Source organism: Notolepis coatsorum, assembly GCF_963971535.1.
Source record: "Notolepis coatsorum genome assembly, chromosome: 4".
Lineage (NCBI taxonomy): Eukaryota > Metazoa > Chordata > Actinopteri > Aulopiformes > Paralepididae > Notolepis > Notolepis coatsorum.
In genome coordinates, this window is record NC_140168.1 from 56,128,415 (window position 1) to 56,272,593 (window position 144,179).

The following is a 144,179-nucleotide window of genomic DNA, read 5'->3' on the forward strand; positions in this document are numbered from 1 at the left end:
GAATGACAGAGAGAGAGAATGACAGAGGGAGGGAGAGAGAGAGAGAATGACAGAGGGAGGGAGAGAGAGAGAGATGAGAGAGACCGAGATGAGAGTATGACAGAGGGAGGGAAGAGAGAGAGATGAAGGGGATTTAGTGTCTCTCCGCCCCCAACACTGATCCATGACGTATGCATTTCTCTTTGGGATGCTGTTGTTGTTGTTTTGTTGCATGTTGCATGGCGGCTGGAGCAATGTGGAGATCTGATTGGCACCCTCTGTTGCCCTTACACCTGTACTTAATACCCCCCACACCACCACCACACACACATATACTTGTAATTAATTTTACCCTCTCATTATTACCTGGTTTGTCTGGTGTTACTCCAATCCATTGCCTTTTCACTGAACAGTATAAACCATTAGTTGTGGTCATTGGCCAAAAGTGATTTACACCTGTTTTAGTCTGGTATCGGCCTGATATCTGATACTGGTATTGCTAGCCTGGTATTAGATCTCTGCTTTCTGTCTTACCTGTTCTGTGTATGGAGGGCACGAAATTGAAGCCCGCCACGGTCCGCCAATGGCGGGCATATTTTAGGTTTGGCGAGTGACACTGGAGAGGTCTGTCCGCCACGTGGCGGGTAACAAAATGAAAATAGTCATTAGCCAAAATAATAAAAACTGCGGTGTGTTTTGGTCTTACGACAGTCGCCTTTTAGCAAATTGCAAAGCCTGCTATTTGGCATACGTTATACAGCGAGTTTGATTCAAGTTGTTTTTTTGCGTGCCAGTCATGCTTACCAATCAGAAGTGCTGTGTGCTCTCATTGCTCACCAATCAGAAGTAGCCCAAGGTAGCTACGTATACGCCCAACAACAACAGCTTGTGAAACGTGACAAACGTCCATGTGTGAAGACATAAAGCATAGCTCCAGAGTACTTTGGTCGCATTTTGCGAACTAAATCAGTCCCAGCTTATTTTTTCACGCTGTTTCTATGTGCAGTGTAAATTCCAATGCTTCTAACAAGCTTGGCATTGTAGTCAATAGCTGTCAACATTGTGATATTAAAATAAGGGAGATTTGCCAGCGAGGGAGGGAGGGGTGGTTAACGGGGGGTTTCCCCCCTTTGGTGGATTTTTTTGGTCAAATCAGTTGTGCGATAGTCACTTTTGGTGAGTTGTTTATATACAATTCGCTTATATAACATTTAGGTATGATACAGGACTACACAAGCATTTAGTATAGAAATGTGTCAACAGACTAAAGCAGGGAAGCACAATATTTTGCATACAAATTATGCTGAGCAGAATGTAATATCATAACTATTGTCTATAATTTTTCTTGCAATTGAGCCAATTTTCATTAGGTACGGTTCTGAGGTGTGTGTTCAACAGAATGCAGTATCAAAAACACGTTCACAAAAAGTATGGGTTACTGAATGCTGAACTGCACTGTTATAATCACTAAGCCATTGTAAGACCTTACCTGTGTCCCTGTATCACTTGTCTCTGCTGCCCTTTGACAAAAAAACTTCCCTATGCCCATTTTCCTTATATATTTTTTTGGTGGCATATTTGAGAAGTGAGATAATTGACTATATCAAAACATGCTAGGGCTGTACCGAATAGTTCTGTTGTGGAATATTTTAAATGAGCCATGACAGTAAGCTGTAGAAATTGAGATCGAGTCAGTTATAAAAATATAGAAACATAGTTTATTAACAGAGCTCAGTTTCAAGTTCAAGTTTCAAGTTTCTTTAATAGTTGTCATACAGAAGTACAGAATACTTTTATACAAAATGCTTCTTACTGTTACGCTCCAGAGACTGTGCTAGACAAGATAAGTATGAAATAAAATAGTATAGCATGTAAAATAGAAGTAAAAATAGAGGTCACAGTGTTTAGTATAGACATATGTACAATGTTCGATGCAGAATAGAAGTAACTGAGTTACCATACAATATACAATATACTATGCAATGTACTAATATACAATACTATATAGTGCAAAGCAGAAATGGGATGAGGTACAATTTAGGTACAATTTACAGTAAGGTGTACGAGTTGTAGTGCAAATCCTTTACCAATAAATATAAATATAAAGTGTGTTTAGGTGATCTAAAGTGTGGAGAGTGGGTGCTGCAGTGTGTTGTTTGTTTAAAGTGAGTGTGTGCGTGTGGATGTGTGTGCTGTGTGCATTTGATGGTTGTTGCATAGTGTTTATTGTTCGTTGAGCAGCCTGATGGCCTGGGGATAGAAGCTTCTTCTGAGTCTTTCTGTGCTCGCCTTGAGACTCCGGTATCGCTTGCCTGACCGCAGCAGTTCAAAGAGGCAGTTGTTCGGGTGGCTGGAGTCCTAGATGATTCTCTTAGCCTTACCCCTGCACCGCTTGTTGTAAATGTTCTGGAGGGTGGGAAGCCCCCCTCCAATTGTGCGTTCGGCTGAACGTGTCACTCTTTGTAGTCTGCTTCGGTCTTGTGCAGTGCTATTCCCAAACCAGGAGGTGATGTTGCCAGTCAGGATGCTCTCTATTGTACATGAGTAGAAGTTCTTAAGGATCTTCTGACTGACTTGGAACTTCCTTAGGCGCCTGAGGAAGTAGAGGCGTTGTCGTGCCTTCTTCACAACACTGTCAATGTGTGTGGTCCATGTCAAGTCCTCGGATATGTGGGCTCCGAGGTACTTAAAACTGTTCACTCTCTCAACCGGTGCCCCGTCGATGCTGAGGGGGCTGTAGTCCTTGACCCCCGACCTCCTAAAGTCCACAATCATCTCCTTTGTTTTGCTGACGTTCAGGGAGAGGCTGTTCTCCTGGCACCATCCCGCCAGGACCTTGACCTCTTCCAGGTAGGCCCTCTCGTAGTTTGCAGAGATCAGGCCCACCACTACTGTGTCGTCAGCAAATTTGATGATTGTGTTGTTACTCCGCTGAGCCACACAGTCGTGTGTGTACAGGGAGTAGAGGAGGGGACTCAGAACACAGCCCTGGGGGGCCCCTATGTTGAGGGTGATGGATGAGGAGGTACAGTTGCCTGCTCTCACCACCTGGGGTCTGCCCGTCAGGAAGTCCAAGACCCACTGGCAGAGGTCATAGTTCAAGCCCAGGTCCCTGAGCTTGGCTATGAGTTTGGAGGGGACTATGGTATTGAATGCCGAGCTGTAGTCGATGAATAGCATTCTCACATAGTTCCCCTTCCTCTTGTCCAGGTGTGATGCTGCTGTGTGCAGCACATGGGCTATGGCGTCCTCCGTGGACCTGTTGGGGCGGTTATAATCAGACATGCTAACATGATAATTTAGTGTCCCTATGGGCGGCTGAGTGGCGCAGTGGGCAAGGCGCTCGCCACTAATGCAGGAGATGCTGGTATCGAGCCCAGCTCTCTGCGTTGCTACCGGCTTGGCCGGTCGTTCACACTAACACAATTGGCAGTGTTAGAGGGTGGGAAAGCCGGTGGGTGGGGATTGGACGCTGTGGACAGCGACTCCTACAGGTCGGTTGGTGCGCCTGTACAGCAGAATCAGGAAGTATCAGGGGGCAGCGTGAGCCTCCCACGCGTTACTCCTCGCCACTGAGAGATCGCGCTGTTCAGGTGAAAAGATGCGACAGCTGCCTCCTCGTGTACCGGAGGGGACACGTGATGCAAGGCTTGGTCCTCACTGCAGCCGACCAGTGGGAGGCATAGTCTAGCAACGTTCGAGACAGGGGAGGGGAGAATTGAAGGGAGAATTGGCGAGGCGAAATTGGGATGGGAGAAAAATAGAAAATAAGGAGAAAAAGTGGATAAAAAAATAAAGATAATTTAGTGTCCCTGTCCTTTACAGTAAGCTAACTAGGATAACTGTCTGAAAACAATGTGAGACCTAGCTAGATAGCTAATGTTATCTGGAGAGTTTTAACTATCTCACCCATTAATTAAGGCTACTAAACAGCTTTTATGCTCTACTTACCACTGTATTTCTTTATTTTATCCTCCTCATCTTTTTTCTGCTCCAGATGGATAAATCCTCTTCATTTAGCTTGTTTATTATTATACGTAGGTATTGCTGGCTCAAAGTTTCATTCTTTTCCCCCCCCAAACACAAGTGCCATGCCATGGGGCCCCTAAGGGGGTTTCCTACTGTTGTTTCATTGCATATCATCCATTTGAATTGTGGTCGCTTTTGTTGAGTACAGCCATTATGTCAGCCCTCGGGGGGGCTCCCTACTGGCGGGGGCTCCAGGCTGCGTGTATGCCTTCTACAACGCTGTTCCGTTTCCGCGTTGCCGTTTTGCGCTCTGATTGGCCGCTGAAGCACGGCCCCCGAGTGACGCGCGGACAGCCAGCAGCACTGCCCTGCAGCCTTCACCGAGCTCTAGTTCTAACCAACTGTGAAAAGCCCCAACTTGAAACATGGAGTGGAGCGTGATGGAGATCAACCCTGAGGTTGGAAAATCACTTAGATTTCGTAAATATTTACCCGTTTCTCATACGGTTAACGATTCAGAAACAATCATTGCTCATCTCCGTGTGTTTATGTCGTTGCTGATGCTCAACAAGGTGGGTTTGATGCTGAGTCATGGCGGCGAAAGTGTCTTTATTATTTTGATTAGTTAACGTTATCATTAGCAGGTAAGTTATGAAGTCATTGTTTATCATAAAACCAACAGCATGACTGGCTCGTCTATTCTGTGCTAGATCAAGACACTATTTCAATAATGGATGACGGCGCGGAATAATCTTTTTAAAGCAGAGTAGGAGTAGAAAACAATTCATAAAAGTAGAAGATATAGGTGTGCAACCTCGCTAGCTGACGTTATATCTACAGAGTACTAACTGTTCTCGGTGGCGTGTATGCTTTCACCGTCATCCATTATTGAAATAGTGTCTTGATCTAGCACAGAATAGACGAGCCAGTCATGCTGTTGGTTTTATGATAAACAATGACTTCATAACTTACCTGCTAATGATAACGTTAACTGCAGGGCAGTGCTGCTGGCTGTTCGCGCGTCACTCGGGGGCCGTGCTTCAGCGGCCAATCAGAGCGCAAAATGGCAATGCGGAAACGGAACAGCGTTGTAGAAGGCATACACGCCTCCAGGCTGCTGCCTCTCGTCTCCACAGTGGGTAATGTAGCCTTTTTAGTAAGAACTGAAGGGCAAAATGAAAATACAGGAAATTTACGGGAAAATATTGAAACGGAAAGAAGTGTCAAATACGGGAGAATCCCGGGAAAAACGGGAGGGTTGACAGGTATGTCCTAGTCATTCATTTCCGTCGGGGGGAAATAACGTTAGCCGCTAGCTAAGCTAAACTAGCCAATCCTGCTCAGACAGAAAACAGCTGAGCCGAGCTGAGGTTAGAAAGGGGGAGCGGGGCTCTCTCTCCAATCCCTCTCTCTACTTGTTCAATTAAGGAGCCCTTTCTGTGTGTGTGTGTGTGTGTGTGTGTGTGTGTGTATATGTGTGTTTGTGTGTGTGTGCGCGCGTGCAGAAAAGACCAGATGACATGAGTGTGATAGTATTTACTGAGGGTTGCCAGATAATGTTTTTAATTTTTCTCCTTATTTTCTATTTTTCTCCCATCCCAATTTTGTATCGCCAATTCTCCCCTTCAATTCTCCCCTCCCCTGTCTTGAACGTTGCTAGACTATGCCTCCCACTGGTCGGCTGTAGTGAGGATAGAAGCCTTGCATCACGTGTCCCCTCCGGTACACGAGGAGGCAGCCTGTCGCATATTTTCACCAGACAGCGCGGACTCTCAGTGGCGAGGAGTAACGCGTGGGAGGCTCACGCTGCCCCCGATACTTCCTGTCTCTGCTGTACAGGCGTCACCCGACCGACCTGTAGGAGTCGCTGTCCACAACGTCCAATCCCCACCCATCGACTTTCCACCCGCTACCTCTGCCAATTGAGATAGTATGACGACTGGCACAAGCCGCAGGCAATGCTGACTCGGGGAGTCGAGACCGGAGTCTCTTGCATTGGTGACGAGCGCAATCTCCGCTACGCCACCCAGCCGCCAATTGCCAGATAATGTTACAAAAATAATACAAAATAAATGTACATGATCATGCAACATAAAAAAATTGTTGTAGGAACGGTTTGGGAGAGGGAGGTAGGGAGGGGTTTTAGATTGTGTGTTGTGAAGTTTAGACTTCAGAGAGAGAGAGAGAGAGAGAGAGAGAGAGTACAAATTTAACTCTGGCCTCTTTAAGTGTGTATTCTTCAACGTAATAGCTTATCTACTTGAAATGTACAGATTTTTTTTATATGTGACACAAAGATGCGTATTTTTTTTGGCCGGTAAGAAATATGCTTGGCGGGTAGAATTTTCCCATCTACCCGCCACTGGTCGGTGAGTCAAAAAGTTAATTTCGTGCCCTTTTTCCTCGTACATTCTGTTCCCCTTCTCTCAATTATCGCTCAGTGTTTTTTCCCTCTGTCTTCCGTTGTGTATCGTTTTCCACTCTGATGTGAGTATAGGCCCTTTTCACAGCAGACATTTTGACTTGTCATAGATGTACTAAAACACAGGTGTAATTCTAAATAGATATAGAATACTAGATTAGCTAGTTCATTATTCTATATCTACAGTCACACCTGCTTTTGCCTATCTGTGCCAAGTAAAAATGTCTGCTGTGAAAAGGGCCTATTGCCAGGTGGTGCTGGTGTTGTGGGTGCGTCAGACTGGAATATTCCAGCTCCCAGCTATATTAATATGGCGCTGCAGCTGAAGCCGCCCACCTCTTCTCTCTGCCTCTGAAGCCTCAGCCTGTGTAATTAATACTGGGCGCGTGTGCAGGCAGGCAAGCGTAAATCTGACCGGACAGCTCCCATATTGGCGTCACCGGGGGCGGCGGGCTCGTGCCAAATCCTGTTGCCGGCGTGATCTTGATGTGACATCTACCCGTGTTGTGTTAGACAGAGGAAATGGGAAACTGTCAGGTTTATATGGAATGATATAAGTGAGGATGAGCCACTGTGTCTGGTGATCAGGCCTCAGGGTGACTACAGCTAGACCTAATGATGCTGATAGTGATAGGAAGGAGGATCAACTGTGGCTGCCTTTTTTATTTATTATTATTATTATTATTATTATTATTATTATTATTATTATTATTATTATTATTATTATTATTATTATTATTATTATTATTATTATCTTTCAACTTCAAAGAAGCTGGACATACACATCGCAAACGTGCACAAGCACAGCCTGTGCATGTGTGTGTAGTTAGTACACATTTTAAACACTTGAATCCAACAATTATAAAAAAAAAAAAGTGGTTTTAAGGGTATTTAACTGATACAGAGTCCTCACCACAAGGCTTGCATGCACACACACACACACACACACACACAAACACACACACACACACACACGCACGCACACGCACACACACACACACACACACACACACACACACACACACACACACACACACACACACACACACACACACACACACACACACACACACACACGACCATCTGATAGCAGTATTTTTTATTAAACTATTTGTGTGCAAACAACGTTTAAACATGTTTAATAATTGTTTCTAACTATGCCATTATTACCAGAATCCCACCACGTCTATTTAACTTTGGAGAAACAGGGGCAGCAGCTCTGTATCCCTTTAATACCAAGTTATGGTTTCTAATAAAAGGACAACTAGGCCACAACTAGGGGTACATTAGGCGCAGAGCGGTCCCCAGAGTGGCCCCCAGAGTGACCTGGAAGGCTGCTGGGGTGCGTTAGGCGTGGCGCGGCCCCCAGAGTGACCTGGAAGACTGCCGGGGTACATTAGGCGCAGAGCGCCCCCCAGAGTGGCCCCCAGAGTGACCTGGAAGGCTAAGAACTCTACTGTGTGTGGACCTCTGGTCGATCTCAGGCCTGTGCGGCACAAAGCCCAGAATGGATTTGTGATGAAGTTCTGTACTCTGAAGTATCTCTGGTGGAGGAACCCAGTGCATTAAGAGTCACTGAAGGGCTCTCCTGCTCCACAGAGGCTCTCTTTGATGTCTTGCGCCGGCCCCGCCCGCCCCCGGTCCCTGCACTTTGTGTGAGAATGTTTCCCTGAGCAAACCGAGCTGTTGAATCGTAGCCTCGTCGACTGCCGTAAGGCCAGATATCCAGATAGGACGGTTCACAGTTCTGCTGCTCTGTCAGATGTGGTGCTGCTCTCTCTCAAGGAGTAAATTAGAGAAAGGGCTTCCTCAGATTAACCTCTCGTTACCACCATGAGACAGACGGGTACGGGACAGGGCTGTGTCGTTACCATCATGAGACAGACGGGTACAGGACAGGGCTGTGTCGTTACCATCATGAGACAGACGGGTACGGGACAGGGCTGTGTCGTTACCATCATGAGACAGACGGGTACAGGACAGGGCTGTGTTGTTACCATCATGAGACAGACGGGTACAGGACAGGGCTGTGTCGTTACCACCATGAGACAGACAGACGGGTACGGGACAGGGCTGTGTCGTTACCACCATGAGACAGACGGGTACGGGACAGGGCTGTGTCGTTACCACCATGAGACAGACGGGTACGGGACAGGGCTGTGTCGTTACCATCATGAGACAGACGGGTACGGGACAGAGCTGTGTCGTTACCATCATGAGACAGACGGGTACGGGACAGGGCTGTGTCGTTACCACCATGAGACAGACGGGTACAGGACAGGGCTGTGTCGTTACCACCATGAGACAGACGGGTACAGGACAGGGCTGTGTCGTTACCACCATGAGACAGACGGGTACGGGACAGGGCTGTGTCGTTACCATCATGAGACAGACGGGTACAGGACAGGGCTGTGTCGTTACCATCATGAGACAGACGGGTACGGGACAGGGCTGTGTCGTTACCACCATGAGACAGACGGGTACGGGACAGGGCTGTGTCGTTACCATCATGAGACAGACGGGTACGGGACAGGGCTGTGTCGTTACCACCATGAGGCAGATGCAGGGAGCGAAATTAACTTTTTGACTCACCGGCCAGTGGCGGGTAGATGGGAAGAATCTACCCGCCAAGCATATTTCTTACCTGCCAACTTTTTTTTGATTAAAAAAAAAAGTATTATTTTATATAAAGTTTTAATTTGTTTAATAAAATATATTTAAGCATTACATCACACGCAGGAGTGGTTTGTGACCAATAAACCATGCCTAGGGGTGGTTGTTAGGCCCGAGGCGCAGCCGAGGGTCGTTAGACCCCCCTAGGCATGGTTTATTGGTCACAAATCACGACTGCACGTGGTGTAAAGCTTTTATACAACTGCCAGATTCATCCAACCTTATTTCTATACAATAAACACACATTAATCGAAGATTTATTGAAAAAACCATCCGCCAGAAAAAGTAGTTCCCACAACTCCATGTGGAAGCAGCTTGAAGTGCATCCAACCAAACTAACACATCCAACTGTGTATTATTGGAATGATTGAGAGAAGTTGCCTCATGTGGAAGCAGCTTGAAGTGCATCCAACCAACTAACACATCCAACTGTGTATTATTGGAATGATTGATTGAAAATTTTATTACCAGATGCAGAATATAAAGTAGGTAAAACAAATTAAAACGTTTTCTTTGCCCTATAGGAAAAAAACGTTTTCTTCGCCCTATTTTTTTATTTATTTCTTTTAGCCTAAACTTAACCAGTTGGAAACCAGGGGTACAGTAATAAAATTAGCAATCAACCAATCAATCAATTCAATAGACCATGCTCACTTAAAACAGCGCTGCTTCTCTCTCAGTCTGACTCCCCCGCTGTTGCAGACAGGAGTGTGTGTGTGTGTGTGCGTGTGTGTGTGTGTGTCACAGTGTGTGTGTGCGTGTGTGTGTATGTGTGTGTGTGTGTGTGTGTGTGTGTGTGTGTGTGTATGTGTGTGTGTGTGTTTGTGGGTACGCCAGCGACAGTGTGAGAGAGAACGCTGCAGTCAGTAGAAAGTAGGAAGGAAGAAATTTAAATCAATCAATTAATCTATCAATCAATCCGCGATTTTTCTTTTGTTCTAGATTGAGTCAAGACCCATCAATTACATCATCCAACATTGTTTAAAGGACTAACACATTCCCCTTGACAGAATCGCTTCATATTTAGTCGTTATGGTGCTTTCAACATAACCATTTGTTGTCCGCGATCCTGTTTTCTCCCGGAGTGAGCCGGGGAGGGTTATGTGATTTGGTTGTGGGCGGGTCCTGAGCCCAGGACCGTGGATTGTTGCCAATAAAGACGTGTGAATGGCCAATCAGAATCGAGAAATTTGCATGCCGTTGTATAAATATTATATAATCATACTTGTAGTTGTATTATCTGCGAGACATCGCCACCTCGCTGTCTGCAAACAGCTCCACTGTCTGTGTGTATACTCGAGTGGCCTCCAGCTCCAGCAAGGATTCTCCGGCGCTGCAGCTGGACCCTAAACTCTACATTCAGCATGCAAAAGGATTCTCCTGCACTACAGCTGGACCCTATTCAGCAGCCCTCATGCGATGTAAGCCAGGGACTCGAATACGCATGTTGTGTAGGACATTGATGTCAGGAGCTATCTGTAGCTACTGCTGGATGGCGTTGGGACAACACCTCAGTGAACTATTTAGTTTACTGCGACATTTCGTAGTGACTAGTGAGCTACCTAGCCAACGGAGGTATTATGCACTGGACTATTGCTGGAGCATTTGTTGATGTCGGGAGCTATCAGTAGCTAGCCGGCTGGATAACGTTACACAATGCCTCATGTATTAAACTAAGTGAATAGTTGACTGGGTCATTTTGTAACGGTAGCTAACGTTATCTCACGAAGGTCCCACACTGACTAGACTAACGTCACGGTGACTGTCGGAGGCAATAGCCTCTGTTTACATGCAGCATACAGAAACAGGTGCGGGAGGGGTAGGAGCAGCAGTGCGCTGCGTGTCTGTGCTGAGACAGCGAGTGAAAACTCCGCTAAAGAATTGGATCATGATTTTCGGTGTTCACATGACTATTTGATTGGCCGCCACACGGCGGGCAGACCTCTCAGTGGGAGGCGCCAAACGTAAAAACTGAGCGCCAATGGCGGGTGGCGGGCTTTAGTTTCGCCCCCTGGACAGATGGGTACAGGACAGGGCTGTGTCGTTACCACCATGAGACAGACGGGTACAGGACAGGGCTGTGTCGTTACCACCATGAGACAGACGGGTACGGGACAGGGCTGTGTCGTTACCACCATGAGACAGACGGGTACAGGACAGGGCTGTGTCGTTACCACCATGAGACAGATGGGTACGGGACAGGGCTGTGTCGTTACCACCATGAGACAGACGGGTACAGGACAGGGCTGTGTCGTTACCACCATGAGACAGACAGACGGGTACAGGACAGGGCTGTGTCGTTACCACCATGAGACAGACGGGTACGGGACAGGGCTGTGTCGTTACCACCATGAGACAGACGGGTACAGGACAGGGCTGTGTCGTTACCACCATGAGACAGACAGACGGGTACAGGACAGGGCTGTGTCGTTACCACCATGAGACAGATGGGTACGGGACAGGGCTGTGTCGTTACCACCATGAGACAGACGGGTACAGGACAGGGCTGTGTCGTTACCACCATGAGACAGACAGACGGGTACAGGACAGGGCTGTGTCGTTACCACCATGAGACAGACGGGTACGGGACAGGGCTGTGTCGTTACCACCATGAGACAGACGGGTACGGGACAGGGCTGTGTCGTTACCATCATGAGACAGACAGACGGGTACGGGACAGGGCTGTGTTGTTACCACCATGAGACAGACGGGTACAGGACAGGGCTGTGTTGTTACCGTCATGAGACAAAAGAAAGTACTATCACTCTACACATTTCACTATTTATTCCCTGAGCTGCCTCTAAGGATTACAAAATGAGCAGAATAATGACTCTCTGCTGTCACGGCCAGGGATGCATCCAGCTCACAATACCAGGGTAAAGATAGTGAGAAAATGTCCCCAATACTAACATCCAACACCAAGAGCCACATGTAACACACTTGATTTCCACTTGATTTCAGTTTTTTCTTTTTTGGTACATAGAAGCACATCATGTATCTCTAATGGAGAATAAATTAGTTTGGTCTTAACTTAATTATGCGCCATCGCTTAATGCGCCAGAGGGCGCTAGTACGCCATCGCTTTAATCAATGGGGAGACTGCGAGATTTGCGAGCGCTTAAAATATATCTTATATTATAGCTATGGGTCTAATACACCCGTCGATTGTCAGTGAGTTGCTTCCAGTCAACATGCACAAAACAGATTGTTTTTTCATCCGTACATTTCCGCTTTATACCGTTTTGAATATGAGTATAGTTTCGGTGATTCTTAGTAATCCCAGGAAAAGACGCGATAATAGCGTTTTAGTGGAATACACTAAACACGTTGTCATTTTTCACCTGATTATCGAATCTTCCTGAAATCAACGCTAGATTATCATTATTATCCTTCCTCATGCATACATGAAATGGCCCTCATAGCATGGCGCTCGCCCCGCCACCTCCTGCACTCAACGGTAAACAGCCACACACACACACACACACACACACACACACACACACACACACACACACACACACACACACACACACACACACACACACACACACACACACACACACACACACACACACACACACACACACACACAGCTTCGATCGCAGTAGAAAGAAATATCAGATCAACGCAAGATTTTATATATAAACTACTTACCTGGTCTCTGATGTAATGCAAAAGAAATAATCCAATTATCTGATCGCCATTCCAAATACTGCTCGTGGAGGTCCGTCCCACATTGCCCGGCATTGCATATGAATGGGGGGGGGGGGGGGGCAGCATAGCAGATGTAACGTTGTAAAGGCTAGTCCTGCCGGAGTATTTAAGCCCCGCCCGCACCGCTCAAATCGGCCCTGAAAAGAAACTACACCATTTCTAATAGAGTGCAATACCGGCTGGAAGACGTAGGCGGCGGTATTTGCCCTTTTGCGAGCTCAGACCCATTCCCAATGATAACATCAGGCTGGATGGATGAAAAATTAATGGATATAGCTAATAAAAGAAATAACGATTAAAACCTGAGTTTTCTCGTGATTGGCGCTGAATGGTTGGCGAGTTAACCCGACTTTTCTCGTGACTGGCGTTGAATGAGTTAATGACCGCAAACTAATGATCTAAAACAACAGCTACTCGACCAATATCTAAAGTGTAGTGCTCTGTGATGAAGTGGCATACTAGCACTCGGAAGGTAGCGTGAGAGTTGTGACGTGTGTTTTGGCATCTAGGCCACCAAAAGGAGAGAGCACATTAGTCCAGTCTTAGCTGCTTTACACTGGCTTCCTGTAACATTTAGAATTGACTTTAAGGTCCTTCTCCTTACATACAAAGCTCTAAATGGACAGGGACCTAGCTACATCACCAACACTCTAATAAATTACACGCCAGCAAGAACACTGCGATCATCAGCTGCTGGACTACTAGAGGCTCCCAGAAACAGTCAAAAGAGGATCAGTAATGCAGCCTTTATCAACTATGTCCCAAAACTGTGGAACAAACTACCCCAAAACATCAGGGAAGCCAACTCGCTAGACATCTTCAAAAGACAGCTTAAAACCTATCTCTTTGCTCAGGCATTTCAATGACTTACCTGCACTATTCTTACCCTGCCTACTTTACTATGCTAATTTTATCTTATTTTACACTGCCTATCAAATTCATGTGTCGGTTATCACACTTTTTACTTCTTACTGATGACTATTTTTAAACTGAATCATTTTAAACTATTTTTCACACTTTTTACTGTAACCTTGCTATTTACATTTTTTACTGTTGTTGTATGTCCGTTCTATTTTATAATTTTTAGACTATTTTTAAACTTAATCATTTTAAACTACTTTATTATTTGTATTACTGAATAGAGAGCCTATTAGGATGCTAGATCCTAATGTGAAACACTGTGATTTACCATACCCTGCCTATCAAATTCATGGGTCGGTTATTGCACTTTTTACTTCTTACTGAAACACTGTGATTATTTGTATTACTGAATAGAGAGCCTATTGGGATGCTAGATCCTAATGTGAAACACTGTGATTTACCATACCTTGCTATGCTCGCTCATGCCTGTATTTTTTATGTCTGTTCTATTTTATAATTTTTAGACTATTTTTAAACTGAATCATTTTAAACTATTTTTATTATTTGTGTTACTGAAAACTGTAAGCGGAGAGCCTATTGGGATGCTAGATCCTAATGTGAAACACTGTGATTTGCCATACCTTGCTACCTGTCTATCTTTTTATGCCCGCTTATGCCTATTTTTTACTGTTGTGAAGCACTTTGAACTGCAACCTCTGTATGAAAAGTGCTATACAAATAAAGTTATTATTATTATTATTATTATTATTATTATTATTATTATTATTTGGATATTGGATAACATGAACAGCCTGCGTGGCCCATCCCATGTTCACACGCTGACTCACCACCAACAAGGCACAATGACACGGGCAGGGGCCACCTAAAGCTGTTGTTGCCATGGTAACCGTTGGGAGTTAGAGAGGAGAGGGTCTGGCGAGGGGAGGGTGGGGACGGTGGGGGGGCTATAAACACACTCCACAGCAGCGAAGCACTCGACTACATCACTACACAATAGCTCTCTCTCTCTCTCTCTCTCTCTCTCTCTCTCTCTCTCTCTCTCTCTCTCTCTCTCTCTCTCTCCCTCTCCTTCTCTCTCTCTCCCCGGGCTCCTATAAATCGCTGGGATGTAATGGCAATTGGCTACCGTCCTGTGAAAACCCAGAAACTCTAGGTGCTTTTTTCACTCTCTATGCTTGAATTGAAAGTTGACGTGGTTCTTTTATGGTAGTCGCCTAAAAGGCAGGACTCCAGGGGAAGGACGTTAAGAGGAACGATTGAGGGCAGACTTTGGCCCCGCAGAGATCCATTTCCGCAGGCTTTTTGTGAATAAATACCATAATGTTCCACCCGTTTAAAACTTACGCTCGCTCGGTGCACCTCTGTTTCACATGCTATAATGTCGTCGGTGGGATGTTGTTGAACGACAGATTAAAGGTAAAAGACAAATATATTTTGGGGCTGGTGGTGAGGGGGGGGGGGGGGGGGGTAGGTACTGAGAATTAAGGGTGTTCAATTGTAGTGTTTTAAATGAGGACTCTGGCAATGCAGCTTGGCCAACTGTGTGTCAGAGGAAGCGATTGAGTGAACGAGTTAGATAAGATAAGATAAGATAATCATTTATTGATCCCCTTGGGGAAATTCGGTAAGTGTCAAAGCAGCATGGGGGGGGGATACCGTGTGGGGGATGCATAGCTTCACAATATAGTCATATAAAAGTACAAACACAAGATAGTCCAGTGGTGAGAGTCCAGTGATATGAGTCTCTAGTGCAAAGAATCAAGATAGTCGGTACGGTGATGTGAGTCTTTAGTTCTCAAGTCCCGAGTTGTGACAGTGATAGCTCTGGCAACAGATCCGGCTGCCAGAGCCCTTTGTTGTAGAGCCTGATGTCTGCCGGTATAAAGGACCGGCCCGCGTGTATCCTTTCCGCAACGGAATTCGGTTTCCGGGTTCCTCTGATTGGCCGCGACCCCCACGTGACCCGCCCCCCCCTATCCACCGCTCTGCCGCTGCCGCGTGCGGCAGAGCGAGCGGCCGCGGTCTCGCTCGCTTCCTCAATTTATACGCATGGAAGTATTGACTGAATGAATGAATGAATGAATGAATTAATGAAAACTTTATTTAACAGATTGCAGAATGGGTACAATACAGTACGGCTCAATACACACAATTGTTAAGGGGATGCAGACCTGAGAAATACGTTTGTCTTGTTTACATCAGGGTCCCCCATTTTCAATTCATATAGAACGACTACGCCGTAACAAATCATTAAAAAAAGATACCGTTAACTGGAATATGTTGTGCCTTTACACATATGTTGGATTATGTAATTGGTTTGTCATGACAAACAAATAAAAAAATCGCGATTTACCCGCTGGCTACAACAACACTCAGTGACTGCATGTAGTCAGAGCCAGAGCTCAGCCTGCGGCGAGAATGTGCTGCCGCTGGAGCAAGCCAGAGACAGCCGGCGATGCGATATTTTATTTGTTTGTCATGACAAACCAATTACATAATCCAACATATGTGTAAAGGCACAACATTCCAGTTAACGGTATCTTTTTTTAATGATTTGTTACGGCGCAATCAATACTTCCATGCATTCAGGACCTCTATGTTTTGGGGGTATTCATCAGACAAATCGGATCCGGGGATTCGGCTCCCATCAGTCGGGCAAGAACTGCGGGTTTTCAGCTTCTCCCCTCTCTCCTGGAGCTTAAGGGGGAGCTTAGTATTCACGCCTCTGAGGAGGTGGCTACAACATCAACACACAGTGACTACATGCAGTCACTGTGTGTTGTTGTAGCCAGCGGGTAAATCGCGATTTTTTTATTTGTTTGTCATGACAAACCAATTACATAATCCAACATATGTGTAAAGGCACAACATATTCCAGTTAACGGTATCTTTTTTTAATGATTTGTTACGGCGTCGTTCTATATGAATTGAAAATGGGGGACCCTGATGTAAACAAGACAAACGTCTTTCTCAGGTCTGCATCCCCTTAACAATTGTGTGTATTGAGCCGTACTGTATTGTACCCATTCTGCAATCTGTTAAATAAAGTTTTCATTCATTCATTCATTCATTCATTCATTCATTCATTCATTCATTCAGTCAATATTTCCATGCGTATAAATTGAGGAAGCGAGCGAGTCCGCGGCCGCTCGCTCTGCCGCGCGCGGCAGCGGCAGAGCAGAGCGGTGGATAGGGGGGCGGGTCACGTGGGGGTCGCGGCCAATCAGAGGAACCTGGAAACCGAATTCCGTTGCGGAAAGGATACACGCGACCGGCCCAGGCGGTTTGTGGTGTGTCGGGGGGGATGAGTCTTAGGCTGAACGTGCTCTTCATTCTGGCTAGCTCCTCGTAGAGGGGGTGAGAGGGGTTCTCCAGGATGGCTTCTAGCTTTTTCCTCATCCTCCTCTCAGCCACCACCTCTAGATTATCCAGCTCACCACCCACTACTGAGCTAGCCTTCTTCACCAGCTTGTTCAGCTTGCTGGAGTCCCTCGAGTTGATGTTGCCCCCCCAGCACACCACAGCAAAAAAGAGGACGCTGGCTACAACCGACTGGTTAGAGAGGTGTACATAACAATACACACTGGTTAGAGAGGTGTACACAACAATACACTGTCAGGTTGAATAATGAAACGCTGGTGAAGATACAAGGTTCTCACTTGACTGACATACGGTGTGTTGAAGGGTGTGGGGTGGGGGTTGGGGGGGCTGTTGCCATCAGGAGGCTGTTTTGATGAACACTGATTTAGTCTCACAAGGGCCTAATACGGCTTTTTCTTCTTCTTCCAGCTGTATCAGTGCCAGCAGTCATCCTGGTGTGCTGAACGCTGGTGCTTTGCTCAGCCCTTATCGTGGTTTAGTACCACCCCCCCTCCCTCCACACACACACAACCACACACACACACACACACACACACACACACACGCACACACACACACACGCACACGCACACACACACACACACACACACACACACACACACACACACACACACACACACACACACACACACACACACACACACACACACACACACACACACACACACACACACACACACACCATCTGCACTTATTGAACCCGGGCAAGATCAGCAGCTTTAATTACCCGCTGACGCCCCGTTTAGGGGGTTGGGGGTGGGGGGGCTTTCTCCCAGTGTGAATTGGATCGTTAGGATGGTCCCCTACCTTCTGTCTTCCTGCTTCCTCCACATGAGTCTGTGTGTGTGTGTGTGTGTGTGTGTGTGTGTGTGTGTGTGTGTGTGTGTGTGTGTGTCTTCTCTTGCCATCACCTGCTCATGGCAAACATCTGTAGCGACAGTAGAGGTTTAGGGAGCTCTGTGTGCAGCGCTGCTAACAACACACAGTACAGCGCAGCGCTCAGGTGAACCACTTGACCACAAACTCTCCCTACGACTGATACGATGTCTCCCCCCTCTCCTCCCCTAGCCGTTACCATGACGACAGACGAGGTGGAGAGCCAGCAGCAGAAGAAGCCGAGCCAGCAGGAGGAGCACGCCCAGGACCCGGGGCCCGCGGAGCCGCAAGACACCTCGCCCGCCGCGCCACCCCAGAGCCCCGGCTCGCCCTCGCCCGAGGAGGAGCAGCAGCCGAAGCTGCGCACGCGCACCTCGGCCGGCCGCGGCCTCTCGCGCCTCTTCTCCTCCTTCCTGAAGAGGCGCTCGCAGTGCGAGGCGGAGGGCGAGAAGGCCGAGAAGGGAGGGGACGACGGGGACGAGCCCAAGGCTCCCATCGCCGACCCCGAGCCGGAGCTGAGGGTGGAGGGAGACGCGGCCCTGGACCAGCATTCAGTGAGCAGCGCTGAAGCCCAGGTGACACGTTGCATCCCTCTGCAGTGATACACGCTAAACACTGTGGGCGGGATCCACAAAGGGTGAAATGAGGTGGTAACTGCGTTCTGTCAGCATTGCGTCAGGTGCAATTGGCGCATATTTAAATGAGGTAATATGGGCGGAACATGTCCCCTTTCTATGCAAATGAGCCTCATCCAAAAATGCTCCCAATCCACAAAGCCCGGCGCCAATTGCACCGAGCAGTTAACGCTACGCACCTACCGTCTTCACAGACAAGGTGATAACTAAGCACAAAGCCCTAAGCGGTATGGGGCATCATGCCAGCGTCACAGGTGATCATGGCAGCAGTAATTGTTGCCAGACGCAGGCATCGTAATGACAGGCGTGTCTGTGAAAGAATATTTCGAAGGAGAGTATCACCTTTTTTATTTAATTGAGACTGAAATCATCTGTAGACACAGGTTGCAAGCTCAAGCAATCCGTTATCTACTGGATGAAATCAAGGATGATATTGAGCTAGTCGCCCAGAGATCCCATTTATATAATTGTTTTTCGATTAGTCGACTAATCGAAAAAATAATCGACAGATTAGTCGACTACCAAAATAGTCATTAGTTGCAGCCCTATTACCCAGTGATTTAGTGTAGAGGGAGAAGAGAAGGGGTCCTAGGACCGAGCCCTGGGGGACACCCGTCCGCAGGGGGCGGGTGGCCGACAGGGTCCCTCTCCATGACACTTGGTAGGAGCGGTCATTGAGGTATGATGTCAGCCATGTCAGCGCAGAGCCAGCCACTCCCATTCCTGCGAGGGCCGCGAGGAGGATCTGATGGTTGACTGTGTCGAAGGCTGCAGATAGATCTAGGAGAATCAGGACAGAGGAGAGGCTTTTCGCTTTTGCTAAGTGAAGTGCCTCTGTGACCGCAATGAGTTTCTGTGGAGTGACCAGTCCGGAAGCCAGACTGATTAGGGTCTAGGAGGTCATTCTGTAAGAGATAAGCAGTAAGTTGGTTGAATACAGCACGTTCAAGTGTTTTAGAAAGGAAGGAGAGAAGAGAGACAGGACGATAGTTGCCTATGACGGTGGGGTTCAGGGTTGGGAGTACATGGTAGCATGCAGTTTGCGAAGATTCTTGGCAGAGGCCTCGATCCTATGGTGAAAGAAGGAAGCTTTGGCATTAGTAATCATCGTTAGTAAACATCGCCAACTGCTCCTCCCCCTCAACCTCCCTCTCCTGTGGGGTCCCGCAAGGGTCCATCCTTGGCCCGATCCTGTTCTCTCTTTACATGCTACCCCTTGGTCCAATCATTTAGAAACACAACATCTCTTTTCACTGTTATGCTGACGACACACAGCTTTACGTTTCCCTGAAACCTAACAACCAGTCTCTACTTAACAGTCTCATGTCCTGCCTGGATGACGTTAAATGTTGGATGGCACAAAACATTCTACAACTAAATCAAAACAAATGCGAAATAATCCTCTTCGGTCCCCCAGACGCTGTCACCACCCTTACCAACAGCCTTGGCAACCTGTCCTCCCTGGTCAAGCCTTATGTCAAGAACCTAGGTGTCATTTTTGATCCACAATTTAAATTCAACAGACAAGTGAACTCAGTGGTAAAGGCATGTTTTTTCCAACTACGCACCATTGCCAAACTCAAAGCCCTTCTCTCCCCTGCAGACCTTCAGAGAGTCATCCACGCCTTCATTTCATCTAGATTAGACTACTGCAACTCCCTCTATATAGGCATTAACCAGTCTTCCCTGTCCCGCTTACAACTGGTACAAAACACTGCTGCCAGACTGTTGACCGGAACCCGCAAGAGAGACCACATCACCCCTGTCCTTGCCTCCCTTCATTGGTTTCCAGTACGCTACAGGATTGATTGATTGATTGATTGAAAAGTTTATTAACAGATTGCAGAATGGGTACAGTACAGTACAGCTCAATACATACAATTGTTAAGAGGATGCAGACCTGAGAAAGACTTTCGTCTTGTTTCCATCAGGGTCCTCCATTTTCAATTCATCATATGACACACACGACATACAGATAGACAGTACTGCTACATCTATACATTTATGACATACCAGATTTTCAAATACAGTACTGTTTGTGATACTAAAAAAATCCAGAAAAAGAGTGTATATACATTTGACATAGAAACTGTGCATTGGGGGAGGTTGGGTAGGTGGGGTGGGGCTGTACATTGGAGGGGACACACACACTGTACATTGGAATACTGACCTACATTTGACATATAAACTGTACATTGGAGGAGGTTGGGTAGGTGGGGTGGGGTTGGGTGGGGCTGTACATTGGAGGTGGGGGGGGGGGGGGGTTTGGGTACACTGGAATACTGACAAAGCCATGCTTGGTCTTTATTGTACAACTGGGTTAGGACATTTGTAGGGGCCAGTTTTGAATTGCAGTCTCCCGTAGGTGTTCTTTGAGAGTGTTTTTGAAGGTGGGTAGTGATTCACATTCCTTTACAGCTTTGGGTAGGGCGTTCCACATTGTTGTGGCATAATAGATAGATTTTAAGGTTCTCCTATTTGTTTTTAAAGTTGTTTTTTGGTTGCCACTTGTTAACATGGTAAAACGTGGTTGAATGCCAGCACTCACTTCAATGATAGCGTTGTGAACGCATAATCTCTGTCTTAAATTATGGCTATGTGTCTAATCTGCCCGTCGTTTATCAATGACTTGTTTGCAGTCAACATTGTCGAAACGGATTGTTTTTTTAATCGGTTCATTTCTGTTTTATAGCATTTTGAAAAGCCCTCGTTTTTCAGGAAAATATATAGATTCCGTGATAAACGGCATTTACTGGAATATTCTGGCATACACAAAAAACGTTGTAATTTTTCGGCCTATTTATGAATTGTTTTCAAATAAACGCTAGATTATCGATAGTATATGTGTACTTATGCACGCTATATAAGCGATCTGAAAAATATATTCTCATTTCCTGATCAGCGCGCACACACACACACACACACATAGGGCACACGCTGATATATAGGTCAAAACAGATCCGATTACCCCAAGACTGGTAAAATAAATTGCTTACCTCAGATCAGATGTTCTCCAAAAAGATTATTCCAATTCCTGATCGCCATTCCAAATATCGTTCGTGTTTATTGATTCAGCGTTGGGTACTGTAAATATGTATTCCACATTGTTTTGCGGCTCGGCGATCACTTGGATCCTTCAGTTGGCTTGACGGAAAAGTTAAATGAGGAAACTGGCCCCCCCCCCTTCATCAGTCTAATCCAATGGGGTGCAGTTACACAGGGAGAGACGATAGGGGGCGGTATTTTCCCAATGGAGCTCAGAGAGAGTCTGCAGCACTAAAGTGAGGCTCGATTGATATGAAATATGAATTCAAACCGCTAATAAAAAAAAATACGACAAACAAACGCTATATAGCGTTGCTGGCATTCAACTGGCAGCATGAACTGACGATAAAACGCGTCCGTGGCACTCAAAGTGTTAATGGTCACCCCCCCTCCTACATCTCAGACATCCTATCCCCCTATTCCAACACCAGGTCCCTCAGGTCAGCCGATCAGAGGCTCCTGACAGTCCGGAGGTCTAACCTCAAGCTCAGGGGGGGCCGTGCCTTTGCTATCGCAGCCCCTGAACTGTGGAACAGCATCCCCACCTCCATTAGGCTCGCCCCCTCGATAGATGCCTTCAAATCGAGGCTCAAAACCCACTTATACCTACTAGCCTTTCCCGTTCACTGACTCATGCCCTGTTTTCCTATGTGTTTGCCTGTGTGCCCTCCCATAAAACGGAGTGTGATTGTTGTCAATATGTATCTATGTGTATCTACCCTCTGTACAGCACTTTGGTTGACACGTGTCATGTTAAATGTGCTATATAAATAAATCTGATTGATTGATTGAGTAATGGTTTTGGAGAATGTTAACAAGAGGTTGTGATATGTGTCGATGTCAGCAGTGAGGCGTGACTTTCTATACTTCCTCTCAGCCGCTCTCAGGACCTGTCTTTGTTCTCTCACTGGATCCGTCAGCCATGGACTGGGTGGGGAAGGGCGGGCAGGTTTCTCAATGAGGGGACAGAGCTTGTCGAAGGAGGTTGCAAGGGCTGAGAGGAGGGTGGAGGTTGCCATCTCTGTGGGGAGAGCAGAGAAGGTGTCACTCAAAGGTAGAGCGGATAGTATGTCAGAGGAGAGGGTGGAGGGGGATAGGGAGGGCAGGTTGCGTCTGAGTGAGACGGTTTGAGTTGGGGTGAAGACCTTTTGGTTAAGCATGAGAGTTAGTGAGAAGGATATGAAGGAATGGTCAGATACATGTAGGGGAGTTACCGTGGTGTTAATGATGCTGGAGTTACGGGGAAAATATGAGATCCAATGAGTTGCCTGCTTTGTGGGTGAGAGGCATGGCAGTGGGAGTCAGGTCAAACGAATGTAGGAGGGAGACCACTGGGACCGACTGAGATGAGTCAGGCAGGTTGAAGTCACCCAATAGAAGGAGAGGGGTACCACCATTAGTCTACACACCCATGGGTGAAAGACTATTCTTCCTGGGGTCCGAACACATAACTTACAACATTACAGTACATTACATTACAGTAATAAAAAAACAATAAAAACATAAGAAACACTTTAGCCTAAGTACATTCTCAATATCTTTAAAATCTCACAAAAAAACACACACAAAGGCTCTAGCCACAAATACAATACTAACTAAACTAACTAACTAACTAAACTAACAATACTAACTAAATAAATCAGTAACTCAAATGTATTTCATTATTCATAACAGCATTTTTCAACTTTTTCTTAAAAGTAAATTTGTTGTTGATCATCATTATCTTCACAGGTATACAATTCCAGTTTGCAGCAGCTCTATACATTACGGTTCTCTTAAGTGCATTTGTAAAATGAAGTAAAAATGAAGTAAAATGAAGACCCACTGTGTGTCTGGTGACATAGCCATGTCTAGTATTGGTGGGTTGTAGTTCTGACCACAAAGACTTAGGTTTACTAATTTTATAAATATTAAACAAAAAATGTTACAAGGCTGCATGCCCAGCTCTGATCCACTCTAAGCCAAGACAGAGCGGCATGCATTCCCCCAACACTGCTCTGTGAGCAGCGCAGCGGAGGGCGAGATGTGCCGCTCTGTTCTGAGCGAGCTGAAGTTTCTCCAGATCCCGCTTTGAAGCGCTTGACCAAATTGTTGGGCAGTAGTCCAAGTGTGATAGGACTAAAGCTTGTAACATTAGTTGTCATTAACTGTCTTCTCACTCAATAGATGAGCACACCTTCTGATCATTGAAATACTCCTACTCATTTTAGCCACTATGTTATTAATGTGCCTTGACCAAGCACCAAGTTACAAATGTAATTGGAATAGGACATTACAAACATATGCAATGACGAAAGATAGTGACAAAAACACAGGATGCAATGTGTCATGAAAATACAAATTAAGCAAGCTCTATACATTACGAAGTAAACGAAATACAATATGAAATGAACGGAATACTAATGGTGAAAAAGACTGTTATGTCTATGCCTCATTTCGGGTTTATTTTTCCCCTTCCTGATATCTGCCAACAGCTGTCAGGTGCAGACTGCTCCGCGAGCCAACTGCGCTGGAGCAGATCAGGAGCAAACTCCACACATAATGGGCGTGTCTGCACTGGTATCTCATCCACGCAATGTCCTTAGTGGATAGCTCGCAAAGACGGAGTAGATACCGCGCGCAAACCCGCGCAGTTAAGGGTGTAATTACCACCGTGCAATCCATTCTTATTGGATCCCGCCCTGTGTCTTTACAACGCTGCATCTTAATGTCAACACAAACATAACCTACATCACTGTAACTGGTGGCCAACAGCAAAATATGAAGAATTGGTCATTTCTGACAGCAAACAGTTCTTGAGCTGTCGCTACTGAGTGCTATACGCCATGTACGCTGTCTTGACATGTTAACCAGACTTACAAGATAACAGAAATAACTATTGCTTAGATAGACTAAGGGTCAGAAAAACACTCTTCATTCGTGTCTTTCTCTTTGTCTCTCTCCATCTCTATCTCCCTTTTTTATCTCTCTCTTTCTCCCTCCCTCTCTATCTATCTCCCTTTTCATCTCTCTCCCCCTCTCTCTCCCCCATCTCTCTCTCTCCCCCCCATCTCTCTATCTCTCTCTCTCTCTCTCTCTCTCTCTCTCTCTCTCTCTCTCTCTCTCTCTCTCTCTCTCTCTACCTCTCCCTCTCCCTCTCCTCTCTGAACTCCTGAGGCCAGGCCTATAGTTGAAAGACTCATTTAGATCAGTTGGACTGAGCCAGCGTTCCCTCCAGAGAGCTCGTAGTAACCCAAGACACACTTGCAAGATTTAGTGTGAGGCTGGCCGGCTCCCCCTCTACTGATCGTTGGTTATTTTAAGAATCCCCATTCCATCTTTTTTTCTCCTTATTTTTCCCTGCGTTGAGCTTTTAATTATTCACAGACTTTGTTTGGCTCACCAATATAATGTAGAGAGCGGTTGACCTGAATACAAATTTTGGGATGAGATCTCAAGTTCAATCTTTTGAATCAGCTTTTTTCCTGGTGTTGTAGTATTAATGATATAATTTTAGCCTATTTCTCTAAAATGTGGGGATATAATTTCTGTACTGGCATTTCTGCTTGTTAGCATTGATAGCATTACTCCTGGACAGCTAGGCTACAGTTAGCTGCCAACTAATGATTTTTCAGTGAACTGAAGCGTTCCCTCTCAATGACATAATGTCAGTTTAGAACTGACTGAAATTCTAAATGCCAATGTTTAAAGATATCGTAGTTAGCAGTAGTGTGTAGAAATCATAATTAAGACTTCATTTCTACGTATGCTCAACAGCATTGGTGTTTGGTTTTCAAACTGCTTTGCTTCATGAAACCAAGGAAACTACAGTATAAAATAAAGAAGGGTCATCAGTTTCTTTGAGGAAACATTGAGTTGAATGAGATCCGCCATCTCCTTGTTTATGATCCGTCATTTAAACAAGTTATTACTTTGGATGTTAAAATCATCAGCAATTTGTTGCATTGTTAATTAGCTAACATTTGATATTGGTTGATGTATATTTCCTCAGATAGCTGGTATATTTAGAATTGTAACACAAGCTTCAATAGAACTGGCATCAAAGTCTGACACCAAGCAGAGCATAGAATGATGGTATTCTTCCTTGAAAAAAACACAAGGAACGTCAATGAACTGAATCAGTTGACAGGAAGGTTTCTAACAGCGACAGCGTCTCCCGCCTCTCTCCACAGCTCGTCCCGCTAGACCAGAGGGAGGAGCCCGACCCCGAGGACCAGGGTGGAAAAGACAGGGAGGAGGAGAAAGGAGAGGACGCAGCCGTGGAGAAGGAGAAAGAGGAGGAGGAGGAGGAGGAGCCCAAGCCTGAGGGAGAAGGAGGCGACGGGGAGAACGGAGAGAGCGAGGAGAAGGCGGCAGAGGAGGAGAGCAAGCCTCCCAAGGCGCCCCGCCGGCCCAAGATCATGCAGATCAAAGTCACACTGCTGGACAACACTCTGTACGAGTGCGAGCTGGACGTAAGAGAGCAAACAAATCATCATTCTCGCCATCCATCCCTTTTTTTGTGCCTTTTTCACCTTTTCTCCCATCCCCCAATTTAGTCGTTATGTTGATTCCCTACCTGGTCGTTGCGCTGCCCTAATGTCGGTCTGGGAAGGGTGTAAATGCCCACATTCCTCCTCCTGATACAAACTGGAGTTGTCAGCTGCTTCTTTTCACCTGACAGTTTCACTGGGAGAGCGTAACGTGCGCGGAAGTTCACGGCTATCTCCCCCAGATTCCCTCCCTGCCGAACAGGCGCCCCGACCGACCAGTAGGAGGCACTATTGCAACGACCAGGACTCATACCAATTGTGTTTGTAATGAAGACCAATCCGGAGGTACCGCTGCCGGGAATTGAACCTGTGTCTCTGCGGTGGTAAGCGAGTGCTTAACCGCTACACTACCCAGACACCCTGCCTATTCCTTTTAAACCCCTTATGATACAGGTAGTATCAGGGTGGGGGTGGGGGTGGGGAGATAGCCTAGTATCATCCACTATCTAGACCAGTGCTTTTGCTGCTGCTTGGCTGCTGAACAGAGACATGCGGTGCGCGATTGACTTTTCTTTTCTCTTGAGTTTTTATTTTGATTCTAGAGTTTGAAAGTGAATCACTTTATTTATTACTTACTTACTCAATACTAATGATATCCATGTGTTTTTGACACAGAAACATGCCAAAGGTCAGGATCTGTTCACCAAGGTGTGTGACCACCTCAACCTGCTGGAGAGAGACTACTATGGCCTGGCCATCTGGGAGACGCCCACCCTAAAGGTGGGTCCCATCCAAACCACTTGTTAAAGCTCAATCTCATCAGCCGTCGTTAGTTTCACTAGTTACATGGATCTCATATCTAACTGCCCTCATATCTTCTCTAAAATGATAGATATAATGGAATCTAATGGAGCCATATTACAGAGACAACGACGACGACTGGTTGTTGCTAGCATGGAACAGGAAGTGCTCTCGAAGCAGTGAACATGCCATTCCATAGAAAACTATACAGTAGGCCTATAAAGCTTCCTCTGAACGTACCATAACAACTCACAGGCATATGGCCGACACTGCAAGGGGTCAGATTGAAAGACTAGGACAGTTCAGGCTCAATATTATACTTAATATTAGAAGCTAACATTATGGGAAATATGTTTACTGTCTTCTCCAGAGTCAGACAAGAAGGTAGATACCAGTTTCCTCTGTATGTTCCGTAGAAAGCTATCCGGCTGCAAGCTAGCCTAGCTTAGCACAAATTAATGGAAGTGGATATGGACCAGCTAGCCTAGCTGGCCAATAACGTCTCTCCTGGAGTTTTAAGCTAGGCTAGTGGTCCATATCCGCTTCAATGTATTTGTGCTAAGCTAGGCTACCTTGCAGCCGGATAGCTTTCTACTGAACATCTATCTTCTTGTATGACATATTTCCCATAATGTTGGCATGTTCCTTTGAAGCTACAATCTTTTTTTTGTACCATTAAAACCTTGGGTATATTCATAAATGAAATATTCCTGAGGAGTTTTACATCTAGATAGAAAATATAATTTTTATTATATTTATTATTATTTTATAATAAGCCTTTCTTAGCCAGCCATAACTCCAAATACAGGTCTGTTCACACAAATTACAAATGTGATGTAATGGTGACACGGAGCAATATATTTTGATCGGCCGTGTTTATATTCACTCTGCCAATATTACCAAATGTTTCCGCTCAGACCTGGTTGGATTTCACCAAGGAGATTCGGAGGCAGATGCCAGGTGAGCTAAATCAAATGCTCCAATTCATGCTGCACTCTGCTATGCTGCTCTGTTATGATAATTTGATTTGATCCGTTTTTTTTACACACTTGTTTTACACTCTCTCTGTCCTCCAGACACCAACTATAATTTCACATTCAATGTGAAGTTCTACCCGCCTGACCCAGCCCAGCTCTCTGAGGACATAACAAGGTACTATCACTCTCATCAAAGAGCCTTAAAGATAAAGATGATTTATTATGCTCATAATGTCACTCACCAAAGCTATAAACTATGTTTATTTGTAATACCTTGACCCTGGCATCTATCGTGTACCTTTTAATGTCTTGGCAAGCCTGAGTGGTTGCCAGTTACAAGAGGTACACAATACATGTCAGGGACACGGAATTACAAATAGCCACCAGGCTTCATCTCCTGCCTGTAAGACTAAATTGAGGGCTAAAGAAAGTTGTTAGAAAAACACACACATATATACACACACACACACACACACACACACACACACACACACACACACACACACACACACACACACACACACACACACACACACACACACACACACACACACACACACACACACACACACACACACACACACACACACACACACACACACACACACACACACACACACACACACACACACGTATTTTTCATTTGAATAATTTCACTGAGATGTACTTCCTGTACTAATATAAATCATAATAAAATCACATATCTTAACTCTTTAACTGAATAACTCTCACTAACATCACTGTGTTATACCTTAGTGTCATGCCACAGTTTTGGAAACAATTTGACATGATCCTATTCCCAATTATGCACACATTTATTGCACTATTTAAAAATTGTGATATATACTGTAGGTTCACAGATTTAAGATAGTTCTGCCCTTGCCAGTCATCTTAATTAGCAACCTCTCACCTCTCTGACCCCTGTATGTCTACCTGTCATCTACTACTAACACTACTACAGTAGTAGCACTATTCATTAATAAATTAAACCCATGCAGCATGCTGCTGCCTCCACAACATACGTAAACACTACCGTAAATAAACCGCAGTGGCAGCAGTAGTGGCTTAATGTATAATTACAGTCATCACTGGCTCTCTGGGGTCATAAGATGAGGATCAGTCAATGTTGTTGATAGGGACATTTACCAACACTCTCTCTCTCTCTCTCTCTCTCTCTCTCTCTCTCTCTCTCTCTCTCTCTCTCTCTCTCTCTCTCTCTCTCTCTCTCTCTCTCTCTCTCTCTCTCATAAACATAGCCTTCACTCCCAGACAAATCTATCTACACACACTACCCCCTTCTCTACACATAGCTTTCAACTTGTACACACACAATGCACATATACAGCTGTCCCATAAGTATGCATCATTATCCAGATACCTCTGTATATCATATCTATAATTCCCGATATCTCTGTACATCATATCTATAATTCATATTACGTACGTCAACGCTCCACTTAGTTTTATCTACTCTCCTGTATAAATACTTTGTTAGCACGCCATTCTTTAGAGGGTTATTTCTGTAACCTACACTGTAAGAAAAAAGCTGCAAGAAAACTGTAAATGTCTGACATCAATGGTTTCCAAATACTTACTGTCAAATTACAGTAAAATCAAATACATTTACAGATTAAAACCTTTATTTAATGGTTAATATTTTGATAAAAGGTAATTTACTGTATTTTTATGGTATTTACACTTAAAGTAGAACAACAAGGGTGATCTGTAAAATAATACAGTGAATTCCCTGTGATTTCTTTTACAGTGTAGATCTATCCATGTTGCAACATGTCATTCTGTCAGTAAACTCTGTCCTTAATCAAAGACTCTGAAGACTCAACATGTGGTGTGTGTGTGTGTGTGTCTGTCTGTCTGTCTGTCTGTCTGTCTGTCTGTCTGTCTGTCTGTCTGTCTGTCTGTCTGTCTGTCTGTCTGTCTGTCTGTCTGTCTGTCTGTCTGTCTGTCTGTCTGTCTGTCTGTCTGTCTGTCTGTCTGTCTGTCTGTCTGTCTGTCTGTCTGTCTGTCTGTCTGTCTGTCTGTCTGTCTGTCTGTCTGTCTGTCTGTCTGTATGTATGTATGTATGTATGTATGTGTGTGTGTGTGTGTGTGTGTGTGTGTGTGTGTGTGTGTGTGTGTGTGTGTGTGGTGCACGGCACTAGGTACTACCTGTGTCTCCAGCTGCGTAAGGACATCCTGTCGGGCTGCCTGCCCTGCTCCTTCGTCACTCTGGCTCTGCTGGGCTCCTACGCCCTCCAGTCGGAGCTGGGCGAGTACGATGCCGAGGTCCATGGCACGGAGTACGCCAAGGCCATGAAGATGGCCCAGGGCCAGACCAAGGAGCTGGAGGAGAAGATGATGGAGCTGCATCGCACGTACAGGTGACGACCCGTGGGGTGGTTTAGACTCAGGGTGGGGCAGGACATCCATATAGTTGTGAAATCCGATATAATAATAATACACTTTATTTGTATAGCACCTTTCATACAGAGACTGCAGCTCAAAGTGCTTCACAACAGAAAAAAGACAGGCATAAAATGAGCACATAAAGTGCAGACATATAAAATCACAGTTTTTCACATTATGATCTAACATCCCAACCTTGTTTATGGTTTGATTCAGTTTTAAATAGACAATAATACACTTATTTTTCTATACAAGTATCGAACTTAAAAAATATTTTCTTTGGCTTGACAATCCCATTTACTTTAATATAATGATTGGAATGAGGTGAACAGACTGAACACTTTTTCTTATTAGATAAAACAGATGATGTATATATATTTTTATTGCAAATAGTGACAACGTTTTCCATTGGGGACATAATTAATAGTTAATGATAATCATGTTGTGGTCAGTGTGTGTTAAAGGGGAACTATCTTATAAACGGCCTTTTTCAGTGTTTAGCATTGTTTCCTAGCTATATGGACTTATATTAATATGATCTATGTCTCTAATTCTCATATTGGCGCATTCTTCCAATTCTCCTCTCACAATATTCACCCTCACTGAACTGAGTCATCTGAAAATGTGCATATCTGTGATGTCAGAGATTTCTCAGCTGCATAATAATGTGGCAGTTGGTGTGGCAGTTGCCACCAGGCCACACAGTGGTTGGAGCCCAGCCTCAAAACGGCTTAAGATCTTGAGGTAGAAAAATGCTGTTTTTGAGTACTTCATTAGAAATACAAAACAATGAATAAAATAAAATAAAAAATTACAGAGGTGTTCCATAGACTCACAGGGATTGTGTAAAAGTGCCCAAATAGTGAAAGAAATAGTAAAATAGTTCCCCTTTAAGGAGGCACTATGCAATTTGTTGTACATTGTTTCATGTACAATTGGCCAGTTTGTGATGCACACTAAAGAATCTGATAGGCTTTCATGTAAATACATAGTTCCTGCTTTTTGCCTTTTTATGGGTATTCTTTCTTCTTCTGTTACACAGATATCGTAATGTATCGTAGATAACATTTCTTGCAATAGATCGATTATCGCAGATATCGTGTTATTACTTATTATCGTTATCGAGTGCCAAATATCAGTATCATATTGTATTGAGTTACTCGTATCGTCCCACCCCTAGTTTATAGTGGAGGTACACGGCTATATACAAGGGGTTCTCACACACACTCTGCATACTGTACTGTACATACTGTACAGCTGTGGGATGTGGAACCAAGGGGGGTACCGACTCCAACAACGACCTCATTTGATTCTGACTCTTTAGGCTAAGTTACAATTACAGTGCATATTGACCACAGTATGTTTCAGTTCAAGAACTGAATCTACTGCAGATTTGTACCATTAAAATTATATGATTTGGATATTTGACTATGATTAAAGCACTGCTTCTAAGCATCCAATGCTTGCTTGTGTCTTTTAGGGAAACTGAGCTTAAATACTGTATATGTTGCCTGTTTAGTTAATCCTCCATTCTCTCCAGCTGCCGTGGGTTTGAAATAGTATTTGAAATAGTATTTCTTTCACACCGCACCACAACAACACTGTTTTCACTCACTTTTCAACATTCCTAAAATTCCAATGATCTGGGCCCTGTTTCATGTACGTGGTTCAACTAAGTCGATCAAGATGTCCATTATCCAGCTTCAGTTAACCCGATGTTCGAAGCCGGGATTTTCCTGTTTCACAAAGGTGGATTCAGTCTCGTTAACTCAAGCCAGACTTGCGAGTCAGGCTAAATGCGCGCGGCCGTTTTAGGTGAAAAGCCAGCACGTATCGATGGCAGAGATCCTGATTCTCAACGGCATTGATTGATTAATTGATTTAAGACTTTATTGACAGATTGCAATACGGCTCAATCGCCTCGCCGACAAGTTAAATGCGTTATCTATAGGCTAATTCTAAGTCCCTCATTACCTCAATCAATCAGATTATATTTCTTTAAACTTGCCTGCTGGATTGAATAATCAAATGAGATCTTGCTAGCGAAAATTATTAGTTAACTGTTATACAGAATTACGATACGGCTCTCTTACCCATTGATTGATGTATAGTCAATCTTTAACTTATCTCCAATGTGGTCTAACGGGTTGTTCTTTTGACTTTCACACGGACGACCGGGGTTCAAGACCCTAGTCTTTTCCTTCTTTTTGCAATATAGGAATAATTCAATTTGGTGCACGTTGAGAGCTATATAAAGAATGACATCCTCAATGCATGTAGATTTATAATATTTTAACTTAAAACCAGGCTACTTTGGCGTATAATCATTAATATTATATTCAAAAAAATCATATTGGAAACACCGGGATTTGAACCCCGGTCGCTGGATTGGCAGGCTTGAGCACTACCGCTGGGCCACTGGGCCAAATGGGATAAATTCATTGTTTATACATTAATGAACGAGAGACCCGTGTTTAGAATATCCTTTGTTTTGAATGAAGTTTATCTCTTTATCCTCATTCATTAATGTGACGTCAACGGCTCATTCAATTTCTCAAATCCGTCAAACAGCACATCTCATCAGACATCTTAATCCCAGTTACAATTAAAATAACCACATCATGTGTACATCGCACGAGCGAGCGCCACCGTCGCCACGGTATATATAACGTGCATTATTTAGGACAAAGTGAATTTAATATCAGCATTTTGGGTCTATTTTACATTTCAAAAGCCCCCTCTGGAAGAATGGAGCACAAAAACGTAATTCAGAATGGTATAATGCAGATCGTAGACTGTGGGAATAGTTTCAGGAAACGGGCTGTCACTTCTTTGCGGGGGCGTGGCGATAGTTCAGGCTAACTTGAACTTGAACTCTGCTTTCGACCAGGCTCAAACTTTTGGATATGTTGTCATGGTGATTTGGAAAATCCACGTACATGAAACCGGAAAGTCCGGCTAACCCAGTTATCCAGCTAAAGTTATCCGGCTAACTCAGTTATCCAGGTACAAGAAACAGGGCCCTGATCTGCGGGTTTTTCCTCATAGGACAATGAACCCGGCCCTGGCGGACACGATGTTCCTGGAGAACGCCAAGAAACTGTCCATGTTTGGAGTGGACCTCCACCAAGCCAAGGTTCGGCACGCACGCACGCACGCACGCACGCACGCACGCACGCACGCACGCACGCACACACACACACACACACACACACACACACACACACACACACACACACACACACACACACACACACACACACACACACACACACACACACACACACACACACCACACACAGACCAAAAGACTAATCTTAACTTAGAAATGCCCTTCTAGCTTCGGATTATAACACGGACATAATTGTGGACAGTGTAGTGTAGACAGTGTATTTTTGTATTATTATTAATAATGAGGTCTTTGAAATCACCCTAAATGATATCTTCAAAAATGCTGTTGATCTAGCCGTGGAGTTGTCTGAATATCAAATGGCCTACAAAATCGGGTTAGTTGACTCTTACACCCACTTCCTGTATGGCTGTACAGTATGTGAGATGTGAAGTGAGTACTGTATGCATGCCTGCCTTCCATCCACCACTACCACCAACAACAACAACAACAACAACAACAAAAAAACGAGAGAAAAACACGTCCCTTGTCAGCTTTCAAAAGCAGAAATGAGGTCAGTCTGTTTGCATCAAATCGGGGATTTAAATAAAATATATGGACGACACCATCTGGAAAGGAAGGCACAATGCTGCCCCACTGTGGACGACAGGCGGCATTGCAAGTCAGTGTCACGCAGATGAGATAGAATAGAATACAGTATAATTCAATATAGTACAATACAATGTACACGTGTTATCCATACGAGGTAGAAAACAACCTTTAGTTTCAATGGGCACAATCAAACATAGGGAACATCAATGGGTACGTTTTGAATTGTTTACCCCTAGCTCTCTACAGTATTTCCTACTGTACCAATGACATTGTCAATCAGTGGAGTCAACAGGAGTCATTGGGGCCAGGCTCCAGTCCGTACAAACCCTGAAATAAACGCTGAAACGGACTGGAGCCTGGCCCCATTGACTTTGCATTAGTTTTGTGGCTAACTAGCCGGGGCTGCGTGTGTCCAGTATGAAGAACAGATTGTGCTGAGAAAGGACTGATCTACAACATTATTGCTAAGTGCGAAATAAGACTAGGGGTCCAAAATTCTGAACTCACCCATTAAGACCACATACTGTAGTAACTTTACACTTTATTTCACATTGTTTTAGAGCTCTGCCTCAAGAGACAAGTCATGTACATGTGATTTCCCCTTTTTTACGATTGTGTCTGTCTGTCTGTCTGTCTGTCTGTCTGTCTGTCTGTCTGTCTGTCTGTCTGTCTGTCTGTCTGTCTGTCTGTCTGTCTGTCCGTCCGTCATCTATCCGTCCGTCCGTCATCTATCCGTCCGTCCGTCCGTCCGTCCGTCCGTCCGTCATCTATCTATCTATCTATCTATCTATCTATCTATCTATCTATCTATCTATCTATCTATCTATCTATCTATCTATCTATCTATCTATCTATCTATCTATCTATCTATCTATCTATCTATCTATCTATCTATCTATCTATCTATCTATCTATCTATCTATCTATCTATCTATCTATCTATCTATCTATCTATCTATCTATCTATCTATCTATCTATCTATCTATCTATCTATCTATCTATCTATCTATCTATCTATCTATCTATCTATCTATCTATCTATCTATCTATCTATCTATCTATCTATCTATCTATCTATCTATCTATCTATCTATCTATCTATCTATCTATCTATCTATCTATCTATCTATCTATCTATCTATCTATCTATCTATCTATCTATCTATCTATCTATCTATCTATCTATCTATCTATCTATCTATCTATCTATCTATCTATCTATCTATCTATCTATCTATCTATCTATCTATCTATCTATCTATCTATCTATCTATCTATCTATCTATCTATCTATCTATCTATCTATCTATCTATCTATCTATCTATCTATCTATCTATCTATCTATCTATCTATCTATCTATCTATCTATCTATCTATCTATCTATCTATCTATCTATCTATCTATCTATCTATCTATCTATCTATCTATCTATCTATCTATCTATCTATCTATCTATCTATCTATCTATCTATCTATCTATCTATCTATCTATCTATCTATCTATCTATCTATCTATCTATCTATCTATCTATCTATCTATCTATCTATCTATCTATCTATCTATCTATCTATCTATCTATCTATCTATCTATCTATCTATCTATCTATCTATCTATCTATCTATCTATCTATCTATCTATCTATCTATCTATCTATCTATCTATCTATCTATCTATCTATCTATCTATCTATCTATCTATCTATCTATCTATCTATCTATCTATCTATCTATCTATCTATCTATCTATCTATCTATCTATCTATCTATCTATCTATCTATCTATCTATCTATCTATCTATCTATCTATCTATCTATCTATCTATCTATCTATCTATCTATCTATCTATCTATCTATCTATCTATCTATCTATCTATCTATCTATCTATCTATCTATCTATCTATCTATCTATCTATCTATCTATCTATCTATCTATCTATCTATCTATCTATCTATCTATCTATCTATCTATCTATCTATCTATCTATCTATCTATCTATCTATCTATCTATCTATCTATCTATCTATCTATCTATCTACTCTCTCTCTCTCTTCAGGATCTGGATGGGGTGGACATCATGCTGGGTGTGTGCTCCAGTGGTCTGATGGTGTACAAAGACAAGCTGAGGATCAACCGTTTCCCATGGCCCAAGGTCCTCAAGGTCTCCTACAAGCGCAGCAGCTTCTTCATCAAGATACGGCCCTCCGAGGTACAGCAGCCGGTCTCCGTAACAAACACAGATCTATGATAATCATATAAGAGTCGTGATCCGAGCATTATTTTTTTCTGGAACCGTATGAAAGTGCAATCGGCTTCAAGCTACCTAATTACAAAGCGGCCAAGAAGATGTGGAAAGTGTGTGTGGAGCATCACACCTTCTTCAGGTAAGAGATCAGTGGTCATGTGTTTTCTTTTCTTGTTTTTCCTTTTGAGCCTTAGTTCACTTACATATTAGCTCCATTACAGGCATTGCACTGGGTGGCCATCATCATCACGGCTATTTTCAGTTATACCTGCTCCACCGAACGCGTTGACTTTGAGAAGAGGAGCAGGAAGGAGTGTGAAACAAACAGTACAGTGCAGCAACAAACTACAGCCCAAACCAACAAAGTTCCGTACGGTGCAAAAACAAGGATTTTACGCTGTGAAACTCAATCCAATCAATCCAAAACGTTTATAACTACTCATTAAATGAACAAAATACTCATTAACTGTTAATTTATGTAAAGGTTTTTTGGATGATGAGCAAACAGCGTTTCACATCTCATCCTCAGCCAGACAGTGGAGCCAACTGGCAGCATATCATCTTAAATCTCCCATTTCAAAGTTTCAAGTTTCAAGTTTCAAGGTTGTCATACAGAAGTACAGAATACTTTTATACAAAATGCTTTTTTTTTTTTTTTTTTATCCACTTTTTCTCCCATTTTCTATATATTTTCTCCCATCCCAATTTCGTATCATCCAATTCAACCCTCCCCTGTCACGGACGCTGTTTCTTGCCTCCCACAAGCCGGCTGCAATGTGGACTAAGTCATACATAGCACAAGTCCCCTCCGGTACTTGAGGTAACAGCAGTCGCATCTTTTCACCTGCGCAGCTCGATCTCTCAGTGGCGAGGAGTAACGCGTGGGAGGCTCACGCTGCCCCCGACACTTCCTGATTCTACTGCGCAGGCGCACCAACCGACCCGTAGGAGTCGCTGTCCACAACGCCCGATCCCCACCCATCAGTTTCCCACCCCCTAATACGGCCAATGTGTATTAGTATGAACGACCAGCTAAACTGAAAGCAAATGTGGAGCGCTGGGCTCGAACTGACGAGCCCAGCGTCTCCAGCATTTCGTGGCGAGCGCCTTGCCCACTACGCCACGTAGCCGCCATACAAAATGCTTCTTACTGTTTCGCTCCAGAGACTGTGTTAGACAAGATAAGTATGAAATAAAATAGTATAGCATGTAAAATAGAAGTAAAAATAGAGGTCACAGCATTATTGAGTTATTTAATGTAATGGTTTCATACAGGCTAAAACACTGTGAGAACCACACATTTAATATAATTGTATGACTTTGCTGCAGACTCACTCTCCACACACCACAGGTACCACTGTCCCTTTTGGAGCACGTGTGGTGCACTGCACCTCACAAACTCACTCAATCAATGAGACAGATGCCTTGTGTGTCTTATCCTTTGGCGGGAATGAAAGAGGAGGAAATGAGGATAACACAGATGTAAATTGTACTTCATTCATTTAACCATCAGCAGGAGAAGGCCAACTGTATGGAACACAGTTAGTCTGCGTTACCTGGCTCAGACGTTGTGGCTAAGAAACATTTGACATAATACCTGAAATAAGTGTGTGTGTGTGTGTGTGTGTGTGTGTGTGTGTGTGTGTGTGTGTGGGGAGGGGGGGTCTCAGTGACCCCCTATTCTGGCGCCCTTGTGTTTAAGGTATCCCCTTAGTATTTCCATTGACTTGGGTGTTGTGTCCAGGGAGGCCAGGAGAGAGAGAGGCAGGTGTCGGGCTTAAAGGCTAAACATCTCCCTGTGGGTGGAGGGATTCCCTTTGGCTGACTGGTAGAAGTCTGAGAGATGTTTAGTTTGTGGCGTCGCATACATGGCTTTAAATCTGGTCCCTTTTACTTGTGCTAGTGATAGTTCCTGCTGTAGAACAAGAGGTGTCAGAGGAGCCCTCAGTCTAGGGATTTAGAGCAACGAAACGCCATCTCCCCCCACAGTAACTTGAAAGATGCTGCACCTACTCTCTACAGCAGAAGTTGACCTGTAACAGTAAACTCTAGAATTCATGAATGTTTCGGAGAACACCAAGTTGACTGTACTTGTACTGTAATAGAATGTCATGTATTCTGGCGTCCCCCACCTCGCATCCATTGCAGGGGTGGGACTGATACAGAATGGTGATGAGTCCACCGACAGGGATGAGGTCCACAAAACTGTCAAAACGGTGCTCCATCAACAACCTTTGCACTAAACACACTCCAAAACACAAGCGATGGTAATCAATTCCACGAGACAGAGGAGGAGACATGGTGGAGAGGGTCGGACACTTCTAACTCCTAGGCACACACATCTCCCAGGGCCTCACATGGACTGTCAATGTAACCTCTCTTGTGAAGAAGAACACTGCAGAGAGCTAACCTGCACCAGCTGCTGGTGTTATTATAAGCGTACTTACATCAGATTGTGGTATGCTAGCTGCACCGTGGCTGACAAAAAAGCACTTCAGAGAGTCATCAAATCGGCACAGGAAATCACCAGCACACAGTTCATTTGAGCACATAATACAGAACCTGATGTCTACTTCGGGCCACAAACATAATCGAGGAAACCACCTCTTCACTCTGCTGCCCTCTGGAAGGCGCTATAGGTCTATTAATTAAGACCCACACTTTCAGATTTCTGAACAGTTTTTACCCATGTGCCATCAAATAACTGAACTTTCTCAAACAATACAATAATAATACAAATACAAATAATAAATGGTTAATGGCTGCAATAATATACCGCCGTACCGCCGTTTATACTTTATGTGTGTTGAGTCGACTATGCTGCACGTGTGTGTGTGTGTGTGTGTGTGTGTGTGTGTGTGTGTGTGTGTGTGTGTTTGTGTAGGTGTGTGTGTGTGTGTGTAGGTGTGTGTGCAATAATATCCTGTGCAATAAACTCCTGGCTAAGTGCAATAATATACAGCTGAATGATATGACTAGTGCAATATACAGACTTTTCTGTATGTATTTCTTTCATATACACACTTGTTTTTATCCTTTGTGTTGTGACGAATCTGGTGGGGACCAGACTCGCCACGGTTCAAATACAAACAAATTCAAAAGGTCCACACAAGAGCAATATCAATCAATAAGAATATGTATTGAATTAAGGCAAAAATCCAGTTTGATAAGCAAGAGAATGGTCATAGACAGTCCGATGGTCAAAAACACAAAACAGGCTCGCCGACAGAAAAAGGGATTGTTCAATACTCAGGGTAGTCGTCCAGTCCAGGGTCAGTACACAAGGGGGAATCTCAGCCAGTCCAGGGTCCAGTACACAAAGAACACCTACTCGCGTCCTCCTCACCTCTCACTACCTCTCACGTCACAACTCTGAATACTCAATCTCAATCTCTCTCTCTCTCTCTCTCTCTCTCTCTCTCTCTCTCTCTCTCTCTCTCTCTCTCTCTCTCTCTCTCTCTCTCTCTCTCTCTCTCTCTCTCTCTCTCTCTCTCTCTCTCTCTCTCTCTCTCTCTCTCTCAATAACACAACTCCTACTCCGCTCACATTACTCCTGACTAACCAAGTGGCTTTGTAGTGTGTGTGTCTGGGGTGTGTGCACGTGAGATGTGTGTGAACTAATTATGCGCAGGTGTATTCTATCAGTACTAATCAGCTACCTAATTGATTCTACTCCTCCTGTGGCAGAAGTATCTCCCATCCTTCACATATCCATGGGAGGGGGGAGGAGATCTGTCACAGTGTATAGAGTTGAATATGTGTGTGTGTTGATTGTTGCTGGTGTTTCTATCTATATTTTATCTATTCACAACATGTTGTTATGATATATCAAATAGATTGTGCTATGACAAATAAAGGCTAATTCTATTCTATTTTAGATCAGTGGTTGTGTCCTGATTTGCAACTTGTGTTTGAGGGAGTGTTGTGTTACAGTGCCATACTGAGTAATGATTAGAAAACAAATATGTTCCTTTGTATGCAGACAACTAAGTGCAATTCAATTCCATTTCCCTCTCATTCCTGGTGTAGCCTACATAGCTTATATGATGTATATATCACGTTCGTTGTATCGTCTAATACAGTCGGTGTGCTGTCATTGCATTATGTCAAATTCAACATTGGCAAATAAAGTCACTCCGATTGTGTTTGTTGTGTTCAGGTTGACCTCGACTGAGGTGGCCACCACTCCCAGGAAGTTCCTGGCGCTGGGCTCTAAGTTCCGCTACAGTGGGCGGACCCAGGCTCAGACACGCCAAGCCAGCTCTATGATTGACAGGCCAGCCCCCCTGTTCCAGCGCTCCTCCAGCAAGAGGAACTCTCACAGCCTGGATGGAGGTAAAGCGCTGTGTACCCTGGCTGGTGGTGTGTGTGTGTGTGCGTGTGCGTGTGCGTGTGCGTGTGCATTTGCATTTGCATTTGCATTTGCATGTGCATTTGCATTTGCATGTGCATGTGGTACGTAGCGGTGTAGCATTACATCGATTTGTATTATTGATACATTGATTCAAAGAGGAGACAATCCAATTCAATCAATGCAATTAACATTGGATTGGGTTGTTTTGTGTTTTCGTGTCCCTCTGTGCGAGTGTGAGAATCTGAAAAAGATCAAAACAAACATTAACAAACATGAGAGAAGCAGAAAGGCATGACTTGCCGCACCTGGCCGCAGTCGACCGTAGAAATGAGAGAAGAAGATGACTGGATGTGTTTACTGGATCGGAGAGAATTACCATCACCCCCAGGTATACAGTATAATACAGTACCCGCTGCCACGGCTGCTGCGGCGCTCCGCTGGCAGCCTCTCTCTCGGACGCTGCCGTTCTGGCTCTGTCCCCAGCCTGGTCCTTGCTGTTCTCTCCCTCTGTTCTCACCGCGTTACGTAACGCTGTGTCCATGATAGCATCTGTTTTTATTATCCGCTGACAACCAGGAAGGGGCAGGAAGGCACAGATTAGGCTAAAACCGCAGATACAAAAACAACTTCAATAACTCCCCTGGCTGTCAACAGTCCATCTGCTCTCTCTCTCTCTCTCTCTCTCTCTCTCTCTCTCTCTCTCTCTCTCTCTCTCTCTCTCTCTCTCTCTCACTCTCTCTCTCTCTCTCTCTCTCTCGCTTATTGACTCCAGATCGACTTCCACCTCTATTTTCTTCCTGATGATTGGAAGAGTTGGCCATCGTCACTCAGGCCCTGTTTAGACGGAAACGCTAGCAGGTGAATCCGCAAAAATATTTTTTCGGATGTGCCTTTCGTTTATACGGAAATTGAGTTTTTACGGGGTGAAACCGCAAAAAAGTGAGACTACCTTCCAGGGTGGAATTCCTAGAAACGATAAACCTTTACGCTATCATCTAAACTGTCAAACCGCATAAAACGATGACGAAAGGGTTGTCAAGGCTCTCGTTGCGCGTACTGCTTACATCACAGGCATGCGCCAGTAGCCTAGAAGCGTAAACAAAGCATGTCTGATTCTATCCATGGCGATCACCTGAAGGCTACATTGGCAGTACTTTTAAATACACAAGAATCTGTCCCGCGGCGTGACTGGACCCACTGTCTGTGAGTGACTCTGCTTTGGTCCAATCACATTCCCCACCCACAGTCTGCGAATCAGAGGCAGAGTAGGGCGGGTCTTCACAGCACGTCATGTGACATATGCGCCAATCGTGTGACAGCGGGGCTCAGTTGTCTCGAGTCTTTACAGCGTCGTCTGCACGCAGAATTCCATCCCAAAACACTAGTCTAAACGCAAAATTTAAAGTGAGACCGCAAGACGACTTTTGCGGTTTCTGTTCAGACTCTCTCCGTCTAAACGTAGCCTCAGTCTCACTCACTCATGTCTGCCACAGTGCCTCCCCACCACTGCCTCACTTGAGCCTCAGCTGGCCTTAACAGTGTTGGTAGCAAAGAAGTCTGTCTGTACTCTGACGCCACGTTCACGTCAATCCCATGCTTGCTGTGCTGATGTCCCCCCTGCTGTGCTCTGATTTAGAGATGATCCTGGGGCTGAAGTCACTGCAGGAAGCCCTGCTATATAGTTTAGCGCAAAGCTGCTGGTTGCTTCACAGTGCACCGCATGCCGTTTCTGTCTTTGTATATACATATATACAGAGGTGTGGACTCCAGTCACATGACTTGTTGGGACTCAAGTCAGACTCGAGTTACGAATTTGATGACTTCAGACTCGACTTGACAAAAAAATTAAAGGATTTGCAACTCATGACACCTATGACTCGTGACTTACTTCACTTGGACTTGAGCCTCATGACTTGATGAGACTTGATGCTCTCCCCAAGCACCACACGATAGAAACATGTCCTCATAAAAAGTGGACAGCGAATCGACTCTTAATTGTCCTGCTTGTTAAATTGTATCATTCCCTCTGTAATTGGTGCCTGTTACAGTTTGTGAGTAGGCAGAGGAGAAACTAGGGTGTGTTCTGTTTGCGTTTTTCACATCCCTGTCCCCTTTTCTTCCTGACTTCCTTTAAGTGAGCCGTCTATAGTATTATGGTAAGGCCTTCTGTTCCTCCATGCAAGGACGAGTCGTCGACGGAAGGGAATAGGAATTCAAAATGGAACACAACTCAGACACCGCAGTCTGTCAGTGCTAGAGTGGAGGACATAGCAGCAGGTAGAACACTGCACTGCACCCACCCACGTTTGCTGGGCAGACTAGGCTACACAATGTTTTGGTGATGTTTATTTGAATACCGTCTTTACACTACTGACCTGTATGTTAAAGTGTCATTGCAGACCCAGTTTAGAATTAATCACGATCAGTTTCCACATTCTCTTTTCACCCGATAAACTTTGCACTGCAGAGAAAAGTCTGCAGGGAATCAATGGATTCAATTTCAATTTCCCCCAAGGGGATCAATAAAGGAATATCTTATCAAACAGATTAACATTAGTCCTTTTGTTAAGAACAATCCAATTAAATTCCACACACAATTCAATTCACTCTTAGCCTATTGATGTTTTCATTATCCTGGGCTTTCAAGAATTCCCAGACTATAGCCTATGGCTTCCCAATTGTTTCTTGCCTTAATTTATTTGGGATATTTATTTATTCTAAAGAGAATGCACCAAAGAGACACTTACATTCAACTTTATTATCAAGCATCTTTGAAGTGAGGATAATGTGCAAAAGACACCATTTCTTCATATTTATTTCTTTGTGTATTTATTGAAACTGTCACAAGGCCTATTTTCCTCTTCCGCTACATTAGAGTGATGTAAAAGGATTAGGCCTCTGACAAGATGTATCATAGCCTCACGAAGGCAAAGGTAATGCAATGAGTTTATAACTTAAAAAAAATAATAAAAATTTACAATAACATACTTTGCCATAGCAGCTAGTAGCCGGGCTTGTCAAAGTGCCAAGTCGGGGGGGAAGACGGCACATCTGGGGCACAGCGGCTGATGATCCCCCAGCTGTCAAAAGAGTGTCTGCATGTCTCTCTGTGCTCTTGCCAAGGAAATTAGCCATATGATCTCTCTCACCCTCTCTTTCATTATATAAGGAGGGTGAGTTATGTCCACTGCCTCCAGGCACATGTTTTGTTTTACTCCAAATTGGAGAGACTTAGTGTGGTTATATACTGTATTTGACCGTTTTTCTGCAGTAGAGCAGTCATTCTGCAGTTGGCTTGTCCCTCCCCCGCTCAGGTATAAGAGTGCACCCTCTAGACCATTTTGTGCAGATGGTGAAGGAGGAGGATGCCTGTTTATGCTGCTGAAATATCACATTGGGATTATGAGGCATTTGTCCCTGCATTGTGATCGGTGTGTTGCCATCTGCTGGCCGCTACGGCTCAGTGCGCCGCCTGATGGCGCTGTCCACATGGCATGATGCAGCAAGGACTTCATATTGTCAATAAGAAACCCTCTCCTTTCAAAATAAACCTTCCATTTAGTATATCTCAGCAACTCCAATCAGTAATACTGCCCCTCAGTAACTTCACTGTGCCTTCGTAGGGCAGTATTGATATATAGGTATACAGGGTTCGCACAAGGTCCTTGAAGTGCTTAAAGTGCTTGATTTTTTACCAAAAAAAGTCGAGGCCCGGAATTCCTTGAAAACAGCAATTTTTTTAACAAGGTGCTTAAAAAGTCCTTGAAATTCAAATCAACCATTCGCATTGAAAGTTTTGTTCATCCATGATAAAATTGTTCTGAATCGAGAAATGTTATTGTATTTAATGTGTAACTAATTGTCAGAAATTGGTTTTAAGCCATAAATATTGGGTCAGAATTTTCTTTCTATAAAAAAACAGCATTTAAAAGTGAATTGTATCCTTTTAAATGCCCTTCTAAAATGAAAAATAGTGCTTGGAAAAGTACTTGAAAGTCCTTGAATCTCATTTTGCAATGTCTGTGGGAACCCTGGGTATAGTACAGTAGTCTCTCTAGTCCCTAACGCACACATTGATGTCATTACTGTAGTGACTGTTCAATTGCTTCTAATGCTTCAAGGACGGAACTCACCCCAGAGGGTAGAGGGGTACAGATATAGTGGTATACATACACGTGTAGAGGTGTACAGATATAGTGGTATACATACACATGTAGAGGTATACAGATATAGTGGTATACATACACATGTAGAGATGTACAGATATAATGGTATACATACATGTTATGTACCATGCTTTTTGGTTAATCCTGTGTCCTGTGTTGCAGCTGATTGCTGCTAATTGGACACATGCACTGACTCTGTTACTGGAAGACACTGTTGGAACAGTGTCTCCCTCCCTTCCACCACATTGATCTTTAGTTTGCGCTGGATATCATAATAAGTATAGTCTTTTGGTTTAAACATAGACCGTTGGTGTCTGTGTCCCCTTATGTTGCTTCCCTCTGAGCCAGGGTCGTAACAAATTGGGCGCTCGTCCGGGAGTGAATTTGGAAAACATTACCCCTAGATTTGTTTGGTTAGGCAAAGAGAAAAGGATATTTTTATTTTATTTTTTTTAATTGTGTCTTGGTGCTGTAGTTTGGGTAGTGATCAGGTGTTGTATAACGTGGGGGCTCGAGCCGGTCTTCAAACAGGTGAGTATGCCCTTACTTTGTGATTTGATTTGACTACTTGTATGCTGTTAAAATATTTAGTTTAGTGGACACCACAGGTAGGTAGTGTCAGTATTTTCTGGCTGTTTGTAGCTTCCTGTGTACCACTTACCCCTCATAGAAGGGATTAGTACCATCTACTTGTCTTGTAATAATAATAACTTTATTTGTATAGCACTTTTCATACAGAGGTTGCAGTTCAAAGTGCTTCACAACAGTAAAAAATACAGGCATAAGCGAGCATAAAAAGATAGACAGGTAGAATCACAGTGTTTCACATTAGGATCTAGCATCCCAATAGGCTCTCCGCTTACAGTTTTCAGTAACACAAATAGTAAAAATAGTTTAAAATGATTCAGTTTAAAAATAGTAAAATAAAAATAAAATAAAATAAAATAAAAATTATAAAATAGAACGGACATAAAAAATACAGGCATGAGCGAGCATAGCAAGATATGGCAAGTGACAACAATGCATAAAGTTTACAGACAATCCATGCTGATTGATCTGCCATAAGCAAGTGAAAGTTTACAGACAATCCATGCTGATTGATCTGCCATAAGCAAGTGAAAAGTTTACAGACAATCCATGCTGATTGATCTGTCATAAGCAAGTGAAGATTACAGTCTGTTCTAACAAACCAAACTGCCATGTATTAAAGTTTACAGACAATCCATGCTGATTGATCTGCCATAAGCATAAGATTACAGTCTGTTCTAACAAACCAAACTGCCATGTATTAAAGTTTACAGACAATCCATGCTGATTGATCTGCCATAAGCATAGTGTTTCACATTAGGATCTAGCATCCTAATAGGCTCTCTATTCAGTAATTAAAAAGTGCAATAACCGACGGACATAAAAAATACAGGCATGAGCGAGCATAGCAAATAATAAGAATAGTTTAAAATGATTCAGTTTAAAAATAGTCATCAGTAAGAAGTAAAAAGTGCAATAACCGACACATGAATTTGATAGGCAGTGTAAAAGAGTAGGCAGGGTAAGAATAAATACAAGTTGTGTCAGGATATCCCTGATGTTTCCTCTTGCCACTAGGTGGTAGCAGATATCTATCAGTGAAATGCCTGAGCAAAGAGATAGGTTTTAAGCTGTCTTTTAAAGATGTCTAGCGAGTTGGCTTCCCTGATGTTTTGGGGTAGTTTGTTCCATAGTTTTGGGGCATAGTTGATAAAGGCTGCATTACCGATCCTCTTTTGACTGCTTCTGGGAGCCTCTAGTAGTCCAGCAGCTGATGATCGCAGTGTTCTTGCTGGTGTGTAATTTATTAGAGTGTTGGCGATGTAGCTAGGTCCCTGTCCATTTAGAGCTTTGTATGTAAGGAGAAGGACCTAAAGTCAATTCTAAATGTTACAGGAAGCCAGTGTAAAGCGGCTAAGACTGGACTAATGTGCTCTCTCCTTTTGGTTCTAGTTAGCAGTCGGGCTGCAGAGTTTTGGATTAGCTGAAGCCTCTCTGTGGTTTTCTTAGGGAGACCTGTGAAAAGTGCATTACAGTAGTCTAACCGGCTAGATATGAATGCATGAATTAGCTTCTCAGCATCGTTCTGATTAATAAATGGTCGTACTTTTGCTATATTTCTGAGATGGAAGAACGATGTTTTCGTCACTTTGCTAATATGAGAATTGAAGTTCAGTTCTGAATCTATGACAACCCCAAGACTAGTGACCTCAGATTTGATCCAAGGGGTTAGTCCCCCCAGGTTCTTTATTAATGTTTCTTTTTTAGTTTTGGAGCCGATAATTAGAATTTCAGTTTTGTTCTCGTTTAGTTTCAGGAAGTTCTTACTCATCCATTTATTTATTGCCAGTAAGCAGTCTGTAATGGAGCTAATCGCTGTATCATTTGGTTCAGCAGATATGTACAGTTGTGTATCATCCGCATAGCTATGGAAATCTACATTATGTTCTCTGATGATATCACCCAGCGGTAACATGTAAAGGGAGAAGAGTAAAGGACCTAAGCAACTCCCTTGTGCAACTCCATAGTTGTTGTCGTATATATCAGACATGTGATCTCCTAGTTTAACATAGAATTTCCTCCCTCTGATGTATGTTTTAAACCAGCCTAGCACATGGTCTGAGAAACCGACATGGTTTTCAAGACGATCGATTAGAATATCGTGATCGATTGTATCAAATGCTGCACTGAGATCTAACAGGATAAGGATGGAGATCTTATTCTCGTCAGAGTTTAGTCTGAGGTCACTGATTATTTTGGTGGGGCAGTTTCAGTGCTATGATATTTTCTGAATCCTGACTGAAATTCTTCTAAGATGTTGTTTTCTTCAAGAAAGGAATTTATTTGAACTGAAACTATCTTTTCAAGTACTTTACTAATGAATGGTAGGTTGGATATTGGACGATAATTTGCCATTTCATTACTATCCAAGTTAGGTTTTTTTAGTAATGGCTTTACAACTGCTGTTTTAAAGGCATCCGGGAAAATACCAGTCCTAAGGGAAGTGTTTATGATATCTAGCACAGGGCTTGACACACTATTAAATACCCGTTTGAAGAAAGCTGTAGGTATAGGGTCAATGTCTGAGGTGGAGGAGTTACATTCTGAGACAGTTTTGCAGAGTACATCTAATGTGATGCATGTGAAACTTCTCATACCATACCATAAACTTACCATACCATATACTTGACGGGTTGGTGGTCAATATGATCTTTGGCTGGTAGCAGGTGTGGTTGAAGGGGGTTAGGTCTACAGTGCTTTAGCTTCAGTATAGGTAGGTTAGGGTGCCAGAAAATACAGGTAGTGTGTTAGGGCCTGATGTAAGTTCTTTTTTTTAGTTAGACATGTGGTGGGCCTGGCAGTGCTTCATTAACTGCAGTGTAGATGTAGAAGCTATGAGTAGTCATATCAGATTATAAGGGGCACCTGTTTGAATTTGTTTGTTATTTTTTTTAGTGTAACACAGGGGGTTTTGCCTCACTTGGTTTGTGTTACTGAAGGGCGTTGGTTCTCTTGTATGGTTTGCCATTTGCCGTGTGCCATTAGCTGTGCTTCAGGGGTGCTTCAGGGGTGCTTCAGCGGTGCTTAGTGGTGCTTCAGCGGTGCTTCAGCTGTGCTTCAGTGGTGCTTCAGTGGTGCTTCAGCGGTGCTTCAGCGGTGCTTCAGTGGTGCTTCAGTGGTTCTTCAGTGGTTCTGTATGGTTCTTTATGGTTCTTCATGGTTCTTTAGTGGTTCTTCGTAACTGTAAAGTAAAGTGAGTAGTTTGTGGTGACTGGTACAGTAAGGATGGCTACCGTAGAGGATTTTTATTGATGACCCTTCTGATGACCTGTTGGAGAGGTTTACCAAAGAGCAGCTTCTGAAGCTTGCTGTGCACTATAATATTGAGCTTACTGCCAGTGAGAAACGTTTAAAAACAACTGCCTTAGATACTTTGAGGGCTGTACTCATTGAGGAGCGTGTGCTTGTGGCGAAGGTGGTGGAGCCTCTTTTTTCTGAGGTGTCTCCGCTACTCTCTGGTGTGGCGGAAGGTGATTGGAGGCTTAGAGAGTTAGCATTTAAGGAAAAACAGGTACAACAAGAGCGTGAGCTTAAATTGCTGGAGCACGAACATGCGCTGAAGGAGCTTGAATTTAAGCATGCTGCCTTGCAGGCGGGTGCTCTGCATTCGGAGTCGCGTTCCGCTTTTGATGTCAGCAAAAATATTAGAATGGTGCCTCCTTTTTTGGAGAAGGATGTGGATAGGTACTTTCCCCATTTTGAACGGGTGGCAACCACGTTGAAGTGGCCTAGTACGGCCTGGACGCTGTTGCTGCAGTGTGTCCTCGTTTGTAAGGCGCAAGAGGCGTATACTTCTCTGTCCCTTGAACAAAGTGCTGACTATGAGCTTGTTAAAACTTCCATATTGAGGGCTTATGAGTTAGTCCCAGAGGCCTATCGTCAGCGTTTTAGAGGCTATCGCAGGTCGGAGGGACAGACGTATGTTGAATTTGGAAAAGAGAAGGAGAACCTGTTTGATAGATGGTGCACCTCTCAGAAAGCAGAGTCGAAAGAGCAGCTTAGACAGTTGATTCTCCTAGAGGAATTTAAAAACTGTGTTCCTGATACCATTTCCACTCATCTAAGCGAGCGTAAGGTATTGCAGATAGGCGACGCTGCTGTCTTAGCTGATGAGTTTGTGTTGACACACAAATCCGTCTTTGTAGAGGAATACCGTGTTGAGTCCAGGGGTAGGCGTCCTTTTCAGGGGGGCCGTTTCCCAAAACCTGTGTCTGCTGGTCAGGTTACTTCACCTCCTAGGCATGGTGGTTCTGCTAGTGCATTCCCAGAGGGGGTTATATGTTTCTACTTTAAGGAGCCTGGTCATATCTTTGCTGGGTGCCCTGTGCTTGAACAGAAAAATGTCAAAACTGTGGCTCTGGTAGAAACCGTATGCAGAACACCTATGCCGACGTTAGAGGGTGATGGGGGGAGTATCAAAGGTGTGGACAAAGAGCTCGAGGGCTCCTCAACATTTATGATGGATGGATTTGTTTCCCTGACTGATGCACTAGAGTCAAAGCAGGCTATAACAATATGGAGAGATACCGGAGCTTTTCAGTCCCTCATTCTGGAGGGGATTTTGCCGTTTTCAGAAAAGTCTTCATTGCATTCCGGTGCCGTTGTTCGTGGCTTTGGAGGTGGATTTGTGGATGCACCTTTGCATGAGGTCACACTCAACTCTCCCTTAGTATCAGGCAATGTTGTTGTGGGGGTATGTTCTCACATCCCCATAAGAGGTGTGTCCTTCATTCTAGGGAATGATTTGGCTGGTGACAAAGTGCTGGCTACTCCAGTTGTAATTCCCATCCCTGTGGTTTCTGAGGTCCCTGATGAGCTGGCACAGAAACATCCAGGAGTGTTCCCTGTGTGTGCTGTGACACGGGCAATGTCAAAGGACAAAAGTGATGTTGTTGATACCTCAAATTGGGACATTACACTTGGTGACACGTTCTTTGTTGAATTGGAAAGTGACCCTGTTGAGGGATACTTGTTCCTGTTGGGAAAGTGATACCGTCTCATGAGGAGCTAGCGCTAGAGCAAAATAGAGATGTCTCCTTGTCGTCCCTCTTTGAAGTGGCCGCATTTAACCGTGAGATGGCGCGGCGTAGTTTAAGTAATGCAGGTGCAGGCGTTGTTGTTGAAGGTTTTGGAATGCACACTATGAATGTACCTCTGCATAGTGCTTTCTTCTTTGTGCCCTAGTGTCGGGCCCGGTGGTGGAACCGAAGGTGACATGCGTGCCGGATATGCATGTGGCAGGAGATGATCTGGCAGCGCAGGGTCTCAAGGTCTTTCCAGCCTGTACGGTGGCTGAGGCCACGGACGAATTGGAGGATGAGTGTGGGAAGGATGCTATGAGAAATGTTTCTGATTCAGGTGGCACCGTTTCTGTTAGTGTTTCTGGTGTTTCATGCACCGTTCTGGTTGAAGAGGCTACAAGGCCTGACTTAAGCTGCCAGCCTTCCCACAGTAGCTCTACTGTTCATGATGTTTCACTTGTAGACAGGGATGATCCCAGTATGTCAGTTGATGATTCTAATGTTGATTCACGTGACCCCACTGACTCTCTGCCAGGCACTGGGTATGCTAGGTATGCTAGTCAACCTAGTTATCTGTGTCCTGTACAGCAGGGGCAGCCTTCACGACCTAGTTTAATGAGAGGCAACCATTTTGATCGTGACGTAGTTGATGTGTGTGCCACCATTTTGAATCATGACGTTGGTTTATGTGCCGCCATTTTGAATCGTGAGAATGTCATGGCTGTTTCTGTGGATAATGTATTACTGTGTTCCAGCGGTGGTGCTGACATGCCTGAAGCGGTGCATCCCACCCTGGAGAGGCATGACTTACTATCTCCTGAACAGGTGATGCCAGGCGTGGGGAGACGGACTCGGTGGCGGTGCCAGGGAGCCGTGGTTTACTTTGTTTTCCTGTTTTCTATCTGGGGAGCAGTGAGCTTAGTTCTCATGCTGTTTCCAGTTTGATGCCTCTTTTTGACAGGTCGGTATCGGTGGAGCGGCCTGGTCAAATAAAGTTTTTGTTTTGGGATGATCTGTTTATGGGTGGATTGGCTTTTAGGCCTGGCGCCTCAGTAGAACAGGTGGTGGTGAAGACAGATCGGATGTTCCCACCAGATCCACTCCATCTGGGTCCAGCAGGATACATTTTGGGGGGGGCTCATTTACCCAAGAGTCGGGGAGATGTTGTTTGTATTAAACAACATTGTCGAATGTTCTCGTGTGGGGAGCATTCAACAACATCGATGGTTGTGTTCGACAGGGGCCGACCCATTGCCGCTTTGTGGTAGTGACTCCCTGTTTGGTGGTTTGATGTGTAGTGGTTGCCTCCTGGGCAACCATTTTGGTGGGGGAACCACTTGAAACCCTAATCAAACGCAGGAAATGGGGCTGGATTGGACACACCCTGAGAAAACCATCCTCCAACACAACCAGGCAGGCCTTAACCTGGAACCCACAGGGGAAGAGAAAGCCAGGAAGACCCAGAAAACAGCTGGAGAAGGTCTGTCGAGGCGGATCTCAAGGAAAAAAGAACATCATGGAAGGAAGCAGAGAAAATCGCCCAACACCGAACCAGCTGGAGAGATTTCATTAATGACCTATGCTCCCCAAAGAGCAAAAGGGTTTAAGTAAGTAAGTAAGTGTTATGTACCATGCTTTTTGTGTCATGGTTTTTGCCTTATTTCACCTTTCTGTGAGGGACAGCTGTCTATTTTTGCTTTATTTCACTTCTCTGTGAGGGATAGCTGTCAATCCCTGTTCCCTGTGGTTAATTGCCTCATGGGTTGGCAGGTGTGTGGGCTTGATTGCACCTGATGCAGTGCAGCTGTGCCTATGGCCATGTGGAGTCTATTTAAGTTTGGAGATTGCAGTGTTGTGCTGGCTATACTTTTGGTCAGGCTTCTTATATTTAAGTGTAGTGCTGCCCTATTCAGCATTTAGCCTTCTTTTGTAGCTATACTCGTTTTCGTCTCTACTGGCTTAGTTTACACTTTATTTTATAAAGGCTGAGTCCTTTATGGTAGTGTTTTCTTTTGTTCTTTTGGAACTGCCCTTTGCACATAAACTCCCTTGGTGGAGGTTTATTGTTTTATGTTTGCAATATAAACTCTGTTTTTAGGAGTTGCCTTTGTGGCTTATTTATTTTCTCTACAATACCTCTTTAATGAGTGTCGTCCTGTTTTTTTTGGACATTACTTATTTTCTTGAATACTCACTTTGAGGCTTCCACCTGTAAAGGTTGTTTTGTGTTGTTTATTTTTCCCCTTCTCCTAAAACGTCTGCGTAAGCAGTTAGTGGTTATCCATTTTACGTATAACTTTAAGAATCCCTATTATCTGCTCATGACCCACACACACACCCACAGCCCTCACAGAATGAAAAAGCCATGAATGGGTCAGCGGATAATACTGGTCTCGAACGTGCACTGGCTGCACAGCATCAATAATTACTTTCACATATGGAAGCTATCAAACAATTACAAGAGCAACAAGCCCTCATGGTGATACAGCATTGGGAGATGTATGAAGGGTTGTGCAAGATGGAAGGTTCCATGCGTAATCTGGCTGACAGCATAGCCAATGCACAAGTATCTTCCCAAATATCTCCTAACGTCCCTCAAGCACAACACACACTACCCCAGCCATTTCCTCGTGAGGCTAAAGTTCAGCTCCCCTCGCGCTTTAGCGGGGAGTCAGGTAAATGCCGTGGTTTTCTGGCACAATGCCAAATAGTGTACAGAGCCCAGCATTCTCATTTTCAGTCTGAGGATTCACGTGTTGCCCTAATTCTATCCCTGTTGGAGGGACCTGCCCTCGATTGGGCTGTTCCACTCATACGGGCTCAGGCTCCAGTTTTAAATGACTCACAGGGACTCATGAATGAGATGGAGATAGTTTTTGATCATAAACTCTACGATAAAGAGGTCGCCATGAAGCTGACGCGCATGCGCCAGGGCGCCAGTAGTGTAGCTGAGTTTTCCATCGCTTTCAGGACACTGGCTGAGGCTACAGGCTGGCCTGAGGGACCACTCATCACTTTGTTCACCAACGCGTTATCTAATCAGGTTAAAGATGCTTTGGCGGTTGTGGGATCTCCAGACAATTTTGACACACTGGTCACTACCGCCATACGCATTGATAACCGGATCAGAGACCGTGAGCGTGAGAGGCGGGGCCAACGTTTTCGTGTCCCGCTGGAGGAGGTTTCGTCCTTTCCTCCACAACCTTCAGTGGCCAGCTCGTCTGAACATATGCAGGTGGACAGCACTTCTGTGCGTGACTCCAGGCAGACTGGTTCTCATGTGGACTGGTGCCGGTACTGCAGGAGAAAAGGTCACACGAGGGTGGAGTGTCCAAAACTGAAGGGAAACGGTCAGTCTCGCTAGTGGGCCGAGAGACACTAGTGAGACATCACATCACCCCCTTTCGAACCTTTTTGCCTGTGGTTTTAGGCTGGAATAGGCAGTCTGTTAAGGTTGACGCCTTTTTAGACTCAGGGGCAGTGGACAGTTTCATCGATTCTAGATGGGCTGAGGACTCTAAAATACCTGTACATTCCCTCCATAAGCCCTGTAGTGTCACAGCGCTTGATGGACGGCCATTGGGTACAGGCAGTGTCACCAAAAGAACCAATTATTTATCTATGCGGGTTGCTTATGGGAACCATTCTGAGCGCATTCGATTCTTTTTGGTGGATTCCCCCACGTATCCCATTGTGCTGGGCCATTCTTGGCTTAGTAAACACAAGCCACAGATAAATTGGGGTGAGGAGAGGGACACTGTCATGCCGTCACCGTTGTTTCCAAATTCCTCCGTCACCCATGAGTTATGATCAGTTTAGTGAGAGCGGTTGTGATCCTGTTGAAGCAGTGGGCAGTCTTGGTTTCCAGAGCCCACTCTCTCAACCATTGCACTCCCAGCCATCTGTCGATCAGGATGGGAGTTTGGAATGGGATCCACAGTTTGATTGGGACTCCCTCGGTGAGGAGGTTCTGGCGGAGGACAGTTTAGACAGTTTAGAGCATAGGTGTCAAACTCACGGCCCGCGGGCCAAATGTGGCCCGCCACGTCATTTGATGTGGCCCCCCAAGAGCTCAGGTAAAAAACAAATATATGTATATTTTTTTAACATTAATATTGGGTTAAAAAATAGCAGTGTTAAAATAATTGTGGGTTAATGCGTTAATAAAGCTTTGACTTTGACAGCCTTAGTTATTACACATTCTTACACATACATGTATGTTGAACATCTGAGGTATTGATGAAGTAACAAAGGAAAAAAGCCAAAAGCACTTACTCCTCAGACATTCTTTGACAATTTTACAGCCCAAAATACAAAAAAGATCCAGGCGGAATAGGTAACAAAGGGTTTGAACTGAACTGTCAGATGCAAACTGGCTGTGTGACATAACCGAGCATCTCGCTCAATTGAATAAGAAGCTGTAGGGACGCAAACAAGTCCCACCCAAAACTTGACCAATATAGTTGTGAACTGAGACAACCCTTATTTTGTTATTTTTGAGTACAGTTACAGTTGTGTGTTCATGCAGACACATAATAGCAATTTCATTACGAATTGAAAATGGGGGACCCTGATGTAAACAAGTCGAAAGTCTTTCTCTGGTCTGCATCCCCTTAACAATTGTGTGTATTGAGCTGTACTGTACTGTACCCATTCATCTGTTAATTAAAGTTAATAATTAATCTTCTATTAGTTGGATGTATGGCCTCTGCAAGGTTGTGTGCAGCCATTTGTTTTTGTAACATCTGCTACATCTGTCCCACGTGTTCTTTGCAGCTCACAGTTGTTAGTTCTGCCCCTCTTGACTGTGACAAAAAGGTTTTGAACAAACTTAATGTCATAGCTTGTATTTGATGAAATTCTTCTTTGTTATTTACTTGAATGGTTTGATCATTGATTGATGGAGTAATATGGGGTTCTGATAAACTAAAATTATTTGTTAAAATAACATAAGCTAACATATATTTTTACATTTATGCAAATGCATATGCAATATGTATAACTTGAATAAGTAATAAATACAGAAACAACATGTTTAACAATATGTAAATGAGTAGCTACATTTATTTTACATTACATTAACATTTATACAGTCTTTGGCCCTTTGAGGGCAACCATAATGCTGATGTGGCCCTCTGTGAAAATGAGTTTGACACCCCTGGTTTAGAGGCTCTGTGTGAGGACTTCTCCTCGCTTACTTGTACAGCTGACCCCCTCATGGAGAGCACCAACATCATGAGCGTGGAGTCACACCCGTTACCAGAGGGAGTTCCCACTGTCTATGCTGACCTCAGTGAGGTGTTTAGCAAACAAAGGGTCACCATCCTGCCACCGCACCGACCTTATGATTGCGCCATCGAATTGCAGCCGGGCTCTATTCCCCCTCGTGGTTCCTTGTACTTGTTGTCGGTCCCCGAAAGTGCAGCTATGAACACCTACATCAAGGAGGCTGTGGCTACCGGTTTTATTAGACCTTCCACTTCACCTGCGGGTGCTGGATTCTTTTTTGTGGGAAAAAAGGATGGAGGACTGAGACCCTGCATCAACTACAGAGGTCTGAACAGCATTACAGTAAAAAAACGGTATCCCCTTCCCCTGATGAACTCGGCGTTCAAACGCCTCCAGGGGGCATCCATTTTTACCAAACTTGATCTCCGCAATGCCTACAATCTGGTGCGCATACGCCAAGGGGATGAGTGGAAGACCGCGTTCAACACTCATAATGGTCACTACGAATACCTGGTGATGCCATTTGGTCTTACTAATGCCCCTTCAGTTTTTCAGGCGTTAATCAATGACGTGCTCAGGGAGATGTTGGAAAAGTTTGTTTTCGTCTACTTAGATGACATTCTGATATTCTCCAAGTCCATTTCTGACCATGTCAAACATGTCAGGCAGGTCTTGAGGTGCCTTTTGGATGCACGGTTGTTTGTGAAGGCTGAGAAGTGTGCCTTCCATGTCCGCTCTGTGTCCTTTCTGGGATTCATTGTATCTGAGGGGAGGATTCAAATGGACCCCAAGAAGGTGTCAGCAGTGACAGACTGGCCTACACCCGTCTCGGTCAAGCAGGTGCAACGATTCCTAGGATTTGGAAACTTCTACCGTCGTTTTATTCGTAATTTCAGTTCAGTGGTAGCACCTATCAGGAAGACAGCACCTTCCCATTTCCAGTGGACTCCCAAGGCTGAGGCAGCGTTCATTGAGCTTAGGAGAAGGTTCAGTTCTGAGCCTATCCTCATTACTCCTAACCCATCCCTGCCATTTATCGTCGAGGTGAATGCTTCTGAGCTTGGAGTCGGAGCTATTCTGTCTCAACGCTCATCGTTCGACGGTAAGGTACACCCATGTGCGTACTATTCACGTGGGCTCTCGCCGGCTGAAAGAAACTATTATTTGGGGACAGAGAGCTGTTGGCGGTCAAGTTGGCATTGGAGGAGTGGCGCCATTGGCTAGAGGGAGCTGAACACCCATTCACAGTCTGGACAGACCATAAAAATTTGGAATATATCCAGGGTGCTCAGAGGAGAAACTCGCGACAGGCTCGCTGGTCACTGTTTTTCTCTCGGTTTAATTTCCTCCTGACGTACCGTCCCGGGTCTAAAAATATCAAGCCGGATGCTCTTTCCCGGTTATATGATGGATCAGAGGAGGACTGTCCTCCTGAGCCCATTGTTCCTGCAGGACAGATCCAAGCTCCTGTGACATGGAGCATTGACTCTGCTGTGCGGAGGGCACAACGTTTGGAACCAGATCCGGGTGGGGTGCCCCCGGGTCGGTTATTTGTACCAAACGGCATTCGTTCTCGGGTGTTGAAGTGGGGCCACTCCTCTCGGCTGACAGGACATCCCGGAGTGCACAGAACTCATGACTTCTTGGCCAGAAGGTTCTGGTGGCCTGGTATGATGAAGGACGTTCGGGAATTTGTGGCAGCCTGCCCCGTTTGTGCACGGAACAAAGTTTCTCAACAGTCACCACCAGGGCTGCTTCATCCTTTGCCCATTCCTAGTCGTCCGTGGAGCCACATCGCCATGGATTTTGTGACTGGTCTGCCTCCTTCTGATGGTCACAGCGTCATCATGGTGGTGGTGGATAGGTTCTCCAAAGCAACTCACTTCATTCCGTTGGTCAAGCTGCCATCTGCTCAGGAGACCGCTCAACTGGTGGTTGACCATGTCTTCCGAATTCATGGCATCTGCCAGGACGTGGTGTCGGACCATGGACCCCAGTTTATTGCTCGGTTTTGGAAGGCATTCTGTGCTATACTGGGTGCGACGGTCATCAGGGTTCCACCCGGAGAGCAATGGGCAAACAGAGCGCACCAACCAGTCTATGGAGAGTACACTTCGCTGCTTGGCCTCCTCCAATCCGACCACTTGGAGTCACCAACTGGCATGGGCAGAATATGCACATAATTCATTGTGCAATGCATCCACTGGTCTCTCTCCATTTGAGGTTCAGTTTGGGTATCAGCCTCCACTGTTTCCTGAACAGGAGAGGGACGTGGGGGTGCCGAGGCGCTTATCCGTCGGTCTCGGGCGACATGGAAGAGGGTGCGTTCGGCTCTTGTGCGTGCTGCGGCCCGGCACAATCGGTCGGCGGATGTGCACCGTCGCCCTGCGCCTTCCTACCATGTGGGCCAACAGGTGTGGCTTTCCACACGCGACCTTCCATTACGGGTGGAGTCGCGCAAACTCGCTCCCCGTTTTGTGGGCCCTTTCACTATTGTTCGCAAGATAAACCCAGTCACGATGCGTCTTCGGTTACGCTCGTCAATGAGGGTACACCCTACATTTCACGTATCCCGCCTTAAGCCGGTTCGGAGGAGCAGGTTGGTTCCTGCAGAGAGACCTCCACCTCCCCCTCGATTCGTTGATGGCCAACCTGTGTATACTGTACGGCATATCCTGTCCAGTAGGCGGGTTGGTAGGGGTATGCAGTACCTGGTGGACTGGCAGGGTTATGGGCCAGAGGAGCGCACGTGGGTTCCGGCCAGGGACATCTTGGACCCTGAGCTTGTTCGGGAGTTTCGGAGACGTGTCTCAGAGGGTCCGTCTGGAGCCGCCCCCTAGAGGGGGGGTCCTGTCATGGTTTTTGCCTTATTTCACCTTTCTGTGAGGGACAGCTGTCTATTTTTGCTTTATTTCACTTCTCTGTGAGGGATAGCTGTCAATCCCTGTTCCCTGTGGTTAATTGCCTCATGGGTTGGCAGGTGTGTGGGCTTGATTGCACCTGATGCAGTGCAGCTGTGCCTATGGCCATGTGGAGTCTATTTAAGTTTGGAGATTGCAGTGTTGTGCTGGCTATACTTTTGGTCAGGCTTCTTATATTTAAGTGTAGTGCTGCCCTATTCAGCATTTAGCCTTCTTTTGTAGCTATACTCGTTTTCGTCTCTACTGGCTTAGTTTACACTTTATTTTATAAAGGCTGAGTCCTTTATGGTAGTGTTTTCTTTTGTTCTTTTGGAACTGCCCTTTGCACATAAACTCCCTTGGTGGAGGTTTATTGTTTTATGTTTGCAATATAAACTCTGTTTTTAGGAGTTGCCTTTGTGGCGTATTTATTTTCTCTACAATACCTCTTTAATGAGTGTCGTCCTGTTTTTTTTGGACATTACTTATTTTCTTGAATACTCACTTTGAGGCTTCCACCTGTAAAGGTTGTTTTGTGTTGTTTATTTTTCCCCTTCTCCTAAAACGTCTGCGTAAGCAGTTAGTGGTTATCCGTTTTACGTATAACTTTAAGAATCCCTATTATCTGCTCATGACCCACACACACACCCACAGCCCTCACATTTTGGTTAATCCTGTGTCCTGTGTTGCAGCTGATTGCTGCTAATTGGACACCTGCCTGGCAGGGCTCAAAGGCCCCTCCCCCACCCACACATGCACTGACTCTGTTACTGGAAGACACTGTTGGAACAGTGTCTCCCTCCCTTCCACCACATTGATCTTTAGTTTGCGCTGGATATCATAATAAGTATAGTCTTTTGGTTTAAACATAGACTGTTGGTGTCTGTGTCCCCTTATGTTGCTTCCCTCTGAGCCAGGGTCGTAACAATACACATGTAGAGGGGTACAGATATAGTGGTATACATACACATGTAGAGGGGTACAGATATAGTGGTATATATACACATGTAGAGGGGTACAGATATAGTGGTATACATACACATGTAGAGGTGTAGATATAGTGATATATATACACGTGTAGAGGGGTACAGATATAGTGGTATATATACACGTGTAGAGGGGTACAGATATAGTGGTATATATACATTTATACAACGGCATGCAAATTTCTCGATTCTGATTGGCCATTTACACGTCTTTATTGGCAACAATCCACGGTCCTGGGCTCAGGACCCGCCCACAACCGAATCACATAATCACTCCGCCGGCTCACTCCGGGAGAATGTTGATAGCGCCAGAATGTTGATAGCGCCATAAGCCCATAACGACTAAATATGAAGCGATTCTGTCAAGGGGAATGTGTTAGTCCTTTAAACAATGTTGGATGATGTAATTGATGGGTCTTGAGTCAATCTAGAACAAAAGAAAAATCGCGGATTGATTGATAGATTAATTGATTGATTTAAATTTCTACTTCCTTCCCACTGACTGCAGCGTTCACTCTCACACTGTCCGACGCTGGCGTACCCACAAACACACACACACACACACACACACACACACACACACACACACACACTCCTGTCTGCAACAGCGGGGGAGTCAGAGAGAGAAGCAGCGCTGTTTTAAGTGAGCATGGTCTATTGAATTGATTGATTGGTTGATTGCTAATTTTATTACTGTACCCCTGGTTTCCAACTGGTTAAGTTTAGGCTAAAAGAAATAAATAAAAAAATAGGGCGAAGAAAACGTTTTTTTTCCTATAGGGCAAAGAAAACCTTTTAATTTGTTTTACCTACTTTATATAGAAGCATCTAAGAATGAAGTTCTATGGAAAGTAGGTCTGCATTCCCTTAACAATTGTGTGTATTGAGCCGTACTGTATTGTACCCATTCTGCATCTGGTAATAAAATTTTCAATCAATCATTCCAATAATACACAGTTGGATGTGTTAGTTGGTTGGATGCACTTCAAGCTGCTTCCACATGAGGCAACTTCTCTCAATCATTCCAATAATACACAGTTGGATGTGTTAGTTTGGTTGGATGCACTTCAAGCTGCTTCCACATGGAGGCAACTTGTCTTTTTTGTAGTTGTGGGAACTACTTTTTCTGGCGGATGGTTTTTTCAATAAATCTTCGATTAATGTGTGTTTATTGTATAGAAATAAGGTTGGATGAATCTGGCAGTTGTATAAAAGCTTTACACCACGTGCAGTCGTGATTTGTGACCAATAAACCATGCCTAGGGGGGTCTAACGACCCTCGGCTGCGCCTCGGGCCTAACGACCACCCCTAGGCATGGTTTATTGGTCACAAACCACTCCTGCGCGTGATGTAATGCTTAAGTGTAGAGGGGTACAGATATAGTGGTATACATACACATGTAGAGGGGTACAGATATAGTGGTATACATACACATGTAGAGGGGTACAGATATAGTGGTATACATACACGTGTAGAGAGTTATTCTGCCCTACACAGGCAAACTGTTTGTCATACACAGAGGTTTTACTTGTGTTTCCAGTTTGTTTGTTTAGCCCTGAATGACAGGTCCATGTATCAAAGGGCTTCACAGGCCCACATTACAACAGAACAATGGGACACTGTAATGGAACTACAACTCCCTGGCCTCAACCCTATACCCCCTTTAAATATTTTTAAATATATTCATATCTAGCGGTTGATGTCCCTGCTGACATTGAGGTAAGCGTGATGGAAGGGAGGAGGTGTCAATTAAAATGATTGACAATGACACAGAATAAATCTTTTACCATCAGAGAGATCAAGCATCACATCACATGTCAGAAAGGCAGGGAATCAAGGTCCTATTTTCTTGATCCTCCAATCGCAATCGTTGCTTCCCTCAGACACAGTTGTGATTGAAGGATCAAGAAGGCGAGGCTTGAGATTGGTAAATTTCTTATTACAGCAGCGATACAATGCTACACTACGCACGTGTCTGAGCACTGTAGAACTCAAACAATTAAATGTAAAGTCTTTCTCTGATATTCCATGATATTATGTGATATGCCATGTATGCTATAAGCTCTAATTGACAACATGAATCTACCTGGTTTTTAGTCATACCTGGGCTGCGCACTCGCCTGACTGCAGCGGTTCACGCTAATGGAGACAAATTCAACTACAGGAGAGTGATCCTGGAGAAGATGATTGGTTTGTGATGTTGAGCCCCTCATCGCCACATGACCTCGAGGGCTCTGGACGTGGTCACGGTGACCCCGATTAAAGGCATCTTCAGGTTATGAAAACGCTGCCCTGTGGGCGGCTAAGTGGCGCAGTGGGCAAGGCGCTCGCCACTAACGCAGGAGATGCTGGGTTCGAGCCCAGCTCTCGGCGTTGCTTCCGGCTTGGCTGGTCGTTCATACTAATACAATTGGCAGTATTAGGGGGTGGGAAAGCCGGTGGGTGGGGATCGGACGTTGTGGACAGCGACTCCTACAGGTCGGTTGGTGCGCCTGTACAGCAGAATCAGGAAGCAACGAGGGCAGCGTGAGCCTCCCACGCGTTACTCCTCGCCGCTGAGAGATCGCGCTGTACAGGTGAAAAGATGCGACAGCTGCCTCCTCGTGTACCGGAGGGGACACGTGATGCAAGGCTTGGTCCACATTGCAGCCGACCAGTGGGAGGCATGGTCTAACAAAGTTCGAGACAGGGGAGGGTAGAATTGGATAATACGAAATTGGGATGGGAGAAAAATAGAAAATGGGGAGAAAAAGTAGATAAAAAAAAATAAACGCTGCCCTGTAACAGTGCTGGCGTCTATTGACTTTCAGTTCAGTCGCTGGGGAAGTAGATATTCAGTTCAGTCGCTGGGGAAGTAGATACTGTATTCAGTTCAGTCGCTGGGGAAGTAGATATTCAGTTCAGTCGCTGGGGAAGTAGATACTGTATTCAGTTCAGTCGCTGGGGAAGTAGATATTCAGTTCAGTCGCTGGGGAAGTAGATATTCAGTTCAGTCGCTGGGGAAGTAGATATTCAGTTCAGTCGCTGGGGAAGTAGATATTCTGTTCAGTCGCTGGGGAAGTAGATATTCAGTTCAGTAGCTGAGGAAGTAGATCTTCCTCAAAATGCCTTGAGAAGGTTGTCCTGTCCTATTAGCAAATAACTGAGATCAAATTATCATTAGCGAATAAACTGCAACTTCTGATTACATTTTGATGTAGATTGAATTGAAAGTAACTCTAACTCAATTATGTAAAGAAGCTCACTTACGCTACGCTTACTATACCTGCAGGGTTTGATGACGCTTTGTATTCTGTGTTCCGTCGTTTATTAGTAACTGTCACTGTCAGTTTTTTATTTACTTCACGGCTGCCCGCGTTGACACATATTTGGACTCGGATGGGCCGAGGCGGTGATTTGTCGTCGCAGCAGATCATCTACACTGATCGAATGAGTCTCTCTCTGACAGCACCTGGCACGTTGAGGTGTCGTTCCCAGACAGACGGATAATATTTGTCACAGGCCGCTCGCTAAGCTTGGCTGAGCTGTCAGTCTCTCATCTGAATGATGTATTGTCCAATCAGCTGTCCGTGCCCCGGCACCACTCGCCAAGCGATCCCCGCAGATGGCGGTGTATGGAAGAGGGTGCAGCTGAGGCCAAAAGAAGGAGACTTGTTGACGACCTGCCAGAAAGTGAAATTGGTTTATATTGTTGGGACTGTGTCTTGCCGACACCTCCAGGTACAACTGGATCCCTTCGGAATGACACAGCCGAACCCACGCAAGACGACAGCGCATTGCTCTGCTCAGTGTATGTGACATTATTACCCTGTTTGTTCACTTTTCACACCTATTTAGTTTCTCAGCTTTTCAGAGATGGCAACTTTCCTGCTAGGAGTAGGTCTATTAAACAGAAGCATTGCATGAAACTCCAAATATTGCCCTGTAGGCACTGTAGTGTTTTTATGATGAGAGATGAAGCTATAAACGAGTTCTTTATGGAGTGAAACCGCTCGACTCTCCCAACCCCATTCTTCTGCTCTGACATTCTCCTGAGGATTCCTCTCTCTCCCTTGAAACAAACTCTCCCCTCTCCCCACCTCTCAGCTCCTATGACAAACACAGAGCCGGGTAACGTTAGGGTGACGTCGTCCCAGAGTAAACGGAGTGCCTCAGCAGAGCGAGGAGGGGAAGTGATGAACGGAGCGCAGACCCCGTGGAGGACGTCCTGCCGCTGACCCCCGAGGGAGCTGAGGACGCGGGACCAAGAGCATGTCCAGGGAGGAGAGGGCTGAGCAGGCGGGAGGAGAGGGCTGAGCAGGAGGGAGGAGAGGGCTGAGCAGGCGGGAGGAGAGGGCTGAGCAGGAGGGAGGAGAGGGCTGAGCAGGAGGGAGGAGAGGGCTGAGCAGGAGGGAGGAGAGGGCAGAGCAGGAGGGAGGAGAGGGCTGAGCAGGCGGGAGGAGAGGGCTGAGCAGGCGGGAGGAGAGGGCTGAGCAGGAGGGAGGAGAGGGCTGAGCAGGAGGGAGGAGAGGGCTGAGCAGGAGGGAGGAGAGGGCTGAGCAGGAGGGAGGAGAGGGCTGAGCAGGCGGGAGGAGAGGGCTGAGCAGGAGGGAGGAGAGGGCTGAGCAGGAGGGAGGAGAGGGCTGAGCAGGAGGGAGGAGAGGGCTGAGCAGGCGGGAGGAGAGGGCTGAGCAGGCGGGAGGAGAGGGCTGAGCAGGAGGGAGGAGAGGGCTGAGCAGGAGGGAGGAGAGGGCTGAGCAGGCGGGAGGAGAGGGCTGAGCAGGAGGGAGGAGAGGGCTGAGCAGGAGGGAGGAGAGGGCTGAGCAGGCGGGAGGAGAGGGCTGAGCAGGAGGGAGGAGAGGGCTGAGCAGGAGGGAGGAGAGGGCTGAGCAGGAGGGAGGAGAGGGCTGAGCAGGCGGGAGGAGAGGGCTGAGCAGGAGGGAGGAGAGGGCTGAGCAGGAGGGAGGAGAGGGCTGAGCAGGCGGGAGGAGAGGGCTGATCAGGCGGGACTCGACGACCCAGAGGTCCTAATGCAGCAGGAGCTCCACTGGTCCCCACGGCGGGTAGAGCTAGAGGGCCACAGGGCTGGGCTGTGGGCCATCACCTTGGGCCACCAGGAGGAGACAGCTTCAGCCCTACAGCCACAGGGAGTAAGACTGCTGGTTTGTTTTGCTGGATCGAGCCCCGACTTCTCATCCCACTCAGACCCAGCCTCGCCCCCCGGGTATCAGGCAGAGCTGACGCTCACTGACAAAAAGAAGAGCATTGAAAAGGAACACTTCTGCTTATTGACCCAGGAACTGACCGTGACATTTTCTTAGATGTCAACCAGATTTTGCAACATATTATTTAGTGCCCTCTTCACTGAAAATATTGTGTCGTGTGTATTTGGGTATAGCTTGTCTTCTGTACTAAATAAAAATCGATATTTCTTGCTGTGGAAGAGAATCAATCTTGCCACACACGTTCTTGTGCCTTTTCCAATAAAGGGCAGTGTGAGATCGATGCTTTAAATAACTCAATGCTACTGCGTGTGGAGAATAATGATGCTAACTTTCACAAGTCAAAAACTTTTTCCATGCTGTAGCCAAAGTCACACCTCAACTGGTCATTCTGAGGTCCTGTCGAGATATCTCTTCATGCAATGAATCCATACATTTGCACATAATAGGAAAACTATTTTGTGGCCCGGGTGGAGCATTAGTAAGCTCACACTGCTAACCGCATTACTGCACGATGGAGATATTTCTCTGATCCACTCTCACTTCCTTTAGTGGCAGAAAAGGATGATTGGTTTGATTTGCTGCATGGTTCTCCAACTCCACCAGAGCCTGTCCCAGTGTCCCATCTTCCACAGCAGGTAACCACTGCAGACTGCTGGACCAACTGACACGCAAGAAGGGATCTCGGTGTGTGTACTGTATGTGTGTGTTAGGGGTACCGTACTTTTGTAGGGTAATTTGCGATAATATCGTCATAACGCCGTATGTGAAATGCCATATGACGTTATGACCAGGAGCAGGTGAATCATGTCTTTGCGTGATTCTGTTGAATAACATTTCACCATAAGTAATGACTGTGATACGACTCATTCTGCCCCCAAAATATTCTCTCTTAACTTCTGGTCATTTTCTCTCTTCCTCCTCCTGCTCCTCCTCCTCCTCCTCCTCTCCCGTCACCCTTGCAGTTATGGCGTCCACTCCGGACAAGAACTCCCGTCCGGTCAGCGCGCCCATCATGTCGCCCGTGTCCCCGGGGGAGGCCGCCCCGTCGCCCATGGTCTCCGCCCTGCCACGCGCCGAGCGCCACGAGACGTCCACGCCCAAGGGCCGGCAGTCGCGCTCGGCAGAGAAGAAGGCAGAGGTGAGGGTGGAGAGCCGGCCGGCTGAGGCCACCAAGACACATAGCCCCAGGCCTGAGTCCACTCCGGACATGAAGGTATTGCCCTATATTGTGTATATTGTATATTTCCACATAACAAGCATATTATTAGATGCGTTTTCTAGGTACAAAATGGATCCTAATCTCTTTGTTTTCATCCTAATCTCAATGTTGTCTCAATGTATTCCTACTGAAAGCACAATATATTTTTTCCCTGGGTGTTTGGATCACTGTTTATCACTGAATGTCACCACTCAATTTATTATGAAAGACAGCAGGATGCTTTAGGACACTTAGCGCGGGCTGTGTCTTAAAGTGTATACCGCTCCTGTCTGTGAAATGAAAACATAATCTTCTCTAAAACATTCATGAAGGAGAGCAGACTTACTTTCACACTGACCCACACAGTGGGTTTTGAGACGTGAGGTCATGGATTTGCCTCATTCCATAAAGGACTCTGTGAATATCCACTTGGAAAAAAGGTGGATATTTCCCACATATTAACACTTTCAATGCCGGAGCTCGGTGCACGATTTAGTGCTTCCTTGCCACCACCCACTTCAATGATAGAGCTCTCATATTTACAAACGCATAAACTATGTCTTACATTATGGCTATGTGTCTAATCTGGCCGTCGCTTATCAATGACTTGTTTGCAGTCAACATTGTCGAAACAGATTGTTTTTTAATCGGTTCATTTCCGTTTTATACCATTTTGAAAAACGCTAGTTTTTTTTTAAGTTTCAGGAAAATATAAAGATTCTGTGATAATCGCCCTTTACTGGAATATTCTGGAATACAAGTTTTTCGGCCTATTTATGAATCGTTTTCAAATAAACGCTAGATTATCGATATGTGTACTTATGCACGCTAGAGAAGCGAGCTGAAAAATCGAATCTATTATTTCCTGATCGCACACACACACACACACATGCACACACACACATAGGGCACACGCTGATATCTCTGTGAAAAAAGCTCTGATTATCCTAAGACTGGTAAAATAGATTCCTTACCTCAGATCAGATGTTCTCCAAAAAGATTATTCCAATTTCTGATCGCCATTCCAAATATCGATCGCGTTTATTGATCCAATGCTGGGTACTGGAAATATGTATTCCACGCTGTTTTGGGGCTCGGCAATGACTTGGATCCTCTCGGGTGACTTGTCTGAGAAGTAAAATGAGGAAGCTGGATTCCCCCCCCCCCCCCCCATGTGTTTTCATGCAATCCATTCCAAAGGGGTGCAGTACCACAGGGAGACGATAGGGGGCGGTATTTTCCCAATGGAGCTCAGAGAGAGTTTGCAGCACTAACGTGAGACTAGATTGATGAAATATGAATTCAAATCACTAATAAAAAAACAAACGATCTATCGTCGTTGGCAATGAACGGTCGGCATGAACAAACGGGATATCTCGTCGTTGGCATTGAAAGTGTTAATAACAAACATTTTAGTTTACAACGTTTTCAAATGCCAGCAACATTTACACACCAGCAACTGCACTATTTAAGTACGTTTATTATTTTAGTCACAGCTCTGTTAAGGAATTGTCCAGTGCATATAGTCTTATAGACAGGCTAGTGTCTGAATTGTCCAGTGCATATAGTCTTATAGACAGGCTAGTGTCTGAATTGTCCAGTGCATATAGTCTTATAGACAGGCTAGTGTCTGAATTGTCCAATGCAGACATCTTAACACATTCAGCGCCAATCACGACTATAGTCGGGTTATCTCGCCAGCGGTTGAGCGCCAGAACCCGACTATACTCGGGTTTTCATCGGTTTTTCTCGTTTTTTCTTTTATTCGCTTTTAATATTCTATACAGTCTCACAGACCTTGTGTATCATTGGGACTCATTCTGAGACCTTGAGATTGCAATGCCGGCCGAATCCTGCTAGGTGGCAGTATCGCCTACCCTTTGAAACCTTATTTCACACTGTGTGTTACATTTTATATGGTCCGGGCGGAGAAATGGGACCCGGGCAAGTGAAAGGCTTCATTCGAGCCACTTGGAAGTTGGAACGCGTCCAGCACACTTGATGCATAGTTTATCCCATTTCATGTCAGGGACCCAATGGACATCAATACTGGAAATCGTGATCAGACAATTGGAATATTCATTTTGTAATACCTCCTAGCAAAGGTAAGGACTATATGACATCAATCCTACTTTGATCCTACAATGATTTCATATCGATCGCAACGATCATATGTCACATACTCCAAAATAGTTTGTTTAACCTTTATTTACCCAGGGTAGGTTCGCTGCGCACAGATGCTCTTTTTCAGCTACGCCCTGCTTCACATTCACACAGTTCCATTCATACCTGGGAGCTGCCCAGTACAACCACAGTCTGACACCATTGGCCACTGAGCAACTCCACTGGAGCAGTTGGGGGTTAAGTGCCTTGCTCAAGGGCACTTCAGCGGCAGATTTTTCCTGCCGGTCCCGGGGATCGAACCGGCGACCTTCCGGTCACAAACCCACTTCTCTAACCATTAGGCCACCGCTGCCCCAAATCGTGTCCAGGCGAGCAACACGAACGACTTTCGCAAAATGCACATAGCACTCCATAACTCAGCTTCCAGGAATGAGCCCGGATCACTCTGAAACTATACAATATCACCACGGGATAACACACGAACGTATACATGAAAAAGTTTACTCTTTTTTACATGTTGGACGAGCGATAGTGACTGTCAAATGAGCCATAGTATTGTCTCCATAGCTATAATATAGAAGATATAGCTCTGCAAACATCGTGAAGCACTGTGAAAATTACCATCTTTTAAAGCGTGGCCCACGGCAGCGCAGATGGGGATATAGCGTGGCGCTGAAAGTGTTAATAATGGGGATTAACGAGACTAACAATGAAGACCTGACCCCTATCTCTAAGAATCTGTCATATATACATACATACACATTTCATAGTTTTTCTTTTATATCTGAAGTCACTGGTAAATTGCTGGCATCACAGAATGGTTAATTTGGTAAAAAGGACAATGTTGTGATGCCTTTTTTGGACCAGCTTGTACGCATGCGCCACCTGTCTGGGCTATATCTGTGCTACTACAGACACCGTTTTAGACAGGCTAGTGTCTGAGCTGTATCTGTGCTACTACAGACAGTGTCCAGGAGGGAGCGAAGGCACTCCCCCACCGTCACCTCCACCAATGGGGAGAGAGAGAAAAAGAGCCAGGTCTGTGTTGACGGCTTGAAGCGTGACGCATGATGATCATGATGCATGATGAATCACCACTGTGTTTCCCCTGCTGCTTATAGAGAGGAATCCACCCTAAAATAGAATTCACGTGTTTTTCCTATGGCATTGACCATATTCACACGGTGGCCATTTTGCTCTTATGTCATGCTCAGGATGGAATTCCTAAGCATGATTGGCCGTCATGTGAATATGGTCAATTGTACAGCTCAGTTTCAAATTTAAAGATGGAACAGAGGTGCATTCAACAACATTGTTTGCTGCTAGTGTTTGCAGTTTTAATAGTCATCACAGCCATATGGTACTCCAGTAGCTGTGATGTCATTGTCCTTTGCCAAGCACTACCTCTCATACCTCTTAATACATAAACAACTTTTCCACAAACATTCACAAACGTATGTGACCATTTGCAAACACAATACCTCGTTGAACGCACCTCGGGTCTCTTCTTAACCTGAATACCAGAGAAGACGAGACAAATCCTGGAGCTGCTCCATAGACAGTGAATAGCAGAACAAATCCTTGGACACTACGACAGTATAGTGGGATATGGGTACAATTTCTGATTCTTAGCCGTAAGCCTTACATTTAGATTGAACTGATTTAGATGTAATGGCAGAAAAGAAAAATGATAATTCAATGTCAATGGACCGACTCCACAAAGTGTCACTTGATGACATCACACATTCTTGATGCTCTGATTTCCATCTTGTCTATTATTATGGATATTGACTTATGGATATTGTAAATTCAATATTTTTATGGTAGATTTTCCCTTTAGAAGGCAGGATGTGTTATCTACTGTACAACTCTGCCTAGAAGAAGGTCACCAGTATTGGTTTAATAGAGACTTTTAGTTTCCCATAATCCAACTAAAACTGAAGAAATCCTTGAGGAACACTGGGTCACTACTTAGGGTTCCTACACAGGTCTGCAATGTCAAAGTAATTGCATAATCTCCAGTTCTGGAGAGTTTGGGAATCGCATAAAGAATATCTGTAAAAGTGTAAAAAATATAAAAAATAATAATAAAAAAAAAAGTGTAGTACACTCCAGTACTGACTACATACTGCTACAGTTTTGTTAAATCACAGTATACGTATATTTGACTCTATAAGAGTACATTTAACACAAACCCAGTGGGTTTCAAATGTGCTTGTATGGAGTCAAATATACACCTTTTTGCTGTGAGAAAAATCGATGGGCTATAGAATGATATAGTTAAATTTATTTATCATATTGCCCAATCACTGTCATCATACTCGACACCAACAAAAACGTTCTTCAAGAAATTATGTTCTGGGAAAAAGTCTGGAATTTCCTAATAAAAATGTATACATTTACAATAATACAGGTTATACTGTACTTGTCATATTACTGCTTGTAATTGCCTTTAAGTTGGGATGCACCGATACTGTTTATTTCTTTTAAAAACCTGATTCTGAGTATTAGAATAGTATTAGCATTAGTTTGGCGTCATTGGACAAAAATGGATTGAGACGGAACAGAATCCATTGTTTCGTCAAAAATGCCGAGAATCCAATTGGCCTATCTCAAGCCCCACCCTCTTTCCTGGTCCTCCAACTGATTTGATTTGAAATCTTTATTTCGAACATGTAAATACAAACAATATAAAACAAAAACAAATGTTCAAAAAGGAGTAGGAAGAAGTATACACTTATTTAATCCTACCACTTTTCCACTATTCAAAATTAATGTAATTCCTTACTAATTTAAAACCTTACAAAACAAATATATATATATATATATATATATGTATGCAAAACTAAATATGTAAAACATGAAAGAAATTAAAACACCTGTGAATGTCAAATCCCTTCCTCATCCCTGTACCTCGTGAAAATTGTTTAAGTAAGTTTAAGTTGCTTCCCTCCGGCCAAATGGCTTTGCTTCGATTTCTCACATATAACACGTGGGTATCACGGTATCAGATTTTAGAGGCGGAAAAAGATATTCTCCCAACATCCTGTCTTAACCCCCTGGTATCAACCTGATATCGGCCTGACATGTGATAGCGGTATCAGGGGCATCCCTACCTTTTTATATATTGATTTTAAGATATGGGGTTTGGTGTTGAGTTAATAGAAAGGTGACAAGGGGAACTAACTCTCTCTTTCCTCCCGCGGGGGAGCAGCACTCCTCGCCCAGAGACAGAACCAACGCAGAGCTGGTTCGCATGAGGAAGGTTAGGAAGGCTGTGCAGCATGAGGACTGACTCCATCATCATCCTCGCATCACTCAGTGGATTTATTTTTATTTTTAACTTTTGTGTTTCTTGACAGTGTTACTACAAGCAACCTGCTCTGTTTGCTCATTCTGTATGTTTGTTTCCTGGCTGTGTGTCTTTCCTCTCCCTGGTAATCCTTGTATATCTCAGTCGTGACTATACAAGTATATGCTATATGGACTTCCCCCTTTCTCAGCGATAAATTTATGTGTTCACAATTAAATGTTTCTTTGGACAGTTGCCACTGTCCAAAGGTCATTCACGAGTACTCTTTTTATGTCTTTTGAAAATAATTGAAAGTGGCAAACCTTATTCTCAACGCCATAACTTTATAACGATTTGTGCTCTTTCAGAGGAAAGGTCACGGATTTACTGTGGCTGAGAAAACACTCTAGCTTGGCATCAAAGAAGAGAGTTGGGGGAGGGGGGGGGGGTGATGTTCCCTAACAGGGGACATTGTCAGTTGTCCTCTTTTAAAGAACAAACCCACATCTGTGTTTTCCACTTTTTGGTCAGGGAAACCCTAATTTCTCAGCAATTCAGTAAAAAAAAAAAACAACACAAAAATGTTACGTTAGTGTCCGGTGGAAGCAGTGATGCCTGATGCTCAACCTACTGTACAGTACATTGCATCACAGCACCCAGGCTCTGCATGTAACAACGACACGTGGTGTACATTGTTCCCTCTCTCACCACACCTGAGTCTCGCTATCTGTTCAGGCATCATATAAAAACTGAACTGAAAGGCTTTTTCTTTTTTGTTCAGTTCAACCGCTCAACTCTCCCTCCCTAGGTCAGGGAGATATCCGCACCTCATGCTCGGTTTTGTTGCAAACACCCTCCCGCCCCCCCACATGGCTACTTTTCATTTGCTTTGGTTTTAGTTTGTATTCCATTGCCACTTCTCCCATGGTCGGTAACACACAATGGATGCAAGTAAAAAACAGTAAAAAATATATATACATGAGAATTGATTTTGTATTATATTCTGAGACCAACCAATTGTTCCCTTTCTCTCCCCCCCCCCCCTCCGTTTTCCACAGAAAAGAGCTAAGAAACTTGAGGGTGAAACTATTTATATCAGACATAGCAATTTAATGTTGGAGGTTTGTATCAAAGTCTGGAAACGTACCCCCTTGCTTTTCTGACCCGTTTACCGCCTGCATGTCCCGCCTGTCTGCATGGGAGCCCTTTGCCTTCTTTTTCTTTTCTTCTTCTTTGCTTTGACACACGTTTTCTCTCCATCTCTTCAGCCGCTCTGTTTTAAGTTAGACCCTAATGGCCTGGCATGCACCATTTTCCTCTCGAAATCCAATGCAAGTAGCTCGCTCTCTCTTTTCGTTTGGTGTCATTCATCATGTCATTTGTTTGTTCTCCTTCCTCTGCTAGATATATGATTGGGAGCGATGCCTTCCTCTCTGTCATGGGCTTTGGGATTCAAAGTGTGAGCTGGTGCATCAGTTTGGCCTTTGAAACCAAAGCGAATAATATAGACGAAACATGCTCTATCTGTTCATGTTGGCCTGCTTACAGAAATATACAGTAGGTTGCACCATTAACTTCAACATGACTTGCACTCTTTGGATGCTATTCTTACTTATTTATTATTATTATTTAGGTTTTAATAAAAAAAAAATCCTGAATGTGTTGCGAAAAAGGGGGAAATGTTGCATCAGGAATGATATGACTTCGGTTGCAACACATGGGCCGTACATTTTTGACCGAACAGGAGGTGCAGGGACCAGGTGATCCCCTCCCTAACAGGAAGTGCAGGGACCAGGTGATCCCCTCCCTAACAGGAAGTGCAGGGACCAGGTGATCCCCTCCCTAACAGGAAGTGCAGGGACCAGGTGATCCCCTCCCTAACAGGAGGTGCAGGGACCAGTTTATATATTGTAATAGCTTACGCTCTGCTCGTAGTGGAACTGTCCCTTTATCCAGTCTAATAATGAATAATTTTCTCCACATGCACACACCCATCCGCCTGGCCACACCCACATTCGCTCCTCTACATAAGCGGGGTCATGGCCACACCATCAGATCCTTCCCTATTTTCACCACCGAAAAAGTGCCTGTATACACCACTTTAAAGTTTAGTGACGAAATAGTTATTGGAGAAGAGGAGCTGCGTTGACATTGTATCTTTGTTTTCTCTCACAATTTTTCGAGGAAATACAGCGATAATGTCTTCGCCACCGGAGTGTCTAGAAGATGATGATCATTCTGACCTCCACCGGCGCTTCGCATTAGGGGCGCGCGTCGCTGAGCAATCCCCGCCGGCATTGTCTCCGGCTCTGCAGCTGGATACTATGCTTGGGAGGTGGTCGGCTGTGTGAGGGCTGACGGCCTCTCTGGGCGGGTGATGTTTTTTGCGACGCGGGCGCCAGGTGTGTCAGTTGTGGGGGGGCAACTGCACAGCTTACGAAGGTCGGCTCCAGGCTAGAATCCTTTTCGCTGCCCCTTAGCGGCGTGGAGGGGGTTCTAGTCTGATGCCCCACGATAACATTATAATAATAATATAATAATTTAGGACCTGCTCAGAGGTCATCAATCGGCACACATGCGATGCATGCATGCAATTCGTATCTGCGATTAACCCATCCCGTCGTCCTTCCCCCCCAAGGGCAGCCGGGAGCAGACAGGCGTCAACGTGAGCCGCGCCAGGGGACCAATCCAAGCGCTCCTGTCCGTCTTCGTCAAGGACGCCACAGCGTTAGCGATCTTGTTGTTGTGCATGTTTTTCCATTGGGTTTATCTTATCGGGGGGGAAACCCTTGCGAGCACGGGGAGAACATGCAAACTCCACACAGAAAGGCCTGGGAGATACCCCACCTGGGTAACTGGCATCATGGAAACCTGGTCCCCAAGCGGGAATCGAACCCTGGACCTTCTTGCTGTGAGGCGACAGTGTTAACCACTACACCACCGTGCCTCTACATTGGCTCCTCCTCAGTGAAGTCGTAGCTTCGTTTTCCTGGGACCGTGATTCCGAATCTGCGGTTCAATTCCCCGGGTCTCTGGACAAACGGATACCCTCTGCCACCGCGCTGGCCCCGCTTTTCAAGATGAAAAACACCCGGCGCGAGGGGGGTGAGCTTGGTGTTTCGTTATGAGAATATCCCCGTGCTCAGGTCGGCTGCAGCCCGCGTACAACGAGGGGCTTGCTGCCGATACCGCTGTGTCTGGTAAACGCCGTTCTGTAAGAGGGGCGTGTGTTGCCTTTTTTCCTTTTTTCTTCGGATAAGAAGAGGAAAAGACAGCGGCTGTCTGAAGTGTTGGCCTGTATTGCTATTTCTCACGTTGTACAGCTTTCAGTAGTAGCCGCTTAGCTTGCCACTGCGTTAGCTGGCGGCTACGCTCGGCTAGAAATGTTAGCTTGATGCTATCAGTTAGCCTAGAGTTAGCTGTTTAGCTTATGCTACAACCATTGGCACTAGCCGTGAGGCTACAACCATTGGCACTCTGACTACGACGTCATCTCTGGCAGAAGATGTCGTCGGGCCTGTGCCATGACCGGCTGCAGGAGGGGGGCGACACGCCAGAGCGAGGCTCCAGCCATTGCCTCTTCTGGCCTTGCCAGCGAGAGGCCTTCGTCAACGTGGTAGACCAACCTGTGTTGCGGCCTTTCGTCCTGCGTTCGTAGGTGCAGGTAAGATGTCCGTAGGACATTGCTCCACTCTTCCTTCTTCCCCCTCCCGAGTGTTATGGTTAATAACGATGTCTTTGTTTAAACGAAACATATGTTGCTTCACTACATTTGGAGATACGACGTGTGGTGTGAAAATTGTCTTGGTCGCTTTGTATAGCTTAGGTTTTAGCATTGGCCAAGGCTTATGTCTTCTCTCTACCTGCAAACAGCGTTGTTTTTTACGTGAGGAAAAATGAACTGGGTTTTTGTTGTATCATGAGAAGTTGTGTGTGTTCATGTAACGTTAGACAACGTGGCTGAGCCCACAACTGGCTGGGTGTTACCCTACAACGCTGTACATAGTGGCATATGATCGAGGGCCTGAGTCCCTCTTGTTATTCTTTACTTAAGGGTAATGATGAAAATAACAAGTGGCAAGTTTTCCACATAAGCAGGGCTGTGGGAAACCTGTTTTCAAACGAGGTTATTGGCTGTGGCTGGCGTGCATGTAAAGCTTTACTCTACAGGTAGAAGTATGTGCTTCATCTGGCGAGCCATGCGCCTGGTATCACGGCTCTGCTTTTTCATTTGGCGTTGTATCAGGGGTGAGGTGGTGAGGGGGTGGGTGAAATTATTCCCCGGTTTGCCCCTGCCCCCCCCCCCCCTCCCCTCAAATATGATTTTGTTTACAAAATGTGTGTTGATTCACTATATTTTTGGGGATACGGTGTAAATCCCTCAGCTTCTGCTGGGGTTGTGCTCTTGCTTAGAGAGAGGCAGTTTTCTCTGAAAATTGTTTGGTCGCTGTTATGTAGACTTAGCAAGGCCTGTGACCAGCACTTGATCGAGGACTTATGTCTTCTCTCATCATAAAAAACGGCGTTCCTCTTGCAGTAGTGAGAGTGAACTTTTTGCCCTTTTTTATTGTGATAGAGGGTTGTGTGTATCGTGTTTCACGTTTAGGTAAACGTGGCATTGAATCCACAACTGGGTTAGGTGGCTCTGCTTTGTTGTTGCATCGTATCAGGGGTGAGGGGTCATAAGGGGTGGGCTAATAAATCCTTCCCCCCCCTTTACTGATTGGCCAGGAGGTGGGACCTCCTGCCTGTCAGTCTCCCTGTTGGCTGAGGGGCAGCGCGTCACAGGGAGGGGGAAGGGGGGGGGGTTCCCTGGTTCCACTCCATGTTAGGATGGGTGGGTCACGGGATTTCCCCCCGGCCATGGGATACGTTACTGGGCGCGTTTTCCTATTGGCCAGGAGACATCCATGAGGTTACAGGCTCTGTGCTGCAGATTGCTGTCTTTGTCAAAGTTGGATGATGCGATGCATTCGAAAACGGTTTGTTTTCTGCTCTGCTCTCTATTACAGTGTGTATTGGGCCGTTGGTCACTTGGCCCAATTATTATTACATGTATCTTTTTCAATTGTTACTCACATAGAGGTCTCTCTGGGGGAACTTCTGTCTTCCCCTCTTATGTAAGGAGCAGAATTGACGGGGTTGCCCTCAGACACGTCATATAAGACCTGTGTCTGTGTCTTATTGACCGGCTTCCTGCTGCTCGTCCCAGACAGCATGGAGGGAACGTTGTCTGGTGTTTCTTATTAGAATTCACCATTGATGTGTGTAGGAGCCAAAGCTATATATTTAGGTTATTGTATTATATGAATGTTTATATGTTTATTTGTATAAAATTACATTGAAACAGCATTAGGAATATTGATTGGATTTAGATAAAGTCATTGAACAGTCTTATTTGTCATAATAGAACATTCTAGAATATTTGTGATGTCACAGTATGATGTCATGACCGAACGTTTTAGAACATTTGTGATGTCACAGTATGATGTCATGACCGAATGTTCTGGAACATTTGTGATGTCACCGTATGATGTCATAACCGAACATTCTAGAACATTTGTGTCTCTATAGTCCACAATTCTCTCAGAACAGGCAGTGGTAGCTTTAAACAGGACTGAACAGAACTCAACAGATAGACTAAACAACATAGGTGCCAAGCCTACCAATTTGCTGTGGAAAGAGCCGGCAAGTTGATTTACGGCTTTCCAGTGTGGAGGAATTTTCATGTGTCGAGTCGGCGGTGATTTTGTAGACTGGGAAAATACAGTTTTCTTACCTTGTAGTAGTGACGTGAATATTTAGGAAAGTAGCTTTAGGACCACTTCTGTAAAGAAAGACTTCGTTGTGGAAGAGAAATAAACCATTTGGATATCTTTGTTTTACACTGGAGCGGCTGTGGACATTATTTTTCTTTATCAACGAACGTAGTACTCACGAGTAAGCAACTTTAACCAGTAGAGTGGAACGTCGGCCCTCATATTAGTAAGAAAAACTCTGTTCCAAGAGGAAAAAGGAATCAACATGAACTACTGGAGCGCTGAAAGAAGGATAACAACATAATGTCGGAACCTAAGAAGGTTGAGATGACACAAAGGGTCTATGAGGAAGATGTCCGTCAGGCCATCAATAAGAGGAGAGCTAAGTTAGGTCAATTAACTGGTCGGGTTCTTGACGTGCATATAGCGCTGGCCCTGGGTGCTTCCAATGTGGAACCACGTTATGGGCTGGCGCGCTTTGGTTGCCCAATTCATAGAAACGGCGCTTTTTATGCGGGCGACTAGGAAGGAGATTTTTATCTCTACCGAGCGCCAGTGCACTAGGTTAGACTCGATGACTCACGTGCATCTCCGGGGGGAGATGACGGAGTAGATCATTACATTGGCGGAGGGGTCACGCCCATGAGGTGGGCCGCCAGGAGCAGCGCATTCACGTTCTGTCCATCTTGGTGGCGCCCTCTGTGATGTTTTAGATCGACACGCGTACCTACCCCCCTCTTAGGACTGGGGATGGCGGCGTGACTAGGACGCGGGACTGGTTCTGGTCGCGCTGGACCAGGTCAGTTAACCCGTTGTCAAGTCAAGTCAAGTCAAGAGTTTTATTTGTCACGGCATACGAGTATACAATGAAATGCGGGTGGTCTTGCCCGCAACGATGTGCATAATACAATAGTAATAACATATAATAGAATCCAATAGAACGGCATTGTGCAATTGTCCGCCGGGGCGCAGATCGGTCCGGGCTTCACGGAGATTGATGTCATGGATGTGTGTGTCATATGTATGCCACTACGACTTGTGATGTCACAGTGGCGTGCTTGGTCCATACTGTGTTGTACCTTGCGCTGTTAGGGGGCCTGGTCCTTCTCCATTTGTTTCACCCCTCCCTCCCCCTGCTGGGCGGGGATGGGAGGGGGCTGTCGGGGTGGTTGCTGTCAACCCTCGGCTCTAGGCATCCCTGTGTAGGTCCCGGTCCGCCAGGCCCAGGTCCGGACTCATTCTCGTCGACCTGTTGGCCTGGGTTAACCCTTTGAAAACTGAAACACTTGTACTGCTTGTATAGCCTGTATACACGCAGTTATGTTTATTACGTTTTTCTTGGTGGGTTAAGGGAACACCCGCCTCCTGTTAAACTAAACATAGGGAGGTGGTTGGTTCTCCGGTGTGTTGGTAGCAGAGTCGACTCTCGGGTTGAGGCCGGGCTTGACCCCGTCTGCCCGAGAGTATGCCCCCGCATCTTTCATGATGTCTGCCAATTGTGTCAGCCTCTCCTTTGAACCTCGACCCCGCTGGAGGGGTCGGGTTTGTGGAGGTCATGACATGGTGCACAGCATACCGAACACCCCTTCCGCCGGGTACTGTTCTCACAGTAGACCCCTTAGGCGCCTGTCTAGTCCGCAGTGCTCCAGGCACAGGTCGAGGTCTGGCCTGTTGCCTGGATTGAGGGATCAACCCCCTTGGGGGTTGTCTCCCCGGCACGGCGTCTGGCCCCACAGTATTGTGGGGGGGTAGCCTCTTGGGGCTTACGGCCATGCCAACCTCGACACGCCCGATCTCGTCAGATCTCGGAAACTAAGCAGGTTCGGCCCTGGTTAGTTCTTGGATGGGAGACCCCCTGGGAATACCAGGTGCAGTAAGCTAGAGTGCTTCAGAGCGGCGTGCCAAAGGAGGGAAGGGCCTACTCTTGATTTGGGCCCTGTCCGATACGCTGGCGATGTGGGGGGTGGTGTCACCAGTGACCGTCTGGTGGGGTCCCGATGCTACGGCATCGTTGGCCTCACCGGGCCCCCTTTTTCGGGGGGGGGGGGTCCTGGCCCTCAGGTTGTTCCTAGGACTGGGTCCTCCTCCGCGCTCCGCTGCTACGGCCTTGCCGCAGGGTTGGGTTCTTGACCTTCGACCCTGTGATGTTGGGGGCTGTGACGGGGGTGTTTTGCTTCCCGTCCGTTCCCTGGTGGCATATGGGATGCGCGCCTGAGTGGTCGCGGGTTCTTCTGTGTGAAGGTAAGTCCCACGGTCTGCTCACCCTGTGCGTTTTGAGGTGCTAAACCCTCTTCGCACAGTCGGATCTGATTCCCTCCCGTCCTCTTCTAGGGGGGTCCAGGGGGTTCGGGTCCTCCCCGGTTCTGATGGTTGTGGGGGGCCTCAGCGCGTACATCTGTCGAGCTTCCGCTCTGCTCAGCTCCTGTGTTCCACTACGAGCAGAGCGTAAGCTATTACGATATAACACGGTTATTCTATAACCATAGTTATATGAGTGAGTATAGCGAGCGCTCTGCTCGGACTCACTGAGGGCCCTGTGGTCTTCGCCTTCGGTTGTGAAAGACTTGGGAAGGAGCTGATGGTGTGGCCACGACCCCGCTTATGTAGAGGAGCGGATGTGGGCGTGGCCGATGGGTGTGTGCATGTGGAGAAAAGAATTCATTATTAGACTGGATAAAGAGACAGTTCCACTACGAGCAGAGCGCTCGCTATACTCATATAACTATGGTTATAGAATAACCGTATGTTATCCCCTCCCTAACAGGAGGTGCAGGGACCAGGTTATCCCCTCCCTAACAGGAAGTGCAGGGCCCAGGTTATCCCCTCCCAGTCATGTATTTCTCTCAGCAATGATTGACAGGTCACATCCTCATTGTGTGGCTCCATTCTACTATCCTCTTAACTGGACACCGACATGGTGGGAGCTCCCCAACGTGCTGTCTGTCTCTCACTCTGTCTCTCATTCATAGTCCTGATGCTGCATCTAACACTGTGATTCTTCATGTCCTCTTGTTTGGTCCATGTGATTCTGTACTCCATCATGTATGCTCTGAGGTGTCTTGGTGAAAGTGGTGTTTTTGTAAGAGAAAGTGTGTGTGTGTTTGTGTGTGTGTTTGTGTGTGTGTGTGTGTGTGTGTGTGTGTGTGTGTGTGTGTGTGTGTGTGTGTGTGTGTGTGTGTGTGTGTGTGTTGGGGAGGGGGTCTGTCTGTTTGTGTATGTATGTGCACATAAGCGAGCAAGCACAGGATCACCTCTCAGGCTGTGTCTATGACTCCTGCCCACACTCACCTGCACGTCAATCTACCCCCAGTGAAATGGTTATCTGGTCACTCAGCAGTTTTCTTACTCTGAATACTATGAGGCGTACAGTATATACTGTAGTGAGCCTCTCATACTTACTATGAATACTATGAGGCGTACAGTATACAGTATACAGTAGTGAGCCTCTCATACTTACTATGAATACTATGAGGCGTACAGTATATACTGCAGTGAGCATCTCGTACCTCTTTCTGTTACTTAAAGGGATAGTCCACAGTCTTTCCATTCCACCTCGAAAGGCACAAACACCAGTGTTTGGGTTTTTGAGTTACTGGAGCAGAAATGTTCCAATTCTGTCTCTAAGCAATATTCACTTCCTGTCCCCCATCGTGCATGCCGTCCTCCACCGGCATGCTTGCAGCATGATGCTAACAAAACCAGTTCCTGCTTTCATCTCTAAAAGAAAGACACTAGTGCAAGTGCCTTTCGGGGTGGAATGGAAAGACTGTGGACTATCCCTTTAAGTAACAGAAAGAGGTATGAGAGGCTCACTACAGTATACAGTACTGTACACCTCATAGTATTCATAGTAAGTACGAGAGGCTCACTACAGTACTGTACACCTCATAGTATTCAGAGTAAGTATGAGGCTCACTAGTGGATGGACTAAAAAGACAAATCGGATACATGTGTAAAGATCTGAACAATTCCTTTAACTAATAAGCCGGCTTTGCTTGTTCACTAATTAGTGATCAGTAGTTAAGAGTTTTGGGACTACAGCGTGATTTCATCTTTTGTCAAGTTGAAAGTAAGGTCTTCACCTGCCGCGAGACAAACAGCTGTCACTTATGAGGATGTGGAGGCTTCTGTAACGGCGTTAAAGTCCTGGGGCACCACGAGACCATTTCACCGGCGGCAGAGAGCCACACAGATGTTCTGGAGACAAACAAGGCACTCCAGGCTCTCCCCCCGCAGTGTTCCAGACGCGCCCTCCTCCGCTCCAACATTGATGAAACTCGTACAGTTCGGTGCCGGCGAGGCGACACACCTTGTGAATACTTATTAGCCAGGAGACTCTTTAATGGCATCTGCCCTGGCTTTACCGCTCTGATCACGATCCACACGTGAACGATTTGCAATGGCCGATTACTCCCGAGTCACAGTCGCTTGTATACACTGAATATGTATAAAACACAGACACTTGATGGAACCTCGTGTCGAGCGAGAGAGATTGGAAATGGGGGGCGATTGTGCCTTTGTTTGCCTGTCGAATATCCTGTGCGAGTTCTCGGACCTGCTCTGACTTCAGAATGCCATCTCGCCGATCGGGGCAGGCCTGATTCCCAAAAAGCATCCATTTGAAATACTGTCGAAACCGTTGTTGTGTATATTGAAGGATAGAATGGTCTATGACACTGGGATCTCTCTTTCTTTACTCCCTCTTCCAATCTGGGTGCCTCTACCTCGCTGTCCCCTGCTCTCCCTACACTTTACCTCTACTCTTCCCCTCTCTCTCTCTCTCTCTCTCTCCTTCTTTCTCCATCCTCTCTCCTTCCCTCTTCCCCTTTGATCTCTTAACACCTGGCTCTCCCCTGGACCCCCCACCGTCCCCTTCTCTCTCTCTCTCTCTCTCTCTCTCTCTCTCTCTCTCTCTCTCTCTCTCTCTCTCTCTCTCTCTCTCTCTCTCTCTCTCTCTCTCTCTCTCTCTCTCTCTCTCTCTCTCTCTCTCTCTCTCAGGACCTAGATAAGACCCAGACGGAGATCATGAGGCACCACAGCAGCATCAGCGAGCTGAAGAGGAGCTTCATGGAGCAGGTGCCGGAGCCTCGGCCCAGCGAGTGGGACAAGCGCCTGTCCACCAACTCGCCCTTCCGCACCGCCGGCATCAACGGTCAGCTGCAGCCGGGGGCAGGGGTGAGTCCACACCACCCGTCCTTGGAAATATATCCAGCTTTGTGAAGAATTCCCACGGCACACCAGTGTACAGCAGTATGCTCTCCCCATCGCTCCCCGGAGAGGGTCTCTAGGAGCTCTCCGCATCATCTCACTTTGAATTGCACAGGGATTCACTCGCCACTTGGGGGCGCTATTGTCTTTATTCACTCAAGGTTCCAATTGTTTTTTGTGAATCTTAATTCCAGTCAGTGGGGGATTGCAATATTGCGTGACCTCTATTATAAAGGGTTTTGGTTGGAGAGTGTGAATCCCTGGGTGGTACAGGTATAGGCTGTGTGTTCTCGCACCTGATGTGAATGAACATGTGGGACTGACTGTCTCTCTTTCTCTCTCTTTGCCTTCTGAATGAGTTGATGTCATTATGCAGTACATTGCCATTCGAGTCGGGAATCTCTCCTGGTTTTATTGGTGTACACTAGGGCCGTCCTGAGTACCTGTTTTTGGGCTTCGAAGCTTCAGCACCAATTATCATCAAATATTCTAAGCTTCGCGGCTAGGGGGGGGGGGGGGGGGGGGGGGCTTTCTTCAAACTTACTGTTGTTATTAATTAATTAATGATGTCTTTATCTAATTAAGTCTTTATCACATGCTATCATTATGTTATAGAGAGATAAAGGCTAATCGGGCTTCAAGGTTTTCCTCTTCATTGACATTTAATTGGCTACAGAATAATTGGCTACATAATAATTAATCGTGTAAGTGCAATAATCAAATTAAATAAATGACATCCTTAGTCTATACAAAATGTAACTGCTCATAGGCATAATGAAAAGAAAATAGCCAGTGCAGCCTATGCCTTGTATTTGTTGACAGCAGTAGGTTAGTCCACAAAATAAATTGGCTTATAGTCGAACAAAATAGCCTCTTTATACAGGCCTAATCAAAGTGAAATCAGTTGCTTGTGAAAATAAAAAAGTAATAAGGCCCTTGTCAGTGTTCTATATGAAATCTTATATGAATTAAACCTCTGTGGTCTAAGCCTCAGCACAAACTAACGAGCTTTGAATGATATGAGGCTCAGCCTGCTTTAGGTTGTGAGACAAAGTGTCCACATTATTTGGCAACAGGGAATTTATCATTTTGTTTACAATAAAGCCAGCTTTTGAAGAATGTGCTCTGAAGGGGTTGAAGTGGCAGGGATGCAAAGCGAGCTCGCGGCTACAGGCGCCAGACGTGGATCATGGTTTGCATTTAGTCTCCACCACTCGAGAGGACTGGAATCCATCTTTGACCTGTCTTTTAAAAAGTCCTCCAGTTCCTTATTTATTAGATGCATCAACTGAAAACTGATGTTTTACCCACATCAACCACTAGCATCTCACAAAAAACACTTGACTCTATGATGATAAAGTCCATTACAGATAACAGGAAGCGAGTCGTAACTGATGTCTCACTTATTGTTCAAGACAAGAGGCCTGTCAATATCGTGGAAGAGGAAGGATTTAAACAATTAATGCAAACACTAGAGCCAGGGTAGCCTACACTCTGCCTAAGTGAGATACTGTATCACTTGTGTGCACAATGACAATCACATACGGGCACAAAATGTTGCCTCATCGAGAAGTGCAGAGGTTCTGAATATCCTTGTCTGAGAAGAACTGATGAATGTTATTGCAATAAGCTAATTCTGATTTAAAAAAAAAATTAAGATTTTATTACTGATTTTGCCGTTGATTACCATGGCAAGGATTGAAGCTTCGAAGGATTCGGGTCAGCCCTAGATATACATGTGTGTGAAGACCATGTGTGTGTGTGTGTGTGTGTCTGCGCGCAGGTGAGGACGTCCACTGTTTCACCTGCACACAGAGTAGTTGCTGGCGTGTCTGAGGTAAAGGAACTCTAATTCGGTGCTTTCTGGCAGAAGGCTGCAGCGACAGAGCACTAAGTAGCTGGCGCTTCTTTATTGACCCGCATAAAGAACGGAACCATTAATGTGAATGGCAGCTGGAGGCTATGGCAAGAGATGCAGCTCTCCGTCTTCACTAGATTGCGCTCGCCCGCCGCGACCTTAACTCCCCCCTTAACCTTAAACCACCTCTTTTTTAACCTCTGCCTCTGCTCCATGAATGGCTGCTGCCAGGCTTTGTCTTCCTGCTTGATATGCCAACCAATCGCATGGCCGGGTTGACCCCCACAATGAATCCGCATGCAATAACCGTGTCTTGAATCAGATGTGAGTCAAATAGTATTATTGAATTATCAATTATTCTGGGTGGTCATTTTAAACTCCTTGGAGTATGAGCTGGGTGGGGTGGTGCCACATAGGGCAATACATTTAACCTCATTGGAGCGTCAGGTGGGTGGGGTTTGTCAAATCAATTTGGTATACTTTTCTGTGATTGGCAACCTTACCTTACCCCATCTGAAATGTCCCCATGCGGTAACTCCCATCCAACTGGTACTCCCAAGTGGGTTAAAACAAACACCTCTGAATAATTTTGGAATACCATCTGACCCGGGTCTGGTCTTGTGTGAATTGCTCGGTAAGCGGCTGAAGAGCCCAAACAAGAAAGCCAACCAACACATGAATTATGATCATTAGCCGAAGACAAACTGACCCTCCCCTCCCCCTCTTCATGTGTCATTGTCTTACCCACCTACCCCCCTTCCTGTATCTACCCCTCACTGGTTGTGTCACACTTCATGTTTCTGTCTGTGTCTCCTTCCGCCATCTACCCCCCCCCCCCCCCTCCCCCCTCTCTCTCTCTCTTTCACCTTCACCTCCCGTCACAGTCCTGCCCAGGTTCACCCTTCAAGTCCCTGTCCTCTCCGCCCTCTTCTCCGCTCCCCCCGGCTCCCTTCCCCTCTCCGCAGTCGGAGACGGACGGAGGAGCTCAGCGATGGGCTCAGCCGGCGGTCGCCCCACGCCCTCGGCCGTCCTCCGCCCACACCTTTAAAACGCAGTTTCTGTCCCAGCCTTGAGCCGCGCCCCCGGGGGCCACCTGGGTGTCCTGCCACACAAACAGCCCACTGAACCTCTCAGGGGCCCCTCCGCACAATACCTTCCCTTTTTACAAACCCCCAAGACCAAGAACTATTCTCCATTCACACGTCTTTTTAGATAAAGCCTTGAGCACAAAATGTCCGTGATTTGAGATTGTTGATCTCAACATTTGATGAAAAAAAAAAAGTTCATTGTATTATCATAGACCAGTCTTAATAGATAACTTCAGTCATTTGCCATTTCTTACCTGACTTGCTACAAGTATTGCACGTTTTTATTAGGTATCTCCTTTTTGTACAATGTACAAATAGCCAGTGAACACACTATGTGCAATACTGAATCCCCCCTCCACTAGGACTTTTTCGGAACGCACTTGATAAGAAACGGTGTGTGAGAAGCTCTTCCCGGGTGTACTGTCAAGTGGAATAACCCCCCGATTGACAGCCCGACGACACGCAGCGTAAAGCAGTGGGGAGGACGGCACACCGTGGTCTCGCCAACCCGCGCCGGGCACGGTTTCCGTGGCGTTCTCTCACCTTCCCAGTGGCATTATAGATGATGAGTATCGATGTTGCACTGCCAAAATGGTTTGCACTAGCTAGCGTTTCCGCTGCCAGAGAATGCCTCTCCCCATCCCCGGCCCGGGAGCCTTCCTCCTCCCCTCCACCGCTTCCCGTATCGCCCTGGAGGTCCGGGCCTGGTTAGACCACCCAGGGTACGCCCGCACTGCCCAAGGCCCAGAGAGCTGCTGTCAGCTCCTCCTGAGCTTTCCTCACAGCTGCCCTGAGCGCTCCTCACACGGTAGCATCCATCACTCTCAGACAGCTTCATTTATTAAGAAAAACTGTAGGAGTCATTTCCCCAGGCCCCTATAGGCCGTCCTCTTCCACCTAAAGTACAAATACTTGAAGACCCTGCCGTTACCAGATAACCACCTCACTCCTCCTCCTCCTCCTCCATCTCCTCCCCTCCCCTCCCCTCCCCTCCCCTCCCCTCCCCTCCCCGCCTCCTGTTCGTTTGGCCATTCCCCCCACTCGTCTGTTCATTGTTCTCTGTCTCTCTTGGTCTCCCGCTGCGGAGCACAGCCAGGGAGTCGCCCTGTGTTTGCGCACAAGGTAAGAACATGGAGGGGGTCCCCGGCGCCAGGGGGGCCACCGCTCCACAGTCACAGGGACTGGCTGCTGGAGGAGGACGAGGAGGAAGGAGACGAGGATGAGAGTGAGGATGAGTGTGAGGATGATGATGAGGAGGAGGAGGAGGAAGAGGAGGAGGAGGAGCAAGCCCCCGGTCACACGCTGAGGGTGTCCATCGACGTGCCGGAGGAGGACGGGAGCACGGTGAACCCGTGTCAGCTTTACCCGGCCCGGATGCGCCAATCCAGGATCTCCTTCTTCCTCTCGGGCCTCCTGGTGATGGCTCTCACTGTGCTCTGGCTCGTATTCATTTAGGACCAAGGAATACAAATGAATGAATGTATGAATAAAAAACGCCCCTAAACATCTCACCACGCGAGACGAAGTCCCTGGCGTCAAGAGACTTGAGAGAGAGAGAGAGAGAGAGAGCTGTTCCACCTCCCCCAACCCTCACCTCTGATTCACTACTCTCCATTACTAGTTGCTTTCACTTCCTCCTTTAACTCTACCACTACCCCCCCCCCAATACACCCAGCTCTCCCTAACTGATGGACTGAGGTTTTGTCTTCCATTAAGACATTGCCAATGTTGTATGTCCCCCCCCCCCCCCCCCCCCCCCTCAGAAACTGAGACTTGTTTATTTTTGGCAGAGCTCCATGAACAGATGTATGTGGATATCAAGGAACTAGCGTTCACTTGACTTATTCCGTAGGGAAAAGCCAAGAGGTGTTATTGACAACGTTGTCCCCTGAACATTCACTGCTTGGTGCTACCCTACATTCTCTCCCTGCAGAGACTGCGATATATATTTTTATCCCTTTGTGTGTGTGTGTTTTTGTTTTTGTTAGTTTATTGTTCCCCTGTGCAGTACCATACCAGGGCAGCATTTTGTTGTATAGCAAGATTAACACTCATCAGTTGACTGAAAGCTCTTGAGTAATAATTAAAGGACGGCTTCACTTCTTGTGAACCCAGGCCCTATTAGACATCACCTGGCATGATGTTGACTATTACAGGCCATCATTTTGCTGTATGAGTGAACCCGTCCTTTTAAGAATGTGTACTGGTATGTGATATAACAAGAGCACTACTATGTGCGACATGCACTGTGTTTATGTCCGTTCCATGGTGTAAGCACTAAGCAGGAAGGACAATCAGGTCATGTGTAAAAAAGAAAAGAAAAGATCCCATGATTTCTTATTATTCTCATCACTTTTTGCTCATAATAACTTCAATGGCCTTAAACTGATGCTGGTGTACTTGTTTACCTGACGTCACCACTGGTTACCCCCCCTCCCCCCTTCCACCACCACAAAAAGAAAAAAAGGACACTGGTTGCTAAGCGTTGCACTGTTGTTGATGGAATGCTACTTCCTTTGCTTGCTTTAAATCAGATCTGCGTTTTGTAACAATCACTGCCCGTCCACCCCCCTCTTACCAATAGAGAGAGAGATGGAGCTTAGGTAGAATCTGTAATGCCGTCAAACAAGACCTCTAGGCACTTTGTTTAAATGTTTTTGTTTTGGTCTGATGTGTGGGTTCGAGTTGAGTGGGGATAGGGGATGGGTTGCTATTGCAGGCCACGCCTCAGGCTCTGCCATGAGAGGTCTATAGAAATTCACAGTATAATAAGATACTAAACTCCAACCCACACATGATATCATAACTGTGATGGATCACGGTTTATGTGGGTTTTATTTTTGTTTATTCTAAGGTGCTTTGGCTTAATTTCATCTTTCTGTGAGGGATGGCTGTCTATTTTGTCTTTCTGTGAGGGACAGCTGTCAATCACTGGCCTCTGCAGTTAATTGCCATGCGGCATGGCAGGTGTGTGGGCTTGATTGCCACCTGATTGGTGTCAGGTGTGCAGTGCCTTTAAGTAGGTTTGGTTGACTGTGTTTGGATGCTTGTCCATTTCATGTTTTTCCCCTCAATAGTAGATGAGTGTCCCAAGCTCATGCTTCTTGGGTTTTCTGTGTCTCTAGTGCTATTGTTTTTCTTGTTGTTTTCAACTGCTAGGCAGTGGTGGTTATTTTGGGATTTTTACCCAGTTATTTCATACTGGTGTTTTGTGTTTCCTACAGTTTTTATTTTTATTTATTTTATTCTTGTTTTTTCCCTTCACCATCTCTCATCGCTCAGCTACGCCCTCTGGGGTAACTTTAAGATTCCCCTTTTTGTGTGCGTCTGCGTGTGTGTCCTACACCCCCCCCCCCCCCAATCCTGACGCATAACAAAAGATTTGAACAAAATGCAATACCAAGTGGGTCTCTTTTACCCAGAGGCCACTGTTTGACGGCATTACAGATTCTACCTTTAAGCAAGGGAGTTTGAATATCTTTGTCTAGATTGATCAACTCTAGGGTTACTTATAAAAGTACTTGTTTGGTGGTTCAGGTACTTCGTTTATTTCAGTGATGATGGCAGTATATTAACGCACCAAGCAAGCACAGGTCACTAACAGGAAACTGCATTGTATTACGGCTCTAATAATGGCACCTACAGTAATCTACACATTTGAATCTGTGTGTGCCGTGTAGTTTTTTCAAATTTCATTGACTACTGCTTCAAGGTTTGAATTTAAATATATTACTTACTACTACTGTATGTCAAGTAGGTTCGAAGCCATCAAAATAATATTTGTATCCATGAAGTGGCTTTACTCAAGCGTTGTACTTCCAGCGCAGCTGATGCTAATAATAAAACCTGTAATCGTGGATTAAGGCTCTGTTTAGAAATGTGGACTGGTTGAATTCCATGACTCGCTCTAAAGGTTGTTTCTCGGTTCAGACCTCAGAGCCTTTTAGAATGTTGACATGGAATGTTCGCCTCATTTCGGGACAATGAACGGGTCTGAAATGAATACTCTGGGAAAGGTATATAGTATGTTTACCCTTTTTGGAATGATGACAAGAGTGGAACCTTTAACAGACGTGAGAATGAGTCTTTATTACATCCTACTGTCTAGCTTTAATTGACCATGAAAGACTGTGCATGCAAGTCCACTGAGTCTGTGTATTGGTGTGTGTGGGTGTGTTCATATTTGTGTCTATTCTTCTATGTGACTAAGGCCTAATAACGGTACATTATTGTGGGATTTTGGGGTAACTCTGAAACTATAAGCCTCTACTTTCACTGTGATACGTCGATTGGAAACCACTGCACAGATCAACTTCTCTTCCTTTTTCTCACAATGGACTTGTTTCATTTGGCATTATTGTCTCTTTCTCCCTTAAGTTTCCTGATATTCATCCTAATTGCAGTGAGATTTCAAGCAGTCGTTTAAGCCTCGGTGCGAGGTGTGACATGGGTAGTGTACGAATAAATGCGTCAAATTTGGCATGTGTATTTTGGACGTTTGTGGTATCTGGGTAATGTGTTCAGAGTTTCAGAGCTCGATTTCATTCTCGCCTCATCTTATCCTCGATGGGAGTTAAAACCCTAATACTCCCTAAAATTCCTTCAAAGATCACAGCGTTTGATTCGTCGCGCTAAATTTTTATGTCACTTTTTGCTCTGGCGCACCGTAATGTGTCTCCCGCTCATCTTCAGAAGCTGGATTATAACCTAATGAAGCCTAGTGAAATGTGACAATGCTGAGTTTGGCACAGCCTTTCCCTCAAAAGTGGCTAGTTTAGTGGGTTTTTGAGGCACTTTAAAGTACGCTTTCAGATACACATTGAGGTAGTGATGAATCAGCACAAAATGGCTACGGAATATAAGATGGTGGGAAATTGGACAATGGTCAGAGGTATAAGGCTATGGCAAGAATGAAATTGGACCCACTTGTAAAAAAATTGTGATATGGTCATTAAAGAGAAGAGTTCTTTGGGGGAATGTCTGCTTATGGCGAATGTCCTCCGAGAAGAAAACAAACTCTTAATGTCTTTTCATCTATCCTATAAACAATCTCTTGGTAATTAGGGAGGTATATCTTTACTCTACGGTTGTGATTTTGCTGTGCTAATTTAGACTCCTGCTCTACCACAAAGCCTTTGAGATTCCCTTAATTAATATCCTCCGCCGTGTTCGCATTGATGTTGTAAATTCCTACATAAACATGAGAAGAAACTCTGAGAAGAAAAGATGAACTTCAGTGTCCCGCTCGGCTACATAGGCATCCATCCATGTCCTAAAAGTACTCTGGACTGCAATAACGTAAACCATAATCAAGTCAAATGCCTTTATACTTGGCATGGCGCTTAGAGATGAAAGATTAAAAAGCAAAATGAAAGTAATTTATTAGGCCGGTGATTTGCATATCTGAGCATGAGAGATAATTGGCGGGCTAGCCCGGGGCTTGATCCTCATCTCCACATACCACAAGGGGGGGACTCTCATTATGAAAAGCACACTGAGGGGGGGGGTGAGTCTGTCTACTTTATCATGATTGATCACGTCGCCACAGTGCAGGGAGGCGCAGTTTCTTTCATATCGAACGCAGTTACAGCTTTACTCTCTTGACAATATTTCACCCTTCACTTTATTATGTGTGCTTTTCATTGTTTCAGGAAACAATTGGCTGATAACCCCCCCCCCCCCCCCACCCAGTCTTAGAAGAAGAAAAGGCCATGGTTACTCTTGATATGAAAGTTCTGCTTGGATAAGCATGTGGTTATATTCATAAATCATTATTTTCACACAAAATATATTTCAAGCGATTGCAACAGTTAGCCCCCCCTCCCTCAGTATAGATCTAGATGGCTGGTTTAGATTAAAACCAGTATGGTGATGGCAGCACCAGTACCACTGGAGCACAAAGGCCAGGTGACGGATCACTAATGCCCCAGTAGCCTTCTCTTGACAGATCACTAATGCCCCAGTAGCCTTCTCCTGACAGATCACTAATGCCCCTTTAGGCTTCTCCTGACAGATCACTAATGCCCCAGTAGCCTTCTCCTGACAGATCACTAATGCCCCAGTAGGATTCTCCTGACAGATCACTAATGCCCCAGTAGGATTCTCCTGACAGATCAATAATGCCCCAGTAGGATTCTCCTGACAGATCACTAATGCCCCTTTAGGCTTCTCCTGACAGATCACTAATGCCCCAGTAGCCTTCTCCTGACAGATCACTAATGCCCCAGTAGGATTCTCCTGACAGATCACTAATACCCCAGTAGGATTCTCCTGACAGATCACTAATGCCCCAGTAGGATTCTCCTGACAGATCACTAATGCCCCTTTAGGCTTCTCCTGACAGATCACTAATGCCCCAGTAGCCTTCTCCTGACAGATCACTAATGTCCCTTTAGGCTTCTCCTGACAGATCACTAATGCCCCAGTAGGATTCTCCTGACAGATCACTAATGCCCCAGTAGGATTCTCCTGACAGATCACTAATGCCCCAGTAGGATTCTCCTGACGGATCACTAATGCCCCAGTAGGATTCTCCTGATGGATCACTAATGCCCCAGTAGGATTCTCCTGACAGATCACTAATGCCCCAGTAGGATTCTCCTGACAGATCACTAATACCCCAGTAGGATTCTCCTGACGGATCACTAATGCCCCAGTAGGATTCTCCTGACAGATCACTAATGCCCCAGTAGGATTCTCCTGACAGATCACTAATGCCCCAGTAGGATTCTCCTGACAGATCACTAATGCCCCAGTAGCCTTCTCCTGACGGATCACTAATGCCCCTTTAGGCTTCTCCTGACAGATCACTAATGCCCAGTAGCCTTCTCCTGACAGATCACTAATGCCCCTTTAGGCTTCTCCTGACAGATCACTAATGCCCCAGTAGGATTCTCCTGACAGATCACTAATGCCCCAGTAGGATTCTCCTGACAGATCACTAATGCCCCAATAGCCTTCTCCTGACGGATCACTAATGCCCCTTTAGGCTTCTCCTGACAGATCACTAATGCCCCAGTAGCCTTCTCCTGACAGATCACTAATGCCCCTTTAGGCTTCTCCCGACAGATCATTAATGCCCCTTTAGGCTTCTCCTGACAGATCACTAATGCCCCTTTAGGCTTCTCCTGACAGATCACTAATGCCCCAGTAGGATTCTCCTGACAGATCACTAATGCCCCTTTAGGCTTCTCCTGACAGATCACTAATGCCCCTTTAGGCTTCTCCTGACAGATCACTAATGCCCCTTTAGGCTTCTCCTGACAGATCACTAATGCCCCTTTAGGCTTCTCCTGACAGATCACTAATGCCCCTTTAGGCTTCTCCTGATAGATCACTAATGCCCCAGTAGCCTTCTCCTGACAAATCACTAATGTCCCTTTAGGCTTCTGCTGACAGATCACTAATGCCCCTTTAGGCTTCTCCTGACAGATCACTAATGCCCCAGTAGGCTTCTCCTGACAGATCACTAATGCCCCAGTAGGATTCTCCTGACAGATCACTAATGCCCCAGTAGGATTCTCCTGACAGATCACTAATGCCCCAGTAGGATTCTCCTGACAGATCACTAATGCCCCAGTAGGATTCTCCTGACGGATCACTAATGCCCCAGTAGGATTCTCCTGACAGATCACTAATACCCCAGTAGGATTCTCCTGACGGATAACTAATGCCCCAGTAGGATTCTCCTGACAGATCACTAATGCCCCAGTAGGATTCTCCTGATGGATCACTAATGCCCCAGTAGGATTCTCCTGACAGATCACTAATGCCCCAGTAGGATTCTCCTGACAGATCACTAATACCCCAGTAGGATTCTCCTGACGGATCACTAATGCCCCAGTAGGATTCTCCTGACAGATCACTAATGCCCCAGTAGGATGCTCCTGACAGATCACTAATGCCCCAGTAGGATTCTCCTGACAGATCACTAATGCCCCAGTAGGATGCTCCTGACAGATCACTAATGCCCCTTTAGGCTTCTCCTGACAGATCACTAATGCCCCAGTAGGATGCTCCTGACAGATCACTAATGCCCCAGTAGGATTCTCCTGACAGATCACTAACACAGCTTGTAGTTTGATAAGACGTGTGAGAAGACGGTGGACGTTCATGATTGACTGACTGTTTTCTCCCCCGATACCTCTTCCACAGTCTCCCATCCTGAAGACCCAGACAATCACCATCTCAGACGTCACTAACTCCCTGCGAGGCACCGTGGCCAACAAGGAGATCCCCCTGGTACACACAGAGACCAAGACCATCATGTACGAGTCGGCACAGGTGAGGGGACTTCTGGGAACTGCGGTTCTTTTGTTTAAGATGGGGACGCACCAATATGGATACTGGGATCAGATAATCAGTCTCTCTGATACCAGGCTAAAGTAGGGTATCTGTATCAGATAATTTCCCCCAACACTAAAATATGATACCAAGAAACGTGTAACGTGCTAGGAATCAAAGCTAAAGCATTTGATTGTTAGATCTCTCTAAGAAAATGTTGTTATATATCTCAAATCATTTTTGTCCAATGACCCAAAGCTGATGGTCTAAGTCTATACTGGTTAGTAAAAGCTAAGGAGCAGAGCTTGGCATCGGCCGATAGATACCAGTACGGCCGAGGAAAAAGTGGCATCTTTGCATCCTTGGTTTAAAACCAAGCCTGAATAAAGACGGTCTTGTCTAACACTGAAAAGGTGTCCGTCCCCCAGCCCATGGACCTCCTGGCCGAGAGGGACACCGGGATCCTCCTGAGTGCCCAGACCATCACCTCGGAGACTGTCAGCACCACCACCACCACCCAAATCACTAAGGTTGGTCCACTCTTATTAACCTCCCCCCTCCCAACAGGTCAACAATCAATAGAGGAAATTAATGGCTTTACTCTGAGGAATGTTTATTTTACATCACTCACACGCCAGCGATATTGACTCTCCTCTGTGCACTTTAACCCCCTCTTGTTATTGGCCCGATTTAAAACGATTGCAGTTTTAAATCATTTTAGAGGACAGTGTGTGGAACCTGACAGAGTGTCTTGGACCGGGTCATGTGAGGTCAACAGTCAGTTGTACCCATATGTGTTCAGTGAATCAGTACTCTCATTCTCAACCCTTTTTGACTTTCCCTTCCTTCCTTCCTTCCTTCCCTCCTTCCCTCCTTCCTTCCTTCCACTCTTTCTCTCTCTCTTCCAAGACGGTGAAAGGGGGGATCTCCGAGACTCGCATAGAGAAGAGGATAGTCATCACTGGAGACACAGAGATTGATCACGATAAGGTGAGCGGCAATTCTAATTCTGAGTTGTATTAAAGGTCCCCTTGACAGATCACTAATACCCCAGTAGGATTCTCCTGACGGATCACTAATGCCCCAGTAGGATTCTCCTGACAGATCACTAATGCCCCAGTAGGATTCTCCTGACAGATCACTAATGCCCCTTTAGGCTTCTCCTGACAGATCACTAATGCCCCAGTAGGATTCTCCTGACAGATCACTAATGCCCCAGTAGCCTTCTCCTGACGGATCACTAATGCCCCTTTAGGCTTCTCCTGACAGATCACTAATGCCCCAGTAGCCTTCTCCTGACAGTTTCGGTAAAGTACACATAAAATAGACGTTACCTTTGTTTTAGAGGTAGCCTACTCCATTTCTCACTTCGAGTCCAAAAGTGTCTTGAATCAGAACAGGATCAATACATATAACGTTAGGTAGCCCTCATCCATCTTCTTCATCTGCTCGGGCCAGACTATAGACGGAGCTGAATAGGTTTCCTCATCGGTCGGTTTGATTATATTTTTTTTTACGTTTTACCAGTAGTGCTGAGTCCAACATAGTCCAACATAGTCTGGTGGAAAACGCACCTTATCGTCCATAATCATCATCCATATAATCCATTTTGTCTTTTTCATAATATCCAATAGTTCGCTCTAGGCCAGGGGTGGGCAACTTTGTATATGGTGAGAGCCACTAAATTTCCACACTCAATCTGGGGGGCCGCATTGTTTATCGGCAGTCCCGCCAGTAGTACCCCATCACTCAAATAGCCCATAATAGTCACATATGTGATAAATAAGCCATATAAACTATTATAATTTGTTGTAACTTTGTTTTTATTCCATTTCAAACGCATTTAGTAATGCTTAATTTCAACTTTATGAATTTATAAATACAGCTGAATTTGAAAGTATTGCTGTGTAACCCATATACAAAAATGACAAATTATAATTAAGGCTTCTATTAAAGTAAATGTATGAACTTAAAGCCCACTGCTCAACAAACACAAAGCAGCATTCCTGCTGCATTTCACTACAACAGTAAATCAAAAGTGCAATAATAAATGATTTTGTTAAATGTATAAACTTTTATCCTGCTACTAAACAAAACATTCTTGAGTTGCCCCTCCCTGCTCTAGGCGATCGCGATTGTGGAACGTGTCCTGCTCGCGTGAACACTTTAGGCAACCAACTTGCGCTTCCGCGTTGCTCTGATTGGCCGAGCGCGTGCATGCGCATGAGCTGCGACGCGCTCCTCAGAGGCAGGAATACTAAGCTCCCCCTTAAGCTCCAGGAGAGAGGAGAGAGGCTGAAAACCCGCAGTTCTTGCCCGACTGATGGGAGCCGAATCCCGGATCCGATTTAAGTTAAGATACCGTTAACTGGAATATGTTGTGCCTTTACACATATGTTGGATTATGTAATTGGTTTGTCATGACAAACAAATAAAAAAATTGCGATTTACCCCGTGGCATGTAGTCACTGTGTGTTGTTGTAGCCACCGGGTAAATCGCGATTTTTTATTAGTTTGTCATGACAAACCAATTACATAATCCAACATATGTGTAAAGGCACAACATATTCCAGTTAACGGTATCTTTTTTTAATGATTCGTTACGGCACAATCAATACTTCCATGCGTTCGGGACCTCCATGTTTTGGGGGTATTCATCAGAAAAATCGGATCCGGGATTCGGCTCCCATCAGTCGGGCAAGAACTGCGGGTTTTCAGCCTCTCTCCTCTCTCCTGGAGCTTAAGAAGGAGCCGCGCTCAGCCAATCAGAGAAACGCGGAAGGCGCTCGGCCAATCAGAGAAACGCGGAAGCACAAGTTGGTTGCCTAAAGTGTTCACGCGTCCTGCTCACTGCTGCTCGCAACAAGTCCCTAGTTGTTTGGGGGCTGTGGGGCTGGCACTAAGCTGGCCCATGCATGTTCATAAGGTAGGCGATACTGCCACCTGGCGAGATTCGATCGTCATTGCAATTCCAACATAGGCAGCTGTGCCAGGGAGACTCAGGCCATGGTTACACTGGGGTAAAACAGCAACGTTGTATTTTTTCGAATGATTACGTTTGCATGTCCAAGTTAAAAAGAAACGCCGTTTTGGCAGGAAAGGACGCTTTTCTAGTGGCAACGTTGAAAGGGTGTTTTCGTTTCTTGCCCAACGCCCATGCGCAGTAGTAAACACAGACGCCAAAATCTCCCCTGGCTGGACCTATACAGGATATCAGCTGCGTCCTCCTCAGATTGCCTGTAGCTGCGGCTAAACTAAGATCATGTGTTGTCAAGTTATTGTTATAAGGAACCCAGTACTCCAAACTACAACAGTCTGCATTCCCTTAACAATTGTTTGTATTGAGCCGTATTGTATTGTACCCATTCGGCAATCTGTTAAATAACGTTTACATCCATTCATTCTGCTAGCATTAACGTTACTACGCTGCTAGCCACAATGCTATACTGTTATAATGGCATATCCCAATCACGTTAGCACGTAAGCTAACAAAATCGGCGATATTTTTGTGAGACTAAACTCCGCTCTTGGTGGTCAATTGTGTTGATGTTAGTTTTGTTTCATCAACAAATCATCAACAAATGAGGCAGAACACACAGTGAATGTATCCGTTTTTGTTTATTGCACTTTATTTCTTGCTGAAAAATAAATGCTATGTAGCTAAATGGCTCATGCGAGGTAATTTAGGGCTGACCCCTATTAATCGATTAGTCTACTAATCGGTCGAAAGGAGCCGTAGTCGACTGGCCAACCTCTTAGTCGAATATAATAATTTTTTATTTTTATATATATATATATATATATATATATATATATATATATATATATATATATATATTAGTGCTGTCAGGCGATTAAAAAAATTAATCTAATTAATTACAGGATTTGTAATTAATTAATCTAATTAATCGCATTTTAATCGCATAACCGTTTTATGCCTGATATTCTATATTCTATAATCATATTTCAAATTGCATGTGTCCGGATGGCAGAATTCAGTACTGTATCTACAAAACCTTCTGTTTAATCATCTTCCATCTATTAATTTGCTTAGATTTTTCAGGTCTGGTCAATTTGAGCATGGTGTTATTCACAGTCAAAGATAACAAAAAAAATATTGATATTCTCATTTGGTTCATTACAATTTACTCAAAATAAAATTTTCATTCAATCAATCACAGCGCAGATTGAGTGATTGAATGAAAATGTTATTAACAGATTGCAGAATGGGTACAATACAGTACGGCTCAATACACACAATTGTTAAGGGGATGCAGACCAGAGAAAGTCTTTCGTCTTGTTTACATCAGGGTCCCCCATTTTCAATTCATAATGAATTGTAAGTAAGGGTGCAACTTGCACTGTGCAATCCATTCTTTGTGGATCTAGCCCACAGTATTTCTGACACTGGGAATACATTCCCTGAGATTCATAGATGTCCCTAGAATCAGATACCAAGAACATGCAAATGGACCATATTAAAAAAAAATCTGTAAATGTGTATTCTACATTCTTATGGAATGAATGAGATAAAAAAAAAATATTATTAAAAAAAAAAAAAAAAAAAAACTTTTTTTTTGTAATAAATTTTGAGTTAATTTTCATAACGCGATAATTTGCTGTGTAATTAATTAATCTAATTAACGCGATAAACTGACAGCCCTAATATATATATATATATATATATATATATATATATATATATATATATATATATATATATATATATATATATATTTTTTTTTTTTTATCATTCTTTCCAAAAGAAAAGAGGCCTAGAAGCGTGGCTAACACTAATGGCATGCATACCAGAGGCTAACTGCCTACGAAAACAGGCACAGAGGCACTGAAAGAGGATTTCACCCATCTAATGAACACACTAGACTAGACAAATATCAAGATGTATCCATCAGTGGACCAATTGCATGCTTTTGCAGAGCACAAGAAGCCTTCAGTCGACTCCTTCAGACATTAAGCACCCCCACAGCCCAAATGGAATAAAAAAAAGGTTTAAAAATATTAAAAAAAATGTTGTCGACCAATAGTCGACTAATGGCACATTTTGGCCAATCCTAGTCGACCATCCAAATCCTTAGTCGGGGACAGCCCTACGAGGTATAAAGATGGTGACTTTCTGAGATTTTGAGCAGGATGTGAAGTGACTCTGATTGGTTTAAAATGGTCTTCATGTTTGAACTACATCGCCACCTACTGCTTTGGCATTGTACTACATGTATATAGTAGACGAGACAAAACGACGTCTAACTTAACTCTAACTTGCCTGCCAATACGTAGCGTTCTGAAAAGCGAAATGAAACGAAATGAAATGGCCCTAATGTAACCGCAGCCTCAGGGAGCTCCGGCCAAGTGTTTAGAACGGGGATCAAAGGAAAAAGATCAAAGGATCAAAACCAGAGAATTCTCGGGTATGGCGCTCAACCGTTGGTGGCGAAAACCTGACTTATCTCTGGTTTGGCGGTCAATGAGTTAAGAGTGTTCACAGTAAATGTACTTCAACAAAGCAATGAAACATGACAACGTCGAGGCTTAAAGCAGTGCTTCACCTTCAGGTTTTTTATCCTCCCACATGGTTATTTTTAAGTATATACTGTACTTTTTTTGTTGAGAATTAGACTTTTAAATAGTTTTATGTGCTAGCACTTCAGCATTGCAAGTGCAATCAATGGGGGTATTTGGACAAAATGCAACTAAATTAAGGCAAATGACCCCCAAACAACCTTATATATCGAGTGTGTTTTGCCATCCACCACTTGGGTGGAACACTATCATGTGTGTTTGTCTTGGGTCTAGCAATAACAAATGATTGGGGAGTATTTATTGACCTAATTACTCCCGTGGAATGTGTGTGCATTTGCATATCAAGTTGGCGTTTTCCACACGCATAATAACCCATTTTATTACAATCATAAATCCCTTCGTATTTACCCCCCGCCCCCCCTGGTTTCTCCTTCTGCTCCTCTCCTTAAGGCTTTGGCTCAGGCCATAAAGGAGGCGAAGGAGCAGCACCCAGACATGTCCGTGACCAAGGTGGTTGTACACCAGGAGACGGAGATCACCCCTGAGTGAAGGACACACTGAGCTGCGCCACGGTCAGGTGAGTCATACAGTACATGTATACTAGAACCAGAGACTTACACTGTAAAAATCAAACAAATAGGAAAACATGTGCTCAACAGGATGAGGTTCTTGTGTCAATGTGTGACAGGATCTCAAAATCGCTCCCCGTGGTTCAAGATACCCTTCACTTGTTTCTTGAACGTCTCATTTGGCTGATTTTTCATTGATATGAAAAAAATATATGATTCATTCATAATGATGGCATTTTCAAATGATTGTCCATTTGTCCTACAAGTCATTTTTACTTGACACACTGCAGCTCTTTATTAGATTTATTTAAATTGTATTATATATTTGTATATCTTATATGTACTATAGTAGTATATATAGTATAGTATAGTATATATATAGTATAGTATAGTTGTCCAATTATCTAGCAGTCTCAGTCAATGAGTCAACTAGATGTCCCCCTTGGAAGGGTGTGGGCGAAATGACTTATACTCAAACCATTGAAACAATTCGGACTTTATAAGAATGTTCGTTTATTTGGACTTTGATGTCCAGCATCCAATTCATCCTTGTTGTAATAATCACCAGGTGGTCAATTAAACAAGTGGTTAGCTTGTAGCTGATAGTTAGTAGCAGCTTACATCCAAGCATTAGTGGATAATGTTAGTAGAGGTCGATATGGTATTTGGTAATGTTCAACCAAGTCGACTTGATAATAGTTTGTTGATAGTTAGGTTGCAATTTAGCAACCGCTGGTACTTGATAGTGTAGCCAGACGTTTAGCCAGGTAACAGTTAGCCAGATGTTAGTCAGTCTGCATGTAGTTAGTCTATAGTCAGCATGTACATTCAGTCAGCGTTTAGTCAGTCAGCATACAATCAGACGTTAGTCAGATTATTTACCTATACAAAGGAAAGGAAATAAACGGCATTAATTAGTAACTAGATATATGAATTAAAGAGAAATGCGGATATTAACGGCGCATACAATGCAACGTACCGTTGGCCAGTCAAGAGTTCGCCCACAGGGCTTTTCACCTTACAGTCTAGGCTCAGAGTGTCACTTAAATAGAGCGACACGCCGGCGCAGAGACAGCTTACCTGCTCAGAGTCGCAATACGTACTCCAAAGTGCGTCCACTAGGCGGCACCAGATAATAATTAACTCATGCAATAAATGTATACAATAAATGTTACTCATGATAATAATGAAGGATAATAATGATAAATATATTGGGAAAAACGTCGGATAATTCTCCACCTCCCACTTAGTTTTCTACAAGTGATCCCGGTCTATATTATTATTATTTCTTTACAGGGGCACGAAGAATTAAACTATGCCGCATTTACGGTGGTAGCACAAGCGGCTCCTGCGAAAACTACTCAGGTTCCATCGGCATCGGGTGATTCTTGACGTCCTCAATCCTGCCAGAAACAGGCGACTTTCGACGTCCTTCTTTGTGCCAGAAACAGGCGACTTTCGACGTCCTTCTTTGTGCCAGAAACAGGCGACTTTCGACGTCCTTCTTTGTGCCAGAAACAGGCGACTTTCGACGTCCTTCTTTGTGCCAGAAACAGGCGACTTTCGACGTCCTTCTTTGTGCCAGAAACAGGCGACTTTCGACGTCCTTTGCGCCAGAAACAGGCGACTTTCGACGTCCTTCTTTGTGCCAGAAACAGGCGACTTTCGACGTCCTTTGTGCCAGAAACAAGGCGACTTTCGACATCCTTTGTGCCAGAAACAAGGCGACTTTCAACGTCCTTTTTTGGTCATTGTTCCTCGAATGGTAGAAGTACCACCAACCTCCTGACGTCCCTGTGGAGGACGGTGGTGGGGCACACCCCGACGTGACGATCACGCTTGGGATGACCGGCGGTAACGGGAAGGCTATGGCAAGTCCTTACTTCCATGTCTCTGATGACACCCTTTGGGTCAGGGTGAGTCTTTATCACTCGGCCCAGTCGAAACTGGCCTCTGTGTGCGTTCTGGTCCGCAAGCCAGACCAGGGCCCTCATTCATCAACGTGTTCTACGCACAGATCTGTGCTTACCCTGTGCGTACGATCATTTCTAAGCAAAGAGTGGGATTCATCAATTTCGATTTGAACTTGACTCCGTCCTTACATCTACGCACAGGTCAGACCAGGCGTACCTCGCGCCCAGTGGTAGAATATCGTTACTACGCATAAGCACTCCTCAGTCCTGCATTAGTTTCAAGGCGGAAATAAGCTTCCGTGCATTAGTGTTCAACTTCTGTATGACCCGTAATTCATTATAGTTCATTGTAAAATAGCGACAGTAGTGTAATTATAACGGGCTCACACGCGAACAAGAGGTTGGCCTGCTTGTTTGGCAAATTATTTTGTGTGTCATGATTCCAAATAAGATTGGTCACGAAATGCTTTCTACTTCAATTTGTTGGTTAGAATAGATGACCTCCGTTGAAACTTCACTGAGACTAACAGTCTATTTGTGAGCTCCCGCACAGATGTGATGATAATAATAATAACAATAATAATAATAGCTTCATTTTATATAGCGCCTTTCAAGAGACCCAAGGTCGCTTTACATAGATAGGGGGGGGGGGGAATAACAAAGTAACAAACATAGTGGACAGACACACAACATATATATATGATGATGGAATTCATTCAAGATCCTCTCCACCCTCGGGTCTTTGCCACCGCGGCACGGTCCATCGTGATATTGGAGATGGATCGACCAATAGACTGTTACTGTAGCTGTCAAAGCTCCATCACAAATGCAGTTATGTGAATAGAAAGGGATTCCACTCAGTCAATGTTGCGATGCGCATTTGCCTGATACATGTTATTGCTGGATGCCGGGAGGAAGGCGATGCTGAATGTTTTCTATTCATTAAATAAAACGGATACTTTTTGCAAGGGTTTACTGACTGTCATACAAATGATCAACCAACTACATACTGTAACTTTTCAGTGCACGTTCTTATTTACATTGTGACAACAGCCTTGTGAGTTCCCGCAGTGACCCGCACACAGACATGATGGAATTCAAGTTCATGTTTGTATTGATCACATATAGGCAGGCTACACATGGCGTATCTGCTATACATGGCAGTAAGATTCATTGTTCTTGTATAGCTCTCGTATTATTGTTTATGTAGGCTACCCAATACTGACATCAAAATGGATTGTAGTATGCCTCTAGAAATCATATGCAGCAGGTAGAAAATTGACGGGAGATCCATCGCGATTTGGAATCAAATTGAGGAGAACTTTAATCCCTGGGTATTAATCAAACAACACGGGAAAAGGCAGTCATATTCCAGCGCGGTCTTTATTAGCCGACAACAAAATAGATGCCTCTAAAAATCATATAGCCAATCGAACACAACTAATAAAGGCATTCATATTACAGCACGGTTATAATGACACACAACCAACGCCAAACAGTGGTCAACGAACGGTCTTTATTAGTATTTTGAGCTGTCCAGGCAGAATTGCAGCAATGGTCTTAGGGAGCCGTTGATATCTGACATCACCGTTTACAAATCCGCCTTTTATTTATCCCATAATACGCGATAGTGTCTTCTTGGTTCGACAGCAGTGAATTCTCCGTGGAGTTTCTCAGAGTACCGCTCGGGTCAGTCCATTATTTCACATCCCATGGGGGGTGTTTCCTCACTTTCATGACCATATATGGATAATCATGCACGAGCATTGACGGTAGAACAAAGTTCTACGGAGGAGCGTAGAGCCTGCGTACGCACCGTGTGATGAATCCCGACTTCCCTGTGCGTACACTAGTTCTACATTCCGTGCTTACGTGTGGAAATAGAACATATTCTACGTCCACGTTGATGAATGAGGGCCCTGGTCTCCTTCAGTGACATTCCTAGCGGGAATGTGCCACTTTTTCTGGACGAAAAGTTCTGGTCCCGCCAGCTGGCTCCATCGTTTCCAGAACCTGTCCACTTCAATCTGGATTGCTCTCAGACGGACGAAGGGGTAGCTAGCAGACTCGAAACCTCTGGGGTCTCCACAGGGCCTTGCACGTCCCAGTAGGAGAGTGTTGGGGGTGATGACCTCAATGGTGCCATCCCGAAGCTGGGCGTTGGCGCCAATAGGCCTCTCATTTGATAGATTGGCAGCTAGGTATAGGAGGGTTTGGAACTCCAGGGCCGTAAGGCTCCCTTCTTCGCCTATGCTGCTTAGTGCTCTTTTCAATACTCGCACAGCTGCTTCAGCCGCACCATTCCTATGAGGAGAGTCAGCGGGGTGGAACACCCAAGTCCAATCTGTACCAGACTCTGCGGCTTTCTTCTGTACTTTGTTATTGTCGATATTCGCTAGGAACTTATAAAGTTCTTCCAGCGCTGGCTTTGCTCCCACGAAATTAGTCCCTTTATCGGACCAGAGCTTCCTAGGATGGCCTCTCAATGCAGTGAAGCGTTGGAATGTTTTTAGGAAACCTTCAGTCGAGAGGTCTTCCACTATGTCGGCATGTATTGCTCTGGATGCCATGCAGCAGAAAACTACGCACCAGGCTTTCTTACTTGTCCTCTTTTTCACTGAGTCTTTGATCGTGTAGGGACCAAAGAGGTCCAACGTGGTATACTCGAATGGTGCGGCCGGCTCTGTGCGCTCCGGGGGGAGTTCGCTCATGATTTGACGGCACATTTTTGCCTTGTTCTTTCGGCAGTGTATACACGAGTCAATTGTGCTTCGGGCTACTCTTGGCCCCTGCACAACCCAGGCTTTATCTCTCATGCGCAAGAGGGTTCCTGCAATGCCCTCATGGTTTGCCCTGTGAGCATCCTCTGCCAGGAGGATGCTGACCCATTCCCTGTAGGGAAGTAAGGGCACCCCAAGCCATTCTTTGGCCATGGCTTGAACTCTGCTGTGGCACAGCAAGAGTTTGGAGTCCTCCTCTTTGTGGACCACAAGTCTGTCTAGTGTGGTCACGGGGAATTCTGCGCCTTCCTGTGCGGCCAGGCATAGTTCTCTGAATGCGCTTTGCAGTTCGTTTACAGTTAATGCCTCCCACTTTAACAATGTGTGGGTTGGCAAACCTGCTTTCGTCGTCTGGGCCTTCCGGGTCGCCCAGAACTTTAGTGCCCTTCGGATGAAGCCGACGAAGTTGCAGAGTGTCTTGAGAGAACTGTATCTCCTTGGGTTTATCTGGCCTACGAGAGCCCCGCCCCAAAGTTTGTCAGGGGTTCTGTTTGGCGAGATAATGATATCTGATTCTTCTTTTATGGCTGTTTTCTTTTCTTCCCCTGAGCTGGCAAGGGAAGGCATTGTCTTTGCTTGCGCTCTTGTGATAGCAACTGTGAAGGCCTTTCTTTGAAGCCTACTTACTGCGTCTCTCGCAGCGGTAGATACCTCTGAGGCTGATTTCTTTGGCCATTCCTCTTCGGGGTAGGCGAGGAAATCAGGGCCGCATTGCCAAGCAGAGTTCTCTCCGAGTAGCTCTGGGGAGCAGCGGCCTCTTGTGACCAGGTCAGCAATGTTGCGTTCTCCTGGTACCCACCACCAATCAGTGACGGCACCAGCCTTCTGGATCTCTCCGACCCGATTCGCGAAGAATGTCTGGAATCCATAGCTTTCTCTTTGGATGGCTCCCAGCACCGTCTGACTGTCGACGAAGTGGAACCATCTTTCGATTTTGATTCTTCCATGTTTAAGCACATACTTTTTTAGACGGGATGCGAACACCGCCCCACAGATTTCCGCCTTTACTGGATCACCTCTAAGGTCAAGAGGGGCCAGTTTTGCTTTTGACTCCACTAGCCGGGCGACTGCTCCCCCAGACGTCTCCCACCGTAGATACAGTACTGCGCCATAGGAATCACAGCTCCCGTCTGAGAACGTGATCCCCCATGGCTTGCCCAACCAGCCGGCGGGCGTGATACTTCTTGGGAATGTGACGCGGCTCAGGCGAGCATATTCCTTGAACAACTCCACTGCTTTCTCTCGGAGCTCCTGATAGTGGCTGGTCCCAAGTGTCCTTGGTCATTTTTCCAGCCTCCTGGAATGCTCTTCTCACTAGGATCACTCCCTTCTGCTGAGTGGAGTTGTGAGACCAATCTTCTTACAGAGGAACCTTTTCTCGCATAGGCCGTTGGCCCAGTGATAAGCGAGGCATTTGATGCATGCTCCAGCTTTCTTCACCTGGGCTCGTTTCTCAAGTAGTTTCGCCTTCTTGAAGGCCGGGCAGAAGTACAGTCTTTTCCCATGTGCTTCCTCTCCACACATGGTGCACGAGTCCCTCTGGGGCTCCCTTCTTACTTCGCTCACTATCGTTCTTGTAAATGACCGTCTATCACCTCCCCTGTCGCTCAGCCTTTCACGCTGGGTTGGTCTTTCGCCAGCGTGGGTGGCTCCGATCTCCAACTGTGCTAGCCTCTCGAGGATCCTTTCCTGTCCTTTCAGAAATGACAAGAGTCTATCAAAGTAACTTGCGGGTGTGACGCCATTTGCGGGGTCACGCTCATAGGAGATCCACTTCTCTCTCATGCCTATAGGCAGTTTTCTCTATGGCGGCAACAGTTAGGTGGTTTTTGATCACGTCCTCCATCCCAAGGTCTTTTAAGTCGTACAGTGCAGTTTCCACTGCCTGGACCAGGTCAATCATTGGCCTAGGCTGGTTACTCCGTACTGGAGGCACTTCTTCCAGACCTTTGAGGATCAGACTTGCGGTTGTGCTCCTGTCTCCAAAGCGGTTGTCCAGGAGCCTGAAAACGTTGTCCGCTGTTCTGCAGCGATCCAGCCCGAGTTTCTTTCTCAGTGGCTCTTCTACGCTGTCAAGAAGGTGATATAATTTGCATACAGGCAATCCTGATGGTTCGGCTAAAGCCTGGAGGTCCTCCCAATTATCCCGCCAGCGCCAATAGGTCCTTCTGTCGCCACAGAATTTGGGCAGATTGATGGCGGCGAGCTTTATCTTTGGTCGGGCCCCCTGGTGGGCTCTGTGGTGAGCGAGACCTTCCCGCGTTGCGCCCTCATCACCTGGTGGCGTGGCGTGGTCACCTCGTAACTGAGGCATGATAGCGAGGTCAGCGCTCTGGTAAAAATAGGGTTCGCTGCCGGGTTGTCTTACCCGTGGGAGCGAACTCCTGTCGGTATACTCATGAGGCCCACTTCTTGTGGTCTTTGCTCCAAGCTGGAGATGGGTTGCTTTAGGGGCCCCCTCGTGGCTCCCGAAAGGTAAGGGAGAGTCTTTGGAAGTGCCCTCTGTTTGACTACTGTCAAGCTGAGGAGATGACGAGTGGATGTGAAAGACTTCACTTTTGCCGTTGGTGGACGGGGAAGGTTTAGCTTCCGCGGCACGTTGCAGAACATCGTTTGAAATATCAAGTGGGCTGGTTACTTCACCGCCCCTTTCAATGTTGTGTGTCCTTATATCCTCTTCACCCTCATAAGCACTTCCAGTGTCACCCTTTCCACCAGGCTCTAGGAGGGTCGACCACTTGTCCATCAGTGCTGCTCTTTCCTCGTCCAAGTGCCTGTACCGCTTCTCTAATTCAGATATGTTGGGAGTTGGAAGAAGGTATCTCCACTCTCTCACCATTTGTTCGAAGGCGTTGAGTCTTCTCTCCAATTTGTTTCCCTCCAACGCTCTCTTGTCTTGGGGTGCCCATTGGGTGCTGAGTCTCTTTGCTTCTTCCAAGGCCTCCTTGAACTCCACTTCAAGGGGGCCTAATTTTGGTTGAACGAAGCGGGACCATACCTCCGAGAAGATCTTCTTCTCCAGTGCCATTTTCCTCTGCTTGCTTCCGTCTTTCTTTGCTGTGGCGTCGGCTATCACGATAGCATGCGCAGTTCCGTCGGCCTCCTCCAATGCTCCAACATAGTCCCCTGTCGTGTCAACGAGCTTTGCAAACTCTATCTGAAGAGCTTTCCTGTCGTTGACGAGCTCCGCTGGCGATGCGGTGTCAACATTGTCAGCTACCTGGTTGGCTCTCCTTGTGAAAGCTGTTTGCGCCGCAGTACGCCTCTTCTTTAGCTCTTCCACATCTACACCCTCCATCTTGTCCCAGTCAGCCGTTGCCCCAACTGGAGCTCTTTTTGCGGCTGAGTCACTGGTCGCAGGCAGTAGTAAACAATGGGGTTAACAGTCAGAAGCACAGTTTGTACAGTTGGCGTGTAGCAGTGTGATTACAATGACACTGCTCCAAGCAGGAGATAATGACGGGACCGTATAGTGGGTCAACGTAGTGTCGCTTCACTCACTTGAAACCTGGTAATGGCCACAATGAGAGTGAACAAGTAGGATAGAGTAAATGAGCACCGTTACAGCTTTTGGTTAATCCATTCATAGTACAGTTCACTGCGTTTGGAGCAACAATATAATTGCACAGTTCAACACAGCCATGGCATAGGCGTGTCAATGATAATGTTCACAGCGTTTGGAGCAACAACGTAGTTGCTTGGTTCAACACAGCCAAGGCATAGGGGTGTTAATGATAATGTTCACAGCGTTTGGAGCAACAACGTAGTTGCCTAGTTCAACACAGCCAAGGCATGGGTGTCAATGATAATGTTCACAGCGTTTGGAGCAACAACTTAGTTGCTTGGTTCAACACAGCCAAGGCATAGGTGTCAATGAAAATGTTCACAGCGTTTGGAGCAACAACGTAGTTGCTTAGTTCAACACAGCCAAGGCATAGGTGTCAATGAAAATGTTCACAGCGTTTGGAGCAACAACGTAGTTGCTTAGTTCAACACAGCCAAGGCATAGGTGTCAATGATAATGTTCTTTAGCTAGCATTGGTGGCCAGCAGTGTTAGCATTCTTTGGCTAACAGCGTTAGCATTGGCAGCTAGCGGTGTTAGCATTCTTTGGCTAACAGCATTAGCATTGGTGGCTAGCAATGTTAGCAGTCTTTGGCTAACAGCGTTAGCATTGGTGGCTAGCGGTATTAGCATTGGTTGGCTAATGGCTAGCGTTTAGCATTGGCAGCTAGCAGTGTTAGCAGTCTTTGGCTAACAGCGTTAGCATTGGTGGCTAGCAGTATTAGCATTAGTTGGCTAATGGCTAGCGTTTAGCATTGGCAGCTAGCAGTGTTAGCAGTCTTTGGCTAACAGCGTTAGCATTGGTGGCTAGCAGTATTAGCATTGGTTGGCTAATGGCTAGCGTTTAGCATTGGCAGCTAGCAGTGTTAGCAGTCTTTGGCTAACAGCGTTAGCATTGGTGGCTAGCAGTATTAGCATTGGTTGGCTAATGGCTAGCGTTTAGCATTAACATTGGATGGAATTCGGCGACCCCACCACTTCAAGCAACCAGCATGTGGGCGGAATATGGCGATTCCAACCCAATAAGCAGTCAACATCAACGTTTCACTTCCCTTGAGCTGACCGCGTCCTCTCCAATGTGCCCCGTCGTGTGTATCCACTCCGTCCTGGTTCCACCTTGACGTTGATGGGTATCTCACGCGGCACTTCCTTCTGCGTTCCGTCCGTCCCGTCTCGTAGCGGGCGCGTGCGGTAAATAATTGTCCAATTATCTAGCAGTCTCAGTCAATGAGTCAACTAGATGTCCCCCTTCGAAGGGTGTGGGCGAAATGACTTATACTCAAACCATTGAAACAATTCGGACTTTATAAGAATGTTCGTTTATTTGGACTTTGATGTCCAGCATCCAATTCATCCTTGTTGTAATAATCACCAGGTGGTCAATTAAACAAGTGGTTAGCTTGTAGCTGATAGTTAGTAGCAGCTTACATCCAAGCATTAGTGGATAATGTTAGTAGAGGTTGATATGGTATTTGGTAATGTTCAACCAAGTCGACTTGATAATAGTTCGTTGATAGTTAGGTTGCAATTTAGCAACCGCCGGTACTTGATAGTGTAGCCAGACGTTTAGCCAGGTAACAGTTAGCCAGACATTAGTCAGTCTGCATGTGGTTAGTCTATAGTCAGCGTTTAGTCAGTCAGCATACAATCAGACGTTAGTCAGATTATTTACCTATATAAAGGAAATAAACGGCATTAATTAGTAACTAGATATATGAATTAAAGAGAAATGCGGATATTAACGGCGCATACAATGCAACGTACCGTTGGCCAGTCAAGAGTTCGCCCACAGGGCTTTTCACCTTACAGTCTAGGCTCAGAGTGTCAACTCTTCCAGGGCTATTTTGTATTTAGGAAATCCCTGAACATGATATTGCATTGGTTTGTGATAGATTATTAGTTACTGGGTATTTCAAAGTACCTCATATTTGGTGCCATTTTAAAGCTAACAACTAGGGCTTTCCAATGATATAAAATAAGTGTATGATTATCATCATAATTTTTATTATTATGGTTCATATGTAGTTGCACTTGAACTTGTTGAAATTAAACTTGGAAGATAAAAATGTATTAAATTACACTTTCCTTGCTTAAATCAGATTTATGTATATTGAATGAAATGTAGACAATCTTGTTGGCAATATAGAACAGCTGACAGATTAGAAATAGCATCTATTGTTCAAAAGTTATTAATTAATTAATGAAACTAGATTTGATAAAAGAAATTAAAAATTTTTTGTACATATTGTGATGATAATTATAAAACGTTCATGTGTGTGTTAAAATTTTTCCTCAAACTTACCCCATTATCTTCATAGAGCCTTGTCTTCCTTCTAGAACCTCTCCCTTCTTGAAGGTTTTGTCCTGGGTAGGGAATGACTGCGCTGTTCCTGGATCTCAGCCGGTGCTGTTAGCATCTGCACTAGCATGGGAGCTAGTTCCAGCATCTAGACACTGCCGTCAATTCTAAGTTGATAAAATGAGATATGTTACATATAGGAATATGACCCACTAATGAATACACTAAATACAGCAATGTGGCTTATTTGAAAACACTGCATTTGCGAAATAAATACGTCAACTGTGTTGCCGTTAGCCGTGCGTTAGCCCGCAGCTAGCGCTGATGCTACCTAAACCACAGGAAGTTTTCCTCAGGGAAGATCTGTATGCGCCCACGGTACATTTCAAAACAAGCTTTTTGATGGAAAATATGACCAGAATCTCTGGAAAAACATCTCACAAACACTATAGACGGTCATAAAAGTTAACGAATGCTATAAGAAGTCCAACAGATTAGTATAAATAGTACTTACAAGGTTGTTTCGAAATCTAGAGCAGAGCGGGTTTTCCCCGTAGGAATTTACTCTGCGACCGGTCGCGCTGGAGGAAAGTTTGGAAAAACGGGAGCTGTGGTCGACGGAGGCTTTTATAGACTTCCGGTCAGAGCTGCGGATTGATATTTGCTGTGTGTGTGGGGGCCGGTGTTCCTAATATGGTCACAAAAAATGGTGTCCCTCCGCCAAAAAATGAGAAAATAGTGCCGAAAAGAAAAGACAGCGCGCTATTGTACGGATCCGTGTCGGACGCTCTGGAAGAGTTTTAAATAGAGCGACGCGCCGGCGCAGAGACAGCTTACCTGCTCAGAGTCGCAATACGTACTCCAAAGTGCGTCCACTAGGCGGCACCAGATAATAATTAACTCATGCAATAAATGTATACAATAAATGTTACTCATGATAATAATGAAGGATAATAATGATAAATATATTGGGAAAAACGTCGGATAATTCTCCAATAGTATAGTATAGTATATAGTATAGTATATAGTATATATATAGTATATAGTATATATAGTATATATATAGTATATAGTATAGTATAGTATATAGTATATACTTTTTTATTACTGCATGTTTCATAACATTACTCACTCACTCACTCTCCATCCCCCTCTCTCAAACCCCGCCCTGTTTTCTTGATCAACAAAAGGGGGCGGGATCGAGATAGGTCAATTGAACCTCCCTCCCTCTCCACCTGCCACTGTGGCGTCGTTATCTGTGTGTTCTCAGCTCTTACCCTGACCCGCCCCTCTCCCCTCCTCCCCCGTGTCCTACCCTCTTGTTACCGTCACAGTGAATAAACGCTTGATGCACTTCAAACAAAGCACCCGTTTGCTGGACCCAATAATGTGGGAAGGGATGCCCCTTCACCCAGAGACAAATGGATAGAAATGGGAGGAGTAGAGGACAGAGTATTTACAACCCATTTACTCTGCACTGTAAATCAGTCAGTAGCCGCTATCCATGCTTCTCTTATTGGCACACAAACACATTGCCTGCTTTCTGGCTCTGTTGGGTTTACGAGCAAAGTCTGTGTTTTTGATATAGCTGGATATAAACCTTTTCCTTTTTTTTTTTTACGGGGGAGCGCCAGAGAGCATGAGCGGGAATTACTTTTAAAAAGGAGCAATCTCAATGGCTTTATTAAGGGCTCACAACAGTGGTTAAACACAGCGGATTGTTCTAAAAGAGAAGTCGTAATGACTATATGGATAATGGCAGCAGTCGCCACCCTAATTACACCATCTGAAGTGATTACCACATAACAATTGTGTAGAGACAGTGGCCCAACAGTGACCAAACCGAATGATGTAAACAATATAATGGCAACACTTTTCAACGATCAGTATTAATGAGTCAGTCAAGAACCCCCGGTTATGGACGAGACGCCCGGCAGCATTTCTCATGCCCAACTTGCACAACGGCGCAATTTTTGCAGCGCCCGTTAAACGGCATGGATTTAGTTCTAACGGTTTACCCTCTGGTGTGTTCCAACATGAAAGCGGGCACCTCCGCATGAGGTCTGTGGAACAGCGGTGCCCATGTGGCTTTGATTGTGACCTTGTTTGTGCAAGTTAAAGCGTCCAGGCCCGGGGCGTCTGGTGCTGTTTAGCCAGCTGCCAGGGTGGTATGTAAACACGGCGTTCCGTACCTCCCCCCGGTTCTCCTCCCGTCCCGCCAGGGGAAAGAAGCCCCCAGCCCCTCCCCCACCCACTCGGGCGGGGTTTGCGCCGCGTCTCGAGACATGCGTGCAAGCGAGTGCTGCTTTGTTTTAAGTCGGTATTCAATCAACTTCACTGTGTTTACATCGGCATGAAGCCTGAGAACAACCCTAACAGTCCATCGTCGCTCCATCCCATCCTGAACACCACACTGCTGCTCCGCTCTCTGCTGTGCCTGGGAGGGGGGGGGGGGGGGGCTGCTTCTCTCTCTCCCCACACAGCATATTGATCATCAGCACCACTGACAGGGGTGTGGTTCTAGTTTTGTAGTTCTAGTCATATCTTTGGCCGTGGCTGGTTTCACTCATGTTTCCATGGCCTTAGGGAAGTGCTGACTGAGGGGGGAGATACAGCTGTGAGTTAGAATCCACTGAAGTTCTCACTGTCTCTCTGTCTCTCTCTTCTATCTCCACCTTGAAGCAGATACCGGGCGACCGAACATCTACCCGCCTCCTCCTCCCCTCTGTGTCACCGCTCCCGCGCCTTTTACCTCGGACCCCCTCCCCCCCACCTTCACACACCGGACTGCACCGCCTTGGAAGAATTAAACACCAGAGGGAACAAGCCTTGGCTTTGAACTATGAACTTTGACCTCCCCGCCTCTGGAGCTCGACTGGAAGAGGAGAGGAACTCCCCGAGACCCCCCCCCCCCCCCCCCCCAGGACTCTACCCACAATCCCTCCTTTCTCCGTCCCACTCACTGCCAAGAAGCTGAACCACTGGACTTGCTGAAGAAAATAAAAAGTACTTTTTCAAAAACAAAAAAATCTTAAATTTAAATAAAACAAAAGCGTTTGTGAATTGTATTACTCTCCAATTTGTCTGGAGATTTTAAAGAGAAAAAAAATATTCCAAGGGCATTTGGTCTTATCTTGCTGAGATCACAGGTCGTTTATTGATATTTTTCTACGGCTTTTCTTACCGTTGTAATCGGGTGTCGATACAGTATCTCCGAGGTGTCGTTTTTAAAAGACTGGTTCTGAACAGCGATAAGACAGGGATTGTGGGCTGATTTTTCTTGGGCCTCTACAACATCAGGATGCATCAGGATCCCTCTTTTAAAGTTTTAACACTCAGCAGAGTGTTTTTTTGGCATCATCTCTTTGTACAGTAAAAGTTTACTTTATTTTCCCTCTCGATGTGAACAAATATTTTTTCAATGTATGTGTAAAAAAGATTGATTTTATGGAAGAGGGGGGCGGGGCCAAATGAAGTCCCCTCCCCTCCTTTTGAAGTTATGACTTGATAATCTGGTGAACGATATTTACACTTTTACTTTTTTCCTAATTGTTTTAGTTGTCGTTGTCGTTGTTGTTGTTGTCGTAATAGTCCTTTGTCACAATAGAAGGGGGCTTTCACTGGGACCAAGGAGACAGCGTTGTGTCGAAATGACGCAATTTTTAATTTATTTCTCTCGTCGTATTTTTTCTGTGTTATGTATTCTGCATTTTAGAGAGCCTGTGCTTTTTCCGGCGCAGGTATACACTTTGTAGTCTCATAGTTTTGTATTAGAGGGCAGATCAACAGAGCATTCCAATCACCAGCCAGCTAACAGCTCTATCTGTTTCTACCGGGGTGTGCGTTTGGCGTTGGCACCCCCCCCCTTTCCTGCCCGGCAGAAGTGAACAGTTTCTTGTATTTCTACTTTTCTACCAAAGGGGGCAGTGTGTACTCGTCCAGCCTGGGACAGCTGGGAAATGATTTATGCTAAATCCGAACAGGTTTGGGATCAATTAAATTTGATTAGCTAGAGTGGATTTGATTGGCAATAAAGCCGCTGGTGCAGAAGTGCGGAACTGGTGCCACATGAGAAGCAAGAGAGGGGGACCCACGGTTGTTACCGGAGGCGGGGGAGCTGGCTAAAGTTGTACGCATCGGTAATATGAACAGCAGCACAATATTTTAATGTTGTCGGGGGTTATTTTTCTAAAAAGATTTTGTATGCTTCTTCTGTGCTTCTGTGTTTACAACCCAAACCTTAAGCCTGTGAACAGCGTTGAAGGCTTAGGAGCAAATAAATTCACACTGCCCCTTAAAAAAGTACAGCACACACAGTTTGTAATGTTTTTTTGTTGTCTATTTTAAAAACATGATGCTTTTTTTTTAGTACCACTATTATTCTGTACAGAACCCTGCTGTGTTGTAGGTCTTTTCGATGTGCCGTCTTCTTCTTCACTGTGTCACTCCCTTTTCTATTTAGGCTCAGACGTAGGAAACAAGCAAGCAAACATTTACTCTGTTTCTTTCTTGGTAGCTAAAGCCCATCTCTCTTTACCGCATCTGAAAAGAGTTAAACATGTAATAAAAGAGCACCATGCACTGAATAAACACAAAATGTAGACACCTAAACTTTCACACGTAGCCTGTTGTGTGTCCACTCAATATTCCACTTTTGTTCCACATCTGTTCTTTAAGCTTGATGAGAGGATCGCTGTACTTTAAAAGGAACACACCAACATCACGGGAAATGATTACAGTCTTCTCCATAGTCAGACAAGAAGATAGATACCAATTTCCTCTCTGTACGTTCAGGAGAAAGCTATCCAGCTGCAAGCTAGCCTAGCTTAGCGTTAATGAATGGAAGCGAATATGGACCAAGACGGTAAAGTGCATTTCCCATAATGTTGGCATGTTCCTTTAAAAGTTTAACCCTTTCCAGTGTTCTTTTTTAATCTTCTCTCGGAATTCCAACTTCTATCTGAATAGAATAGATATCTAGAACTTGATAGCTTTCAATGAACAGTACCTACACAAGTTTTATTTTTAATTTTATTTTAATCACATAGTGTAAATATGGGGTAGTTCTATACTCATTATTCGCATACCCCACAAGTTTCATTTATGGGTAAAAACTAGGGATGCTCGATATTGGCTTTTTTACCGATACCGATATTCCGATATTGTCCAACTCTTAATTGCCGATACCGATATCAACCGATATCAACCGATACCGATATATGCAGGGTTTCCCCGTCCAAAAAACGTTATAATTTCAGGTAACTAATAATTTCACTGGATATATATATAACAAATATTGTTATTGTTTTTTTTTTTTTTTTTAACCGATACCGATATTTTCCGATATCACATTTTACTGCCGATATCGGCCGATAATATTGGTCGGCCGATAATATCGGACATCCCTAGTAAAAACGCCAATGTACGCCAATGTTTGCAAATATTACCAATGTCAACACATTTTACAGCCACAAGATACAGCAAATACAATTTAAAACTTGTATTTACCTGTTGTCTAATGTTTGTCCTTGTATCAAGTTCAATCAAACATGTATAACTTTAAAACATGTCTCTATTCCTATTTATTTATTTATTCATTCAGTTATGGTAATGGTCCGAACATTTCGTTTAATGGATTGCCCCATTGTACGTTTTCTAAATGTATTGTATTGTATGTATTTGGGAGACACAGTAGAGAGAGACTCCCTGGTAAAAAAAAGGAGGAATAGAACAGAACAGAATACAATACAATACCTACAGTATATTGTCCAGGAACAATCTGGAAAACACAATCACATTGCGAGTTGTTATGGAAAATATTAAAGGACAAAGGATGAGCTATTGTATAATAATTCTGAGTCGTTATTAAAAATAGGAAAACATAGTTTATTTCATCTGTGGCCACAGTGAAAGGACAGTTTACAATCAGAGACAACGTGTTCACACACGAGTGTCTGACCATAAAGTGACCAAGAGGTCTGGTCAGACGTAACATTAATACACAGTTTCAAGACGTAACATTAGACATTCAGATATGACTGAAAGTATAAACAAACTGGGTTCAGTTAGGGAATGTAATAACACAACCTTGCTTTGGCTGGCTAGGAGGAGACAATATAACGAAAGGTTATCCTATAACCTAGTTATATGAATATTGGCTGAGCGTCTCGCTCTTCGCCATAATGAGATATCTCTTATATCCAGCACCTACCGTGCTCATTAACAAAACAATGCACCCATGCACCTGACCAGGCCCCGCCCCAGTGTCCTCCTATAAGACACCAGACATGGTCACACTCCCCCTTCCTCGGGAAAAAGTTTCCATCATAGAAAACCCAACCAAGGGACCTCAGGGCGCTAAGAACGAGACGCTCAGCCAGTATTCATATAACTAGGTTATAGGATAACCTTTCATTATATAGCATTACTGGCCTCGCGTCTCGCTCTTCGCCATAATGAGATATGGGGCAGAGCAGACGCGTGGCCCGACAAGTGTACCACCTGAGGACCCGCAAGCCCCACTACCACGGGGGAGGGGAGTCCCGTCCACCCGCCCGTCCTAGTGAAGGGGGGGCGGCAGTCAACTCCACCAAAGTGCGAAAAAAGAGGGAACCAGAGACCCCTAAAAACGCACAGCACAGGCGGGACCACGTGTGACACATCACCCCGTGGCACACACCCCTGCTAACCCACCGAGAGGCAGACGCAGGGGAGGTCCCAGACCTCAGAACCGCCTGGGAGACAGAACCCCCAGTCATATCCATGAGGTAAAACCTAACGAAGGGACCCGGGGAGGACCAGGAGGCCGCAGCACAGATGTCCTCCACCGAGGCCCCCCCTAACAAGGCGGCAGAGGCTGACACCCCCAGGGGGGGCCTGTCCAGCCAACGTGTAGCAAAGGGCAATGCCCTCGCACAACCAATGTGACAGGCGCTGCTTGGACAGTGCCTTACCAGCGCGAGGGCCACCGTAACAAACAAAGAGCTGATTGGTAGCCCTGAGGTCCTGAGTCCGACTGAGGTAAACCCCCAAAGCCCGGACGGGACACGACAGGTGAAGGCTCGCCTCTAACTCACCAGCGTGAGGAGGCGGATGAAACGCCTGAATCACAATATCCCTGGAGCGAAAAGAGCTCCGGATATTTTTTGGATTAGGCCTCAGAGTCGCACCGCTATTGACACGAATAGACAAGCACTCAGGCCGCACCGAGAGAGCACACAGCTCACCCACGTGCTTAGCGGAGGTGATGGCCAGCAGGAACGCAGTCTTGAAAGACAGCTGTTCCAAAGACGCCTGCTCAAGAGGCTCAAACGGGGCCTCAGACAACCGGCCGAGGACCAGTTGGAGGTCCCACTTGGAGACAGAGAACGTTCCACCGGCTTGAGACGCCGAGCACCAAGCAGGAACGTCCCACGAGAGGGTGGCTGAACAACGTTCCGCCCCCACACTCGACCATACGCCACTCCCCAGCGTAAGCCGTGGTAGAGGACGGAGCGCGCGCGCGCGTACCGGATAGCGTTAACCACAGAATAGTCAAGACGTATTCCCCCCCAGATTCACACTGTCAGCAGCCAGAGTTCCGCGTGCCTGAGAGAGGGCCCGCGGTGACCACGGAACAGGCCACGGCGGGGCCACACAGAGCTGAATCAGGGCCGGGGACCACACAGCTGAGCCCCGGCCCGGCACAACCAGGACCAAGTCCCGCGCTCCCGACGTACCCGCCCCAACAGCTGAGCTATCAGGTGTAAGGGGGGGGAAAGCGTACAGAATCCCGGACGGCCACGGAATCGGTCCCAGACCTGCCCGACTATGTCTGGACGTAATCCCCACTCATCAGGGTGAGGATCGCCCCGCGACATCACACCTGCACCCACATTCACCCTGCCGTGGGATGTGGAGAGCCCTCAGGCTGCGCAGATGGAGAACGCCCATAGCCAGAGCTCGACCGCCGCCCGGTGCAGACGGGGGGAGCGTACTCCTCCCTGTCTGTCGATATACGACGCTGACGTCGTGTTGTCCGTCCTGATCAAAACATGCTTGCCCACCACAAGGTGGCAGAGCCGTTTGAGGACCAGAAGGACTGCCTTCAATTCCAACACATTGAATGTAGGGCAGACTGGGCAGCATGGTCTTGCCAGCTGCCCCCTACTGCGTTGGCCCGACACGTCCCCCCCCCACACCGTGACGTGTGACAGCTTGCTGCTCATGGGGACCCCGCTGGTGAGGGCCCCAGGCCCTCCCCAGAGGGCGAGGTCCCCCAGTACTGACATGGGAACCTTCAGCCGCTTCCACTTGCCTCTCACCGGGTCTATTTCCATACTGGAAAACCACCTCTGTATCCTCCTCATGAAGAGGAGGCCAAGAGGGACCACAGAGTGAGCGTGCCGAGAACACCCACTCGCCGCCGCTCTGAGAGGGATGCCCATATAGACCTTGAGCTTAGAATAAGCCCAAGTACTCCACCCGTTGACTGGGAAGAGGAGTACTCTACTTCCAGTCTACAGCAAAACCCAGGCTGGTGAGGAATTCCACCACCTGCCTGGTATGAGACCTGGCGATCTACCCTGACCGGCCAAGGACCAGAACGTCGTCCAGGGCAGAATACACTTCGTAACCCCCGACGACGCAGAGGCCCCAGTGCGGTCTCCACGCACTTGGTGAAGATGCGGGGAGCCAGAGAATAGCCGAATGGCAGCCTCTGGTACTCATACGCTAAACCCTGCAAAGGAAGCGTAGGTAAGCCCTAGGATGGAAGATCGGGGTGCGAATACGCATCCTACAGGTCTATGGAGGAGAACCAGGCCCCCACCTGACAGCGTTCAACAGGTGGGAGACGGTCAAAATGCTGAACCTTCCATGGGACAGGTCCAGAATGGGTCTGACCCCCCCCCCCCCCCCCCCCCCCCCCATTTCTCGGGCACCAGAGAATACCGAAAGGAAACGCCACGCATCGCGTCCTCCTTTGGGACCACAACGATGGCTTGCTTCGGATTGGATCTCGTCGGCCAGAGCTGTCACTGCTGGTGACCCTGACAATAGGGTCTGTACCAAACCTGAAAACGGGTGGGGTTGTGTAAACACAAGACCCCGCCTCAGCGTTCTCTCCATCCACCTCGACATATGGCACTGCTGTAGCCATATGTGATGATAATCCCAAGCGCACCCGCCGCCACTTGGCACTGGTCCGCCAGAAACCGTAGATAGGCGGCCCGGTCCCACCCGCTGTGCGTTGCCAACCCTGGACTCGCCAACCGCGCAAGCAGGGCGTCTTGTGGAGCTGGGATACCGCACCCCGACACTACCAACGAGGCAATCGCACCCAAGGGGGGACCCCGACAGAAAGGGCCGGTTTGATACGGGGGAAGCTGACATCACACTCTGTGACAAAAGCTCCCCCACTGAACACCTCGCCAGCATGGATTGCTGAGGAACTGTTCTACAGCTGGACATGCAAGGTGTGAGGCCCCCACACTGCCCGATAGGGTGGGTTCCTACACACAGTAGCCCTGCAGTGATATTACTACCACCCAAATCATGCGCGCCTGCCAGACCACTGCCAGTCTTCCGGGAGTGGGAGGCACTAACGTGATACCCGGCCTGGCGAAGGCGAGGTCGGGGGAACCCGCGCTGTTTGCCTCAAGAGGTCTCGAGCCCCCCTGCTGACAACCTTTGTAGTTGACAGACGTAACACCAGGCTCACCAAACACAGATGCAGAACGTGTGGCGTGGGAGCCGCTTGACAGCACAACATTCTCACGGACAGACCCAGGCCTAGCCAGCAACTGGGTGTCAGCCCCTGTCCCCATGAGAAGTGAAACGTGGGGCCGCTTGCGCTTCATTGAAGGCACGCGGCCCGCAGCCAAAGGAAACAAATCAGAGCCCTTATCCTGCTGGTGTTGGGGGGGGGGAGTGACCGGAGAGCGAGCTAGACACAGCTAGACGGCGACGGTTTTTTAGGGCGTGCTCATCTAATGTAGCCGATCCCTTGGCCGCCAAGGCTGTCGGCCCTGCGATCACCGGTTTTCTTTGTGTCCAGGGTACCTCAGGCGGGGGAAACATGGCTGCTGGTTGAGGGCCTCGCCACAGCCGCTGGCGAGGCCGCGCCCTCACCTCTGGCTGCGCGGTGTGAGGCGGTGTGGGGCCTAGGTCAAATACCGCCCGCGCTCCTGCGGAAAGACCAAAGTCCCTCTGCGGAGAGGGGAGCCCTGAGGAGGGAAAAAACTTCTCACCCCCTCAAGGGGAGACTGATCCAACCAAGATGTCTGTAAACAAGCGTTGACAGCATCCTAGCCCTCCCTGCGGTTATAGCTTGCGGCTAGGTCAAAGCTAATAACGTCAAAACCTCACGCGATGTTTCGACGTCGGCTGGCCCACCCGACACCATTTTTGACAGAAAAAACAGCAATTCGAACAATGTTACTAGTCGCTGCTAATTCTATACCGTGGCGGTATAGGCTTCACAGCCCACCAGCCACCTGCCGGGCCAACTCGCCTCATGGCGTCGGCCGGGCGGGACACCGTTCCAACATGTCAGAGGCAAAGGACTGATGCCACCTGCTTCACAAGCACGGAGGACCAGTGGTGGCTGCAACAAAAGACTACTACTAGTGAAGCACTGCCTCACTAGTAGGAATGCAGCAACCTCCACTGTGGTGTGCACCCATGAAGGGGTAAATGAATAAATGAACGAAAACTCCACCAACACACTGCAGAATGGGCTAGCCCATACACACAATGTTAAGGGGATGCAGACCAGAGAAACACCAGTCCTGCACACAATTCATAGATTCACAAAAAGCACACCAGCCCTAGGCCTCAGCCCATCCACCCATGAAATGGTAAACAAGCCCCCGTCAAAACTCCCAACAGTAGACACCGATTGACCGTCAGCATGAATGGTTAAGAGGAGGGAAGACCTTTTAAAAAGACAGCCCTCGGCAGGGAACAAGAAACGGAGACCCAGCATTGTAGCATTAGCATTAGCCGCGCGCACTAGGATAGCTGGGAAAACACCCAAAACAGAGTCATGACAACCATGTTTTCCCAAATATCCTGCCCCTCGCGCCAATACACAACTCGGCTGTCTCACGGGACAACGAGCAGTATCACAAATGCTAGCATTAATGCCTGGCAGCGCAGGCCCTACCTGTGCGTGACCTAGCCCAACAGCTAGCCGCCGCGCGACGTCCCTCGGTCCGCTGTCAGGAGACGAGGAAACCCAGGACAGGCCCGATGCGCTGTTAGGATGTGCCGAGAAGATTCCAGGGGCTGGTGAATCTCCAGCGAAAACCCAACATTGTTCAATTTCTCTCTGCATTTCATAACAACTAGTTCATGGAGTGCACTGCAGCGTCCATGATGGAAACAAAAAAAGAGGAAGGGGGAGTGTGACCATGTCCGGTGTCTTATAGGAGGACACTGGGGCGGGGCCTGGTCAGGTGCATGGGTGCATTGTTTTGTTAATGAGCACAGTAGGTGCTGGAGATAAGAGATATCTCATTATGGCGAAGAGCGAGACGTGAGGCCAGTAATGCTATATAACCTTGAAGTCCCTTCAAGAGACACACACACACTGTAGTAGTTGTCTGAGCGTATTAAACCAGTTAAGTTGTACAATGATAGAATATGTATGATATCTCAACACAGATCTATAATGACATGATAATATTTCTACGACAGAGTCATGACTAGAGACAGACTTGGAGATGTAGACCTGGATGGTTCAGAATCTAGAAGACCTGTTGCCATTGGATAGATTGGATCATCGGTGCCATACTGTCAAGAAGCAAATGGGATATGGAGTCAGAGGAGACGCTCCAAGCTGCGCTTGAGTGCACAGACTGGAGCGTGTTCCGCGACACAGATAACATTAATGTCTACACGGAGACAGTGCTGGAATTTGTTCGTACTTTGGTGGAAGAAACAATCCCCACTACCACAATTAGAGTTTACCCAAATCCAAAACCCTGGGTAGACGAATCCGTCCGTGAAGCTCTGAAAGCGCGCACCAAAGCATACAACGACGGCCTGGTGGCAGGCAACATGAATGACCACAAGGTGGCGCGATACAACGTAAGGAGGACAGTAACAGAGGCAAAACGGCGCTACAGGGATAAAATTGAACTCCAGTTTGAACAGGCTGACTCCAGAGCTATGTGGCAGGGGCTCAAAACGATGACAGACTACAAAGGCACCTCCCTCAAACTGAACAGTGACATCTCCTTAGCAAATGACCTTAATACCTTCTATGCGAGGTTTGATGCTGGTAATAACAACACCAGCCCACAAGCCACGGAAATGGGGGGGGGGGGGGGGTCTGCTGCTGATGGAGACTCAGTGTTCAGGGTAACAGAGCATGAGGTGAGGCGGACCTTTAAAAAAGTGAATATCAGGAAGGCAGCAGGACCGGACGGCATCCCCGGCCGCGTCCTAAAAGTCTGTGCCGACCAACTGGCCCCGGTATTCACTGACATATTTAACCTGTCCTTAGAACAGGCTGTCATCCCCACCTGCCTGAAGAAGTCCACTATTATCCCTGTACCCAAAAAATCCAAGCCTGCTTGCCTCAACGACTACCGCCCTGTAGCTCTCACCTCCATAGCCATGAAGTGCTTTGAGAAGCTAGTAAAGGGCTACATCTGCTCCTCCCTCCCCATCAACATGGACCCCCTGCAATTTGCATACTGCCACAACAGGTCCACGGAGGACGCCATAGCCCATGTGCTGCACACAGCAGCATCACACCTGGACAAGAGGAAGGGGAACTATGTGAGAATGCTATTCATCGACTACAGCTCGGCATTCAATACCATAGTCCCCTCCAAACTCATAGCCAAGCTCAGGGACCTGGGCTTGAACTATGACCTCTGCCAGTGGGTCTTGGACTTCCTGACGGGCAGACCCCAGGTGGTGAGAGCAGGCAACTGCACCTCCTCATCCATCACCCTCAACATAGGGGCCCCCCAGGGCTGTGTTCTGAGTCCCCTCCTCTACTCCCTGTACACACACGACTGTGTGGCTCAGCGGAGTAGCAACACAATCATCAAATTTGCTGACGACACAGTGGTGGTGGGCCTGATCTCTGCCAATGACGAGAGGGCCTACCTGGAAGAGGTCAAGGTCCTGGCGGGATGGTGCCAGGAAAACAGCCTCTCCCTGAACGTCAGCAAAACAAAGGAGATGATTGTGGACTTCAGGAGGTCGGGGGTCAATGACTACAGCCCCCTCAGCATCGACGGGGCACCGGTTGAGAGAGTGAACAGCTTTAAGTACCTTGGAGCCTACATATCCGAGGACTTGACATGGACCACACACATTGACAGTGTTGTGAAGAAGGCACGACAATGCCTCTACTTCCTCAGGCGCCTAAGGAAGTTCCAAGTCAGTCAGAAGATCCTTAAGAACTTCTACTCATGTACAATAGAGAGCATCCTGACTGGCAACATCACCTCCTGGTTTGGGAATAGCACTGCACAAGACCGAAGCAGACTACAAAGAGTGACACGTTCAGCCGAACGCACAATTGGAGGGGGGCTCCCCACCCTCCAGAACATTTACAACAAGCGGTGCAGGGGCAAGGCTAAGAGAATCATTAAAGACTCCAGTCACCCGAACAACTGCCTCTTTGAACTGCTGTGGTCAGGCAAGCGATACCGGAGTCTCAAGGCGAGCACAGAAAGACTCAGAAGAAGCTTCTATCCCCAGGCCATCAGGCTGCTCAACGAACAATGAACACTACACAACAACCATCAAACGCACATAGCACACACATCCACACGCACACACTCACTTTAAACAAACACACTGTAGCACCCACTCCCCACACTTTATAGCACACACTCACTTTAAACAAACACACTGTAGCACCCACTCCCCACACTTTATATTTATTGATAAAGGATTGCACTACAACTCGTACACCTTACTGTAAATTGTACCTAAATTGTACCTCATCCCATTTCTGCTTTAAGATAAGATATTCCTTTATTGATCCCCTAGTATTGTATATTAGTACACTGCATAGTATTGTATATTATATGGTAACTCAGTTACGTCTATTCTGCATCGAACATTGTACATATGTCTATACTGAACACTGTGACCTCATTTTCTACTTCTAATTTACATGCTATACTATGTTATTTGATACTATCTTGTCTAGCACAGTCTCTGGAGCGTAACAGTAAGAAGCATTTTGTATGAAAGTATTCTGTACTTCTGTATGACAACTATTAAAGAAACTTGAAACTTGAAGAAGCCTGCTGGCTGTGAGCAGCTTCTCACACCTTCTCCCTGCTGACCGTGAGCAGCTTCTCACACCTTCTCCCTGCTGGCTGTGAGCAGCTTCTCACACCTTCTCCCTGCTGGCTGTGAGCAGCTTCTCACACCTCCCTGCTGGCCGTGAGCAGCTTCTCACACCTTCTCCCTGCTGGCTGTGAGCAGCTTCTCACACCTTCTCCCTGCTGGCCGTGAGCAGCTTCTCACACCTTCTCCCTGCTGGCTGTGAGCAGCTTCTCACACCTTCTCCCTGCTGGCCGTGAGCAGCTTCTCACACCTTCTCCCTGCTGGCTGTGAGCAGCTTCTCACACCTTCTCCCTGCTGGCTGTGAGCAGCTTCTCACACCTTCTCCCTGCTGGCTGTGAGCAGCTTCTCACACCTTCTCCCTGCTGGCTGTGAGCAGCTTCTCACACCTTCTCCCTGCTGGCCGTGAGCAGCTTCTCCCGGTTTTGAGGCACTTTAACTACAGTATATTGAATTTTCTCTCAGATTGAGATGGAATTCAAAGGATATAGCTTTTTTGGGGGGTATTTGAGAGAAGAAATGGATGTAGAATTCTACTATTTGTATATACTCTGTGTGTATATATATATATATATATATATATATATATATATATATATATATATATATATATAGAGAGAGAGAGATAAGAATTATATACACACACACGCACACATAACCATATACTGTACATGTTTTATATACATTTATATATCTCACATGTATGCTCTGTGAATCAATGCCCTGCTTCACACTTGGGAGCTGCCAACAGTCTTCTATTGTTGGCCACTTAGCAGCTCTACTGGAGCAGCTCGAGGTTAAGCTTACATTCTCCCAGTTTTGAGGCACATTAACTTAACTATATTGAATTTTCTCTCGGACTTGAAAGGATATTGCTTTTTTTTAGAGAAGAAATGCATGTATCATTCTACTCTTTGTATATAATCTAGTCTATGTGTGTATATCATCATTATCGTCATCATCAACCTTTATATACTTCTGAGATACAATTGAAGGTGGGTTCTCAGTTGCAGAGATTGCAACAATAAAGCATAACATAATGTATTATACAATAAAATACAAGAAAAACACAGATAAAAAAAAACACATGTCCCCGACAAAGGATTTGGATGGTCGACTATGATTGGCCAAAATTTGCCGTTAGTCGACTATTGGTCGACAAAAAAAAAGAAAAAAAAGGTATAATATTATATATATATATATTTTTTTATCATTCCATTTGGGCCGTGGGGGGTGCTTAATGTCTGAAGGAGTTGACTGAAGGCTTCTTGTCCTCTGCAAAAGCATGCAATTGGTCCACTGATGGATACATCTTGATATTTGTCTAGTCTAGTGTGTTCATTAGATGGGTGAAATCCTCTTTCAGTGCCTCTGTGCCTGTTTTCCTAGGCAGTTAGCCTCTGGTATGCGTGCTATTAGTGTTAGCCACGCTTCTAGGCCTCTTTTATTTTGGAAAGAATGATAAAAAAAATAAATAAAAAAAATTAAAATATTATATATATATTTTTTATATATATATTCGACTAAGAGTTTGGCTGGTCGACTACGGCTCCTTTCGACCGATTAGTCGACTAATCGACTAATAGGGGTCAGCCCTATAACAGTTACATACTGAAACAGGAAGGCTTGAAATCATGGCTTTAAAGGGGAGATGAAGCAGTGAGCAATGTGATCCTAGTTTGTTTGTTGTGTACCTTGTGTAAGACAGGGTTCTATAATCAAATGTGAAATCTATCTTATTTGTCTGAAAAATCAAATATAATATCCCTGTTTTCAACATGGGCGCCACCATTTTGTTGCTGACGTCATGGCTGACGTCATGGGGCTGGTTGGGTCTGGCTCTAGTATACACCTGTTGGTTAGATGACTATGGATGGACATGAATTGTCGGGTCAGTCTGTAAATAAGATGTTGCCTACCAAACATCGGGACCGCGGTGGTGCTTTCTGTATTGCTCCCGGCTGTTCTAACGAATTTTACCGCATGAAAGAGAGAGGAACGGTGGTTCATTTCCACAAATTACCAGTGAAAAAACCACTTTTATTGGCGCGTTGGCTGGCTGCACTGAAGCGGCGCGATCCACCTGTTGGACAGTGGACGAAGATCTGCGGGCAACATTTCATTGCCTCTGATTATGTTGTTGAGGGGTAACGTATATTCTCAATGATTCTATGTATAGCTATCTAATCGTTTTCAGTTGTATAGTGGGATAGCTGCTTACTCTGCTGTTGTATCACCCGTTAAAGTAACAGTTCATTCAAATGTGGTCCTTTGGAAATCACGTGGAGACAGGAGACAGCGCTGCGGGTGAAAACGGTCTGACCGTTGCTTTATTGGAATATCCAACAGCTTAATCAATCAGGTTTACAGCATCAATTATTTCTATTTCTAATCAGCTCGTCTCGAAGGTTTCTTCTCGGCTCTGTTCTCGAACTCTGGTGGGGTGGATTCTCCAGTCTCTGCTTCTCTGTTCTCTCTGCGTGTCTCTCTGCGTCTCGGTGTCTCCGTGTCTCTGTCTCTCCTCCATCATTCAACCTGCAGGTTTTATAGAGAAGAGAGAATCCCCCCCGCCCTTGCGCCATCCAGTGCCGTCACCCCAGAGAGCATGCTTTTCTATTGGCTAGAAGGTCTCCCCTCTAAGTGACAGTCATTTGGGTCTTGCGAAACAGCGTTACAAGGTGACCTTACAGAGGGGATATGAACTAGTTTCCTTTTAGAATGATTTACCCAAGTGTCCCTGAATGCGACCCTCATACAGATGGAAATATTGTACCCACTCAACCTAACAGTGGGTATCCCAGAATGGCCTGTTTGGTCTGCTAACTAAAGTAAACAAAACTCTTCTCTGCTGGCCTTCAGGCTGTCATTTTTTGACTTGACGTTAGGTATTGGCCGCACCATCCCTGTTCGTTGTGTGGGGGAAGATGTGTCATCTGTTTGCTATTTGGTCGTTTCTTATTTTTATGGCACTCTGGGCTTTTTCCTATAGCTGCTAGGTGAAGGGTGAAGGGTTGCCCTGTTAGCTTTTGACTGAATTCTCCTGTGGCCTTTTCCAGAAACCGCTAGATGATTTTGATCCCTCCTGTAATGCTTATACGGGTCATTTTGATCAATTTAATTTACGACAGGGGGGCTTTGAAGAGGATGGGAGGTTTGTCCAGAAGACCACTAATAAACTGAAGCCTGATGCTGTTCCATCGGTCTTCGACTTCAGTGGCTATAGTGCAGGAGAGACGGACAGACCAGCCCAGGTTGTTCAACCAGCGTCAGCCCTGCGCCGGAGAGACCGTGCTCAAAGACGCGCTTCTACAGCTAAAGAGCGAGAGGTACCATATAATCAGAGTGTTGGATCAGTGTTTTGCATATAATCTTTGCAGACTCACTGTCTATATTTAGACTAGCCACCTGTAGTGATATGCAGTAGGTACGAAGTACGATAACGTTAGCTTTCTGTATCATAACGTGTCATAAATGTCTATGAATTGAAAATGGGGGACCCTGATGTAAACAAGACGAAAGTCTAGTCTAACCTGATACCTTGCTCTGTATCAGAACGTTAGTCATAAATGTGATGACTCTATATACATGTGATGTGAATGGGCCGGGTAATGATATGTTTTAATTAATAGATCCCGTGTCCTCTGTATAATAAAGTTGTTATTCCTTGTACTGTTGTGCAGTTGGTTATTTCAGGGCATTTGGACAAATAGCAGTTACCCTGCTACATAGCAGTTTCTCCTGCTACTGGTATAACTCTGGTATAACTCACGTATTTATTACATAGAGTACAGAAGCTGTGATGACTCTATATACAGTACAGAAGCTGTGATGACTATATACAGTACAGAAGTTGTGATGACTATATACAGTACAGAAGCTACAGAAGTTGTGATGACTATATACAGTACAGAAGCTGTGGTGACTATATACAGTACAGAAGTTGTGATGACTATATACAGTACAGAAGCTACAGAAGTTGTGATGACTATATATCTGAAATAGACAAAAAACACTATCAAAAATAGGGCTTTACCCACATGTGTTTGACTTCGGTCGACCATTTTCTTCAGCTGAAAATTCTTTCTTTTACTAAGTTTCAACAGCTCTTTAGTACCAATATATAGTAGGTTGATACAATTATTTGTCTAAGAATGATCTTCTACACTCCCCAAAGGTCAGAGAAGAATTGTTGGTGGAGGAGCCAGAGACAGGAGGTGTGGAACCATGTCAGGGACAGGAGGAAAGTCCGGACATCAACCATGTGCATGCCAGTACTCAGACTGATCTGATGGATGAGAGTAAGGGATTTGTGAGCAAAGGCACAGTCACTGATGACATAGGCTATAGGTCAATAGTCACCAATGACCATTCCTACTGCACATCAGTAGATGACTTAAATATGCCATTGCCAAGAGCATCATCATCATCACCACAGCACAGTGAGGTGTGTATGAGCAGTGAGAGTTCAGGTGAGGAGCAAAGTGCAGAGGACATGAGCATATATGACTCTGATGAGGAATTTCAATTAAGTCAAGAAAGTGAAATGGTGTCGAGTGATGTAGAGGACATAGAAGAGGAAGAGCCTAATCTCTCAGAAGACTCAAAATATTGTAAATACAACGGAGCTGCTGAAACTGTTTAATGTGTGTCACTGGGAGAGTTGCAGGAAATGTCTTGTGGAGTCACCAACACTTAAAAAAAGTGGATTCGGTTTGACAGTTACAACCAAGTGCATCGATGGTCACAGCTATACATGGCATTCCCAGCCTGTGCTGAGAGGATGTGTGATGGAGTGCAATGTGTCTATTCCTGCAGCAGTGTTTGTAACAGGGAATGAGTATACACCTTTCCTAGAGGTCTGTGAAACAATTGGCTTGCAATGCCTCTCTAAGAGGCAGTGGTTCAACATACAGAAGGCCTATGTCATTCCTGAAGTAGAGGAAACATGGTCTGTACACAATGAGGCAATAATGAATGCAGCTGCTGATGAACCCCTGGTCGTTTCTGGTGACGGGAGGTATGACAGCCCGGGTCACAACGCATCATATGGCACCTATTCACTATTGGACACAAAGTCAGGGCTGGTGGTAGCCCAGGAGACTGTGAACGTCACCGAGGTGAAAAACAGTTACTGGTTAGAGGTAGAAGGTCTGATTAGATGCCTTGCTAAGTTGGAAGACGGTGGGGTCTCCGTCTCAGTGCTAGCAACAGACTGCCATCCATCTGTCCAGAAAGTAATGAGAGAGGATCACACATATTGAGATGCAGTGTCTTCTCCTCGTAGTGCTACACTAAGAACTTTTAAATTGAGTTCTCCCCTCAGATTATAACCCCCCTCCCTATCAAAGAACAGTTCTTGAATGTTTCCTGGAAGTACATACACTTTAAAAAATAATATGTTTGAACACGATAACCTGCAATGTGAACTATCCTTATGGCCCTTTTGTTCTTATCAAGAATTTCCAGTTAAAATTTCAGTCTGGCAACCAAAAAAAGTTCAAAGCAACAGTTTGCAAAACAGAGTTTTGTTCATGTTTTAGCAGACATAATTAGCCTTTCTTTTCAATGAGATTATTATTTTATTATTATAAAAGTTCTGTGCAGGTTGGCTGTATTAATAATAATATGACTAAATAGAAGAGATAGTGTTGGGAATCAGGTGAATCTTGAGAAGGTAACTAAAGAATGTTGGAACGATGACATCGCAATGGGTTCTAGCCGTTGAAGGCCTTGGCTCTGCTGAAAGCTACAATTCTAAGGTGGAATTGTGAAGGGAAAAGCCTAAAAGAGTCACACTTGAAAGGGTTATGCCCTATTTTTCCAGTGAAGTTGACTAAGAATATGTTTTTATTTAGGGGTTAGGGTTATTGTTCATCTTTTTGAGATGCCTATCTGATTTATAATGAACTTGGAGTTATTTTATTTCAGCCTGTCTGATTTATAATGAACTTGGAGTTATTTTATTTCAGCCTGTCTGATTTATAATGAACTTGGAGTTATTTCAGCCTGTCTGATTTATAATTGAGTTCTCCCCTCAGATTATAACCCCCCTCCCTATCAAAGAACAGTTCTTGAATGTTTCCTGGAAGTACATACACTTTAAAAAATAATATGTTTGAACACGATAACCTGCAATGTGAACTATCCTTATGCCCCTTTTGTTTTGATCAAGAATTTCCAGTTACAATTTCAGTCTAATGGCAACCAAATTTTTTTCAAAGCAACAGTTATTGTAATAAACATCTGATTATTCCCTTGTTGTATAATGTTTCCTTTTGTGCATTAATTGCAAGTGTTATGATCGATAATAAGGGAATGCGGGGTAATAATAATACAGTCTTATGAGAATGAAGGATCATAAAACAATTTAATTTTTACAAGTCATTGTAGTATTCGAATCCTACATATTCCTTGGATGGGAAGACATTCCTTATAGCATTGATGGCACATGCCGGAAGTGGAATTCTGTTCCTCCTCCCCAGATGACCACTGGACCACAGCGTGAACTGTCTGTAGGCTGTCAGCCTGAAAAGACTGACAGAGAAATGGAAAATAAGTGGTGTTAGCATACACGTCATGGAATGCATTCTATTACCTGGGCCCTCATTACAGAAAAAATCCTAACAGCTTGTCCATGGATTCTACCCTAAATTTAGTTAGGAAAACATCTTTCTGGTATACCGAAATGCCATCCTATACTCAAAAGAAGATGGACATTTCTGTAATGAGGCCCCAGGCAGTCATTCTCCAGTATGTCCAAATATATTACAACCTCTGTGTGCACTGGACCACTGTCAAAGCTATAGGCCTACCCATGTGTCAATCAATCAATCACATTTATTTATATAGCACATTTAAACATGACACTTGTCAACCAAAGTGCTTCACAAAGGATGCTTATAGTAATATTCCACAATTATTACATTGATAGTAATAAATGGCACACAGTCATAAATTCACCAACATAACAGTTACATACTGAAACAGGAAGGCTTGAAATCATGGCTTTAAACTGCTCAGGTCAGCAGATAACTGATTTAAACTGCCCATAGGTCAGCAAAGAACTGATTTAAACTGCCCATAGGCCAGCAGAAAACTGATTTGTAGTGTGCACTGAAGATCATTCCAAGAAGTTTGTGCACTAAAATAAAAGGCTGACTTTCCAAGTTCAAACTGCATGGAGGAGCTTAAGCATAAACCTGGTCATTTGAGCAGGTTATATAGAGTCCAAAGATCCAATCTAGCATCATTTCAATGTAAAGTGGTAGCTTTCCGACAATGGCCTTATCAACAAAAACAAATGATCATTATGCCTCTCTGCCAGAGGAGATCAACGCACCTTATCATAGAGGACTCAGTGGTGAGTATCATAGCTATCACCAGTAATACATCTTGAGGACAGAATGATAGACCGTGTCCAGGGGTTTAAGAATGGAAGGAGCAGCATCTCCATAAATTACATCCCTCTAATCCAACACTGCTTCAACAATCCTTTTTCTATTAAACATAGGGAAGTTGGTTCTGTTTCTGTAGAAAGAGACCATTTTTGTCTCCGTTTGCTGATAAGATCATCTATATGGTATTTAAACGTTTCCCCCTTTCCAAATACTAGGGAATATGCTTGTTGAGATAGAAAGATTGAATATGTAAGTTAATTGCTCTGTGATAAATGGAGCAGCCAGTTTTAGAAAAAAAATTATCCAATTTATCCACTCCAGTTGAGCTGGAATCAATGGCTTGCAAAGCTCAAATACATCACCGGTAGAAAAGGGCTGAAAGGTAAACTGAGGCACATGGCTCATTGTCCAATCAACAGTCATCTTCACAGAATGACACAAGAGGCTTATGGCAGGGACTGAGGGCTATAACTGACTACAAAGTCAGCGCCCCCTCAATGGGGAGCGACGACGCCTCCCTTGCGGACCAGCTCAACACCTTCTACGAGCGGTTTGGTGCAAACAGTGGCACTGCTAGCCCAACGGCTAGTGACGTCACTGGTGCGCCGGCTGTTGTGGAGGGGGGGGGGGGGCATCCGCGGGGGGGCGGGGACGCTCTCTCATTGACGGTACACAGTGTGAGAAGAGCATTTATGCAGGTGAACACCAGGAAGGCTGCTGGCCCAGATGGTATAACAGGACGCATACTTAAGTCCTGTGCCAACCAGCTTGCCCCGGTGTTCACCGCCATATTTAATCAATCCCTGGCGGAGTCAGTGGTCCCTGCCTGCTTCAAGATGTCTACCATCATCCCTGTACCGAAGAAACCCTCCCCAACATGTCCAAATGACTACAGACCGGTGGCACTCACCTCTGTGGTCATGAAATGTTTTGAGAGGCTGGTCAAGGACCACATTTGTGCCTCCCTTCCCAGTGATATGGACCATGCAATTTGCATACAGGACAAACAGGTCCACTGACGACGCGGTCTCCCAGGTACTGCACAGCACCCTCTCCCACCTTGACCGTCAGAAGGGGGGCTATGTGAGACTGTTGTTCATTGACTACAGCTCAGCGTTCAACACCATAGTCCCCACCAGACTGGTGGACAAGCTGATCGAGCTGGGTCTGAGCTCCGCCCTGAGCGCCTGGGTACTGGACTTTCTGAGTGAAAGACCCCAGGCGGTCAGGGTGGGGGGTCAGACCTCCAACACCATCACCCTGAGCATCGGGTCCCCCCAGGGCTGTGTTCTAAGCCCCCTGCTGTACTCACTCTACACACACGACTGTGTGGCCAAGTTCAGCTCCAACTCCATAGTGAAGTTCGCAGACGACACGGTGGTGGTGGGGCTGATCTCGGACAATGACGAGAAGGCCTACCGGGAGGAGGTTGAGGTACTGGAACGCTGGTGCCAGGACAACAGCCTGCTCCTGAACATTGGTAAAACCAAGGAGCTGATCGTGGATTATAGGAGAGGACAGCAGGAGACACACACACCACTGATGATTAACGGGGCTACCGTGGACAGGGTGAGCAGCTTTAAGTACCTGGGAGTCCACATCTCAGAGGATCTGACATGGTCAACACACATAGACACAGTAGTAAAGAAGGCGAAACAGCGCCTCTACCACCTGAGACAGTTAAGGAAGTTCAGAGTATCGGGGAAGATACTCCAGTCCTTCTACTCAGGAGCTGTGGAGAGCATCTTGACCGGAAACATCACTGCCTGGTATGGAAACAGCACGGCACAAGACAAGAAGGCCCTACAGAGAGTGGTGCGCTCAGCCGAGCGTACCACGGGTATTGCACTACCTCCCCTGCAGGTTCTATACAACAAGAGGTGCAAATCCAGAGCCTGCAGGATAATGAAAGACCCTCACCACCCCAATAACAGCCTGTTTCAGCTGCTGAGGTCAGGCAGACGCCTGCGAACCCCAGCTACTAGGACAGAGCGGCTTAGGCTCAGCTTCTTCCCCCAGGCCATCAGAGCCCTGAACAATGAACATTGAGTGCCACAGAACACTGAACTATCCACACACAAGCACACATGAACACACACACGACACGCACGCTGTGCACGCTCACACACTAGCAGCCACTTAACACTTTAACATGAGCGGGCACACACTCATGCCGCACACTTATGGCCAAAAGGAAAGGCCACTTTAAATTAGAATAACAGGAACAGTGTATTGCACTACCAAAGCTACCTAGCATGTCCTATATGCCCTGTAAATAACTATGTACAGATACCGAGATGTCACACCATGTTACCTGTTACCTGTTTATTGCACAATGGCAAGACCACCCGCATTTCATTGTATACTTGTATGCCGTGACAATTAAAACTCTTGACTTGACTGACTTGACTTCCGCCTCGACTACTGCAACGCACTGCTTGCTGGCCTCCCGGCCACTGCCACCAAGCCTCTTCAACTCATTCAGAACGCAGCAGCCCGCCTGATCTCAAACCTACCGAAGTCGGCCCATGTCACCCCACTTCTTAGGGACCTGCACTGGCTCCCCATTGCCACAGGAATCCGCTTCACGGCCCTCGACCTGGCATACCGTGCAGCAAAGGGAACCGATCCCACCTACCTCTGGTCAATGGTCTCTAACTACACACCCTCAAGACCCCTATGCTCTGCATCTTCTGGCCGTCTCCGACCCACTCCTATCCGAGCTCCGACCGGGAGGGTCATCAAGGAGAAGCCGCTTTTTCTCAGTCCTTGCCCCACAATGGTGGAACGAACTGCCCACCACAGTTAGGACAGCCGAAACCCGTCCAATCTTTCGCCGTCGACTAAAGACGCACTTCTTCAACCATTACAAAAAATACTTTTTTTTATCTAATCCTAACTAACCTTACTGTCATGCACTTAATTAATATACTAACCTACACTGTAGCACTCAACACTTTGATGAACATTGTTACTATCATTGTAGCTGATAAGAGTTGTACCCTTCCTGATGACTTGTCGTACAGAACTTGTAAGTCGCTTTGGATAAAAGCGTCAGCTAAATGACTAAATGTGAATGTAAAATGTAAATGTAGTGTGGTAGTGAAAGGGTTAACTCTTTGTAGTGAAAGGGTTAATCTGTAGTGAAATGTTAACCTGTAGTGAACGGGTTAACGTAAGGTTATGTATATAACCAAGTTCTGTGAATTATGGCGACGCTCAGCATCATCTGCACTGTACTTCACTTCGTGCATGTGCACTGAATAAAAAATTCCACCATGTACCTTTACATCCCAACATTCGTCTGGCCACACCCCATTCCGCTTACCTTCATAAGCAGCACCTACTCGCCTCCTTCCCAAACTTTCACCACAAGGCGAGATCAAGGGCCGCAGCGGCGTCTTATGCTGACCGTCGCCATAATTCACAGAACTTGGTTATATACATAACCTTACGTTCTGTTTCATTATGGCTTTCGCTCAGCATCATCTGCACAAGAGGAGCTGAGCGGGAGCCATAGCTTGACAAATGTACCCCGCTGAGGCCCCCCACAACCATCAGAACGGGGAGGACCGAGCCCCCCGACCCTCCCTAATAGAGGATACCCTCCCTATTGGAGGCTTACGGGAGGGAGACGGATCCGACCGTGCGAAGAGGAACTCAAGCAACTCAACGCACAGGGTGAGCAGACCGTGGCTCGTTACTGCCCCCAAAATCACGTGGTCAAGAGCAAACCCAACCCTGTGGCAAGGCTGTAGCAGCGGAGCGCGAAGGAAAACCCAGACCCACTGAAGGGACTGGATCCCCTGGAAAAAGGGGGCCCGGAGAGGTCAATGACGCCAGGCATCAAGACCCCACCAGGCGGTCACTTAGTGACACCGCCCCCCACATCACCAGCGTATTCGGATAGGGCCCCTCCAAGAGCGGGCCCTTTCCCCCCAATAGTACACCGCCTGGCACACTGACCCTGCAGAACAGGCAGTCAGCATGGCCGTAAGCACTAAAAAAAGTCCAACCAACGGAAGCAGGCATCGCACCGGGGAAAACCAGGCAGCAGGCTGTAACCTGAGCCTGGAGCACTGCGGACGAGACAGGCGCCAAAGGAGTCAACTGAAAACAGCCCCCCCGGCGGAAGGGGCGTATGCTGGCGTTGTTGAGCACCATGACAAAGCCTCCATTAAAAAAAACCCACCCAGAGGGGTCGAGGCAGAGAAGGCTGACACAATTGGCAGACGTCATGAACGTGCAGGGGCACACTCAACCGGGTAACCCGGGAGTTGACTCTGCTCCAACACACCAGGGAATCAACCACCCCCTCGGTACACAGACGGTGGTTGTTCCTATAACCCCTCAAGAAAAAACTCCAAAACACACCTGCGGGTATACACTGGCTATACCGCAGTGCAAGTGTTTCAGTTTCCAAAAAAGGGTTATTCCAGGCCTACGGGTCGACGAAACATTACTTCGGACCGGGCCCGGCGGCTCGGGAAGCACACAGGGTTACCAGAGGAGGTCCAAAAGACCACCCCAACAGCCCCCTCTTCGCCACGCGTGAGAGAGGAGCGAAAAGAATGGAGAACCAGCCCTAAGCTCACTGCACTTGGTATTCCCAGGCGGTGTCCCAACCAAGTACTAACCAGGACCGAACCTGCTTAGCTTCCGAGATCGGACAAGATCGGGCGTGTACAGGTTGGTATGGCCGTAAGCCATTACGATAGTGCAGAGTACAACATGTACCCAACAAAGGGTCTCCATAATGCCTAACCCTGTGACACCCGGGCCGGCCCGGCATTTTTCCCCCCGAAAAAAGCACAAGTCCCTCAGGGTACCAGCACAGCAGATCTGCATCCCCAGCGGACAACGGGTTAACTGACCTGGACCAGCGCGACCAGACCAGTCCCGTGCCCTAACCACGCCGACATGCCCACTCCAGAAGAGGGGGTAGGTATGCGTGTCGATCTAAAACATGAAAAGAGGGCGCCACCCAGACGGTCCCATTTGGACCGTGCTCAGTGGCCCACCCCAAGGGCGTGAGACCCCTTTACCTATGTTCTGATCTATTCCGTTAACATCCCCCAGATATGAACGAGAATTCATCGAGACAAGCTTAAACTGGCGCTCGGAAGAGACAAAACTCCATCCCAGTTGCCCTATAAAAACGCTGTTTTAATAACGAGCAACCAAGGCGCACTTAGCCCCTGCGTGATTTATTTTTTTATCCACTTTTTCTCCCATTTTCTATATTTTCTCCCATCCCAATTTCGTATCATCCAATTCAACCCTCCCCTGTCACGAACGCTGTTTCTTGCCTCCCACAAGCCGGCTGCAATGTGGACTAAGTCATACATAGCACAAGTCCCCTCCGGTACTTGAGGTAACAGCAGTCGCATCTTTTCACCTGCGCAGCTCGATCTCTCAGTGGCGAGGAGTAACGCGTGGGAGGCTCACGCTGCCCCCGACACTTCCTGATTCTACTGCGCAGGCGCACCAACCGACCTGTAGGAGTCGCTGTCCACAACGCCCGATCCCCACCCATCAGTTTCCCACCCCCTAATACGGCGTGTGTATTAGTATGAACGACCAGCTAAACTGAAAGCAATGTGGAGCGCTGGGCTCGAACAGGCGAGCCCAGCGTCTCCGCATTCGTGGCGAGCGCCTTGCCCACTACGCCACGTAGCCGCCCGCCCCTGCGTGATTCTTAACAGAAACACCCCGAGCCAGCACTATGTACGCGTCGAGACCCAAACACATCAATGGATAGTCTAGCATGACACCAAACATTGTTCCTCCAAGTCGCCTGGGAGAACGACACGGAGCCGTCGTGCTTCATGTACCTTCCTCTTTTTATTTAAAAAAGAAAGAAACACAGACTGACATGAATCCCACGTGACGCAGCTGAGGGTAAAAATTGTTTACATTTTTACATCCCACCACCCTCACCACAGGGAGGAGACGGAAATCCCCAGAGAGACTTCCCACGTGAGCTGTATAGATTGAAAAGAATATATTGCAACATTGAGCTATGTAACACTTGGGTTAGGGCTCTCCGAGGAGGAGGCACTGAACCAATACACACTCAATAATCGAATTGAATCGAATACACACACAATAGAGCAGAACTCCTTTTTGAAGTTCTACTCACCTTGACAATCTGAGGAGGAGGCTCTGAAACTCTGAGGAGGCTCCCTCACAGGGAAGGAGAGTCCGAACTCACAGAAGGCACGTCTCCCCGAGGAGGAGCTTCGTGAGGAGGAGCTCTGACAACTCCCTGAAACAGATCCATAACATGGACCTGAACAACCCACGGAAGTCTTACCAACAGAGACGCGCTCAGTGACGTACTCTATGGCGGGGGAATTTCCGCGGTGCACAGGCCCAATCTTCCAGGGCGTGGGACCAGGAAACTCCCTCTCCCCCCCTCTTACCCTGTAACGTGCCGAACAGCAACGTGACAGGAACCTTGAAGGGCAGGAGGTTTTAACCCCTGACCAATCAGAAAAGGGGAGGAAAGGATTACCAGTTCACCCCTTTACGACCCCACACCCATGATACGATGTAATGACAAGTAGAGCATGACACAGTCATAGCCTGCTACATGAAGCATCGAACAGCCTCACATAGCTCATGTGCTAACCTGCTATCTGATTTTTACTAAGGAAAAAACACAGAACAGAGAGGGCCCCTTAAGAGCCCCGGTACCAGACTTACACATGTGCTTCTGTGGGCCAAACCTAACCCAGTTGTAGATCACAAGACACACACAACCCTTCATCACAACAAAAAATGGCAAAAGTACACTCTTACAGAGGAACGCCGTTTTTCATAACGAGAGAATACAGAATCCTCGATTATGTATTGGCCACAGGCCTTGCTAAGCACACATGATAAGTGACCAAACAATCTTTTCTTTAGGAAAAAATTGTTTCTCAAGCGGAAAGCACAACCCCAGCAATTAAGCTGAGGGTTACATCGTATCCCCACAAACACAGTGACACAATATATTGTAACCAACATGTCTGAGAGGAGGGGGGGAAGCCCCAGGGAAACCGGGGGGGGACACCCCTCTTATCTTACCCTTGATACGACCAAGGCGAACAGGCACCTCTGTTAATGTGTGAACATACTGTTCATTGTCATCACAGGCTGAGAAAAAGATTCATTCCTCAATCACATGTCACTAAGCATAGCTTTACAGGTTTTAATTAACCCTCTTAGTTGTGAGTCCACCCACGGTACAACGTTACACACATGTTCTCATCACAACCAAACCAGTTCATTTTTACAAACGTAAAAAACAACGCTGATTCACTGCAGAGAGAAGCTATAACAGCGACAAGACAATTCACACACAACACGCATCGTATCCTCAATGTATTGCAGCAACACATGTTTTGGAAACATCGTTATTACAAAACATTTAGAAGGGAAGAAAAGAAGAAGTGTTTAAAGTCCGGTTGGGACTCCTACCTTCACCCAGAACGCAGGCCGAAATAACCGCAACACAGGTTAACGGGACACCGAGTTGAACCCAGCACCTCCTGCGCCGGTGACGAGGGTATGTCCGCAATGCCACCCAGCCGCCGTTCTCCATGTTGACGAAGTCCTCGCTGGCACTGGCAACCGGGTGTAGGGTCGACTTACATCCTCTGTCAAAGATGACGTCGTAGTCAGAGTGTTTTAAGGCATGTTATAGTCACAGTATCGTTTCAACAGTGTAGCATTAAGCTAACAGCCGTCCGACTGATAGCAACAAGCTAACGTTTACTAGCCTAGTAAACACAGCGAGCTAGCGCCGCAGCTAACAGCTGACTGGCTAACACAGTAGGCCACAACTAGCACGCCAGCTAAGCAGCTATCACCTGAACTGTACACAACGACATAACAAGCCACACTTCAGACAGGCCGCTGTCCAAGTCCCTCCCCCCTAAGAGGGAAAAGAAAAAGAATGTCAAACACAGTTTTCAACAGTGATCCAGACATACAGCGGGGCCAGCACAATTCCCATTTCGGGCTGCAGCCGACTTTGAGCATGGAACTCCCGATAAAGAAGATCCTATGCCCACATTTCCTCGTTAGGGTGTACTTTCATTTTTATGTGAAAGGTGGGGCCTGCACGGGATAGAGAAGCATCCGCTCGAGAATCCTGGGTTCACCAGGACCTGGTCGCGGCCCACTAGATTGACCATCATGGGCGTCAGACCAAGATCCTCCGACTGCCGTTTAAGCCGAGCAGAGGACCCCAGTCTGGAATCGGCGTTTCGTAAAATTGACAGCTAACCCCCACAGCATCAACAACAACCAGAGCTCGCAAGCAAAACAGTACGTACCCCACCCTGGAAACAACCGCTTCTCACAACAGTCGGTGCTTCCCACAGTCCAGCTGCATGGCCGGAGGGCAACCCCATCCAGCCGCAGCAAGGAGGACTGTAGCTGGGGAGCATGTCAGCGGCGTGAGCTCCTAATACGAAAAAGCCATTGAAGGTCAGAATGATCATCATCCTCCAGACACTCCAGTAACGAAGACCATATCGCCGTATTTTCTCGAAAATAGTGAGAGAGAAAATAAAGATATGATGTCAACGTATCTTCCCGTTCTTTTGTTTTCCAACTTTCTTCTACTAACAACCTCGTCAAGTGGGGATCTACCAAAGGCACTTCCTTGTGGTGAAAGTGAAGAAGGAGGCGAGTAGGTGACCACACACCTGCTTATGAAGGTAAGCGGATGGGGGTGTGGCCAGACGAATGTTGGGATGTAAAGGTACATGGTGGAATTTTTTATTCAGTGCACGTGCACGAAGTGAAGTACAGTGCAGATGATGCTGAGCGAAAGCCATAATGAAACGGAACCCTTTGTAGTGAAATGGCTAACCTGTAGTGTGGTAGTGAAAGGGTTAACCTTCTGTAGTGTGGTAGTGAAGGGGTTAACTGTCTGTAGTGGGGTAGTGAAAGCGTTAACCTTCTGTAGTGTGGTAGTGAAAGAGTTAACCATCTGTAGTGGGGTAGTGAAAGCGTTAACCTTCTGTAGTGTGGTAGTGAAAGAGTTAACCGTCTGTAGTGGGGTAGTGAAAGCGTTAACCCTTTGTAGCGTGGTAGTGAAAGGGTTAAAGTCACACTGAAGTATTTTCTAAAAACCTTTAGAAAATGGGAAATATATATATATTTTTTAGATTTGATGAAACGCAGCCCGATGACATCACCTCGGGCGGAACTTTGTTGATAAGCAGGCATCTCTCGTCAGCAGGGCTGAACGATTTGTTTTCATAGTAAGATTACCATGTCCCGGTGCATTCTACTCCTATTGGGATGAGTTTGTCTGACCCGTCAGCCATCAATGTTGTCGAGGGGTGTGGGGGAGCAATGTAATAATATACTTCCCTTCCAGGGTCATGGCTTCAGTTGACCTGGATAGACAGCAGAGGAGAGGGGGTGAGACTTGGTTAGGGTGGGTCTGAGCCAGGCTCTGGATAATTCTCCTTTTGACCCAGTCTGGGCTCAAGCTCCATGCCATGCCCATGAAAACATCCATCTAAACGGGTCCAACAATCTTCAATTCACTCATTTAATGACTATGTCCAGTTGGTTACTCACCCCCGGGGGCCTAGCTCTCTCTATTGTCAAGGGGCTAAGAGCTGCTTCCACTGGAGAGGGTGTTTTGAAGCTCCTCCAGTTTGCGTCTGCTGAAAGAAAACACAAAATAGGGCGGTCTTAATTAGTGGGACGAGATACACCTGTTGCGGCTTCCTTGGGACGTGAGAAGGTAATTAGGGAAATACTTGCCCTCAAAATATGTCTTCCCTAGTGGCCTGTGGGAAGGGTCTCTGTCCGTGGTGCTGAAGACGATCCCTGACAGGCACTGGGATGCCACAGTTAGATAAGGGCTATGCGATAGCACTGTCATTTGTAAACAGCATTGTAATTTGAGCCCTAACAAATGCAAACGAATGCCTGCACACATACTGTTTCAGTGGGCGGTGTTGAGGGAGAGAAAGAGTGATTTCTTTCCCCGTCGGTCTGGGAATTGAACTGGCAACCTCATTCTGGGGGGGAAACAGTACGTGTGTAACGGAGGTGGAGAAGTCATTAAACCCACTCCCTCTAAGTCTAATCTAAATCAAGTGTGCACTTTTGATTTAGCTTGATTGGCTTTTCGTGCTGCTTGCCAAGCACAGGATGCCCAGATCGCAGCTGGATCGGTAGTACAAGTTTCAACCTAGGAGAGGAAGCTATAGCCCTTGTTAGCATGACTGACACATGTCATGTGTGCATACAGGGCAGAACCTCAGAATAGGCTGGATTTATAGGCCATTGGCAACACCTATTCACAGGTGTGATAATGAGGGATAAAGAATATTGTGATTCTATACCAGAAAAGGTCAGGAATTGGTTCTATATGCATGAATCCATATTTGACATTGTTGGAAAGATCAACTTTCCATCTTTCATTTCATTTGCATGCTTGCCACATGAACACAGTGACCCGCCTGGGACTCACTGGTTTATTTATGTATAATATTTACATATAAACCACATTGTCCATCCCAGATTGTTGAGGTAATCCCATCTGTCTAGGACACCTAATATACCTGGGCAGGCTGGGCTATCTCTGTGCACAGTGCATTTAGTTTAGCAGGCAATAGACTGCACTGCTTATGATATTGCCGGCTCAATATCAGGTCAGGCAATCTCACTTGTAAATTCCATATTTCGGAGTAAGAGGTTGATTGAATGCATGGGGGAGTAAAGTAGGCTACTCTCAGTTAATACGACGTACCGGTGTTGTGCCAAAATCCTACCCCTTGCCATAATTTTACCCCACCCACTCAGTCAGCGTTGGTTAATACTGCTGGAGGCTGTATATTTGACAGGCGATATTTTATTTTAACTGTACTGTATGGCAAACCTCTGCAGCCAGACCTCGAAGCGAAAGTAGAGCTTCAACTCGGTTTGTCTCCATGCGATATGTTTATCTCTGTCGGGGTGGAGCAGTTGATATACAGTTTACGCCGCTCCCTCTGAAACCCACTGTGGGGAATGTTCGCCGCAGGATCTCTGCACGTCGGTTTCTGCTTTGTTTACTCCTCGTTCCCTCTTGAACTTTCTCTCTTTCATACCGCAGCTCGCTGCACAGACAAATAATGTTCCTTGTGTAACGCGTACACATAGCCGAGGATACGGTCTGCCGAAGCAATAAATAAATAATGTAATGAAATAATGCATGTTTCCACTCTGAGCACGGGGGCTGTAGTTGACAGGTCTGCACATGGCCTTGGATTCATATTCATAAATACGCAGAGGGAAACGATTATTATTTATTAAAGGCAGCTGGCGCACCATATGTGGCTCTGTCCAGCCATGAAATCTGGACCCAAGATGATCACTTGTGTACTGTATGTGTGTGTGTGTGTGTGCGTGTGTGAATGTGTGTCTTTTTTCCCCTCTAATGCTGGCCTTTTTTTGGCATGGCTTTTTCAACACGCTCTGCTTGTTCTCAGCGCTGTGTCATGATTTTCTAAACCCCCAGCTACACAGAGGTGTACTTAACTCTTCCCTCGCCCGGTAGTAGGTCACATATCAACCTTTTATTAGCTGTAAGTTGTCTGTTGAACGTTTTTCATGTGAACGGAAGTCTGAAAGGGGAAACGTGCAGTGTGCATAGTGTGCATTGCCTACTGCATGCCTAGAGCAAAAAAAGAAAAGAAAAAGCTATACATGTTAGTTTCCTGTACACTCCTCTTGGGTTGAGTTAAAAGCATTGCTTGGGGGAAACGTACTGTATGCTCCCCTTGGGAATGGTGTCTGTCTTCCTGCATATATACTGTACAGTACATGCTGTGTTATAAGCTAATGCAGCCAGACGCCACACACGATACAAGAACATTTCAAACTCTGCTTCTCTCTCTCTCTCTCTCTCTCTCTCTCTCTCTCTCTCTCTCTCTCTCTCTCTCTCTCTCTCTCTCTCTCTCTCTCTCTCTCTCTCTCTCTCTCTCTCTCTCTCTCTCTCTCTCTCTCTCTCTCTCTCTCTCTCTCTCTCAACCACTGGGAGGAAATAGAACATGGAAGAGAGATACTGGAGATAGAAGATTAAATTGATGATGAAATATTGATACGCAAGACCTAACTGTTTTTTTCCCCTTAGTGTCTGGATGTTTTATATTGATTTCATATATATATATATATATATATATATATATATATATATATATATATATATATATATATATATATATATATATATATATATATATATATATATATATATATATATATACGTATATATTTTTGCCTCTAGATTTGGTTCCCTCGCTCAGAGCACTACCCTCCCTTTCATACTTGCTTAGAGTATCATGATAGACGAATGTCA

The 144,179-nt window shown here is 45.8% G+C and overlaps 1 protein-coding gene across 1 annotated transcript; it reads left to right on the forward strand.

Moving 5' to 3' along the window:
* Positions 1-18,096: 18,096 nt before the first annotated feature.
* Positions 18,097-112,916, forward strand: epb41a (erythrocyte membrane protein band 4.1a; the record flags this gene model as incomplete). The annotated part of the gene is made up of 20 exons (XM_084312940.1): positions 18,097-18,471; positions 25,749-26,030; positions 26,724-26,828; positions 27,767-27,809; positions 27,926-28,001; positions 29,986-30,204; positions 33,278-33,365; positions 36,011-36,163; positions 36,241-36,338; positions 40,359-40,534; positions 65,611-65,861; positions 68,934-69,008; positions 71,185-71,235; positions 72,321-72,383; positions 82,020-82,196; positions 93,330-93,458; positions 93,872-93,988; positions 94,368-94,448; positions 99,447-99,573; positions 112,803-112,916. The coding sequence occupies 19 exons, from the start codon at positions 18,097-18,099 to the stop codon at positions 99,543-99,545; spliced, it is 2,658 nt and encodes an 885-aa protein (XP_084169066.1). The 3' UTR covers positions 99,546-99,573; positions 112,803-112,916.
* Between the last annotated feature and the right edge of the window lie 31,263 nt (positions 112,917-144,179).